Below are 144,179 nucleotides of genomic sequence, written 5' to 3'. Positions count from 1 at the left end.
TTTTATTATGCATTGTATATTTTGTACCGAAACACTTTCAATAAACGTTTTTAGACAAAAAAAAAAGTCGAACTTCCGCTTTAAGTATTCCTGACCCCCTGACATGCCACATTTGGCATGTCATTTTTTTTGGGGGGAGCGGGCACCTAGATTTGACAGGTACCCGCTCCCACTTCCGCTCGGGCCGCTTAGGCGGCTCGGGCAGAAGTTCTCCTCTCCCCCTCCCTCCCTGCAATCTTCAGGGAAACATCACAGGTTCTAGGAGATTGCCTGGCCAGTCACGACACACAGCGCAACTTGTGCATGCGCAGTGCGCACCTGGCTATGAAGCCACAAGCTGTCACAGCCGGGTGCCCACACTAGAGATGCCACAGGGAGAAGACGGAGAGGACGGAGAGAACCGAGGCTCCCCTCGGCCGCATCGCTGGACCGTGGCACAGGTGAGTGTGTGTTTATTAAAAGTCAGCAGCAACACTTTTTGTAGCTGCTGACTTTTACTAAACACAAAAGCCAGTGGAACTCCGCTTTAAGGAGAGTCCTTGATTGAGATAAATGGCTTTGTTTATTTATCTCTGTTTAGACAATCATTTCACTGAAATGTAAAGTAAAAAGCAATCCTTCCAATAGGACCTTTGTCATTTTTTTTGGGTCCCATCAGGTAGATTTTGCTACACTTTCTATTTAAGGAGTACAACAATGAGAGAAAATTGCTCTAAAGTGAGGGTAAAACCCCCGTGAGACAGTTGTCCCAGGTATCCCCATTGGAAGATTTCCCTTCACCTCCTGTTCTGGTGTCTACTGACAAAATTTTGGATTTTTCTATACTTTTTGTTCTGGTAACAAGGGTCAACATGACAAACCGAGTGGTTGAATCTTCTTAACCACTTCAGCCCCGGAAGGATTTGCCCCCTTAATGACCAGGCCGTTTTTTTGCGATTCGGCACTGCGTTCATTTTTATGGACAATTGTGCAGTCGTGCGACGCTGTAACTAAATAAAATTGATGTCCTTTTTTTCCCACAAATAGAGCTTTCTTTTGGTGGTATTTGATTTTTATTTATTGCGCTATAAACAAAAAAAGAGCAATAATTCTGAAAAAAAAATATTTTTCACTTTCTGCTAAATAACATTCCCCCCCAAAAATAAAAAAAATATATTTTTTCATCATTTTAGGCCAATTTGTATTCTGCTACATATTTTTGGTAAAAAAAATCCCAATAAGCGTATTTTGATTGGTTTGCGCAAACGTTATCGCTTCTACAAACTAGGGGAAAGATTTATGTCATTTTTATTTTTTTTTACTAGTAATGGCGGCGAGCTGGGATTTTTAGCGGGACTGCGACATTTCGGCGGACAGATCGGACCCCTAACTGACATTTTTGGGGGGACCAGTGACACTACAGTAATCAGTGCTAAAAATATGCACTGTTACTGTAATAATGACACTGGCAGGGAAGGGGATAACCCAGGGACGATTAAAGGGTTAAGTGTGAGCCTAGGGGGTGCTTTCTAACTGTGAGCGGGAGGGACTTGTGGAATCAACACAGAGACCTGTGTTCCTAAATAGGAGGATCACAGGCGCTCTGTATTAATTCCAGAGAGAACAACAGTGTGCTGTATTTACAACGGCAGACTGTCGTTCTTTCTCCACAAGGAGCGATCGCAGGTGTCCGGCTTCAATCGCGGCCGCCGGACCCGTGGATTGGCTTACTCGCTACCTAATGGAGGCGGGCATGCCCCCAGGAGCGCTCCCGCGAACCGCTGTACCTGTACGGAGCCAGCCTGCAGCTGTATATCTGCGGCGGGCGGTCGGCGAATGGTTAAAGCAGTACGCAGACCATAATAAAAACAACAGAGATTCTAACCATTTTCCTGCACTATCCAAAACTTAAAAAAAAGTTTTAGCTAAAAAAAAAGTTTTAGCTAAAAAAAAAGTTTCACCTGTTTGGTAGAAAATTATGTATGGCTGACTAGGTCCATACTCAAACTGACCTGAGAAAAGGTGGGATCTGGATTCATTATTACCACCTCAGCATTCTCAGCGTTGTAATAACCCAAGAAGTGCCTTCTCGTTAATCATTTAGTCTTAGAAAGTATTTCAGCAAAAATGGTTCTGGGGTGGTTGGTTTGTGAGCCAATCATGCAACCAGAAAATAAAATATTTGGGGATGATTTGTACACAAATGTTTTTCCATATTGCAGGGAATGTTTTGAGAAAGGTATTTTTTTAAAGCCAAAATGCAAATGGCATATGTTGCAATTATATATTTTTTTATCTTTTTTTAACATAAGTGATGATTTACTCTAAAGGGGAACTGAACAAAAAAAAAGGGAATATTTTCTATGTTATAGGGAACATCTACAAATGCTAATTGTACCTAAGCAGCGCCCTGAAATATTAACCTTTAGTTGTTTTCCTAAGAAATAATTGTGTATTTCCTCTGCCTCTGCATATCTACAAAGAAAATGTTGCAAGGCGCTGCTGCACCTGCATCTGCATCTGGCGGCACAGTGGTGTAGTGGTTAGCACTTTCACCTAGCAGCATGAGGGTCGCTGGTTCGAATCACAATGCTACCTGCCTGGAGTTTGCATGTTCTCCCTGTGCCTGTGTGGGTTTCCTCCCACACTCCAAAGACATGCTGGTAGGTTAATTGGATCCTGCATAAATTTGCCCCTACTATGTATGTTTTCGAGTTAGGGACCTTAGATTGTAAGCTCCTTGAGGGCAAGAACTGATGTGTAATATATATGTAAAGCACTGCGTAAATTGACACCACTATATAAGTACCTGAAATAATATATATATTTTAGCAGAGACCCTTGGTAATAAAATGGCAACATTTTATGTCACACTGTATTTGCGCAGCGCTCTTTCAAATTTTTTTTTGGGGGGGGGGGGGGAATAATACACTTTAGATAATTAAAAAAAAAAAAAAAAACATTAAAGTTAGCCCAATTTTTTTGTATAGTGTAAAAGATGATGTTGTGACACTTTAAATTGCGCATGCTCATGGAATGGCGAAAAACGACAGAAAAATCTCCATAGGTGACGCTTTAAAATGTTTGCAGGTTACATGTTTAGAGTTACAGAGGAGGTTTTGCGCTAGAATTGTTGCTCTTGCCCTAACGATCGCAGCCATACCTTACATTTGCATTTATGTATGCGTTTATTTGTGCACGCAAACTCGGAGGGATGGGGCACTTTAATTTATTTATTTTACTTTATATTTTTATACTTTCCTTTTAATTTTTCATTTTTATTCCTATTACAAAGAATGTAAACATCCCTTGTAATATAAATAAGCATGACAGGTCATCTTTATTGAGAGATCTGGGGTAAAAAAAAACTGGAGTTCTCTCATTTAACTTTAAAAGCAAAAATAAAAAATTAAATTTCACCTTTAAGGGGAAAAAAAATCCATTGTGTATGCCTGATAGACGGAAGTGGCGCCAGATGTGCTCTGGCTCTCCAAGGGCATAGAGCCGAGTGGAGGCTATCTTGCCCTCACTCGGCTTCCTGCCTAACCATCGTCCACACCGGATCGGTTCCCAGGTTATCGACGGCTCCGGTAAGCTCAGGAACTACCAGGAAGCGGTGGGGGGCACCTCTTCACAGCCTAGAAAAGTGATCCTGTGGCAAATCTGCTGCTCGGACCACTTTTATCTGAAACCCAGCCACCTGCTGTAAATAAAGATTCCGGGGTTATAGCAGCTACCTGAAACAATAACCCCGGTATTTAACATCAAAACATGACGTATATTTACAGTTAGGCGGTCAGGAAGTGATTAAAGTGATTTTTTTCTGTGCTTTTACCTTAGTTTTTTTTAATTGGTGACAGGGTCTCTTTAAGGTCCAAGGAATGTGGGATTTGTATTTATTCCACAGAGATATCAGAATCAAATATGGGATTTCAATAAAAACAGAAATACTATTTAACCACTTCCTAGCCGCCTACCGCATATATACTACAGAAGGGTGGCCCGGCTGCGCAAGATCACCTACATGTACTTGATTTCGTACACGAGGTCTGGGGCCCACATGCTGCCGGCGACTCGCTCCCGCTGGGATTGGACACAGCAGAAGTCAATTAGTGGGTCCAGCGGCCGTCGGGACCCACCTATTGTTCAGAGGTGAGGCAGAACGGCGGTCTGCCTTTGTAAACAAGGCAGATCTCTGTTCTGTAAGGGAGGAAAATGGAGATCTTGTGTTAGTGCTAATCAGAAACACAGATCTCTGCTTTCCCCCAGTCGCAGCATTCCCCCCACACAGTTAGAAAGCACTCCCTAGGAGCACACTTAACCCTTTGATCGCCCCTGATGTTAACCCCTTCCCTGCCAGTGTCCTTTATACAATGGCAGTGCATTTTTTTTAGCACTGATAACTGTATTGGTGTCACTGGTCCCCAAAAAGTGTCTCTTAAGGCCCATACACACGTACCGATTGTCGGCCGAAACTGTTCGGCCGCCGAACGATCGGCCGATTTTCGGCTTGTTAGTATGATGCTTCCGACAGCCGACAGCGCACTTTCGGCCGAACAGAATCTGTCGTGCAAGCATTAAAATTTTTGTATGCCGACACCAGAACGGCCGATTGTTCTCCAGTCAGTACAGATTTCGGCCGACAGACAGCAGATTTGCAAGACTGGGCATGCTCAGAAAAGAAAAAAAGACAAGGAAAGTTAACCATCACATGACATCACTTCTGCAGTCGGCTGTTGTTGGCCGACAAAATTTGTGTGCAGTCTTTTGCACTTTTCAACAGACACGACAGCCCTCGGACAAAAGACGGCCGATCGTTCGGTCGACGATCGGTACGTGTGTACGGGGCTTAAGTGTCAGATTTGTCTGCCGCAATGTCGCAGTCCTGCTAAAAATTGTTGTTCGCTGCCAATAATAGTACAAAAATAAATAAAAACATAAAGATTCCATAAATCTATCGAATAGTTTTTAGACACAATACCACTCAATATAGGCTTATTGGGATTTTTTTTTTTAACAAAAACATGTAGCAGAATACATATTGGCCTAAAATGATGAAGAAAATAGTTTTTTTTTTTTTAATTGGATGTGTTTTCTAGCAGAAAGTAAAAAAATATTGTTTTTATTTTAAATAAAATTGTCGTTTTTATTTTTTTTTGTTGAAAGCACAAAAAATGAAAACCACAGAGGTGAACAAATATCACCAAAAGAAAGCTCTGTTTGTGGGGAAAAAAATACATTGATTTTATTTGTATTTATAAACAGTGTCTCACGACCGCACAATTGTCAGTTAAAGCAACGCAGTGCCGTATCGCGAAAAATTACCTGGTCAGGATTCAGGAAGAGGGTAAAACTAAATAGAAAATAAAATCAGCGCAATCACAAGTGAATAAATAAATTTACAGCCCAATGGCAGCCTACATTCTGTGTCTTCACTAAACACAAATAGTAAACCAAATAAATAAATAACGCAGTGCCAGAGGTAAAATTAAAAGCGAATGATATAGTAAACTAAGAAAATCAATCACAAAAACAATATCAAATAGGTGAATTTTATTCAGTGATAAATCACTCAGCCAACCAATAATTAGAATTGGTCCAGTACAGACAAGTGAAAAAACTAATAATCCAAAAATATTATAATTCACACGCAAATTATTCATGTGAAAAGAGTCCATAATAAACAAATATTTGCGGACAAAGTCGTTTGAGTGACGTAACGCGTATGGGGCGGACGCTGCATCTAGGTTGATTTCCCAAGTGGAGTGACAGGCGAGCCTGTGATAGCCAACACTGCTGAGGTGCTTGAAATCGTGAGCGTTTTTTCTGTTGTGCCTTGGCTAAATAAAATCCTTTCAGAGAGCACTAGAGGATATCTCTTTTCTCTTTACATATATTACGGAATTTATGCCTGCATACCCCTAAGTTACAAAGGAGGAAGGAGGAGAAGGTTATCTTATTGCATTTGATACCATTGGGTGTAACAGCCTGTCTGACTCATTGGAACATATGAGTCAGATAGTAAGGTGAGCTGCTGGCGAGCACTGATTTGAAACACACGGAGCACTTGTGTGTGGATGGAGCACCAGCACTTTATAATTTTTGCACAGCACGGAAGGATCTTTTATTAATCTTCAAGATATTTATTCATTTATTATGGACTCTTTTTACACTATTAATTTGCACGTGAATTATATTATTTTTTGATTATTCGTTTTTTCACTTGTTTGTACTGGACCAATTGTCATTATTGGTTGGTTGAGTGATTTATCACTGAATAATATTCACCTATTTGATATTGTTTTTTTTTTTGTGATTGATTTTCTTAGTTTACTATATCATTCACTTTTAATTTTACCTCTGGCGCTGCATTATTTATTTATTAGGAAGAGGGTAAAACCTTCTGGGGGCTGACATGGTCAATATATGTCAATGGCGATATGTAACACATAGCAACCAACCAGCCACCATCCTTCATTAGACTACTAGACTGCATAGCTGCTGATCTCTGTTAAGGGTTAGTGCACATTGCTGCTCTTTGCACATTGTAAACTAAAGATATTTGTATTTTTCTTATTTTCACATATTACTTGCTTACAACAAAACTCTTTCAGTGAAATGTGGGCAGGCTTGGACCTTGCACGACCTGGTTAATTGCTGTGTTCTTAGTATAACCACCTCTTTTATATAAAAGGCGATGAGAGGTGGATGAATTATTGGTCATGCATAAATCACAAACATCCAAAGCTGCATAGCCTTTGTCCTCCAGCGATGATATAGAGAAACGGCTCTGATTGGGGTGTCAGTGGTGGGATGTAGTCTTGCATGTTGGATCACGCAGCTGCCAAAGCCTACAAAATGAAAAAAAATCCTTCTTTATAAAATTCCTCATTACTCATTAGAAAAGGACATATCTGGAAGAAAAATGTTCAATTATTATTCCGCCGGGTAGAAAATCTACAGAGAGATTTTTCATTCCCCAAATGATTGCATTTTTCATATGTCTACATAGCGCTGACCCTTCACCTCCTATACACATATGATTGCTTAGCTGCCGTGTGCAAGAGTTTGACCTTGTAAGTGGAGTTCTGGCAACCATTTCAAGACACATCCGTTTACTGCGAGTTTCTGCAAAGATCATTAAGTGCTTATGTCTTTCTACCTCTGACTGCCAAGTTTTAAAAATATCCTTTTTATGGAGAAATTCTCACACACGCTGCAGGAGCAGAGGGAAAGGGGGGTGCAGGGTAGTGGAAGACCCAAAATAGCATTGTATAAATCTGTTTTACCTCCTGAAATATGCCCTTCTGGGACGAGAGCTCAATCGAAGCGAGCCCTTGTCTCATTCTCGATGAATGTGCTCTAAATTTCTTTTGTGGCAAATTTCGGTGCAATATCCTTCCCTATTGAACAATTCTGAGTATGCTGGTGCTTTATAAAGGAGAAATAGCTTGCAGAAAATGAGGCATGTGGTTCTGCCGTGCAAATAATACCAGCAGTAGTGATTAAAAATAATGTAGTCGTTCCTTTACTGAATATTTTTTACTACTAAGAAAGAATATTTTCACCTTTGTGATATTAATACAAATCAACCTTTAGGTTGGTCCTAATATCTGGTTGACTTCAGCAGCTCAAATCTTCACTGCTATATAGCACATGCTTTCTGTTAAGTATTTAAAAGCATTTAACAAAAAAAAAAAAAAAAATTTCATAAGTGTAAGATGTCACAATGCAAGTACAGTAAAATCTCGGATTGAGAGCATAATTAGTTCCGGAAACATGCTTGTAATTCAAAGCATTTGTATATCAAAGCAAACTTCCCCATAAGAAATAATGGGAACACAGATGATTCGTTCCACAACCATTTATTCATAAGTCCTTCAGTTTATAGTCCATATAAAAAGATTATAGCATTGTGATAGGTTGTGTAACCATAAAATGTCCATCCACAAATGGCAGCCTCCACAAGGGGATTAGAAGCAAAATCCAGCAGGAACTACAGTGTATAAAAAAGGAGAGAGGCTCATCTAAGTGTACCAATATGGTTACATTTAATGAAGGTATAACATTTAACAGCTCACATGGTTGATGAAGAAAACAGGCACATCTAAGAATGCAGGTAACTGGGGTAACGCTGTCCACATAGACCATCTTCCTCACCGTCGACTCCCACCGCTGTCAGTCTGCAATCGTGACTGGGAAGACTACCCTGCAGTAGAGCGATGTGAAAACGAGGTGTGGACCGCAGTGTGGAAGAGATGACGTTGATGGCAGTGAGGAGGATGGTCTATGTGGACAACTTTACCCCAGACGCCTGCATACTTAAATGTGCCTCTTAATTATCAACCATGTGATTTGCCTAATGTTGTACCTTCATCAAATGTAACTATATTGCTACACTTAGAGGCACCGCTCTTCTCTTCTATACTCAGTTGTAACATGACGCTACTTGTATATCAAGACATCACTCATTTATTTTTTGCAAAAAGCTCTCAAACCAAGTTACTCTCAATCCAAGGTTTTACTGTACTGTATATCCTACTGCATACCTCATCAGAAGGGAAATGGATAACCCTAATTTTTAAGACTAATTAGGCATCAAATTACCAGAGTGGTGTCTTGTACCACTTTGGATGCAATGTATTTCAACTTTATTAAAAAATAACGCAATGATAAAATGTTATTCTCCCATGCAGTGGGGCTCTGCTCACACCACATAGGTTAACAGCTCATTTTGTCTAGGGGCACAAAGGAAAGCTGTACTTACCCAGTCCTTCGATCCTCCGGGAAACCACACTCCCCTCACGTTCAGTGGTGGACTGTTCCTGCGGTCCTTACGTCCAGAGCAAGTCTATGGGCATGATGACATCAGGAACAATTCATTCACAAGACTGCTAGCGTGCTGGGGGCAGCAACGGTGGGGACCAGTCTTGCAGTCGGCGTATAGGATTAGGTATGTATATCTCCACCCCGCAGTCCCTGCACTGCATGGGTTAACTGCTCTTTTTGGTCTAGGGAATTGCGAAGTGAAGATAAACTCTTTTTTTCCCCAGAGTTCTTCTTTAAAGAAGGAAGAAGCTAATTTATTTATTTTTCTATTTATTACCATCATTTGTAAAGCCTCAGTTCTTATCATATGAACTTGACAGGAGGAAGAGAGAGTGAAAGGTATTAAGCACTGGTCTGGGGACTGTTCATGTAGTGAGGACTGAGAAGCCTTTTGTCCACTCTGTCCTTGCATGGGGTAAAGTGAGTGCTCATGATTATGCTCATAGGCTATGCCTGTGTAATTGGGACAAGAGATTCCTAAAATACATGTAGAGGGAACCAGTAAAAGTCAGTCTGTAGAAGTTTTTCTAAAGGAAGGGAGCTCACCTCCAGAGAATTAGACTGTGTTCAAGTGAGTTTTGGTAGTTATACCTGTGGGTCTTTCGCCAAATACAACTAGGCGGTACTCTGCAACCACCAACATGGTGTCTCCTATCCTGGGCCCAAGGGGAAGCAGGCCTTCCACTTGGTTACATGTTTACACCATATTTACCTGCCTGTTAATTGGAAAATTGTGTTGGGTTCCAAGATTGGTAGCTAAAATTTAACTTTAAGGAGTTGGTGGAGTCTGTGGCTTTAAAGGCTGGATGCTATTGGATTGTGGGACTACATTCTGTCTCATATTTCCTACAGCTGTGTTTTCATGCCTAGTTTGAATTTGGCCTATTTCAGTATGGGATCTCAGAGATTTTCTCACCAGCCTGTCCAGACTGCTTCCAGCTAGCTGTACAGAAATTGCTTTGGGCCCATTGCAGGTCTTGATGGGCCTTTATGTTTGACTTGTTGCCTAGCAAAGTGAAACCCTGAGCCCTCTGAATCATGTGGGAGGACAATCAGACCTGGTAAAAGCTTGTTACTCATCTGAAGTGCCAAAAAACATATTCGCAATAAGACTACCAAGGTTCCCCTCTCCCCGAGTTGCTGAGCATGGAAAGGCAGAGGGAAAGATGTAAAGTTGTCCGCGACAGGAAGACACAGGAGAAAACGACTCGGGTGAGCACACCGCTGGATCGTGGGGCAGGCGAGTGGCTGTTTATTAAAAGTCAGAAGCTATAGTTTTTGTAGCTGCTGACTATTCATTTTCACTAAAGAGAATGGAGCTCCTCTAACTCTTTCAGATATAGTGTGCTTCTGATGCTTACCTTTCAACTGGTTGTGAAAGAAAACCTTCCATATGGGAAAAACAGACAGTGGTTTTAAATCTTCCCCACTGTATCCAAAAAAAAATTTTTTGTCTTTAGATAAATACTTTAATAACTGGTCATACTATTAACCACTTGAGCTCCAGAAAGTCATGACCAGAGCATTTTTTGCTTTTCAGCTGTGTTACTTTATCTGGAAACTATACAGTCATGCCACACTATATTTGATCACTTCTGAGTTTTCATTTTTTAATATATAAATGAAAACCGACAATTTTGAAAAATAAACCCAATATTTTCTACTTTCTATTATAAAACATATCCAATAAAATCAAATTTCTTCATAAATGTAGGCCAAAATGTATTCTGATACATGTCTTTGCTAAAAAAAAATCCCAATAAGTGTATATTAATTGGTTTGCGTGAAAGTTATAGTGTCTACAAACTATGGTATATATAGATTATCTCACAAAAGTGAGTATACCCCCCACATTTTTGTAAATACAGTGCCTTGCAAAAGTATTCAGGCCCCTTGAACTTTTCAACCTTTTGCCACATTTCAGGCTTCAAACATAACGATATAAAACTGTAATTTTTTGTGAAGAATCAACAACAAGCGGGACACAATCATGAAGTGGAACAAAATTTATTGGATATTTCAAACTTTTTTAACAAATAAAAAACTGAAACATAGGGCGTGCAAAATTATTCAGCCCCCTTAAGTTAATACTTTGTAGCGCCACCTATTGCTGCGATTACAGCTGTAAGGCGCTTGGGGTATGTCTCTATCAGTTTTACACATCGAGAGACTGAAATTTTTGCCCATTCCTCATTGCAAAACAGCTCGAGCTCAGTGAGGTTGGATGGAGAGCGTTTGTGAACAGCAGTTTTTAGTTCTTTCCACAGATTCTCCATTGGATTCAGGTCTGGACTTTGATTTGGCCATTCTAACACCTGGATATGTTTATTTGTGAACCATTCCATTTTAGATTTTGCTTTATGTTTTGGATCATTGTCTTGTTGGAAGACAAATCTCCGTCCCAGTCTCAGGTCTTTTGCAGACTCCATCAGGTTTTCTTCCAGAATGGTCCTGTATTTGGCTCCATCCATCTTCCCATCAAATTTTAACCATCTTCCCTGTGCCTGCTAAAGAAAAGCAGGCCCAAACCATGATGCTGCCACCACCATGTTTGACAGTGGGGATGGTGTGGTCAGGGTGATGAGCTGTGTTGCTTTTACGCCAAACATAACGTTTTGCATTTTTGCCAAAAAGTTCAATTTTGGTTTCATCTGACCAGAGCACCTTCTTCCACATGTTTGGTGTGTCTCCCAGGTGGCTTGTGGAAAACTTTAAACGACACTTTTTATGGATATCTTTAAGAAATGGCTTTCTTCTTGCCACTCTTCCATAAAGGCTAGATTTGTGCAGTATACGACTGATTGTTGTCCTATGGACAGCGTCTCCCCCCCTCAGCTATAGATCTCTGCAGTTCATCCAGAGTGATCATGGGCCTCTTGGCTGCATCTCTGATCAGTCTTCTCCTTGTATGAGCTGAAAGTTTAGAGGGACGGCCAGGTCTTCGTAGATTTGCAGTGGTCTGATACTCCTTCCATTTCAATATTATCGCTTGCACGGTGCTCCTTGGGATGTTTAAAGCTTGGGAAATCTTTTTGTATCCAAATCCGGCTTTAAAATTCTCCACAACAGTATCTCGGACCTGCCTGGTGTGTTCCTTGTTCTTCATGATGCTCTCAGCGCTTTAAACGGACCTCTGAGACTATCACAGTGCAGGTGCATTTATACGGAGACTTGATTACACACAGGTGGATTCTATTTATCATCATTAGTCATTTAGGTCAACGTTGGATCATTCAGAGATCCTCACTGATCTTCTGGAGAGAGTTTACTGCACTGAAAGTAAAGGGGCGGAATAATTTTGCATGCCCAATTTTTCAGTTTTTTATTTGTTAACAAAGTTTGAAATATCCAATAAATTTTGTTCCACTTCATGATTGTGTCCCACTTGTTGATTCTTCACAAAAAATTACAGTTTTATATCTTTATGTTTGAAGCCTGAAATGTGGCAAAAGGTCGCAAAGTTTAAGGGGGCCGAATACTTTCGCAAGGCACTGTATTTCATTATATTTTTTCATGTGACAACACTGAAGAAATGTCACTTGGCTACAATGTAAAGTAGTGAGTGTACTGCTTATTTAACAGTGTAAGTTTGCTGTCCCCTCAAAATAACTCAACACACAGCCATTAATGTCTAAACCGCTGGCAACAAAAGTGAGTACACCTCGAAGTTAAAATGTCCAAATTGGGCCCAATTAGCCATTTTCTCTCTCCGGTGTCATGTGACTCAGTGTTACAAGGTCTCAAGTGTGAATGGGGAGCAGGTGTGTTAAATTTGGTGTTATCACTTTCACTCTCTCATACTATTTACTGGAAGTTCAACATGGCACCTCATGGCAAAGAACTCTCTGAGGATCTGAAAAAAAGAATTGTTGCTCTACATAAACATGACCTAGGCTATAAGAAGATTACCAAGACCTTGAAACTGAGCTGCAGCATGGTGGCCAAGACCATACAGAGGTTTAACAGGACAGGTTCCACTCATAACAGGCCTCGCCATGGTCGACCAAAGGAGTTGAGTGCACATGCTCAGCGTCATATCCAGAGGTTGTCTTTGAGAAATAGATGTTTCAGTGCTACCAGCATTGCTGCAGAGGTTGAAGGGGTGGGCGGGGTCAGCCTGTCAGTGCTCAGACCATATGCCACACACTGCATCAAATTGTTCTGCATGGCTGTCGCCCCAGAAGGAAGCCTCTTCTAAAGATGATGCACAAAAAAGCCCAAAAGCCTGAAAACAAGCAAACTAGTAAGGACATGAATTACTGGAACCATGTCCTGTGGACCAACATAAACTTATTTGGTTTAGATGGTGCCAAGCGTGTGTGGCAACAACCAGGCAAGGAGTACAGACAAGTATGTCTTGACTACGGTCAAGCATGGTGGTGGGAGTGTCATGGTCTGGGGCTGCATGAGTGCATTGGGGAGCTACAGTTCATTGAGGGAACCATGAATGCCAACATGTACTGTGACATGTAAAAAAGGACCAAGTGCTAAGAGAAATCTTATAACTCGATCACCCAGCGCTTAATAGCAGATGCAAATGTCTCATGTGCATATAGACAAAAAGATATTACAATTTTATAAAAAGCAGCTGCCTAAAATGATTAATATAGAAAAAAGGTGCGTACCAACATGTTAATATGCACAAGCAGCGCTATAAATCCATAAAACGTCAATAATAAGATTCTATACCAATACAGCTCTCACAATACAATATGTGAAACAGGATAGGGTGTCAGAGTCCATTGTGACAAAAGTCCATCACAAAAAAATTGCTCCCAATGGGGTCATGGGAAGGAAACAGTCAACCAAGTAAATATAGTTGCTGGTAGTATGCCTCCACCTCACCACGTGCAGATTCCTAAAGGTTAAACTCTTACCAGATTTCTCTGTACACAAAGCCGGTAATCAATGATGTACTCCAATAGACTGTCACTGAACTCAGCACTCAAAAGCCTTGGCTCACAGCTGCAGTGTCCATTAAAGATGATGAGCTTGTGGGTACGGCTTCAGATTAATGAGGTGACAGCACTGGTGCTCCTCCTAAGTGTGTTTGCATGGATGCATCTGTCCTGCAATAGCTTTCAGTAGAAACACTCTGCCAGAATGTCACTCTCTTCTGATCAGGCTCCGATGCTTCCTGATAAGGCCACTCCATTATGGTCCCCCATGGTTTTTTATTAGCCCATCACTCTGATGGCCTGCCACACTGGCCAACAGAAACATGCGAGTGGCTACAGGCGATGGTCAAGCTGGGCTGGAGCTGGCATGGTCAGGAACACTGCTGCTGCCGCTACTGCCGCTGCTGTCTTCTCACACGTTAGGTATAGAGCGCTGGGAAAGCTCTGGGCCCAGAGCTTTTTTATTGGCCCATCAGAGTGATGGGCCAATAAAAAACCATGGGGGACCATAAAGCTGAAGGTTCAAGTTACCAAACATCAGCCTCGAAACCTTAATGACTTAAGAGAGGATCTGCACAGAGGTGTGGGAGAAAATCCCTCATGAAACATGTGCAAACCTTGTGGCCAACTACAAGAAACGTCTGACTTCTGTGGTTGCCAACAAGGGTTTTGCCACCAAGTACTAAGTCATTATTTGCAAAGGGGTCCAATACTTATTCAAATCATTAAAATGCAAATCAATTTATAACTTTTTTGAAATGCATTTGTTTTTTTTTTTATTTTTAAGTTATTCTGTCTCTCACTGTTAAAATAAACCTACCTACAACTATAGACTAATCATTTCTTTGTCAGTGGGCAAACATACAAAATCAGCAGGGGATCAAATACTTTGTTCCCTCACTGTAATTCCAAACAGGGCCCTAGATTAAATAGGCCGCTAGGCGTCAGCATCTGTGGTGGACATGCCTGTGCACCTGTTCCTATGAGCGTGCACATGTCTGACACGATGTTCAAAACACAAATACATTCAGCATGAAATAAAGTAAGGCTGACTGTTTATGTGGTAAGGTTAGTTTAAGGTGCTTGGTCATTAGACTCTGAGATTAGGTGTTTAGGTGAGATTAGAGTTAAAGCGTAATCTCTGGTCAAAATCATTTTTGAATTTTAGAGATTAGAGAATGGTTAAAACTCCTTGCTTTCAGGGGTAGGTTAGAGGTAAAGGATACGCTATTTTGATGTGGAAAAACCTTCAGCTAATCTAAAATACCATCAGAATTACAGTTAATTTAATAAACCAGCAGGCAGAGCAAACAAATGCAAAGGACTGCAGGACTTTGAAAGGTTTGTATTATGCTATACCAAGACTTCCATCTGCAAACCAAAAGTCTGAACCTGTTACTGGTCTATTAATTTCCTGTACTTCACGCCACAGTGATGTCACTAGTTGCTAAATAATTCATAGGCGGCATTCATAGAAATTTTGCTATAACAGAACAGTGGATCCCAGTGTACGGAGAAACAGCTGCATTCTTTTTCTTGGTCATTAATTATCCCATGGCAACCATTTTCCCTTCTTGTTTGATGGTCTGTAGTACATTTTAATTATAGTTCTGCATTTGATGCAAATAGAGACATGCCACCAATGGCGTAATTTTGCTTTAGTTGTTGCAAAAATAATCATCAAAAGGGGTAGAGAGTGTAGAAAGGGGCCTCACCACGTGCTTATGGCAGCATGTTGTTGAATACAGACCCAAAACTAGTAGTACTTTGATTTAGGAATTCTAATGGGATTCTAGAACTCCAGGACATTAAGGCCTCATGTACACTGCTACTTGTAAACGACCGTTTTGGAGCAGTTGGGCGTTTTTTTTTCAGAAGCCCCTGAACTCTCCTCTATGTTATCTTATCTGTCCATGTACACTGGGTCGTTTACAGTCATTTAAAGGCAGTTGAGTTCAGTGTCGTTTTTTGGAAAGCAATTATTTGCGTTCAGAACGTGTGTTTACCGGCGCTTCAAACGCAAAACAGGACCGAACGCGATCACCCGCGTTTAGCGCTTGCGTTTTTCTATTTTAAAGGGGAATAATTTTTTGACCTCTAAAAACGGATCTGAGGGCAAACGCCCGCTAAACGCGGCTGCAAATGCGACACAACGGACGTTTTAAACGTCCTTTAAATTACAGCGTTCAAAGGACTTTTTACAACGTCCCGTGTACATGTAGCCTAAGTGTTTTTTACTCTAAAAGTATCTATTTTGCCAGAGCCGATTGATATTTACTTTTTGGTCTATCAGTCTGTATCAGACAAATGACAGAGTGTTTCAGATTGGTTGGTTTATACAACACAGGCCCTCTTGTTTCATGTCATCTTATGCATCTGGTATGCTTTTGACAATGAAAAATTAAACCACAGCTTGACAATTAAAACGGTTAAGAAAAACATTCTTTATCATTTAGATAGAAGTGTTACATGAGCATGGCGTTTTTTTTTTTTCTTGACAGAAAAAGAACAGCAGTTCTATGCTTGCCATTAAATAGCCACAAGAATTCAGCCATGATAATTACAAACCAAGATTAACGAACAGTATACAAAGAATAAACTCTGGAACGGTGCCAGCTGGATGAGGCCCCAACTACTCTCTTCCAAGCCATTTCCGATACACTGCTGATTTCTCTCTATAGCGTATCCAGGGCTGGCAACAATACATATTACTTCTGCTTTCCAGTCACTGCAGAGCAAGCAGCTCTATGTACTAATGTGCTCTTTATCTTTACACAGCACAGCAGAGGGTGTGGGATGCCAGTTAATATTGCCCGATTGTGAGCGTCAGCTGATTTTATTTAACTCTTAATATTTTTTGGGGGGGGGGGGATCAGTGTTTTTTTTTTGCTACCATTTTGGCCTTTAGAAAGTTTTTAAAGCTATACTATGGGCACAAAAATCATATAAACAGGAGCTGTGCAAACAACTTTGATATTTGTGTTTGAATTGAGATTATTCTTTTTTTAATCTCTGTACCTTTAGGCACCATAGGAGTCCACATCCTGGCATCCTTCTAGCTGTGTGACCTTTCTCACTGATCTGCTGTTGAAAGCATTGTTGTGTTTCAAATGCCACTTTATTTATTGACATACCTCCTTAGACTCAGTCTGTGTTGACAATATGGTTACCTGCTGACTTTGCATCATCTGCAGGCACCTTAACTCTTTAGTAAGACACAGAAGTTGAATCAAATGCAATTTTGCTTCAGATCATTTCAGTACAGAGGATTTTGTATGAAGTGACTTTCTATAACCTGTCTAGGCAAAGTACTAACACTGACTGAGGGAACATAGAAAAAACAGGGAGGGTCTAGCTAGGACTGAACTAACTAGTGATAAAAAAGAAAAAAAGAGAGGGAAGAGGGATGAACCAAATCACATAGTAAACAAGCTGTACTGGCAAAAACCCACCACTAGATGTCAGCATACACCAAACAATAAAAACCTGATGTAGTTCAAGACAACACAGAAAAAATACATATAAGTGGGACAGAACAAGCATCAGTCTTGGTCAGTCCCACTACCTTGTTTTGCTTGGAGTACAAAGTTGGCTTTGTGACATTTGCTACAATAAAAAGATTGTTTCCAGGAGTATGGTGCTGAATAACCACCACTTGCAAATCAATGAGACAGATTTTGCTGCTCCCTTGCAACCACCAAATTATGCCAAAATTACTAACCCCTAACTCTTCCATTAAGGCTATGTTCACACTGATCCGACATGAAAGTAGTATGACTTCCGATCCGACTTTGCCCTGCGATTTCATGTCCAACTTCTATGCGACTTCAATGAACGGAATCCGACCACACCAGGGCCTTTGAGTCTAGTATGAATCTTGGGGGGGGGGACCCCACGCTAACATTAAAAAAAAAACTGCTTCGGGTCCCCCCCCCCCCAAAATCCATACCATACCCTTATCAGAGCATGCAGCCTGGCAGGTCCGGTAAGCAAGCACCCACCTCCCCCTCTCTCCTGGCCCATACCAGGTCACATGACCTCAACATGGGGGGGTGGGTGCCATGGTGGTGGGGACAAGGGCCTCTTCCTGACAACCCTGGGAAGGTTGTGGTGGTCTGGAGGCAGGGGGATTATCTGAATTGGTTGTCTCCTCCTCCACTCCTGTCTTCTCCACAGCCAACCCGATCCTCCTCCAATGCTGGCTCCTGCTGTTTTGTCATCTGCGATGTCTGCCTGTTCTTATATAGCCATGGGGAGTGGCCCTCTGGTGAAATCATCATGAGATTTCGATCCTTGTGATGATCATGAGAAGTCACAAAGGGCCAAGTCTCATGGTGTCGTCACCGGATGCCCAAGGTCCATGGCTATAGAGGAACGGGCAGACATCGCAGATGACACAACAGAGGGAGGTGGGGGGTGCGGAGCCCCCCTGCCCTAAAGCACCGACCGTCCCCATGTTGAGGGTATAAGGCCTGGCTCACTTGTCCCCCCTCTTTCCTGACCTGCCAGGCTACGTGCTCGGATAAGGGTCTGGTATGGACTTTGGGGGGGGGGGGGGGTCGCACGCTGTTTTTTTTTTTAAAACAATTTCTGCGTGGGGCTTCCCCTCAAAATCCTCAGAGAACAAGTCGCATGCCACAAGTGGGATCAGTTAGGATGATAATCCCGACTTCCGTTCAAATCAATGGGCTTAAATCATGCCAAAAGTCGGACCAAAGTAGTGCAGGAAGCATTTTCAAAGTCGGACTAGTTAAGTCGGCTCTCATAGGGAACCATTTATTTTGACATGTCATGTGACTTGTACTCTGGAAGTTGGAGCACATGTCAGACCAGTGTGAAATGACCCTAAAATGGCTTCACCGATCTGCTTAACAGGGGGTGTGGTCCGAAAAAGGCTGACTGCATCACTAGTTTGCTGAAGCCCAATGTATCAAAGTGACATTTTTCTTCATGAAATACTATTTTCACTTTTTTTTTCATCGTATTATTGCTGGTCTCCTTCAGTCTCTTTGGACCGCTTCCTGTCTATGCACACATGAAGGGATTAGCTGTTATTAATCAGCATGGTTCCTGATCATGTGATCACTACTTCAGCTATGAAACCATAATCAAATGCAAGTGGTCAGGTTTGTTTACATACAAACCTGGCAGCTTTCAGAGGTCACACTAACCTCTGTTCAAGACTGTAATAGTAAGACACAATTACAGCATAAAAATGAATGTGATTTTGCTTTTGTATTAACAAATGAAAGCATGTTATTATTTACTATAACAGTATACCAAATAAAATCCCTAGATGTCCTTTGTGAAATGTAAAATATATTTAGGTAGGCAAATTTAGGTAGGTATATTTTTCTTGGTAATGTTGTCTGCTTTATTGTATTTCTCATGTTTTTCTGTATTTATTTCTATAACCTAATACAATGATTTAAGACATAAACAAAATTAGGGTTCCTCTGTTTTTTTGTGCATTATTGTATGCTTCTAATTTTGTTCCTGTATTTATTTCTAAAACCCAATAAAAGTGTTACATAAACACAAGAAAATTAGTCAGTTATCAAGTTACTAACACTGCTAAATCTAGTCATCCAGGTAGCGATCATTACAAAAAAAAAAAAAAAGGGGTTTAAGCAACATTCCGCTCTGGTTGGAGATGTTAAAGCAACTCTGTCATAAGAGATGTATGGGGATTGCCATTGCATATCTCCTGAAAATGCTAGATTCCTGGCAGTCTCTGACTTTACTGTTTCAGTTACAGACCTGGAACAAGCATGCTGTAAACGAGTGCCAGGAAAGTGTCAGAACTACCTTTTTTTTACCATCTCTATAGTTTTGCTAGATCAGCGATTCAGTCAGCAGTCAAAGCGTCAAAATGACAGCTAAGGAACTAACATTCTCAAAGGAGAGCTCAGTAATGGAAGCCCCCATTAACTTCCCATCACAGTTCCTATAAACACAGTTCTTAATGGGACTGCTGGCTGTCACTTTAAACAAGCTACTAGCAGGCTTTCAACAAGCTTCAAATAGGGCTGAAGCTTAGTGATAGCCTGGTAACAGCGTGTTTAAAATGACAGCAGTAACTCCCATCACAATTTAAATTTTAACATCCCCAAACTGGATCTGAAGGGCACTTTAAAGACTTCCAAAAAGCATCTCAAAGCATGCTTCGAGTACAAATGTACAGGTATGTGTTGATGCAGTATAAATATATCCTAACTTCTTCCTATAGTTTTTATGTGTGCCCATTTATGAAATTAAAGGATAAGTTCATCTTTTGTAACATGTTAGACACATATTTAGGGTGTGACATGTAATATGTTACAGATGCACCAGCCCGCACTCCCCCATTCTGACAGCTAGCAGGGGATCTTCTCCCCCCACCCTGCTAGCTGTCACACTCTGCAAAAAAAAGATCATCAATTCACAGTGTTCTGTAAATGGGAAAACTACAGAGTCCAACAGCCTTTGTGGCTGTTGGGTTGTATTTGTAGTTCTCAATGGACTACCACGGGTGCTGTGATGGTTCATTCCTGTCACAGTGAAACTGCCTGGCTGTATCAGAGGTATGGCCAGACAGATACACAGACAGTCTGCAGGAGCATGGCATTGCATTACACCTATGATCATCTGATGGTGGTGCAATGCTTTACAGGTCCATTACAAAAAAAAAAAAAATACATGCATATTTTTTTTACTTGCAAAAAAATGTGCATTAAATATTTTTTTGTAAAAGGTGAACCTTTCCTTTTAAATGGTTCTCAAAGCAGAAGTTTTTTTTTTTTTTAACCATAATGCATTAAGGTATAAAACCTTCTGCATGAAGCTTCACCCCGACCCCCCATACTTACCAGAGCCCAATCTCAATCCAGTGATATGCGCAAGAGCACAAGCTCAGTCTCCTCATTGGCTTAGAGGCCATTGGCTTCTGATGCTGTCAATCACAGCCAATGAGGAGGGAGCAGGGTAGAGCTGTGCTCTGTGTCAATGGAGTGGTGTTCAGGAGCGAGCAGGCATGCACGAGTGACCCCATAGCACACAGATTGCTATGAAGGCACTCAGCAGGGGGGGGGGGGGGAGGCCACTAGTGCTGGCGGGGGACCCGATAGGAGGAGGATCGGGGCTACTTTGCACAAAATCATTGCACAAAGCAGGTATGACGGATTTTAGTATCCATTAACCCCTTGCCTACTTAAAGGTACACCAAAGCACCTTGGACCTTTCTGAGACAGCTTAAGAAAACCATCACCGAAGCGAACATAGGTGCGAGCAGGGAGCCTGCTACCAAATACATGTGGCAGGAAAGCGGCTCTGCGCGCCTATCCGCCGGATCCTCGAACACCCAGGAAATCCTCCACGGGCATCAATGAGGATGTATGCAAGCTAGAAACAGTGCGGTCCACCTTTGTTGACACAGTCCAACGATAGCCCACAGCATTCCCCAAGGGATAACTGCATGTAAACCGCTTAGGCACTGCCAGCATGTGCTTGATGCGACAACATAGGTCGTTCACAGTTACATTACACACCTCGGGGCAGGGAAAAATCTGACCCAACTTCTGGGCTTTTGCGGGACCCAAAGGAAACCCGCTTACCTGACTGGGTGGGCTCATCAGCCGAACCGGCGCCAAAATGATAGAAAAAATGGCTGCTGCCCACACAAAGAGGCCAGAAAAGACTGCCCCAAAATGGCGGCCGATCGAACGGTGCCAAATAGAGTAAACCCAGGAGCTGGCCACCACGGGGAACATAATAAAATACCCCCCAAACATGCACAAAGCCCCCACACCCCCATCCATAACAGAGTACACCGCAGTGCGACCCCAGTGGGGGGAGGTAGAGGCCGCATAAAACGGCCAGGGGGATACTACAGAGACTACCTGTGTTTTGTCATCCCCAGGAGTGGGCCCACATATCACCCCCATAAACAAAACTGTCCCAGGGACACGGGGGTAGCATCACTCACCATTTCACGGATCACGGGCTCCGCTCCGATACGGAACACCACCCACCCTGAGTGGGGGTGCCGATAGCCAGGAAGGGATGCTAGCAACACACGGGCGTTCCGAAGTTGACACATCCCGGTGAAGATGGATCTCCGCAGTCTTGTCGTTGCGAGGCCTGGGCGCACCAATGACCTGCGACGCTCGTTGGCAGGATGGGACACCGTAAGGATCTATATTATCCAGTGCGAGGCCCAGCTCTGCTGTCGCTTGTAGTCCTCCAGGGATCCTTCTGACTAGCTAGCGATAGTGAGTGAGAAAAGAAATAATAATAAAAAAACTTTTTTCAAAGAAAAAGACAAAAAAAATGAGACATAGGTCCCAGCAGGTAAGCCTATGTCCTACTCCTACGCTAGGCAGCAAGAAAACTGAAGAGCAGCACCTAGTGGCTGATGGGTAATAGCTGGGGAACAGCCCCCTAGAGGTGTGTTATGCGTAAAAGCTTCTGCTAACCTTTTCACTGCCTAGCCTGCTCCTGCGGAGATGTGCATTACCCACTCGTGAAGGCTAACTGAACGGGCTGTGACTGTCAGAGGACGCAAGAGAAATTACCATTTTTTTATTTTGTTCATTGATGGACACAGCTCTTCACATTCTTGACCATAGGGATGTCCCAAAGCAAGAGGGGTAAAGCATATGTAATGTCAGCATCCGGAAGGTCCATTCTACTTGTTTCATCACCGTAAGATGTCCTCAGAGAGAACTTACGTACAGACACCCTCTGTTGATGTGAAATGCTTAGGGAGGAGTTTCAGGCGCTGATTTCATACACTGAGTCATACAAGCACCGGTGGAAATATTAAATCCTAACGTGGTGCACTGAGGCTCTCCAAGGTGCTCAGTTTTGTTCTATTGAAAAACTGTCCTAATGTAGCCCAAAACGCAAATTTTGTTGCATGATGCAACCACATGACCTTTTTTGTGGGTATTTTGAACAGGGGATCCAGAATATCCAAATATGATAAGAGGATTTATGAGTAAAGCAGGATTATTACACTAACTTTACAGCTCCAGATTCACAGATATGTATCTGTCAGGTACCCATTCACAGTCAACTTGGCTAAGGTACTCTCTTCAGTTTTTTACTAGACCAACAAAAAAGAAAACTAGTGTTCAACAGAGAAATAATCCACTTCTGTACATCACTATGGATGTGCAGGATAACAGAGCTGACCATCTGAATTTCCAAGTAACAAATATCTTCAATGAGGAAAGAGGGTTGAATAATAATTTAAAGGAATTCTCAATTGAGGTACCATAATTTATGGTTTTCTGCTGGAAAGTGTTGCATATTGTCCTAAACTCAGAGCAGGGGGAGATGCTGAGAAAAATGTTAGTTCCTGCTACAGGTACAAACATTTATGGAACAATATTTTTTTCCCCAGTGGGGCATCCAAACACAAAAAGTAGATACCAATAAAAAAAACTCCACCATTCCCCATCCATTTCATTTTTGTTTAACATATTTCTTTAAGGATTTTTCCATAGAGTTTATAGGTCCAAATTTTAGAAATCAATGGGCAGAGCAAAAGGTCTTTGAGGTGAACCTGAACTCAGAGGCCTCATGCACACAGGTGCTTTTGCCAATAGAGCATAAAATGGGCATATTTTGAGGGATGGGTGGTGCGTACTGCATGCCAGCAGCGTGTGAAAGTCAATGACAGGCTAAAATGCTTCAGCTATATGCTTATCTGAGCACTACTCACATACAGAGCCATATTCTCTGAAAGTGGACTTTCTGAATTTGGAGCATACATCCCCATACAAGAGTTCCACCGAAGTCAAAGTGTATTTTTGCCTGTCAATAATTTTGATAGGCTGCTGGCAGTGGTAGCAAGCACTGTGTTCATTTATAGCTGAAGCATAGTAAACAGCGTTTACTATGGTTCAGTTTGTGCATGAAAATGGAGACTGTGCAGAGCTCCTCCTGGTCACTCATTCTGTACAGCTGAGGTTGTGGAGATTGTGGATTGTGTCCTCAATCTCCTTTCTCTGTCTCAAAATTGAGACATCAGGGGCTTGTTTGGAGTCTTGATATTTCACTAAAGCCCCCAAAAGGCTGTTAAAATACAAATTGTAAAAAAAAAACAACCAACACCATCCACTGCCCTACGGACACATCCACTGTTCAACTGACACTGTAAAGTTTATATTTTTACAGTGACATTTGTTTTATATTTTTCTACATTTTCCTAACTACTAGTTAGGTCTTGCTAGCTCATCATAAAAAAAAAAAAAAAAAAAAAGAAGGGTGCCGAACTCCAGTGATCTTAGATATCCTTTAGGTATATCTCCACCTCTCAAAGTGTGCCTTACTGTGGTCTATTGCTTGTCTTTGTTGGGCACAACTTCCACAATTCTGGTTCTCCTTATGACATTACCTTTTTTGTATGTCTTATGAACTTCAGAGATAAGGTAATCCACCCCACCTTCCCCAAGAATTACCAATTCTATCTATTTTCCATGGTCAGAACATGTAGAATAAATAACTGGAGACCCCAGCTCAATGACATAGATAATTATGTATGGTAATTATGTAATAGTCTTACAAAGGGGTTGTTGATAAATCTCACCAGTGGACTCCAGAGATGCTTACTATATGGCCAAAGGCTTGTGGTCATATAACCTTCACATATATGAGCTTTTTAAAACCATTAGCAATAATATAGAGTTGACCCTCTCCTCCTTTGCCACTTTAACAGACTCCACTCATCTGGGTAGATTTTCCACACCAGGAGTGTCTGTGGGTATTTGTGCCCATTCATCCAAAAGAGTATCAGTGCTGAGATGCAATGAAGTTAAAGAAGAAGACCTGGCTCATAGTCGGTGTTCAGTTTTATCCCAATGGTGTTCAGTAGGATTGAGCAAAGCAAGCCACTCGAGATCTTCCTCTGACGATGTCAAGCCTATGATGAAACACGTTGGGTGGAGTCAGACGTGACATAACCACGCCCCCAGAGCCGGCCTACGATTGTTTGTGAGGACACTGCATCCTTGCTTCTTTACATCTGCTACATGGGAATACATGCTCTTATTGGCACTGTACATGTGAGTGCACTGTTTTATTTTTAATAAATTGTTTAGTTGTACGGTATCACGCTATGTCCTTGCCCATTTTTATTTTTTGGCACCTGAGTCTCGACTTTGAACATCTCCATACACATGTTCTATGCTACAAGTGAACCATACCTGGCGGATTCCTCTGCAGATACTAAGTTAGCTGAGGTCTATCTATTGAATTGGGTGACCATATTGATTTGGTAAGCAGCCTCTTTGGATATCTTTTGGTGATCTGATCTTGAGTGTTTTACATTTTCTACACTTATCTGCGGAGTGGTATCTTGCCTGTTGAGATCTGTGGTTCCTTTTCCTGTTTTTTGTCTTACATGGAATATATGCTCAATACTGAAGTTTTCACGTGAGTGCAATATTTTTTGTTTTAATAATGATTGTATGTGTTATTACGCTATGTCTTTGCCCATTTTTATCTTTTTGGCACCGGAGCTTCTCCTATGAGTATCTTCATATACATGCGTTATACAACAAGTGAACCATACCTTACATAGTTACATAGTAGGTGAGGTTGAATAAAGACAATAGTCCATCCAGTTCAACCTGTGTGGATGTGTGTGGCTGTAATCATCTCACAGAGCCGTTAATGTCCTGATCCTTGAGATGTAAGTCTAAGAGTCTTTTGAAAGCCACCATACTACCTGCAGAAACCACCTCTTGTGGTAGAGAATTCCACAATCTTGTAGCCCTAACAGTAAAGAACCCCCCTCGTTGCCTGAGGTTAAAACGCTTCTCCTCTAATCGCATGGTATGCCCTCTTGTCCTCATGCGATCACTTCGAATGAACAGCTTTTTTTCTAAGCTGAGATCCCCATTGAGAAATGTATAAATTGCTATCATGTCTCCCCTCAGGCGTCTCTTCTCCAGGGAGAATAAATCAAGCGATTGCAGCCGCTCTTCATAGTTAAGGTCCTCCAATCCCCTAATCAGTTTAGTTGCCCTTCTCTGGACTCTCTCCAGCTCAAACACATCCCTCCTGAGGACTGGCGACCAGAACTGGACAGAATACTCCAGATGCGGTCGAACCAGAGTTTTATAAAGTGGAAGGATTATAGTCTTATCTCTGGAATACATCCCTTTCTTTATGCATGCTAATATTCTGCTGGCTTTGGCAGCTGCCGCTTGACATTGCATGCTGTTGCCTAATCTATCATCAACCAAGACTCCCAGATCCTTCTCCATTTTTGATTCCCCCAAGGGTTCCCCTCCTAACGTGTATTGTGTTTTTATGTTTTTAGTCCCCAAGTGCAAAACCTTACACTTCTCCACATTAAACCTCATTTGCCATGTCGTTGCCCACTCCGTTATTTTGTCCAGGTCATTCTGTAGGATATCTGCTTCATGCTGTGCAGTAATTGCCCTGGCCAATTTTGTGTCATCTGCAAAAACTAATAACGAACTGCTGATCCTGTCCTCAATGCTGTTTATGAATAAATTGAACAAGGTTGGTCCCAGGACTGAGCCCTGGGGCACCCCGCTTACTATCTCAGACCAGTCTGAGTATGCGCTGTTTATTACCACCCAAGAGCAAACCCTGCTGTCGATACCTGCAGACCTTATTTTATAAATTAAGTGCTTGTGGGGAACTGTATCAAACGCCTTAGCGAAATCCAAGTACACCACATCTACTGGTCTGCCCCTATCTAGCTCACAGCTCACCTCCTCGTAGAATGTTAAGAGATTGGTTTGACAAGAACGCCCATTTGTAAACCCGTGCTGATTATTGCAGATGATGTTGTTGTCCTTAGCATACTCTACGATATAGTCCCTTATCATCCCCTCCAGAAGTTTACATACTATTGATGTCAAAACTGACAGGCCTATAATTTCCCGGGATATGCCTCTGGCCCTTTTTGAATATCGGAATCACGTTAGCTTTCCTCCAATCCCCTGGTACATCTCCTGTCCTAATACTGTCAGCTAAGATCAGAAACAGTGGTCTAGATATAACCTTACTGAGTTCCTTAAGTACTCTCGGATGTACGCCATCCGGGCCTGGTGATTTGTTTGTGTTAAGTTTATCCAGCCTTTCCCTGATTTCACCCTCAGTTAGCCATAGTGGCAAGTCCTGTGTATTACTACTAACCATACAGTCATGGTCAGTGTACCCCATAAAGTCATGGTCAGTGTACCCCTCCTTTTCCTGTGTAAAGACTGACGAGAAAAAATAATTCAGCACGGTTGCTTTTTCAGTGTCCTCTGTAACCATCCTCCCATCATTGTTAATTATGTGTGCAATATGCTCTGTCCTAGTTTTTTTTGCTGTTGATATATTTAAAGAATTTCTTTGTTTTTTTTTTACTATCCTCCGCTATTTGTCTCTCAAAGTTGATTTTAGCCATCTTGATTTCTTGTTTACTTTTCTTATTTGCCTCCTTGTATTGCTCGAAAGCCGATACTGTGCCCTCTGATTTATATTTCTTGAAGGCCAATTTTTATCCCCTGCTAAGTTTTTTAACGCTACGGTTTAACCAGCCAGGTTTGGCTTTGTCTCTTCTAAATTTATTTCCCATAGGAATGCACTACACGATGCATTTGCTTAATATGTTCCTAAAGCATTCCCATTTTTCCTCTGTGGTCAGTGATCCCAGGGTTTGGTCCCAGTTTACCCTTTCCATCAATGAGTACAATTTTGGAAAGTTTGCCCTTCTGAAGTTTAGGGTTCTTATGTTCCCCACTTGCCTTGTTATATTATTATTTATACTAAATGTGATCATCCTGTGATCGCTAGAGCCCAGGTAGTCCTGGATTCCTACCTCCGAGATTATGTCTGGGTCATTAGTGATCAATAGATCCAGGACTGCGTTTTCTCTGGTAGGGGAATCCACCAACTGTGACATGTAATTATCCAGTAAGGTTTCCGTGAATAGACGGGCCTTCTGTGAGTGTGCAGTCCCCTCATCCCAGTCAATGTCGGGATAATTGAAGTCCCCCAATATGATGACTGATCCCAATTTTGCCACTTTACCCATTAGTGCTAAAAATTCCAGCTCTACCTCCTCCCCTTGGTTAGGTGGCCTATAGCAACCCCCCACAATTACTTTTCCCTTTTCTCCTTCCCTATGGAGTTCTACCCACACCCATTCCAAATCTATGCTCATCCCATCCGTAATGTCACTCCTCTCTATCACCTTTATATTGTTCTTGACATAGAGACATACCGCTACCCCTCTTTTTCCTACCCTGTCCTTCCGGTACACCGAATACCCTTGGATATTGGCCAGCCAGTCATATGAGGGGGGTCGAACCACGTCTCTGTTATTCCCACAAGGTCTATGTCATCCTCATGTACTAACATTTCCAACTCATCCATTTTATTAGCTAGGCTCCTGGCATCAGCATATACCCCTCTTAGTTTTACGGAAGTTAAACGTGATTGGCGGTTATGTTTATTCCTGTTTGGTCTGAGGTTTTCCCGCACAGACCTGCCAATTGACGTTGTGGACCTACTGTCGTTGCTGACCCTACAACTGCCTTCAGTCCTTTTCTCCCTCCTGACTGACTCTACTTCTTAGCCCTCCCCCCCCCCGTCTCCTAGTTTAAAAGCCCCTCCAACTTGGTGGCCATCTTTCTCCCCAAAAGAGCTGTACCGTCTGCATTAAGGTGCAGCCCATTCTTACTAAAGAGCCGCTAGCCGACTGAGAAGTCAGCCCAGTTCTCCAGGAACCCAAACCCCTCCTTCCTACACCAATTCCTCAGCCACTTGTTAAGTTCCCTAATCTCCTTCTGCCTCTATTGTGTGGCTCGAGGTACAGGCAGTATTTTAGAGAAAACCACCATGGAGGTCCTATTCCTCAAACTGTTCCCTAAGTCCCTGAAATTGTTCTTTAGGATCCTCCACCTTCCTTTTACTTTGTCATTAGTGCCCACATGCACCATGACCGCTGGGTCATCCCCAGCCCCGCACAATAATCTGTCTGCCAGATCTGCGATGTGCCGAACTCGGGCGCCCGGTAAACAACATACTGTTCGGCTACCGAGATCTTTTTTACAGATTGCCCTCTCTGTCTTCTTGATAATTGAGTCCCCAACTACCACAATCTGTCTAACCTTTCCTGAGTTACGGCCCCCCTTCTTCCTGGAGCCGCCCCTCCCCTGGTAGCTGGGGGAGGGCGCCTGCTCCAGCACTGCCACCCCTGAGCTGATATCCCCCTCAACCTGCAACTCGGCAAATTTGTTAGGGTGTACCAACTCAGGACTGGCCTCCCTGACACTCATCCCTCTACCCTTCCTAATGGTCACCCAGCTGCATACCTCTGCTGCTCGCGTCTCCTCTATTCCTCCCTCCTCTATGCTGGCCCCTGTCAGCGCCTGATGGGTAATGTCCAAGCTCCTTTCCAGGTTGTTGATGCCACGCAGTGTTGCCACTGTGTTCTCTAGATCCAGGATCTGGTCTATCAGAGCAACAAGTCGCTCACATCTTGCACAGCAGTATTTGCCCTCGATTGGTTCATCAAGGAACGCATACATGGCGCAAGAAGTGCACTGAGTGGCATCCGTAATCCTGTCGGACATTATTACCCACTACTCTATGGGGATAATATTAACGACCTGCTATTCCTTACCTACACTACCTATCTCCCCTGGTACTAAATTTGGGGTACTCACCAGTCGCTAATATACTCACCAGTCACTAAGATACTCACCAGTCACAAAGATACTCACCTGGCGGATTCCTCTGCAGATATTAAGTTAGTTGAGGTCTATCCATTAACCACTTAAGCCCCGGAAGATTTTACCCCCTTCCTGACCAGGGCCTATTTTGCGATTCGGCACTGCGTGACTTTAACGGACAATTGCGCGGTCGTGCGACGCTGTACCTAAACAAATTTGACGTCCTTTTATTCCCACAAACAGAGCTTTCTTTTGGTGCTATTTGATCACCTGTGCGATTTTTTGATCATATAAACAAAAAAAGAGCGTCAATTTTGCAAAAAACAGAATTTTTGTAAAATCTTACCGTAAAATTCCTTTCTCTGAGTCCTCGGACAGTCGCCGCCCCCTTCCAAGTCCTCACCAATGGGTATTGACCTTTGCTCCGTAGGAGTAGCTAGGCAACAAGAATTGTTAATACAAAAGCTTTTAACATAGACACACCCCTAGGGGCTGTCCCCTCAGTCAATACCTCCCTGCACCAGCATTCCCAACTCAGTTTGGTAGCATAGCAGTAAGAGTACACAAAAACCCCAAAAGAGGGGCGGGGGCGGCGACTGTCGGAGGACTCAGAGAAAGGAATTTTACGGTAAGATTTTACAAAAATTCCGTTTTCTCTTACGTCCTCCGACAGTCGCCGCCCCCTTCCAAGTCCTCACCAATGGGACGTCCCAAAGCAGTGTAGACATGAGGGGTGGGAGACGCAACCGTAGAAAGGCAACGCAGTACCCACATCAGAGAAAGGAACCTTACCACAGTAAGAGAACCAACTAGGCAACAGGAAAACGTGCTCAACAGGAGCAACAACCCAGGAAAACAAGTAATCCAGGGGTAAAACACCCCAATAACCAAGGGCCCACAAAAACAAGGGTCCCTAAGAAACTGCCGCACTGAGAACTTTACGGCCAAAGGAGGCATCAGCCGATGCCTGAACATCCACCTTATAGAATTTTGAGAAGGTGTGAACGGACGACCAAGTCGCCGCCTTACACACCTGGGCCACAGAAGCCTGATGACGGTAAGCCCAAGACGTACTCAAAGACCTGGTAGAGTGCGCCTTCACAGGGAAGGGAGGAACCTTCCCCTTCAAGGCATAGGCTTGTTCAATGATCTGTCTGATCCATTTGGCGATGGTCGCAGCCGACGCCGCCATGCCCTTCCGAGGTCCCTCAGGAAGGACAAAGAGGGAATCCGACTTGCGAAAGGATTTAGTGGACGACAGGTAAACCCTGATCGCCCGGACAACATCCAAGGAATGTAAGGCAACCTCCTTCGGATGCTCAGGCTTTGCGCAGAGCGAAGGCAAGACAATGGCTTCATTAAGGTGAAAATCCGAGATCCTTTTCGGAAGAAAGGATGGGTTAGGTCGCAGGACCACCTTATCCTTGTGAATCATCAGGTAGGGAGAGCAACAGGACGAAGCCGCCAGCTCCGACACCCTGCGAGCCGAAGTGATCGCCACCAAAAAGGCAACCTTCTTGGACAACAGAGACAACGAGATCTCCCTGATCTTTTCAAAAAGGAGCCTGTTGTAACATGGATAGAACCAAGTTCAAGTCCCACGGGGGCAAAGGTTCCCTCCTAGGAGGGGCCAAATGTCGCACCCCCTGAACAAAGGTGCTAACCAAAGAATTAGACGCCACAGGACATTGAAAGAGAACAGCCAGCGCAGAAATCTGACCCTTAATGGTGGCCAGCGCCAAACGCTGGTCCACTCCAGTTTGGAGGAAAGCCAACACTCTAGACACCGAGTATGAGCGAGGGGAATACCCCCTGGACTCACACCAGGCAAAGTACGCTTTCCAAGTACGGTAGTAAATTTTACCCGAAGAGGCTTTTCTAGCCTTGATCAAAGTGGGAATGACCTCAGGGGAGAGACCCCTATCCTTCAGGACCTGGCTCTCAACAGTCAGGCCGTTAAAGCCAGCGACTGTAAAGCAGGATGGAATATCGGCCCTTGAGACAGGAGGTCTTCTCGAAGCGGCAGACGCCGCAGAGCGTCGACTGCCAGATTTACGAGGTCAGCGTACCAAGACCGGCGAGGCCCGTCCGGTGCCACCAGAATCACCGTGTGCGGTTCCGAGGCTAACCTGCGAAGAAGCCTGGACAGTAGTTGAATCGGTGGAAAGGCATACATCAGACGATACTGATGCCAGGGCGCCACTAACGCGCCTGAGGCGTCTGCCCGAGGATCGCGCGTCCTTGCCACGAACCTTTCCACCTTGTTGTTCAGACAAGACGCGAAAAGGTCCACATCCGGGGAACCCCACTTCGCGCACAACATCTGGAAGACATCCGGGTGAAGGGACCATTCTCCCTGGTCCAGGTTCTGGCGACTCAGATAATCCGCCTGCCAGTTCTCCACCCCCGGAATGTGAACTGCCGTTATCGCCGGGACGTGCGTCTCGGCCCAAGACAGAATGTCGGCTACTTCCCGTGCCGCTCGGGCACTCCTGGTGCCCCCTTGGTGGTTGATGTAGGCTACCGCGGTGGCATTGTCCGTCTGAACCCGAACTGGACGGCCCCGAAGCCGGTCCGTCCATCTCAGAAGGCAAAGCTTTATCGCCCTCAATTCCAGAATGTTGATCGGACCAAGTTCCCTGGGCGGACAGAACGCCCAGGACACCACCCCAGCCCGACAGGCTGGCATCCGTGGTGAGCACCGTCCACGATAATGGACGAAAAGACTTGCCCCCCGACACCGCCGGGGACTGGAGCCACACCAGAAGATCCCTTCTGGTGCTGAGGCTCAACGAGATCCGCAGATCCAGGGATTGCGGCCGCCCGTCCCACTCGGCAAGAATCTCCGCTTGGAGACCCCGCGTGTGAAACTGGGCAAAGGGGATCGCCTCGAAAGAAGAGACCATTAAACCTAGACATCTCATGCATGTCCGGAGAGACGAGTGTCGGTTGTCCCTGAGGGACCTGACCTCGTCCTTTAGAGTCCGAAGCTTGTCTTCCGGCAGGAAGACCTTCGCCTGGACAGAATCCAGAATCATTCCCAGGTAAGGAAGATGAACCGAAGGACACAGAGTCGACTTCGGAAAGTTTATAGTCCAACACGATGCAGTGTCCGCATCTTGGTGGACAGGTCGGTCACCAGGCTCTGACTGGCGTTTGACCTTATCAGGATATCGTCCAGATACCCCAAGACAGTAATGCCCTGTGCTCGCAACAGGGCCAGAACCGGCGCCAGCACTTTGGTAAAAACCCCACGGAGCCGAAGCGAGCCCGAAAGGTAACGCCACAAATTGGTAATGATCCTCCGCAATGGCGAATCGAAGGTACCTCTGGTGACCCTCGAAAATGGGGATGTGTAGGTACGCATCCTTCAGATCGATGGAGGCCATGAATTCCCCCGGACTCAGGGCAGCCACCACTGAGCGCAGGGATTCCATGCGGAACTTGCGAACCCGCACAAAGCGGTTCAGAGCCTTCAAGTCCAGAATCGGAAGCACCTTGCCCTCCTTTCTGGGCACAGTGAACAGATTGGAGTAAAACCCCCGAAATCTGTCCCGATGAGGCACCGGGACCACCAACCCCTGGGCCCGCACCGCCAGGTGCAGATCCTGCAAGCGCTCCGGAGACAGCTGAAGATTTGAGGGAAAAAATCTGCCCGCCGGCCGAGAGAGAAATTCGATCTTGTAACCAGATCGAACGATTTCCTGGACCCATCTGTCCCGAATGCGGGCCAGCCAAGGTTGTAGGAAACCGCGCAGACGTCCCCCCACCCCAGAACCGGATGAGGGCGCCCCATCAGGCGGAAGTGGTATGGGAAGTTGAACCGGACTGGCCGGACTTCTGCTTCCCCGCCCACAGCTTCTTCTGGGAGCCTTGGCCTTTGAAGGGCTTGCCCTTGGACTGCGACCGAAAGTACCCCTGAGAGGGCCTAGACGAGGAATTCCGTTTTCCACGGAAAGACTTATGCTTGTGAGACTGGGGGAGGAGAGTACTCTTGCCCCCCGTAACCCCTTTTATCAGGGTATCCAAAGCCTCGCCAAAAAGGCGAGATCCCGCGTAGGGAAAATCCGCCAGTGTCTTGCGAGAAGATTGGTCGACGGACCAATTCTTCAGCCAAATCAGACGACGATTCAGTATCGCCACGCTGGACAGGCGCGCAGCCAAGGGAGCTAAATTCAAGTCCGCATCGCACAAGTACATGACACCCTGATGGATCTGGTCCACCATAGCCAACGTGGTAGGGGAAGCTGAATCAGCCACCAAGGTGCGCCTGAGCATCTTTGTCCAATCAGCAACAGCCTGTGTCGCCATAATGGAAGCAAAAATAGGCTTCAGCATAGAACCAGCCACCATATAGGCATGATGGGCAAGAGACTCTATTCTCCTGTCCGTAGGGTCCCGGAAAACCGGGGTATCCTCAGAAGGCACCGCAGTGGCTTTGTTCAAATTGGCCACCGCGTGATCCACCTGAGGCGCCACACACCAACGCTCGTCGGTGGAAGGCGCAAACGGATAAAGCAGTTTAAAAACTTATTCGGCACAGTAAAAGGCTTCTTTAAATTGCGCCACTGTTCATTAACCGTATGGTGAAATTCAGCAGGGCAGGGAAAAACCTGCGCTGATTTGCGAGCCCTCTGTGTCCCAAAAGAGGACACCCTAGCAGGAGGAGTAGGCTCATCCTCCAGGTGCAAGGTATCCTTTATGGAAGTAATCAGCTCATTCATGAGTGCAAGCTCTTCAGGCGAGCCAGGGGGAGAAACATCAACCCCCTCCACCTCAGCCTCCCCCTCGGACCCCAGAAGGTCCAAAGATGAGCGGGACCCCGAGAAGGATACGCCAGCCACAGTAGCCACATCGCCCTCTGAATCAGAGGAAACGGACACCCTGGCCCTTTTAGCGGATCGTTCAGCCATCAGCATCTGCACCTGTGACACTAAGGAAGCCACGACAGCGGTCAGATCGGCCCCCTCGGGGGGTGCAGCAGCCCCCTGGTCCCCCACCAGGGCGGGGGGAAACTTGCTATCCTGAGAATCCATGCCCCAGTACAAAAAAGTAATAAAAGGTACTGGCCCTTCAATACCACGGCGAGCGCAGCCCACCGCACACTGCTGTATGCACTGACCCCGCAGGGATAGACAACACTGAGCAAGGAATAACAGGACAAGAAGGTAAAAACCTGGAGAGAGCACACCAGACTGCTGCCACCGATCGCTGTTCCCAGAGAAAGAGGAAGTGATGCAATGCTGGCTGACTGATATAGCCTATTGAAGGCTCCGGTAAAATGGCCGCTCGGCTGGGGGAGAAGGCTACAATAAAATGGCGCCGCCATGTGCATGGACGAGTACCGCCCGCCAAAATGGCGGCGAATGGCGCCAAAACACGGCGCTGCACAGGGACAGAGCCGGTCACAGTGTTTCAGGCAAAGAAAAAATGGCGGATCGCCGCAGCGACCGCCGCACACACACGTCTGCACAGAAAACTGCACCAGAGCATAATAAACAGCAGAGCAGGATGGCCCCCCCTCGCAGCCCACAGGCAGTGCAGCCACACAGGGATCCGACAGGGAGCCCGCAGTTACACAGACATGGGGGGTACTACACAGCCACAGACTGACACCCACACAGAAGGTGCTTACCATACCAGATGGCGTGGGGAGCCGTCTCCAGCGACAAACCGCTATCAAGGCAGACAGGGAGTGCCGCAGCCAGGACGCTTGTAGACCGCAGTCATGGCATCCAGTGAGGTAGCCACCCCACAGGCAGCATCCCTGCAGCGAACAGGGATGGGTCGTTCAATGTGCCAGGGTAAAACCTAAGCTGAACGCTCGATGGCAGGCTGGGGATCCATCTGGCTCTCAGCCCTGGGATCCAGGGCGGCCAGTCCGAGACCCAGCTCCGCATGACGATTATTCATTTGAAGATCCCTAAACTAAGGCTGACAAAATAACAGCTAGTAAGGAAAAGAGAAAAATACTTGAAATAAAATCAAAGAAAGGGTAGAAGGCTGAGACTGAGCCCCAGCACAGGAAAGCCAGCTACTCCTAAGCTAGGCAAAATCAAACTGAGTTGGGAATGCTGGTGCAGGGAGGTATTGACTGAGGGGACAGCCCCTAGGGGTGTGTCTATGTTAAAAGCTTTTGTATTAACAATTCTTGTTGCCTAGCTACTCCTACGGAGCAAAGGTCAATACCCATTGGTGAGGACTTGGAAGGGGGCGGCGACTGTTGGAGGACGTAAGAGAAATAACAATATTTTTCAAATTTTTTTATATGAAATTCCCCCCCAAAAAATGTAAAAATCTAAATTTTTTTAACATTTTAGGCCAATTTGTTTTATGCTACATAGTTTTGGTTAAAAAAAATAAATCGCAAAAAGCGTATTTTGATTGGTTTGCGCAAAAGTTATTGCGTTTACTAAGGGAAAGATTTTTGTCATTTTTTTTTTTAACGCGTAATGACGGCGATCTGCGATTTTTTTTGCGGTACTGCGACATTGCGGCGGACAGATCGGACCCTTGACTGACATTTTTTACACTTTTGGGGTTACCAGTGACATTACTATAGTAATCAGTGCTATACATATGCACTGTTACTGTAAAATGACACTGGCAGTGAAGAGGTTAACTTTTTTGGAGAGGGAGGGATTAAGTGTGTCCCTAGGGGCGTGTTTCTAACTGTGATTGGCTGTGGCTTGAGGTGTAGGAACAGTGATCAACGGTCCTACATAGTAGAACCGTATGATCACTATTCTTACACAGGGGAGAATGACAGGCGGCTTGTTTACATTAGCCACCTGCCTTTCTCCCGCTCTAACGGCCGATCGCGAGTGACCGGCGGACATTGGGTCCACCGGGCACACGCGGGGGGTCCGTGACCGAGCGGGAGCGCGCATCCGGCAGCGCGCGTTCGCTCCCCAGAGCCTCACAGGCTAGTGACGTACCGGCAAGTGGTTAAACTGGGTGACCATATTGATTTGGTAAGCAACCATTTTGGATATCTTGTGGTGACCTGATCACGGGTGCTTTACATCTTCTATACTTGCCTACGGAGTGGTATCTTGCCTGCTGGGATTTGTGGTTCCTCTCTCTGCTTTTTTTGTCTTGAATAAAATATACACTTAATATTGAAGTCTCCATGTAAGTGCAATATTTTTGTTTTATTTTGGGATTGTGTGTACGGTATGACACTATGTCCTTGAATTCCTTTTTTTGCATATGGTTTCTAAGCTTCTGCTACTGAATATCCTCTACCACATATTATATTGAACTACACCTGGTGGATCTCATTATCATCAATTAAGCAAACCTAGGTCTATCCATTTAATTGGATGACCATTTACATCTGGTAAGCAGCCCTTTTGGATCATATCCTAGAGTGTTTTTTCTTCTAGCAAACAAGTGACGCTTATGTGCTGGGACTTGTGGTTCTTCGAATCAATATTTTTTTTTGTATTGGCACAATTATTGTGACTATTTATGTAAATTTATTAAGGACTCATATCCACAATAACTGTTTATTCACATATTACGTTTTATATATTTTCTTTTTGAGTATCACTTGTTGATATCACTTCACTGTTTTCATTTATTATTGGGTTAAGCGCAACACATATTCACATACTCCTAAACAACGGTACAGCGCTAATAAGGTGCATTCAGTGAGAATATCCAAGCTAAAGCCCCGTACACACGCACAGATTGTTGGCCGTAAATTGTTGGCCAACGTCCGATCTGCCGATTGTAGGCTTGTTAGTATGATGCTTCCGACAACCAACTGCGAATTTTCGGCCGAAAAAAATCTGGTGTGCAGGCTATAAAATTTTTGTTGGCCAACAAAGAACGGCTGTTTGTTCCTCAGTCAGTACAGATTTCGGCAGACAAAAATCAGATGAGCAAGACTGGGCATGGTCAGAGAAGAAAAAAAACACACTGAAAGTCAACCAGAACATGACATCACTTCTGAAGTTGGTTTTTGTTGGCCAACAAAAGTCCAGTGCACGTCTAGAGCACATATCAACCAACAAACACTGGACAAAAGTTGGCCGATCAGTTGGCCAACAATCTGTGCGTGTGTACGGGGCTTAAATTTTACACCAATTCTAGCACAAGACCACTGGACTCTTTGGATCCATCAATTATTTATATATTATATGAATTTGATTCATTACAAGCACTTTATTTCTATTATAGCACCTTAATATTGCACAGTTATTTGTACTATGGCACTTTAATACTGCACAGATTTATGTATTATAGCACCTTAATATTGCATAGATATATGTTCTTTTATTTTTACATATCATCACTGAATGCAGTTGGTATAGCAGCTTATTTTAGCACATTTAGTTGATAGCATACAGTCAATTGTTTGTGCCGATATATTCACTTTTGCACATATTCACATACACTTTTTCTGGATTTTCTATAGGTCCATGTGTGCAGCTTCCCTTTTTTTAAATTAGATATATTAATTATTTAATATTTAGCACAGAAATACATCCACATATGTCTATTTGTACATAGACCTTCCTCAAGCTGTTGCCAGAAGGCTATAAGTGCACAATTGTCTTAAAACATTTTCTGTGTTGTAGCATTAGCAGCGGTCTTCACTAGAAACACCTGATCCCAAAAGCCCGGATTGACTGCATTCTTCTATCCTTAGGGTCCTTTCACACGGGCAGTCCGTATGTCTGTTTTTCATCCCATTTTTTTGCGGATGAAAAAACAGACATATTGCATGTCAATGGGATGGCGGATGACCATCAAATTTTGGAACGGAAGAGAACCCTATTTTTCTTCCATTTAAAAAACGGACAGGACGCAAAAATGGATGTCAGCGGTGCCATCCGCAATCCCATTGACATACATTATCTCCGTTTATCATCCGCAAACGGATGGGATGATAAACGGACACACGGACCGGATGACACAAGTGTCACCCGTGTCCGTAAAAAAAAAAAGTGCCAGAGCGGATCAAAAAAAAAACGGTCCACCCCGTGTGAAAAGACCCGTATAGTGCTCTGGTGTCTGCTGTCCACTGGATTGCTTTTACAAGTAGCAGGCTGATCATAGACCCAAACAAACAGTGACTCAGCTTTTTATGGCTCTATGATACAGTAAGGCTGAAGTGATGACCTAATATTAGTTCCAGTTTACCCCAATATAAAATACACCATTTTTAAAAATGAAAAGCATGTCATCACACCAATCTTGGTGTGATCAAATGCTTTTAAAGAACAGGGGAGGGATCTTGGGTCAGGCAATAAAAGTGATTTTTTTTTTTGAGACAGTATAAAAATGTAAATAAAATGCAAGATGCCCCCATGCAAGAGGCTAACGCATCCCCACAAACATCAATGACCAGAGCTCCTGTGTAAATCTAAAGTGGTAACTTCTAGAGGTTTTTACAGCATCATCTCCAGATAGTAGAATTTAATGGAAATTGAAGTAGATTTGTCACCATTGCACAATCGCTAGCATGACAGGTTTGGTATCTATTTATGTAGCGTTAAATCATTGTTTATATTTTCCCAAAAAATTCAGTTATGTTTTGTGTTTCTGTGCATTAAAATTCAAAAACAATTTTTCCCACAAATATTGCACGACAACAAAAAATTGCAAAAACCACCAATTTATTCTCAAGGGTCTCTGCTTTAAAAAAAATATATTGTTTGGGGGTTCTTAAATTTTCTAGAAAAAAATACTGATTGTAAAGCCAAGTATACACAGGCTGAATATCAGGTGGCATCAGCCAGGTTCAATAGAAACCGGCCGACATTTGGACCATGTGTACTGGAGAGAGTCCAAAGGCATGACCAAAAATGATCTGCCAATGATCTGCCAATCAGCCTCTGGGGGGAGGGGGTTGTCAGAACACAATAAAATGGCAGGGGCAATAGCTGTACAAACATCAGATAGTTAGTACAGGCGTCTTCTCCTAAACTGCCTTTTTTTTTTGTTAGCCCTGCTAGGATGAACGAAAAAAAAAAAAAATACTAATGTGTACAAGACTTTACATGTAAACAAGGTGCCAGAAAAGGCCTGAGGGCCAAGTAGTTAACCCACTGGCATCCATCCAGAACTGAAAAGAAATTTGAGCAAAGCTGGCTTTTAAAACTTACATTTTAGTCAGCCCAAGCCACAGTTTTAAATATAATACCGGGGTACACTAATACAAACTAGAACAAAGGCACCCATAGCAAATGGACATTGTAAAATAAAATCTTACAGGTGACTTAGGGCGACACAGCTATTTTATTTTACATTTGCTCTTATTTAGAGCCAGTTCACATAGGCGCAACCCGACTTGCTGGGGCCCCAAAGTAGCTCAGGACCCTTTTTCTAAGTCGGAGCGACTTGTGTCGCTCCTATTAGAACAGGTCCTGTGCTAATCTATGGCAGGCGACTTGTCAGGCGACCTGGTCGCCTGACAAGTCGCCCCAGTGTGAACCGGCTCTAAGTCTTAATGTTTATTTAACCACTTGCCGACTGCCTAACGACGATTTACGTCGGCGGTCAGCCCCTCACAGGCAAAGTGACGTAGGGGTACGTCACTAGCCTGTGAGGCTCTAGGGAGGGAGCGAGCACCGCTGGAGGCGCGCTCCTACTCGCTCACGGACCCCCCAATAAAAATGACAAAAATCTTTCCCTTAGTTAGTAAACGCAATAACTTTTGCGCAAACCATTCAAAATACGATTTTTACGATTTTTTTTACCAAACATATGTAGCAGAAAACAAATTGGCCTAAAATGTTAAAAAAAATAGATTTTTACATTTTGGGGGGGGGGGGGGGGGGGGGATTTCATATAAAAAAAAAAATGAAAAAATTGGATTTTTGTAAGATTTTACCGTAAAATCCTTTTCTCTTAGCTCATTGACAGACGTAGTCCTCTTTGATTCTCATCAATAGGGTTATGCTGCCTCCACAGGAGTAGGACTAGGCAGAAAGAAAAACGTTCTGGCTCCACCCTAGGGGCAGTCCCAGAGGGTATATCCTCCCTCTCTCTGCTACAGGATGTCCGTTATGTCACAAAGCAGCGTCAGAGAATTTAACCCAACCCAACTCAATGATAGAGGGGCGGGTACTACGTCTGTCAATGAGCTAAGAGAAAAGGATTTTACGGTAAGATCTTACAAAAATCCAATTTTCTCTGTCGCTCATTGACAGACGTAGTCCTCTTTGATTCTCATCAATAGGGACGTCCCAAAGCAGTGCCACAAATGAGGGGTGGGATTGACAGAAATCAAAATCCAATCTAGAAGGCCCAACCGGAGCCAACCAGAAGTATCAAAGGACTCATCGAACAAACAGATGAGACCTACCCAACAAACCCTCGAGGTAGACCAACAGTCTCCTCAAACAGCGGCCTGCAGGAACCTTGCGGCCAGAAGAGGCATCTGACGATGCCCTCACATAAACCTTATACAATCTTGTAAAGGTATGAACCGACGACTAGGTAGTCGCCTTGAAAACCTAAACCACTGACGCCTGATGGCGGAAGGTCCAGGAAACTCTAAGCGCCCGAGTAGAATGTGCCTTAACAGGGAACGGGGGATCCCGACCCTTAGATAGAATAAGCCTATACCACCGTCTGTCTGATCCATCTAAAGATGGTCGCGACAGAAACAGGCAACCCCTTCTTAGGGCCATCCGTGATCACAAACAGTGAATCCGTCTTACAAAATGAATCCGTAGTATTCAAATATATCCTGATCGCCCGAACTACATCCAAAGAATGCAACGCAATTCTCGAGTATGATAGGGCTTAGGACATAGGAAAGACAATACAATGTCCTCATTCAAATGAAACTTTGAAACCACCTTAGGAAGGAAGGATGGATTCGGATGAAGAACAACCTTATCCCTATGAACCACCAGATCTGGGGAACAACAGGATAATGCAGCCAGTTCTGACACCCTGCGTGCAGAAGTGATAGCCACCAAGAAGGCCACCTTCTGGGATAAAGTAAGCAAGGGAATCTCCCTGATATTTTCAAAGGGAGGTGTCTGAAGAACCGACAGCACCAAATTAAGATCCCAGGATGGTAACGGCGCGCGCACTGGCGGAGCCAGGTGTCGCACCCCCTGGATGAAATTCCGCACCAAGGAATGAGTAGCCAAAACTTCTGAAAGAAGATAGCTAATGCTGAAAACAGACCCTTGATAACACTCAAGGCCAGCTTCTGCTCAACTCCCTGTTGCAGAAAAACCAATATTCGGGCCACCGAATAAGAACGTGGAGGGAACCCAAGGGATTCACACAACGCAATATAAGACTTCCATGTGCGATGATAACTCTTTCTGGAAGTCGCTTTCCTTGCTTTAACTAGAGCAGGAATAACTGAAGCCGACAATCCCTTGTCCTTCAGCACCTGGGCCTCAATAGCCAGGCCGTTAGCCAGCGATCGTAAAGCAGGATGGAAGATCGGTCCCTGCGAAAGCAGATCCTCCCTAAGAGGAAGTCGCCAAGGAACGTCTGCGACCAGCCTGACCAGGTCGGCATACTAGACCCGACTAGGCCAGTCCTGATCTACCAGGATAACTGGGATTCCCTCCACCTCTATCCTGCGAAGAAGCTTCGGCAGTAACTTGAGAGGAGGGAAGGCATACAGTAGCTGATACTGCCCCCCCCGGGGCGATCAGCATGTCTGCGGTGTCTGCTAGAGGATCGTGGGAGCGAGCCACAAACCTCCGCACTTTCCTGTTGAGCTGAGATGCCAACAGCTCCCATTCGGGGTGCCCCAACGGAGGCACAGTTGGTGGAATATCCCTGGATGAAGAGATCATTCCCCTTGATCCAGAATCTGATGGCTGAGATAATCTGCCTGCCAATTCACCCCCGGAATGAATACCGCAGAGAGAGCTGGAACAATCGTTCCGCCCAACGAAGAATGCTGGCCACTTCTATGGCCGCCAGGACACTCCAGGTGCCCCTTTGATGATTGACATAAGCTACTGCTGTGGCATTGTCCGACTGGATCCGAACCGGGCTGCCCTGGAGCTGCTCGGTCCAGTGAGTCAGACAAAGTCTGATCGCTCTCAGTTTCAATACATTTATCGGTAACCTGGACTTTTCCAGGGACCCAAGCCCCCGAGTCGAGAATTTCTCCTCACCCGGATAGACTGGCATCCGTGGTGATAAGCGTCCAAATATTGGTAGGAATGACCTCCCCTGGCTGAGCATCGGAGACCGAAGCCACCAGACCAGGAACTCCCTGGTCCGCTTGCTCAGCCGGATCCGATAGTCCTGGAATCTGGATTCCGGTTACACTTGAGAAGAATCTCTCCTTGAAGGATTCGGATATGGGACTGGACAAATGGTACTGCTTCAAAGGAAGCCACCATCAAACCCAGGACCCTCATGCAAGCCTGGATGTGTCTAAAATTAGACCCAAATATTCCAGTCTCTCGGTGGGAACCGAAGATGACTTCTGCAGGTTCACCAGCCACCCGAACTCTTGTAAAAGAGGTCATGGTGATCTCTAAGTTTAGTAATAGAGCCGCACGGAGCAGAAGATCGTCTAGGTGACCTAGAATCGATAGGTCTCGTTGTCGTAACAACGTCAAGACTGGGGCCATCACCTTTGTGAAGACCCGGAGAGTCGAGGCGAGACCAAAGAGTAACGCCACAAACTGATAATAATACTCTTTCTACGGAAAAACGCAGGAAACGCTGATGTCCTGCATAAATAAGAAAGTGAAGATAGGCATCCTAGATGTCTATGGACGCCAGAAAATCCCCCTGATGCCGGGAGGACGCTACTGTGCAAATGGACTCCATCTTGAATTTTTGTACCCTGACAAAAAAGATTAAGTGCTCTTAAGTCCAGAATTGGACGCACTTTGCCCTCGTTTCTGGGTATTGTGAAAAGGTTTGAATAGAACCCTTGAAATGCTCTGTCCAAGGAACGTGGACCACCACTCCTTGTTGCATTAAATCCGTGACTGCCCCCCGTAAGCTCTTAAGCGATCCGGGGATAGTCGAATATTGGGAAGGAGGAATCGCACTGGGAGAGATTGACATACAATCTTGTAACCTGACCGTATGACCTCGCAAACTATTTGTCCGAGATTCTGGAAAGCCATGGATCCGTAAACCGGCGAAGACGTCCCCCCCACCCCAGTTATGGGTGGGGGCGCACCTTCAGGCTTTAGTAGTATTATCTTCAGGTCTGGAAGAGCCGGGCTTTTGCTTGCCCGACCAGCGTCCCCTGAAACCTCCCGAAGGAGCTTTGGAGGACTTTGTTTTCTCACCCGTGGACGAAAAAATTTCTTATGAGCGGAGAAAGAAGGCCCCCGTCTTTGACGAGGTCCTTTACCCTTAGTACTTTGTGGTAAAAAAGTGCCCTTTCCCCCCCGTGAGATCCTTGATGATCTCATCTAAGTTGGCTCCGAATAGACGCTCTCCTAGAAAAAGATTAGCAAATGCTTTTTTGGAACCTTGGTCAGCTGACCAACATTTTAGCCACAGTGTATGCCTGAGGACCACTGCTGAAACTGATGCTCGCGCCAATAATGGAGTGGCGTCTAACGCCGCATCACAAACAAACTGTAACCCTTGTATCATCTGTTCCAACAAATCTGATACCGCCTGAGGGACATCTTCTAAGTCCCGGCGTAACCACTTGGTCCATTCATTTACAGTCTGCGAAACCAGCCCAATAGCAATTATTGGTCTGAAAGCTGATCCAATCAAGGAAAACATGGCGCGAGACATAGCTTCTATCTTGCGATCCACCGGATCCTTAAAAGACGGAGCGTCTTCCAATGGAATGACCGTGGCTTTATTTAATCTAGAAATTGGTGAATCCACCACCGGTGGTACTGTCCATTTCTTAAGGAGGGCTTCCTCAAACGGATAACGCCTACTAATGCGTTTGGAAATAGCAGGAGTGCGTTTTGGCTGACTCCATTCTTCCTTGATCGGATTACCGAAACATTTGGGCAATGGAAATACTTTCGCCACTTTGATGCGTTTTTTAGTACCAAAGGGAATTTCAGTCTCAGCTACTTCCGACGGTGTAACCTGTAATCTTAAGGTTTCTCGGACAGATACAATTAGTGCGTTTACCAACGCTACCTCTCGGGCTATGGCTGATGCCGAAACATCCTCCTCACTGTCTGAAGAGACAGTACCCGAGACACAAATCCCAGATGAGGTACCTACAACTGCAGGAATAGGCTCAGACTCTGAATCCGAAGTTGCAGATAAAATGGGGGTAGGCGGGGGTCGCTTCCTTGCGCCCTGTCCCTGACAAGCCACTTGCACCCGGGATACAAAGGTCTCCATAACTGCTGATAATGACTCAATAGTAAGCGGGGTGCTGGAGGATCCTGCAGCCACCTCGAGGGGATCAGGTGGAGATACATGTGTGGCAGGGTCCATGTTAATCCAGGACACTTGCCAGAAATTTTTTTTTTTTTTTTTATATGTATCCCACTAGCGCAATAGCGCCCCCCAGTGTACCTGCTTCTTGAGCCCTACAGAGAGAGAGAGGGACCCCAAAGGCTCACCACCCGATGCAGAGAAGTTTCCCATCAACTGCAGTCAGCGTTTGTCTTGTGCAGACTGGGAAGTCCTGTGCTAGGTTTCCCGGGTAGAAGGAAGTGGCTCCGCCCCCTGTGTACGCCTTCCGGCGTTCCCAGCTGCTCATCGAGGTTAGCTGGGCACCTCAAACATGGCCGCCCCCATGCAGGAGACAATAGGCTCCAAAAAAATGGCGGCCGGCGTGACCTGCGGATGCTTGTGTACCTGGTCTACAGCAAAATGGCGGCGGACTGCCGATGTAGCGTTCTCAGCACAGCAGCCTGCATGCTCCAAGCTAATGGCGGCTTGTCGGCCTGCGGGAGTCTGACGATCCACTACAGTCAAGGTAGGCTATACCTCCTATGTATGCTATAGTACTGAAGTCAGTTACAAACCAAGCCTGCTGGTTTAGAATGTTAGCTCCCAAACCAAGTCCGCTGCCCACCGAGCACATTATCACTGAGGATATGTGAACTTAACATAGGTTACAAGGGGGACTTTAGTGTCAGAAAGAATCCGACCATGTATAGAGGGGCCCGTATCCCAAAACGCCTCACAGAGAGGAAAGGGAAACATTTACTCACCATACCGGACTGACAGGCACCCTCTCTTCACAGTACCCTCTCCACCGAAGTGGGGGGCTGTCGACCAATCCGGACGCCTTGACCCTCTGGTTCCTGGCGTCCAAGCGAGACGTTTAACTCGCAAGGTCAGTCCCTCCAATGGGACTCTGTCGCGGCCGACCCAGCGCGGAGCTATGGTCTGCACGTGCTCGTAGGCTGAACCGGGGTGACCACTGGATCTCAACATCCAGCCCGTCGCCCGGTCCCGCATACTTACTTGAATGTGTCGCGGCCGACCAAGCGTGATGCTATGGTCTGCGGGCGCTCGTAGGCCGGCTGGGGTGACCACCGGATCTCAACATCCAGCCCGTCGCCCAGATCCGGCGTAATTTGCTTGAAGATCTCACAGGAAAAAAACTGGAGAAACTACCTAAAGAAATATTTTTTCTAAAAAAATCTTGCCAGGACCAAAAAGATCCCAGCAAGGAACTTAGGTCCTTACTCCTGACTAGACAGAAAAAAACTGACATCCTGTAGCATCCTGAGAGAGGGAGGATATACCCTCTGGGACTGCCCCTAGGGTGGAGCCAGAACGTTTTTCTTTCTGCCTAGTCCTACTCCTGTGGAGGCAGCATAACCCTATTGATGAGAATCAAAGAGGACTACGTCTGTCAATGAGCGACAGAGAAATATTGTTATTTTTGCAAAATTGTCGCTTTTTTTTTTTTGTTTATAGCGCATGATCAAAAATCGCACAGGTGATCAAATACCACCAAAAGAAAGCTCTGTTTGTGGAAAAAAAAAGGACGTCAATTTCATTTGGGTACAGCGTCGCATGACCGTGCAATTGTCCGTTAAAGTCACGCAGTGCCGAATCGCAAAATAGGCCATGGTCAGGAAGGGGGTAAAATCTTCCGGGGCTTAAGTGGTTAACCTATATTTCAAAGTAATAAACCTAATACAATAAAAGATCCAAATCAGTTTTGTGTAATAAGCTCCATATAAAGATTGTTTGGCTCTAGCAGGGTTTGATTCAAACAAATAGGATTCTTACTGAAAGCACATATGATAATATAGTCCACTTATTGGCACTCCAGGACTGGAGCCCTCTCTAGGGACACACTCAGTTCAATAATATTCATAAATAAAAATATCACAGGCCCAAGCTCTACCTGAATTATACTTTCATGAGCAACATTACTTGGTATTCTACATGACTTAAAGATTTGTTGTTTTAACAACCTTGGCAGCGGGAACAAGATCTTCTCTCTGCTACTCCATATTTCTTTTGGTACCTGGGGGAAAGCTGCTTCCTTCAAACTGCAGGTTAAGAATAACATTCTGCTTCAGGTACCACCCTACATTGTATCTATTAAAGCGGAACTCCAGGCAGATATAAGGACACATTAATATTGTATTCAATACAAAGCTGCATCAAAGTGTGCACAAAGTCCAAACTTTTTTTTTTTGTGGACAGAGTAGAAAAAATTTTTCAAAAAGAGTAAAGACACAGACAATTGAAGGTCTAAAGATTCACCGCTCGATCCGAAAAATAACTGGATTTTTGACTTACCGTAAAATCCTTTTCTGTTAAGCTCATTGACAGACGCAGGACTCCTATCTTGATATCCGTAGGGTTATACTGCCCCCTACAGGAGTAGGACACTAGGCAGAAAAAAAGTTCTGGCTACGCCTATGGGCAGTCCCAGGGGGTATACCCTCTCACTTCCTGCTATAGGATGTCTGTTTTGTATCAAAGCAGTGTCAGAGAAATTATACCAACCCAACTGAAACAGAGGGGCGGGTACTGCGTCTGTCAATGAGCTTAAGAGAAAAGGATTTTACGGTATGTCAAAAATCCAGTTTTCTCTGTCGCTCATTGACAGACGCAGGACTCATCTTGATATCCATAGGGACGTCTCAAAGCAGTGCCATAAATGAGGGGTGGGATAACAGAAGAAAACATTGCATAAGGCCTGTAGATCTCACAGGAACAATCCGGAGAAAAAACTAACTAAAAAAAAAAAAAAAAAAAAAAAAAAAGAATATCTATAAAAAGCTTGCCAGGACCAGAGATCCCAGCAAGGAACTTAGGTCCTTACTCCTGACTAGGCAGAAAAAAACTGACATCCTATAGCAGGAAGTGAGAGGGTATACCCCCCTGGGACTGCCCATAGGCGTAGCCAGAACTTTTTTTCTGCCTAGTGTCCTACTCCTGTAGGGGGCAGTATAACCCTACGGATATCAAGATAGGAGTCCTGCGTCTGTCAATGAGCGACAGAGAAAAAAAAGTTTTGCCTCTGACCACCCTTTAAATGCATTTTATTCACTTCAACTACTACATGACCTGAACTTGACTTAGTATCAGCCTCTTGCAGTCCCATGTACAGCAGAGCTCAGAGTTGAAGAAGGAAAAACCGCACAATGAGCTAATCAGTTCTGGGTCATAAGAAGGAACATGCTGATAGGAGGAGAGAGAGCGGAAAAGAAATAATATCAATCTGCTGCAACTCCTTTTTCTATCACAGGGCTACAAGCTAGGCTACGGGAACGTCAAGCAGCAGTTAAAGGGCTTTTCTGCATGACACAACTGTGTAAATTTTAACCACTTTAAGACCGGTAGGATTTGCCCCCTTCCTGACCAGGCCCTATTTTGCAATTCGGCACTGTGTTAATTTGACGGACAATTGCGTGGTCGTGCGACACTGTACCCAAATAAAATTGATGTCCTTTTTTTCCCACAAAATAGAGCTTTCTTTTGGTGGGATTTGATCACCTGTGCGGTTTTTATTTTTTGTGCTATAAACAAAAAAAAATGAGCGACAATTTTGATAAAAAAAAAAAATTTTTTTTTACATTCTGCTATATGACCATTCTAAAAAAAAAAAAAAAAATTCAAAATAATTTTTTATTTTAACATTTTAGGCCAATTTGTTTGGTTTGCACAAAAGTTACAGCGTCTACTAACTACAGGAAAGACTTGTCATTTCTGTTTTTTTTTTTTTTACTAGTAATGGCAGCGATCTGCGATTTTTTGCGGGACGGCGACATTGACACTTTTGGGGGTACCAGTGACATTACTACAGTAATCGGTGCTAAAAATATGCACTGTTACTCTAATAATGCCATTGGCAGGGAAGTGGTTAACCCTGTGGGTGATCAAGGGGTTAATTGTGAGCCAAGGGAAGTGATTCTAACTGTGGGGGGTCGTGGCTTCTGAAATGACCATAGAGGCATGTGATCCTATATAGAAGGATCACATGGGCTCTATTATCATTTCAGGGAGAACAACGGTCAGCTGTGTTTACAACAGGGAGCGATCGCGGGTGTCGGGCAGCAATCGGAGCCGCCTGACCCATGCATTGGCTTCCCCACTGCCGAGCTCGGCCCCTAGCTTCCCGCGCGCGACCGACATAGGTCTACGTCAGTTTGCGCAGAAGAGCCACCCTGCCGCAGAAAAAAAAGGCGGCGGGTGGTTGGGAAGTGGTTAAAACTGGATGGTTCGTGTGATTATCTGTTCTTCGGGTTTTTATCTGGAGTTAAGGTGTAAAGTCATATTCTTCAACCCAGCCCTCAGAGCCCACCAATAGCTTTTACTGTAAATATTCAAAAGACAATTAAAACATTTCTAGCTTGGGTCAGCTCCAAGTTACATTAGTGTTAGGGCTCTTTCACACATGGAGCCCATGGGATGGACTCCGTTTTTCTCAGCGGGGGATCAATCCGCCGATCCCCCGCTGAGCAGGATGACAGATGTTCTCCGTGATGTGTTCTGAGACACAGCTGTCAGGTCCCCATGCATCTCTATGGAGGAATCGGATGGGAACGGACTGTATGTCCGTTCTCATCCGATCCCATCCACTGGACGGATGGAAAATAGGGTTTCCAATGCGTCCAGATTTGACGGATCGGATGTCAGCGGACATGTCTCCGCTGACATCCGATGCCCCATAGAGATGGATGGGGTGACCGTTCAGACCCGCCAAAAAAACTGACAGGCGGTATAACGCTACGCTCAAGTGTGAATGCAGCCTAATGGTTTGGTTCACTTCATTTTTTTTAACTTTGTGTACAAATCAGATCTAAAACTGTTTACAAACACACACAATTTTTCATTTATAAACAATCACTGAAAACATCACTGAAAAAGGGTTTCCCAGAGCACTAAGGTTTTCTTTAAAAAAAGTAAAAAAAAATTGGAGTTACGGAGTCCTGTAAACATTTTTTTCTTCAGCAGGCGGGCAAAAACTGAAAACGTGAAAAGGATCCTAAAAACTTCACCTGATGGCTTAAATACGGATGCATATTGATTATGCGCATAGTTCAATATTTACCAAAGAATTTGATTTAGTCTTGATTTATCATGAATGTGTAAAATTGGAAAATATATGCATTCCTTTAAAGGAATTGTAAAATCTTTTTTTTTTTTATCTTAATGCATTTTATGTATTAAGATATAAAAACGTTCTGTGTACAGCAGTCCCCCCTCATACAATGCTCAAAAAAGGAACACTTTTTAATCAGAGTATAGAATCAAATCAACTAAACTCCTGGGATCTTTATCTGGTCAGTTAAGTAGCAGAGGGGATTGTTAAACAGTTTCAGCTGCTTTAGTGTTAATGAAATTAACAGGGGGATTTAGTTGGGCAACAATGGAGATGACCTCCAAAACATAATGGGTTTACAGGTGGAGGCCACTGAAATGATTTTCCCTACTCATCTTTTCTGACTGTTTGTTACTAGTTTTGCATTTGGCTAGTGTCTGCATCACTACTGGAAGCATGAGGCGATACCTGGACCCTATAGAGGCTGTACAGGCATTCCAACTCTTCCAGGATGGCACATCAATACGTGCTATTGCCAGAAGGTTTGCTGTGTCTCCCAGCACAGTCTCCAGAACATGGAGGAGATTCCAGGAGATAGGCAGTTACTCTAGGAGAGCTGGACAGGGCCAAAGAAAGGTCTTAAACCATCAGCAGGACCAGTATCTGCTGCTTTGTGCAAGGAGGAACAGGATTGAGCACTGCCAGAACCCTAAAAAAGGACCTCCAGAAGGCCACTGGTGTGAATGTTTCTGACCAAACAACCAAACAGACTTCATGAGGGTGACCCGAGGGCCTGATGTCCTCTAGTGCAGTGGTCCTAAACCCTGGCCCTCAGGGCCCACTAACAGGCCAGGTTTGCAAGATAACTGAAATACATTCCAGGTGATATCATTTGCTGCTCAGTGATTGCAGTACTCTAGTCTGCATCTCCCCAAGGTAATACTTAAAATCTGGCCTGTTAGTGGGCCCTGAGGACCGGAGTTGAGAACCACTGCTCTAGTGGACCCTGTGCTCACTGCCCAGCACCATGGAGTCTTATTGGCATTTGTCATTGAACATTAGAATCTGCCACTGGCACCCTGTGCTTTTCACAGATGAGAGCAGGTTCACCTTGAACACATGCGACAGACGTGAAAGGGTCTGGAGAAGCTGTGGAGAGCATTTTGCTGCCTGTAACATCGTTCAGCATAACTGGTTTGGTGGTGGGTCTGTGATGGTCTGTGGAGGCATATCCATGGAGGGATACACAGACCTCTACAGGCTAGACAATGGTACCATGACTGCCATTAGTTAGTTATCGGGATGAAATCTTTGGTCCCATTGTCAGACATATGCTGGTGCAGTGGGTCCTGGGTTTCTCCAGGTGCACCACAATGCAGCCAGTTCCTGGAGGATGAAGGAATTGATTGAATGGCCCCCCACACTCGCCTGCCTTAGAGCACCTTTGGGGCATTAGGTTTGTCCATCCGACACCACCAGGTTGCACCTCAGTCTGTTCAGGAGCTCAGTGATGCCCTGGTCCAGATCTGGGAGAAGCCGTGGAGAACCATAGGCTGTCTAACATTGTTCAGCATGACAATATTGGTTATTGGTCAGTGATGTTCTGGGGAGGTATATCCATGGAGGGATGCACAGACCTCTACAGGCAAGACAATGGCACCCTGACTGCCATTAGGTATTGGGAAGAAATCTTTGAACCCATTGTCAGACCCTATGCTGATGCAGTGGGTCCTGGCTTCCTCCTGGTGCATGACAATGCACGGCGTCATGTGTGGAGAGTATGCAGCCAGTTTCTGGAGGTTGAAGGAATTGATACCATTGAATGGCCCCTATGCTTGCCTGACCTAAATCCAATCGAACACTTCTGGGAAATTATGTTTTGGGCCATCTGACACCACCAGGTTGCACCTTAGTCTGTTCAGGAGCTCAGTAATGCCCTGGTCCAGATCTGGGAGGAAATACCCCAGGACAATATCCATTGTCTCAAAAGGAGCATGCCCTGATGTTGTCAGGCATGCATACAAGCATGTGGGGGCCATCCAAACTATGGAGTACCATTTTGATTTGCTGCAATGAAATTTCAGCAAAATGGACTAGCCAGCTGCATCATATTTTCACTTTGATTTTCGGGGTGTCTTTGAATTCAGCCCTCTGTAGGTTGACACTTTTCCTTTCCATTAAACGATGTGGCATCCTTTTGTTCCTATGTAATATAGAAAGTGGGCGCTGGTTGAAATATCAATCTATGGGTTGATATGTGGGTGCGTGAGAATTTCTTAATACATAGTACCAGTGACGTCACCTCCTCCACGCCTGTGGAACGCACGCCGACTGCGACTACAGGATGAGACAGGAAGAAGTGTGCGGTATCACTTTACACGCAGGGGAGGCAGTACCTAATTGAGGCTATTTCACCTGTGCCAGTAGTTTTAACACTGTCTCCAGGTCTCAGACTTGAGTGATAAAACCAGAGGCTTGGCAGACATCTAGGAAACCAGAATTCACAGAATGAGAAGGTAAGCAATGGCACCCTTCACGTTTCTCTCAGGACAGACTTTTATTAAAGTTAAGGCCCCATTCGCAAGTGCTGACTTTGATTACCTGTAGGAGAATCAACAGAATAGCTCTAATTTAAAGCAAGGGGGGACTGACAGCGCCTGCAGCTATGCACATGTAAAATCGGTCATGCAGCAATTATCTGCAGATGATCAGATCGGAGGTAAATCGCTGCATGATCGATTACATGTAAACCTCCACAAATAGCTACCCATGCCGTCAGTCTTCCATTGCTTCGAATCAGGGTTCCCGCCAGCAGCTAATGGCAGGGAATCATGCCAAGGCTAACAAATATTGCAAACAGCCCCAGCAGTACTGGTCATTAGCAGGGAAACTGCAAAAAGAATGGAGCACCTGGCAAGTCCGAAGAAATTACATAAAGTAGGATTTTTGATTTACTTTACTTGGAGTACATCACAAGACATCTTCAAATTAATGTCCAATGGGTTATGCTGCCACCTTTAGTTGAATGGACAGCAGCCAAAAAAAGGAAGGCTTTCCCACATGGGCATAACAAATAAATAGACACAATGTGTCCTTAGTTTTGCAGCAAGCAATAAGAACATGCATAAAGAGGGAATGCATCCCTGTAACATACTTTAAGAAAGCATTTTACTTTACTGAACATAAGGGATGGGCATCACTACAGCAAGCCCAAATGTCAAACCAAACAGGAAAAGCCCCGCTACAGAGCTGCCTGCCAGATTTTCTGCAAAAAACATCCAGAGGTGTGAACATTTACCTGGCAAAAGAAAAAAAAATTTGGTAAATGTGTGCACAGAAGACCAGATAGCAGCCTTAAAACTTAAACAGAAGCTTGATACTCAATTGCCCAGGAAGTACCAAATGGCCCTGGTGCATTGGGGTTTGACCAGGTAAAGAGGAATCTTGTCCAGCATGGCCATATGCTTGAGCAGTGAGTTGACAAATCCACAGACAAAAAATGAATGGAAAAGCAGCCGGGCCCTTACAAGGACCCTCAGGCACACACAACAGTTACCCAAAGGAACCATTTCCCCACATCCAAGGTCTGTTGAGATCCACCATACCAGAGCCAACCTGGTTTTGGGATGTAGAGACATTGGAAAATCAGGGAATGCAATTGTTCCTCCAATGCAAAGCTAAAAGAATATTGAGTTGCAACTCCCTAGAGTGGAACTTAGAAAACAGAGTTACACATTGTTTGACGCAATCATATTTTCCAACTCCCTCATGCAGAAATGATTTATGGGCTCTGTAGAGACTTCAGGGACCTCATCTGATAATGTAGGGACAGGCACTTCTTCTGTGAAATCAGATTCTCTGGAAAGAAGCATAACGCTTTGCCCAAACTTTGAGAGGTTGGCAGACTAACCTGTAACTATTGCCGGCTGCCGAACTTCCCCATCAGGGAGAAAAGTGCCTGAAAGAGGGCCTCAAATCTCTTATTTGTAATGTTTTTGAAGACCGGCCCTCATCCATTGGGACCATCAGTCTTATTCAGATAGGAAATAGCTGGGTCTAGCGCCAGAGAACCCACTTATCTGAGAACTTCTCCATGGGGTACTTTGCACCGTTTTGGTGGCAAAAACTTCTTTTTTTTTTTTTTAAAGGAGGGTGCATACAAAAAGGTTTGGGGTGCTTTGACATCCACCAGGACCCCAAACTCCATGACTTTAGCAGAAGTGGATTGCAGAAGCAGTAATATAATCTGATTGTCAATTATGGAAAACCACATTTTTTGTTGTGTTTTAGAGTTGCCCATTTTTGCAATTTATGTATCATTTTCAGGTTTGAATATAATGCAAGCAATTGAGGCATGCTAAAGTTACAGTATACGGTCTCAGTATAAAAGAACAAAACACATTTGTGATTGTTTTTTAATTTTGTTCATTATTGCTTTTTTTTTTTTTTTTTTGCAAATATTTTATTTATTAATTTTCAGTGCAGAGAGAGAACAGATGCATAGGTGTAAAAAAAAAAAAAAAAATATTAGTAAACAAACAATATCAGGAGTACAGAACAAAACATATATGGTAACAATGAGGTGTCACCTGCTTGTAGTAATTATTATGGTAGCAAAAAAAAAAAAAAAAAAACCCCAGTCAACAAAAACACCCCGAAATGTAAAGTATGACCAGACATATGACCAACAGAAAAAGATGGCAGCAGAAATCATGGCTGGTAAATCACAGCGTCACAAGAAAACAACAAGAGAAGGGCGCACCGACCTTGTGCATTACCACTTAAAAGTTTATTAAAATCAAAGAAGGGTAGCGTACAATATACTCACAAACGTAGCATATGAACAAGCATATAGGAAATGGGCACCGCTCGCTTCCAGGACACTTCTCTACTGCTGGATAGCGTGATGTGGCGATTTTGGCTCTGAGGAAGAGGGTCCTCCCTCGAAACGCGTAAGCCACATCAGGTTTTGAGGACGCCATCACGCTATCCAGCAGTAGAGAAGTGTCCTGGAAGCGAGCGGTGCCCATTTCCTATATGCTTGTTCATATGCTACGTTTGTGAGTATATTGTACGCTACCCTTCTTTGATTTTAATAAACTTTTAAGTGGTAATGCACAAGGTCGGTGCGCCCTTCTCTTGTTGTTTTCTTGTAGTGCCTTTTGGATACCCTTGGTCCTGAGGGGGGCAGCAAGACCACTTCTTCTGTGTCATAAAACCGCCTAGAAGATTCACCTTCCCGCATACCACTTGAGCGCAGGAGAGATATTGTTGTTTTGTGGAAACCACAGCGTCAGCCAGGATATGTACTCTGTCGCTAACCCGTGCATCTCCCCTCTCCCCGAATAACTCAGTGAGAGGCAAGGTAAGTGAGAAATAGAAAGGAAAGGCAAGGCAATAGAGAAAAAGAAGAGAGGAAATACAAAGTGAGATAGCGAAATAGTAAGAAAGATGAAAGGAAAGGAGAGAGAGGGAGAGAAAAGGAAAATTGGGGGGGGGGGGGGGGGGTAGTGATAAAGAGGGAAGAAGGTGGGAATAAGGAATGGAGAGGGGGGGATAGAGTATGCTATGCAGAGTGCAGGTTTAACCCCTGTCTGGAGTGGAGCTCATAAGATTTTTCCCCTTGTCCGATAGGACAAACAGATTCCAAATCGTCCAAGTTTTGTCATACTTTTCCCTGTCAGGTTGGGCAGTGAGAATAAGATTTTCCATGCTATTTACCCTCCTCAACCCTGCGTATGCAATCCCTGATAGTCGGGAGGTGTTGGGTTTTCCAACGCATCGGAATGCAAGATTTAGCGGCATTGAGAATGTGTCGTACCAGAGATTTCCGATATCTGCGTACCAGGATATTGGATAGATAGAGCAGAGAAATAGCAGGGTCATTCGGAATCTCATACTCAGTGAAGTCTTTAGGAAGGTCACTAACTGCCTGCCAGTATTGAGAGTTCCGGGCAGGACCAGAAGACATGAAGCAATGTTCCCCGTTCCTCTCCACATCTCCAGCAGAGGTATGTGGGTAAAATTTGTGCAGTGGGGGAGGGCACCCGATACCAGCGCATGAGGATTTTATAGTTGGGACTCATGTAGATTAGCCCATTGTTGCTTTTATCTGCAAATGTTTATGCAATAATTCACCCGTTATCCTCTCTTTACTGCCTTTTACTTTGATTGTTAGCTCAATAAAAAGGTAATCAAAAAGCTTAAATTTACAAAAAAAGAAGCACTTAAAAAAATGTAGAATTACATTCCAAGGGCAAGTGGTGTGAAGGGTTTGTCAGTCAACCCTCTGTTTCCCCTTTTCATTATCTCACCATCAGCTTAAGGCCCCTTTCACATTTGTACGACCTGAAAGTCGTGCAACTTTGCCACATGACTAACGCAACTTGAAACAATGCCTGTGTAATCTTGAGGTCTATAGTCGCATCAGTTGGACCATAGTAGTGCAGGGGCTACTTGGATGTCGCACAGATATAAATGGTACACGATTAGAAATCATGGGGTACGTCTTGTCATGCCACTTTGCAGTCCCAAGTCATAAAAGGGGCCTAAAGCGGTATTAAACAAAAACAATTAAATATTGCAACTTGCCAATTCTTAGATGTCGTGGCTGCATTAAATGTCTTTTTTCAGGCTTTTTCTTCCCTTTTTTTTTTAATCTGGTGATCCAGCCAGTAACACACTTTCTCTTAGATGTCTGAATTTTGGGTACAGTAAAGCAGGGACCTTTGGACAGCAGCTTTCTCACTGTGGAGGGATGGTAGTTTTAGGTGCACTAGCAGATATAGATGGATTTGACTAACAAATTGAGGTCAAACTCCAGCTAAAATTTTTAAGCCGTTACAGCAAAGTTTTTATTTTTCCTTTCGGGATAAAGATTTACACAAATGAATGCAAAAGCTAACAATTGCAAGCACCACTGTCATTGGTAAATGGTTTGTCACAACTGCTACTTTGTCTGGACAGCTTGGTCTGTTAAAAGAAGCTGAAAAACAACAGACTTACTGGCAGGATCACCAGGTGAAAAAGCCGAAAGAAACTAAAATGAATGCAGCCACTACATGTAATAATTGGTAAGCTGAAATGTATTTGTTTTTGGGTTTATTACTGCTTAAGAGCCGGTTCACACTACCACAAATCAAAGTCTACTACTTTGAAGTCGCCCGTGCAGCACGACTTCATTGCGACTTGCAAACGACTTCTCATAAAAGAAGTCAATGCAAGTCGCTCCGACTTCGCCCAAAAGTAGTGCAGGAACCTTTTTCTAAGTTGGAGTGACTTGAGTCTCTCTGATTAGAACGGTTCATTTGCACAGCATGGAGCGCTACTTGTCAGTCCACCAAGTCACCTGACAAGTCGGAGTAGTGTGAACCGGCTCTTAATGCAAGAAGTCTGAAAAAAAAAAAAAAAAAAACTGTGAAACCATAAGAAGAATATAACCAATTACCTATAGAACAATTTAATAACTTTATTTCAGGCATTCATGTGGCGCCAACAATATGCACTGCACATTCGCATCAGTCCCTACCCTCAAGCAACTTATAGGCTAAGGTCACCATCTCTTATGCATCCATATAACACAATGAATATACATACTGAAAAAAAAATAGAAAAAAAATAGAAAAGCTATTTGTTTGCAAAGCTTCAGCTTCATCTATTTGCTACAACATAACTCTTAACAATACTAATTCTGAAGTATAAATACAATTTCCTTACATAGAACATAACATTTGGTGTATATTCCAATCACGCTAGGTTTCAGGCTTTTGGAGACACTCCTGGCTATGCTCAGATGGCCATGCCACCGGCTGGTAGAGCTCAAGTGAAAACCGGTGATTGACTGCTTTTCTGAAGTCAGAGAAAGTATGTGAATGGGTGATGATCCCAAGCTCCTCAGACTTCACTATCCGCAAGTCATCTACTGGATTACAATGTGGGAGTGTTGCTTGTATGATTTAGTGAATCTCAGATGCAGTTTCAGTGACAAGCAATCTGACAGAAAGGCAAGGCTCAGTTCTCCAGAAGCTCAAGTTTGAGTTCATCAACTTTTAATGAGATTTTATACTTAAAAAGAACCTTGAATTGGCAAGGGTCTCGTGTCTCAGAAACACTGCTGGTCAGCTGATGGCAAGGAGCTCTTATACTACCACTGCTTACAGCTGTCTTCTTAATGCAGCCCAGACTAGAAAAAACACTGCATTTCAAATGTGCAGCACAACCCACAGAGGAGAAGATGGTTCTCCACACAGTAAATTCAAAATGTCACATACTGTCCTTAAAATCTCAAAACCTCCTATTTTTGAGAAACTTTCAGGAACATTCGGACTGGAGAATCTTCCATTGGCTTAAAAGATTTGGTTTCTGTAAATGGGGGAAAAAAACAAACAGTTTACACTAAATAACATGCAAGATAAAAGGTGAGTAAACAGGTATGAATTAAAGTGAAAAAACAGCATATACTCCACGACGGGACAGTGTTTCCGCTCTTTTCTGTAGGAGGGCTGTAAAACCTCGACCAGCAATATGGAAATATAGACAACATGTGAAAGCTTCAGATAGCAGTGATCCCACCCCCGATATCAGCAGGAGGAATGAACGCTCCCTGAACTCTCACTTTGAGGCTGGGTTCACACTAGCTGCGGCCACAGCTCACTGCAGGGGGTCTGGTGTGTCACTGTTCTTTGTTTCAGGTGCGAATCAGGTCTGAATTCGGACCTGAAAACGGAGCCAAAGATACACAGGACCCTTTTCCAGTGTGGACCGCGGCCACCCCAGGGCTGTGTGAACCAGCTCCATTGAGAGTCAGGCACAGTCTCCTGTCATGCGAATTGGATGCACGGAAGCCCGCATCCAATTTGCAAAAGTGTGTACTGAGCCTTAAGGTTTACTACCACTGTAAGGCAGGCCCATACACAGTGTTAATTTTCTTTCCTGCAACCACGATTACCCCATCAACACAGACAGTGTTGTCATGGGAATCCCTTCTGCAGAGCCACTGTATTTTCTTGGCAGAGGAAGTTCATGACTGTTAGCGGCTATAGCAGCCGCTAGCGATAATCACATGTAAAACCCGGCAGGCTGGTTGTACCCAAGTTGATCAATCAACTTGGTACATTTGACCTGCCTATACATGGTTCAAATTGTCTATGGCCAGCCTTAGGCAGGCCATAGATGATGCAATTTGCTTTCCTGCACCTTATGATGCATATACCCCCAACTAAAACAATTTATTACGCATAGTGTTGATGGGTTAATACATCCCACTGAGCTACTGTATTCTCCCTGCAGAACAGTGTGATTATTGCTGGCGGTTATAGCACTGGCAATAACTGCATGCTAGAGATCCGACATGCTAATTGTATTTGGTACAAGGTTGACTGATTGACTTTGGTACAAGGAGCCTGGCCATACAAGGATCGAATCGCAGCCAGTCCCTGCTGAACCAGCCAAGATTCAAATCATCACCACCACCAGGTGGGTGAAGGCCAGGTTTCCTCCCACACAAGTCAGTGTGATATACTGAAGCAAAACACTGCTGTCTCCAAAAAGCTGAATTTTTTTTTTATTGTTCCAGCGTGCAGAGAACACTCCACCAAGTTCCTCTTTCTGATAAGTTTCCTCACCTTACTGGGGCTTAATCGTAGAACAGAAGGATATGGAAGAATAGGAGTAGTTATACATATAAGTGTCTAAATTCTACCTAACCCTTAAAAGAAAAAAAAAAAAAAAAAAGAAGACTTTCTGCACAGTTCTACATCTCTTGGAATACATTCGATAATTAACCCATATACATACACCCCCAACTAAAAGATTGGATTTTTGTCTTACCGTAAAATCCTTTTCTTTGATGTTCATTGACGGCTACAGCTCCAAAATCTTCTTGAACATTGCGATGTCCCAAAGCAGTGTCAAACATGAGGGGTGGGGAAAAAACACAACAGCAGAAGACAATTTCCAAAAGGCTAAACCTAGCCAACCAGGAAACAAGAGCTCAACCAGGAACAATTGGAGCTCACCTGAAAAATGCACCCTCAAAGAGGACTAGTCCTCTCAAACAGCAGCCTGCAAAACCTAGCGGCCAAAGGCAGCGTACACAGCTGCCAACACATCCACTTTGTAAAATTTTTTGAAGTGTGCACAGATGACCTAGTGGCTGCCTTGCGAACTTGCACCACAGGCGCCTGATGATGAAAGGCCCAAGAGACAGACAATAAGCACCCTGGTATAATACACCTTAAAGCGGTAGTATACCGCTTTTTGTGATTTTTAAACTACAGGTAAGCCTATAATAAGGCTTACCTGTAGGTACGATTAATATCTCCTAAACCTGCACGGTTTAGGAGATATTTGCACTGCATGCAGCCACTGACGTGAACCCGCGGACCTTCAGAGTTCCTTGCCTGGAAGTTGCCAGCTCCGGCCAATCACAGCGCCGGAGCCGCCGAACCCGGAAGAGACGCCGAGGGATCATGTCAGCTCCCACAGCGGTGTCCGGGGGTCCGTGTCGGGGCTTCGTTCTAAGGCAAGTGTTTCATAATGAGCTAGTATGCGATGCATACTAGCTCATTATGCCTTTGTCTTGCAGGGGTTTTTTTTTTTTCTCTTTCGCTTTTTGCCTGTCCTGTTTGGCAGGACCACATCTACCCTGGACGCTAGGGCCCTGCAGACTGTGAAAGAGGGTCAGGTGGAGAAACATGCTTCAGGGACTCTATTTTGAACCCAGAGACTACCTTTAAAAAACAAAAAAAACAAAAAAAAACAGCACCACAAGTCCCATCACACCAAGTTGCTGCTATAGCACAGAAGAGGGAGAGCCGTTTACACCCACAGGGACTCACCACCACCGACCCAGGTACAGAGCAGAGTGTCCAGCTGCACGCCGTGCGGCAATCAGAGAGAAGGAGAAAGCGCAGAGCTAACACTAGAGGCCCACCTCAGAATTACCGCTCTGTAGGCTTCAAATACATGGCTGCCACTTTATGCAACAGGAAACTACAAGAAAATGGCCTCCGGACTACACAAACATGGGTGTAGATACAGCAGCCATCAATGACAAAACGGCGGCTCCACGCGACTCCCGAGACCCCCAGAAATGAATGGGCAGGAAGGGGGGCCCTGGCAGGAGCCCCCACCAGAACCATGCCCCCCCAAAAAAAAATTTTTTTGCAGCCGGCGGCGCCAAATCACCCGCTCAACATCCCAAAAACAGCTTATCCTGTACCTCTAGAGCTGGGAAGGGAGGGGGGGAGCTGGGTGTGGGCAAATGGGGGATGGTCCACAGCGTGACCCCCATAAATGAGGAGGGATGCTATGTGGGAAGGATGAGAACTCGGGGGGGTCCAACCAACGTCCACCCCAACAGGCCCCCAGTGAAAGGGGGGGGACACTACTTACCACACCTATGGAAACCGGGTGGGCACCACTCCAGGCAGGCCACCGCACCATCTTGGAATGGGGGTGCTGTGGGCCAGAGGTACACTGCGACTCAGGCCGTGACCAGGTCTGAGTGTCCCCACGAGGCGTTTAACTCGTCAATCCCCGTACAGTGGGGCTATGTCGCGCCGACCTAGCGCGGAGGAGTTTAGATCGGGTCGCGCTCGCTGGCCAGACTGGGGAGATTGTAAGGAACTAGAATATCCAGTGCGTCACCCATTCCGGCAGTTGGATTGTAGTTCTCACAGGAACAGAAAATAAAAGGAGGGAAAAAAATCTATTAAAAAAATGCTAGGTCCTTACTCCCGACAAGGAACTAGGTCCTTACTCCCGACAAGGAACTGCATCCTTACTCCTGCTAGTGTCTATTGCAGGAGGTGGGAGTGTACCCCCTGGGACTACCCCATAGGTCCCTACTCCCGACAAGGAACTAGGTCGGTCCCTACTCCCGACAAGGAACTAGGTCGGTCCTTACTCCCGACAAGGAACTGCATCCTTACTCCCGACAAGGAACTGCATCCTTACTCCCGACAAGGAACTGCATCCTTACTCCTGCTAGTGTCTATTGCAGGAGGTGGGAGTGTACCCCCTGGGACTACACCATAGGCGTGGTAAAGTTTTTTCCTGCCTAGTGTCCTACTCCTGTAGGAGGCAGAATAACCTAATAGTCAAGAAGATTATGGAGCTGGGTCCATCAATGAACGAAAGAGAAATAACAAGTTATTACGCACATAACATCATGTCAATAGTTACACAACTTTTGCTCCCTCTTATTTTACTATTAAGACCTAGTAGGCGACAAAATACGTCAGCAGAAGCTGGGTTGACTATTCTCTGTAATGCTGGAACAATAAAGCCATTTTAGATTTTTAGAAACCGCTTCAATATAGGACATTTGTCCCTTTAGTAAAATACCTGAATTCAAAAATATTCTACTTTCCTTATAGAGGAAAGTGAAGATTGTTCAGTTGAGTGCACATCACTTACGGGTGTGTAGCCTACAGATTTCCGGCTAAACCACAGGTTGATTTTCAAACACATTGCAATTAACAGAAACTTACTAAGTTGAGTTGAGAGTTGCTGCAAGTGTGAAGAGGTTTCACTGGAGAAGGAATCTAATAATTGGACAGACTGCTGAACTTCATCCAACTGTAACAGAAAAGACAAAAACATTCCAGTTTAAAATGTATTAACATAAGCCACAAATACAAGACAATATTAGGAAAACCGTAAAAAGATACAAAAATACCAGCTATACATGAAATATGCATGTTAAAGCTGAATCGGTTTATATTTTGCTTTTGTTGTGTCTCTTTTCTCCCCATCAACACACTTTCTTTTTTTTTTTTCATATAAAATAAAACCAGTTTTTATAACATATACGTTATTTAGCCCAATGACATTACTAGGTCTCGGTGCTTCTCTAGGCCAGCGTTTCTCAACCTTTTTTGTAAAACTATTCCAATAGTTTTACATAATGCGGCAGCATCGACACATGTAGGACACCCAACATTAGAGGTGAATGATTCCTCCAAAGCAAACAAATACACTTTTGTACACTGGTACCAACTAGTATTCGTGTTTCTCCTCTCCCTCAGTTTCTCTCCATCACTTAGTTAATGTGACCTCAGTGTTGACGGAGAGGGGCAGGGAAGGGTCAAACAAGGAGGCTGTGCAGGCGATCAACATCCTTCTTATTAACACTGATGACATCACTGGTTGTTAGGATGCTGGTGGCTGAACGTTGAAATGGTGCACCATAAAAACCTTTGGCTTTATGAAACTAAAAAGGCAGGCTTCATTCACCTGGCTTGTATACATTTTTGGGCCAATTTTAGGCATTTTGCCAAGGCAACCCTATAGAAACCTCAGAGCACCCTGGTTGAAAAAGGCTGCTCTAGGCAATGCAGCCAGATCATGGCTGGTGGAAGGGGCTAGCAGGGTGCTGCACATAGCTTGTTAACAACCACATGTTCTGCTGAGCCTCCATGATTGAAAACACTGAAATCCAATCAATGAAATGAGCAGCCCAGAGAACAGCTAGATGATGCTAGACATCCAACAGTTAGGAAATGAGGCAGGCTCTTTCTGATTTGCTGCAGCTTTTTATGCACATTATGAAAAGTGGGCAATAAAATAAGCGTAATAAGTATCAGTACAGAATAGAAGCCTGTACAACTGTGCAAGACTGAAGGCAAGGCTGGATTTCAGCTTTATAAACAAATACACAGGTTAAAAAGGGACATGCGCTTGGATATACAGCAGCAATAGAGTTGCACATTTTTCTCTTCAACCTGTTAACACTTGGATTAATGTTGTAAAGAAATACTGTAAGCTTCACCGTTTTAATGATCCTATACAATAAACATCCCACTTGTTCAGGAATGGGGGTTAATCATAAACCTCTTAACAACCTTTCTGGGCCACTCTCCAGATACAAACAATACCCATATATAGGAGGTATCACCATTAATAGGAATAAGAGAATTTTAGAAGTTGTTTTTTGGTGGTGAATCATGGTAATGGCAAAGAAACCCAGGAGGAGGATTACCATTTACCACCAAAAGGGAGCCCAATTTTGAGAAATTAAAAAAAAAAAAAAACAAACATGCCAAAATTGCAAAACTGTGTTTAGGTGTTAAAGTGGTTTTAAAAAAAGGTACAAGGTTTTTTTTTTTTTTTAACCTTCATGCAATCTATGTATGAAGGTAAAAAAACTTCTGCATGCAGCTTCCCCCAGCCCCCCTTTTACTTACCTGAGCCTCATCTCTATGTGCACAAGAGGGAGGCTCCTACTGCTGTCAATCACAGTCAATGAGGAGAGAGCCAGGGCACTGGCCGATCAATGGACACACGAAACAGGGCTGAGGAACAAACACATACGACTGTTCCCAGAGCAGGCAGCTTGCTATGTTGTTATTGGGGCAGACCGCAGGAGCCAAGAGTGTCAGTGGGAGATTCCAGAAGAGGAGGTTTAGGGCTGCTCTCTGCAAAACCATTACACAGCAGTAAGTAGAACGTTTTTCATTAAAAAAAAAAAAAATTGCCTTTACAATCATTACAAGGTTTGTTTTTACCTTTGTCATTAAAGCAGTTGTATCCCGAGTAAAAAAAAAAAAAAAACCTGCAGGACAATGGCATAATGTGCTAGTATGCTCTGCGACTCAGGCAGAGACCTGGTCCTATGTGTCCTCGCTAGGCATTTAACTCGCATGCCAACCCCTATCCAGTGGGGCTAGGTCACGGCTGACCTAGAGCAGAGGTCTGCGCATGCTCACTAGCCAGACTGGGGTATCCACTGGATCTAGTTATTCAGCTCGTCACCCAGTCTGGCAGTTGACTGTAGATCTCACAGGAAAAAAATTCCTATCAAAAAGTTTTGCCAAGACCAATGATCCCAGCAAGGAACTAGGTCCTTACTCCTGGCTAGGAAGAAAAAAAAAAAACCGAGTGGGTATAGCAGAGAGGGAATTTACCCCCCTGGGACTGCCCATGGGTGTAGCCAGAATTTTTCTGCCTACTGTCCTACTCCTGTAAGTGGCAGTATAACCCAATGATTATGAATACAAGGAGCTGCGTCTGTCAACGAACGAAAGAGATATTACTTCTATCATATACACTTATACAGTATCTCACAAAAGTGAGTACACCCCTCACATTTTTGTAAATATTTTATTATATCTTCTCATGTGACAAAACTGAAGAAATGACACAATGTAAAGTAAAAAAAGGGAAAAACTGGATTTTTGTAAGAATTTACTGTAAACTTTTTCTCTGAAGTGCAACAGACGCAGCTCCATCTCTTCAGAGACTATAGGGTTATGCTCCTCCAATCAGAAATAGGCACTAGGCAGGAAAAAAGCTCACCCAACCCTATGGGGCTGTCCCTGGAGGCATAACCCCACACGCTATCAGCAATCAGTTTAGTTGCAAGCAGTGTTTAGAAAATACAAAATAACCCCATTCACTCAAAAGTAGAAGTTCTTACAAAAATCCAGTTTTCTATCGTTCATCGCCTGACGCAGCTCTCTTATTAGACTATATGGATGTCCAAAAGCAGTATATTCATGAGGGGTTGGAAGACAACACAAAGAAGCCATAATTCCCCAAAGACTAAACTTAGCCGACCAGGTAACGTGGAGCTCAACCAGGAACAACTGGAGCTCACCCAGGAAAAACATACAACCTGAAAGAGAAGCAAAAAAAAAAAAAAAAAAAAAAAAAAAAGGGACTCTTCAAACAGCAGCCTGCGAAACCTTGCGGCCAAAAGGAAGCATCCGAAGATGCCAGTCCATCAACTTTGTAGAATTTTGTGAAAGTATGCACAGACGACCATGTTGCCGCCCTGCACACTTGCAGGACTGACGCCTGATGGTGAAAAGCCCAAGAGGCACGCAGCGCCCTAGTAGAATACGCCTTCACAGGGAAAGGAGGAACTTGACCCTTCAGTGAATAAGCCTGAACAACCGTCTGCTTGATCCATCTGGATTTTGTTGCAGCAGACGCAGCCAATCCTTTTCAAGGTCCTTCGGTATGGACAAAGTCTGATTTCCTGAACGATTCCGTAGCCGCCCGAACCACATCCAAAGAATGCAAGGCAATTTCCTTGGGATGCTTGGGATTAGGACAGAGTAAATGCAGCACAATGTCTTCATTCAAATGGAAATCAGAAAACCCCCTTAGGAAGAAACGACTGATTAGGTCGTAGTACCACTTCACCTCTGTGTACCACCAGAGAAGGTGAGCGGCATGACAACGCCGCCAATTCAGACACACTGCAAGCAGAAGTGAAAGCCACCAAGGCAACCTTCTGAGACAATGAAAGCAGAGAAATCTCCCAAATGTTCTCAAAGGGAGGCTTTTGAAAAACAGACAACACCAAATTCAGATCCTACGGCAGTAGCGGGGACAGTTTCAGAGGTGCCAATCCATGTATGAAGGTACGAACCAAGGCATCCGTAGCTAATGGGAGTTGGAAATATATAGCCAAAGGCCTTTGAAAGCCAACCGCTGTTCAACCCCTTTCTGCAGGAAGGCCAAAACCCTAGCGATCGAAAACAAGCGAGGGTGCATCTTCAGCGATTCACAACATGAAATGTACGATTTCCAAGTACGATGATAGATCTTCCTTGAAGTCGAATTCCTAGCATTCAAAAGCGTAGGAATCACAGAATCAGAGAGACCTCTATCCCTCAACACCTGGCTTTTAACAGTCATGCAGTTAAAGCCAGCAACTGTAAAGCAGGATGGAAGATCGGGACTTGAGACAGCAGATCTTCCCTGAGAGGAAGTCTCCAAAAAGCATCAGCAACCAACCTTACTAGGTCCGCGTACCAAGCTCGGCGAGGCCAGTCTGGAGCCACCAGAATGACCGGAATCCCTTCCACCTCTATCCTGCGGAGAAGTCTCTGCAGGAGTTTCAGCGGAGGGAACGCATAGATCAGCCGATACTGACCCCAAGAAGCCACCAAAGCGTCTGTGACGTAGGCTAGAGGATCTCGAGACCTGGCTACAAACCTCTGCACCTTCTGTTGAGACAAGAAGCAAACAGATCGACCTCGGGAGTCCCCCACTGGACATGCAGGTGCTCAAACACCACCGGATGTAGGGACCATTCCCCTTGATCCAACACCTGACGACTCAGGAAATCTGCTTGCCAGTTGTCTATCCCTGGGATGTGCACAGCAGAGAAGGTTGGAACATACTTTTCTGCCCAGACCAAAATCTTGGCCACCTCCTTGGCCACTAAGACACTCTTGGTGCCCCCCTGGTGATTAACGTAAACCACAGTCGTGGTGTTGTCCGATTGAATCCGAACCGGACAATCTTGCAGACAAGTCGTCCAAAGACAAAGCTTTATTGCTCTGAGCTCCAAAACATTTATCAGCAGTTTGGACTATTCTACTGTCCAGATTACTTGGGCACAGAACTTCCCCAGTACTCCTTCCCAGCCCGACAGGCTGGCGTCCGTGGTCACCACCGTCCAAAACAACGGGAGGAAGGACTTGCCCTGGCACAGTGCTGGAGAATGGAGCCACCAAAACAGAGCAGATCTCGTGTTGTGACTCAACTGAATCAAATTGTCCAAGGACTTTGGATCCGTGTTCCATTTGATAAGAATCTCTTTGCAATGGTCTGGTATAGAACTGAGCAAACGGAACCGCCTCGAAGGTTGATACCATCAGACCCAAGGCCTGCATGCAAGTCCGCCGCGAGGACAGATTGTTCTTCAACACTCGGGATCACCCCCCTGCAGCTTGTCTAGTGGAAGAAAGACCCTCGCCAAAGCTGAATCCAGAGTCAGGCCCAGATAATTCAGTCTCAAGGAAGGTATCAGGGCGGATTTCTTGAAATTGATGTTCCATCCGAACTTCTGTAGGGAGCCGACAGTGATCGACAGGTTGCTCATCAGGGCTGAATGAGAGTCTGCTCTCAACATGAGATCGTCCAGATACCCCAGTACCACTATTCCCCATTGGCGCAACAATGCCAACATCGGGGCCAGTACTTTGATCAACACCCTGGAAGCGGAGACTAGACCAAAGGGTAATGCCACAAATTGATAATGCTCTTCTGCTATGGCAAAACGTGCGTGGTGTTCAGCGTAGTTAGAGAGGTGTTGATATGCGTCCTTGATATCTATGGAGGCCAAGAAGTCTCCCTGGTGTAGTGGTGCCACCACCGTGCGAATGGATTCCATATGAAACCTCTGAACCCACACAAAGCGGTTCAGAGCCTTGAGATCCAGAATTGGATGCACTTTGCCTTCTTTCCGAGGCACAGTAAACAGGTTTGAATAAAATCCTTGAAATCGTTCCTGAGAGGAAACTGGTACAATCACCCCTTGCGGCAGCAGATCTTGTACTGCCTCCCGTAGATCCCTTAAACGATCTGGAGATAGGCGCATATTGGACAGGAAGAACATGTTCAACGGACGACACTGGATTTCGATCTTGTACCCCGTTTGGATCAGGGTTCAGGAAAGAAGCAAAGACGTCCCCCCACCCCAGAAGCAGATAAGGGTGCCCCTTCATGCAGACAAGGACTTGTCTGCAGATCCAGACTGACCGATCTTTGGTTTACCGGACAATGGCTTCTTGGAACTCCCAGAAGACCTGAACGGCTTTTCCTTTGTCTTACGACCCGGAGGAACAAAAAAGCTGCTTATGAGCAGTAAAAGGAGGCCCCCGCCTAGGACGTGGATTGGGGAAGAAGAGTACTCTTACCCTCTGTAATACCTTTGTTCAACTCATCCAGAGAGGATCCAACAGCCGCTCCCCTGTGAAGAGAAGATCAGTCAAGGCCTTTTTGGAGGCCTGGTCAGAAGACATACCAGGCGCCTAATAGCAATCCCCACTGCCGACGTCCTGGCCACCAACGGAGCTGAATCCAGGGGCTTATCACACATGAACATAAAGACAAGGCGCCTCCAAGTGCAGTAGGCTCTAAGTATTTATTAGGTTAAAAGTATAAAAGCACTCACATTTGGTAAAAGTGACATGGGCATAGCAAAGATCTGTCTGGAGTCTTCCTGTCCGCTGTGCTAAGTGGTTGCAATGAGGACATCCGGTGATCCGCTTCCTGTAGATGCGCCCTTTCGTCTGTGTCTCAACTGAGTCGGCATGAGATTTCCTGAAGGCAGGGCGGGGACGCAGCGGCCGGTGTCCAATAGAGTGCATGGTGGGTGGTTACATGTTTCGGAGCTCAGCTCCTTCATCAGGCCTCCACCCGCTGGAGGTAGGACATTTATATGGGCAACTGAAATCGTCCCAACTGTCAACTGGGCAACTGTCCCATGTAAATAAATGGATAGGAAATTGATTATAGCATGTGCATGCCCCTGAAAGCTGGTAGCTATTGCACAATTATAGCACATGTGAATACTACATTACCATGTTAAAAATATTTAAAAAATGCATAAAAAATATATATAACAATGTATATAAAGAAATAGTTCAAAGAGTATGCACCCTCAGGGCATTGTTCAAAAATAGGTAAAAAAAAGGAACATATAATATAATAATAATATAAAAATAAAAGAATAAAAAAAAAAAAAAGAAAAAAACGCACATCCAGCGCAAAATAATGTTCAAAGAGACCCAGAAAGATATTCTATAATAGCGTATTAAATTCTAATTCCTCATTTATGCCCCCAGGTGACAAAACGTCAAGGGCATAAACCCAGTAAGTTTCTCTGCGACAAACGCACAAACCTCTCTGCTTCAGAAAAGGTCAGGGGAATGGACTCTAGGACCCATGAACACCAAAGCTTGAGCCAACTGGTCCAGTAGTTCCAGCACCGCAAGGGAGAGCCGTTCAGCTTCCAAGTTACTTTTAAGTAACTTCAACCATTCAGTAGCCGTCTGCGCCACCAGAATGTTCACAAAAGGTAGGCTTTAAAATGGACCCTGTTTTCACGTGGAGACGGCAGGACAAGTGCTCCACCCGTCTATCCACTGGGTTCGCAAAAGTCGGTGACCGGTACCAGAGTCCCTTTATTTAACCTGGAAACAGGGTGATCCTCCTTCAGCGGTACAGTCCACCTAGTGGACACTGCCTCCGCAAAGGGGTAACGGCGTGCAAATCGCTTGGACACCACCAGAATATGCTTAATGTGCCGCCATTGTTCATCCACGATATTGTGAAACAATTCTTGACAAGGGAACACCTTGCCCGATTTACGGGAGCCAAAAGACACCTGCGTACCCGACGCTGTTGAGTCATCAGCCAATTTTAAAGTTTCCTGCACTGAAACTATAAGGGCTTCCATCAATGAGCGTGGCTTGGGGGGGGGGGGGGGTTGACAGGTCCTCTTCACCATCAGAATGTGAAGACACCAACCCCTCAGGGTGGGCTATGTCTGCGGCTGCCACATTTGCCTCAGAGTCCGAGGAGGCGAAGGCAGAGGGCGTTTGCGGCTGGCAACACCTGAAATGACAAAATCCACCTTAGACATCAGATTTTGCAAAAAAAGCTGCGATTTCCGGCTGGGACTGTGACCCAGAAGGTTCCACAGTTACTCCCAGGGGGTCTGCAGGTAAAAATGTATCCTGGGACTTGATGTTACACCGATTATAATATTAGAGCAGTGTCCCTTTAGGAACCGCCAAAACGCAATCCCACCACAATCACAGCGGACCCTCAATCCTTGACTAATAGAACGAAGAGTGGATGAGGGAAAAAAAAAAAACTACAGGGAACCCCAGCAAAATGTTACCAGACTGTTCAGGAGACTGCCAGAATGTGTCTATGCAAAACGAAAGGGACACTGACTGCACAGGAAGAGGAAAAAAACTCTGCCTCTATATTTAAAAAAGCCATACCGCACGCCTGTCCAGCTTGTTGCCCTCAGGAAAATGGTCGCTCAATGTATTCATAATGGGAGATATAGAAAATGGCTGCCCATGCAATACAATGGGAACAGAAACATACATGATCCACAGCAAAATGGCGGCCCCCATGGCGTGCCATGCGGTCTCCAGGACCCCCAAAAGGGGTCCCAGAACATTAGGCAGGCATCGGAAGAAGCCAAACAGGGACCCCATCAGCACAAGCTACCCCCTCCACAGCAGCGCCACAACGGCCACAATATTACCACCCCCCAAGGTAAACCGCTAGGGGTAAGGGAGTGCTGAGGGGTATACAGGCCCACTGCTCCGAGAGGCCAGGGAAACAGAGGGAGCCCCTTGGGTCCTACTATTCCAGGGGGGCCCACGTCAACCCCGAGACCATGAGAGGTTTTGGAAGGACAAACTATTCACCATCCCACGATACCAGGTGGGTGCCACACTGAAACAGAACACCTCCCACCCAGGATGGGGATGCTGTCAGCCAGAGGGGAAACTGCGACCTAGGGCATTCCAGGTCATCGCGTCCCAGCGAGACGGTCCACTTGCAGGCTCGTCCCCATCCGTCGGGGCACAGTCGTGCCAAGGCCTAGTTCTGGACCTGCTCATGGCCTAGCTGGGAGATCTTAACCGGTTGCCGACTGCGCACAGTATATTTACTGCGGCAGTCAGCCCCGGCCACGCAGAGTGACGTAGATCTACGTCACTCGCCTGTCACTGGGATTGGAGCCAATAGCGGGCGAGCGCGTGCCCGCTGAGGCTCGTTCAGGGAGGAGTGCGGGCGTGTGACCGGCAGACCCGATGTCCGCCGGTCACTCGCCGATCGTCGGTACAGCGGGAGAAAGGCAGAGCGGCTTATGTAAACAAGCCGCCTGTCATTCTCCCCTGTGTAAAAATGGAGATCAGACGGTTCTACTATGTAGAACCGCTGATCTTTGTTTTTACACCAATAGCCATGTCCCAATACAGTTAGAATCACGCCCCTAGGACACACACAACCCCTCCCTGTCCAATACAGTTAACCCCTTCCCTGCCAGTGTAATTTTTGCAGTAACAGTGCATATATATATATATATATATAGCACTGATTACTGCAGTAATGTCACTGGTACCCCCAAAAGTGTAAAAAATGTCAGTCAAGTCCGATCTGTCTGCTGCAATGTCGCAGTACCGCAAAAAAAAAAAAAAAAAAAAAAAAAAAAAATCGCAAAAAACCCTCTGGTCAGGAAGGGGGTAAAATCTTCCGGGGCTTAAGTGGTTAAGCATCTAGATTATCCTGTGCAAAACCACAGCCGGCTGTTGCTTGTATTTCCTCTGGATCTTGGTCCGTCAGGAACTAACTTGTGCAAAAAATTTTTTTGCAAGATCTTACCACTAAAGTCCTTTGACAGACACAGCCTCATCTCCATGAGCCGAGTGGGTTATGCTGCCACCTGCAGGAGTAGTTTAGGCAGTACGTTAGTACAAAACTTAACATGTACATGCCCACGGGGCTGTCCCTCCAGGCATAACCCCACTGCCACAGCCCAGCACATTAGTTTTGTTGCAAGCAGTGAAGACAAAAGAACCATCCCCATACAAAGGGGAGGGTGCTGCGTCTGTCGATGGACAGAGAAAAAAAGATTTTACAATAAGATCTTACAAAAATCGTATTTTCCCTATCGACCATCGACAGACGCAGCCTCATCTCAATGAGCTGAGTGGGACATCCCAAAGCAGTATAGGCATGGAGGGGTGGGAAAAACACAACCAGACAGTAACGTCAACTCCAAGAGGCCAAATCTATCCAACCGTGCAACATGGAGCTCAACCAAACAACATGAGCTCACCCAGGTAAGAGACTCCCAAGAGAATAACAAAAAAACATTCTCTTATGAAATAGTAGCCTGCAAAACCTTGTGGCCAAAAGAGGCATCCGAAGATGGCAACAAATCCACCTTGTAAAATTTGGTAAAGGTGTGCACAGACGACCAAGTCGCCGCCTTACAAAACGTGTACAACAGAGGCCTAAATGGGGAAAAGCCCAAGAGGCACTCAGCGCTCTAGTAGAATACGCCCTCACAGGGAAAGGAGGAACCTGACCCTTGATTGAATAAGCTTGAACAACCGTCTGCCTGACCCATCTCGAAATGGTAGCAGCGGATGCAGCCAAACCTTTGCGAGGACCGTCCGGAAGGACTCCATAACCGTCAGATAAACCCTTATCGCCCGAACCACAGCCAGAGAGTGCAAGGCAACTTCTTTGTGATGTTTAGGCTTAGGACATAAGGTAACACAATGTCTTCATTCAGGTGAAAATCTAACACCACCTTAGGAAGAAAGGACGGATTAGGTCGGAGGACCACTTTATCCCTATGGACCACCAAATAAGGCAAACGACAGGACAGCGCCCCGAACTCTGAGCAGAAGGGATAGCCACTAGGAAGGCAACCTTCTGCGACAAAGAAAGCAGAGAAATCTCCCTAATATTCTCAAAAGGAGGTTTTTGAATGAAAGTGCAAATCAAACTATTAGCAGCCAACGGACGTTGGGAGTAAATTGCCAAGGATGACACCTCGCCCTTGATATAGTGCCCAATGCCAGGCGCTGCTCAACCCCTTTTTATAAACAGGCCAAACCCTAGCTATAGAGAACGAGCAAGGGTGCAGCTGCTGCGATTCACACCATGAAATTTACGATTTCCACGTACGATGACAGATTTTCCTAGATGTCAATCACCGAATCAGATAGACCTCTAGCCCTCAACACCTTGCTTTCAACAGCCAAGCCATTAAAGCCAGTGACCGTAAAGCAGGATGGAAGATCGGTCCTTGAGATAGTAGATCTTTCCGCAGAGGAAGATGCCATGGAGGATTCACGACCATTTTTACCAGTTCTGCGTACCAGGACCGCCAAGGCCAGTCTGGTGCCACCAGAATGACCGGAATGCCTTCAATCGCCATCCGGCGAAGAAACCTTTCACAGGAGAACAAGCGGAGGGGAGGCAGAGATCAGGCGATACTGACTCCAAGGAGCCAGCAGAGCGTCTGTGGCGTCAGCCAGAGGATCCCGAGACCTGGCCAAAAACCTATGAACTTTCCTGTTGAGGCAAGAGGCAAACAGGCACACCTCCGGAGTCCCCCACAGGACACACAGGAGACTAAACACCTCCGGATGAAGGAACCATTCCTCTTGATCCAACACCTGACGCCTCAGGTAATCCGCCTGCCAATTCTCCATACCCGCGATTGTGTCCCGGCCACACCAGAAACTCGGCCACCTTCTTGGCCGCCAGGGCACTCCTGGGGCCCATTTGGTGATTGATGCAAGTCACGGCTGTGGCATTGTCCGACTGAACCCAAACCCGGAGAGATGTGTAGCCGACTCGTCCAGTGAAGCAGGCAGAGCTTGATCGCTCTCAGCTTCAGAATATTGATCGGCAAGGAAGACTCTTCCATTGTCCAAGTTCCCTGGGCACAGAGCTTCCCCAGCCCGACAGGCTGGCGTCCATGGTGACCACCGTCCAAAACAATGGCAGGAAGGACTTGCCTTGGCACAGGACAGGTGACTGGAGCCACCAAGAGAGCCGACTTCGTGAGATGGCTCAACCGAATCTTCAGGTCCAAAGGACAAAGGATCTCTGTTCCATTTTGCCAGAATCTTTTTCTGCAACTGTCTCGTGTGAGACTGAGCAAATGGGACCGCTTTGAAGGTTGAGACCATCAGACCCAGGGCCCTCATGCAAGCCCGCAATGAGGACTGATCGGTCTCCCATAAGCAACCAAACCGCTTTTTGCAACTTCTGAAGCTGGTCAAAGAGAAGGAAGACCCTGGCCAGAGAAGACCCTTGCCAGGTCACTTATCTGCCCCAGATAAGTGACCCGCACGGACGGAGTCTGGGCAGATTTGGTGACATCAATCGTCCACCCGAATTCTTGAAGGGTCTAAATGGGGATAGAAACGTTGTCCATCCGAATGGGAGACTGCTCAAAACAGGAGATCGTCCAGATAGTCCACAATGGAGATACCTCATCGACCTAACAAGGCCAGGAGCTTGGTAAAAACTGGGAGTCGAGGTGAGACCAAAGGGTAATGCCAAAAACTGAAAATGCTCCTCTGCCACCGCAAAGCAGAGGAATCGCTGGTGTCCCTTGAATATGCGGATGTGGAGATATGCATCTTTGATAATCGATGGAAGCCAGAAAATCCCCCTGATTCAAAGATGCCACCACTGACCAAAAGGACTCCATTTGAAACTTCTGCACTCACACAAAGCGGTTTATAGCCATGAGGTCAAGGATTGGATGCACTTTGCCCTTCTTTTTGGCACCGTGAACAGGTACAAACCTTGAGAGCGTTCCTACGGAGGAACCGGCACAATCACTCCTTGAGCTGGTAGAGCTCGCACAGCCTCTCACAGATCCTTCAAACGCTCTGGAGACAGGTGAAGATTCCCCTGTCCGGGACCAGAATTCGATCTTGTACCCGGAGCAAATCAGTTTGTGAACCCAATCGTCCTGAATGAAGGCCAGGGTTCCTGAAAGAAGCGCAGACGTCCCCACGACCCCTGAGATGGTTGAGGGCGCCCCTTCGTGCTGAAGAGGACTTGTCTGCAGCACCGGACTGACCAAGCTTGAGATCGCCTCAAGGCTTCTTAGTTCCCCTAGAAGTTCTGAACGGCTTACCTTTTTCTTGCGCCCTAGAGGCACGAAAAAAAAACATTTATGAGCAGAAAAAGAGGGACCCTGCTTAGTACAAGGTGTCTTACTCTTGGAGGATTGAGGAAGAAGAGTATTCTTCCTGCCATTCAGGCCCTTGATTAACTCATCCAATGAGTCGCCAAACAACCGTTCTCTTAGAAAGGGGAGATCAGCTAGGACTTTCTTAGAAGCTTGGTCAGCCGACCAGCTCTTCAACCAAACCATGCGTCTTAAAACCCTGGCCACAAGAGCAGCCGCATCCATAGACGCATCACACAGGAACACCAGAGCCTGGATCCCCTAGTCCAACAGTTTCAGCTGTTCTGGAGGAACAGTCTTGGGGTCCAAAGACTCCCTAATCCATTCTGTCACCGTCTGAGATTAACACAGACACAAAAACCGGTTTCAAAAATGGAAGCGTTTTGGCACCACTAACAAGTGCTTAAATGCGCCGCCATTGATCACTCACAATATCGTGAAAAGTGTCTTGACAAGGGAAAACCCTGTCAGCTTTTGGAGACTTCTGAGAGCCAAAAGAAACCCGTGTCCCTGCCAGCATGGGCTCCTCAGCCAATATTAAAGTATCCCGTGCTGAAATAATTAGGGCTTCCACAAATGAGGAGTTCCCGCACTGCAGCTGAGGAGGACAGGTCCTCTTCACGATCTGACTGCGAGGACAGCGACCCCTCCGGTAAGGGGGCGTCCGGGGCGACCCCATCGGCTTCTGAATCAGAGAACACCTCCAAAGATGGAGAAGGCAACGGCTGTTTTCGGCTATCAACCTTTTTTATGACTAAATCAACTTTCCAGGGCTGCTAAAATCGTGGTAAACGACTGCGATCCGGACTGTCCGGGAATCTCACAGAGTGGGTCTGAGGGGGGATCGCACAGTTTGGGACTTCATATTGCAATTTGTAAAAAACTGAGCACTGTCGCTTTAAGAGCGCTGCGTGGTATCCACCCCTTTAAACTAAACTGACAGCACAAAGTGCAGGAATATAACCGCAGGGACCCCCCCAAGTACTGTTAGTACCACCTCAGACAAACCGTCCTCCTGATTCTTCCAGCAGCATGCAGAGAAAGACAGGAAGTGGTCTTGGTTAGCAGCAGGAAACAAATGGATAGGAAGTAATGTGGCCTGAGGAAGGTCACACTGCCCAGCATAGCACAAGGGCTACACAAAGATGGATGCCCATACATATCAATAGGAAGCTACAGGGAAAATGGCTGTCCCATACAAGTCTATGGGGAAAAATTCACAGTGCCCACAATTAAGATGTCGGCACCCATGGAGACCAATGCGGCTTGGGACCGACACATGAAGGCCTCAGGAACCACAACAGGGACCAGCAAGCCCAAGGTACCATGTCAGGCCTAGGTCAGGACAATAATCTGCTCGCGCTCATAGGCCAGACTGGGGGGACCAATTATCCAGTGTGAAGCCCCCAGCCAGCATCGTTGCTTGTAGATCACCAGGAAAATTCTTACCTGAACACTAGCTAGCAAGTGAGTAAAGAGAAATAACAAAATATTCTGAAAAGAATAAAAAAAACTGAGATCGGAATCCCAGCAGGAAACCTAGGTCCTACTCCCTTCTCTAGGCAGAAACAAACTGATGTGCTGGGCTGTGGCAGTGGGGGTTATGCCTGGAGGGACAGCCCCGTGGGCGTGTACATGTTAAAAGTTTTGTACTAATGTACTGCCTAGACTACTCCTGCAGGTGGCAGTACAACCCACTCAGCTCATGGAGATGAGGCTGCGTCTGTCAATGGAGAAATAAAAAATACCAACTAACACAAATGACCCTGTTAAAAGCCAAGACAGAAGTCCCAACAGGACGTGAGGTCCTATTCCTAAAACTAGACAAACAAACTGATTGCAGATAGCAGAGTGTGTAGGGTTAAGCCTGCGTGGTTAAGATTTTTTTCCTGCCTAGTGCCTATTCCTGATTTGAGGAACATAACCCTATAGTCTTTGAATATGGAGCTGCGACTCTCGATGAACGATACAGAAAAGGAGCAATACTACATTCTTTCCATCTAGTCTACAACACCGATTTCTCTTGACAAAGTTCACCCAACAGTATTGCTAAAACATAATAGAATATCTGTTCACTGTAGCAGCAGCTAGAGAAAGCTTTGTTGGTACATATAAAATTCTAAAATAGTTTCTAACAATATTGTGGGTTGATTTACTAAAAATGGGCAGTACCGGGGGCGTGGCCTGGAGCGACATGCAGTTGGACGTTAGCGAGAGGAGCTCCGCCGGCACGGACAAATTCTGTCGGCAAGAGAAAGGACACTGCTTCCCAAAATAGCGCAGAAGGAACTGAGGAGCAGGGAGCAGATACAGCAAAAGTTCTGGAGGCTATCTCTGCATGCCAAACATCCCTTACCAAAGATTGAGGCAGTCAAAATCGACATATCCCTGGTAAGACAAGACTTCAAGAAGCTCAGAGAAAGAGTGACTGAAGCCAAGACTCGGTTGAACAACGTGGAGGATTCTCTCCCCCCACTGCAGGAAATTTCGGACAGGTTGCAGCTGAAAGTGAGTCAGCTCCTGCAGAAGCAGGATGACATGGAGAACAGGCTTCGTCACTGCAACCTCCGGTCTGTGGGGCTTCCTGAGGGAGTGGAGGGACCTGACCAAAGTTCTTTTCTGGAACTCCTCCTGATTAAAGCTTACGGCAGGGAGGCATTCTTCCCCCACATACGTGATCGAAAGGGCGCACCGATTATCTGGCAGGCCTCCACCTCAGGGAGCACCACTGTGTACATTCATAGCCAAGTTCTTAAACTACAAGGACAGGGATGCAGTACTGAGGATGGCACGGGGAAAAAGGCAACATCTCCTATAGAAATGGTAAAGTGGCGATCTTCCCAGACTTCTTGGCTGAGGTTAAAAGGCGGCAGGTAAACTTCACGGAAGCAAAAGCGAAGGCTATTTATAAAACATTAAATATGCTATGTTGTTCCTGGCATGGTTAAGAGTGGAGGGCTCATGCTCATTTCTTTGAGGATCCGGAGGCTGTCATCGCATGGCTGGAACATCAATAAACTCGTAGATTAAGTGATTCCTGAAACTTTCTGTACCTTGAACTACAAATGAAATCCCACGCTTGTGGTACAATAAAATAGTGAAGATATATATGTGCAAGTGACAAAATATAAATATATATATAAAATGTTGTAAGAATATATGGAAAATCTATATAAATATATAAGTGATGCAGCTGCTATGGCTATAAGTAAAAACTTAGGTGAGATATATAATCAAATTTAAAACAGCGCTAGTCTTTGAAAACGCCCAATAGGCGGGCGAAAAGCGTTGACGTAACTTCCGGTACTGCTCTGATGCATCGTCACTTCCGGTTGCACTTCTTGGTTTGATAATGGAACGCAGGCTATATGCGGCGCCCACCACCATTGTGATACTTTGTGAATCCTTCATATAGGTTTGGGAGTATGTTTTTATTACTTTTTTCGGCAATAAACCGTCTTAAATATACTTCACTATATGCGGTCCTTTTGTTTTTCAACTTGGAAGACTGCCTAAGAGAAGAGTTTAATTTGCCAAACATGTTCTTCAGGTATCTGTAGGTCTGCCATGCCTTTCAAACACAGTTTGCCAATATTTCCCCCCAACTCGACTCCATCTTTGTGCTGGAGGCGATAAAGGGAAATTAACCTAAGGGACTGATTTCAACATTTTACACTGCACTTAATGTACCCCCCCTCAACGCTCAACAACACTTGCGTATGCTCTTAAACCCCAATGGGAGAGGGATGTTGAGTGTATGGAGGATGGGGAGTGGGGGGGAGGCGCTAGATGCCTGTTAAAAATGTTATCTCCCAGACTCTTGGATCGCCTAACACAATTATATATTTTACACCGCTCATACATAACCCCTGTTTGGCGAGGTTTAAATCAGAACAAACTAGTCTTTGTCCAATGTGTGGAGATAGATCAGGTACCTTCTACCATTTAATATGGCAATGTACTAAAGTTCAGGGTTTTTGGAAGCAAATTATTAAATTCCTTCATGACAATATGGGTTCCCCTTTGACTTTACACCCTAAACCCTGTCTGTTGGGAATCCTTCCAGACTTGGACATGGATAAGTTCACCAAAACCTCTCTTCATGAAACTCTTTTTACAGCTAGGAAGCTTATTGCCAAACAGTGGATGCGTACATGGCCATCCTCATTTAAAGATTGGATCTTGGAGATAAACAGCACCTAATCATATAAAAAATTTCTATAAACCCACAGAGGATGCCCACATAAATTTCACAAGATATGGGATAGATGGCTTCAGGTTGCAGAGACTATGGATGTACTGGAATTGGGACTGAGTTCCTCAACTTGTTTAACACCACCTGGTAAACTCAATGGTTTTTATGGTACTCCAATAATGTATATCATGACACACTGGTTGATGTAAGAGTTCCCCCTTTTATTGTAAACCGCTCTATGTCTTGCATGACTTTGTGTTCCTCTGGGATGAAAGACCCCCCAGGAATGTTCTGAATGTTTACTATAGTGTTTCATGCTTATTCATCAAGTTACAAGTGTATTGTTGCACCCATTTTTTCAAATGTATCAAGTTTCAATACAAAAAAAAAAAAAAAAAAAAAAAACAATGTTTGCAGGTAAAAACTGGGGAGCGCCAAATCTAGTGCAGGTCTGCATAGTAAACAATAAGCTTCCAGGTTTTTTTCTCAAAGCTTAAACTGAACAAGTTGAAGTTAGAAGCTGTACCCCTGTATGTAAAAACAATAGGTTCAGGTTAGGAAATTTTGGACTTCCAATTAAAGTGATACTAATGTCTCCTTTTTATTTTCTTTAAAAACAAACATGCTATACTTACCTGCTCTGTTCAGTGGTTTTGCACAGAGCAGCCTGGGCCCGCCTCTTCCTCGCTGGCGCTTCTAGCCCCTCCCCCTCCTGTCGAGTGCCCCCACAGCAGACTGCTTGCTATGAGGGCTGCCAAGCTGCAGCTCTGGGTCTCCATTCAGAAACTGAGTCATGGTTCGGACTCGCCCCCTCTCTCACATCCTTGTCTAACTGATTGACAGAAGTGGGGGCAAATAGCACTGCTGCAGTGTCTCAGCCAATCAGAAGGGAGAGTCCCAGACAGCGGAGGCACTCGTGCACATTGCTGGAAGGAGATGGGGCTCAGTTAGGTATTAGGGGGGCGACTGCACACAGGCGGCTTTTTATCTTAATGCATAGAATGCAATGTAAACAATTTAGTATGTTCATTTTACTGTTAAAAAGTGCCATGTACAGTATACAGGTTTAAAAAACCTGATTATATTGTCACCTGTGGTCTGGATTCTCCTGCAACACTCATAGCAAGGATCATAGGACTGTTTAACATGTCTGCAAAACACATACATTTATGACACATACCACAATTTCCATGCTGTCAAACACTGCCCCCTGCTGACACAATATTGCGTTGTAGTCTGGTTTGCTTTGGAGGATTTCCTTTTTTTGGGAAGAGGACATGTGTGCATCACTTTTTAACGGACCTCTAATTATTTCATTTTCCTCTAGCTGCCTATTTAAAAACAGAAAAAAAAAATATATTTACAAATGTACAAGATAAATAAAAAAAATAAAGATGGTTGAAATCATGCTAGAGTTTATGACCCTGGGCAATTACTGGGAAAAGCTGAACAAAATTCAAAGCACAGGGCTACAATCATCGCAGTCCTGTGATTTACACCTCTGACACACAGCACACTCTGAAAAACCAATTTACCTTCTGGTTCAGCTTTACAGCTGGGTCACTTCTCTGCGTAGATGAAGGTGACCGAGTGGATTCCATGTCCAAGGAACAGGTTAGACACAGACAGGTGACACCAAACGCTGCAAAGCTAAACCATGAAGCTGGGGTGACTTGTATTGAGCAAAGAATTACAAGAACCAACAGCATTACAAATCCATTGCAGAATAAAGGAAAAATTCACCTTTGTAACATGTTACACCCATATCCAGGATGTAACATTTAACACATACACAGTGAGCGGGGGGATCTTCTCCCCACACTAACAGTCACAAATCCCCCCCACCAAAAAAAAAAAAAAACACAGCCGCATCATTCAGATACAAAGCGTTTATGAGGTCCTCCACAGTTGGATGGAAAATATAGGACCAGAAGGAGCACGTACCTAGTGCATTACCAAAAAACATTTATTAACCACTTTACCACTAGAGCATTTTGCTGTCTTACGCCTGGGCCACTTTTTGCGATTCGGCGCTGTGCGACTTTAACTGACAATTGCGCAGTCGTGTGACGCCGTACCCAAACAAAATTTACGTCCTTTTTTCCCACAAACAGAGCTTTCTTTTGGTGGTGTTTGATCACCTCTGCGATTTTTACTTTTTGCGCTATAAACAAAAAAAAGAGCGTTTATTTTGAAAAAATAACAATATTTTTAACATTTTTTTATATGAAATTCCCCCATAAAAAAGGATGTAAAAAACAATTTTTTTTAAATTTTTTGGCCAATTTGTTTTCTGCTACCCATGTTTGGTATAAAAAAAAAAAAAACAAAAAATAATATCGCAATAAGCGAATTTTGATTGGTTTGCACAAAAGTTATTGCGTTTACTAAGGGAAAGATTTCTGTCATTTTTGGCGTTTTTTTTTTTAACGAGTAATGGCGGCGATCTGCAATTTTTTTTGCGGGACTGCGACATTGCGGCGGACAGATCGGACCCTTGACTGACATTTTTGACACTTTTGGGGGTAACCAGTGACATTACTACAGTAATCAGTACTATAAATATGCACTGTTACTGTAAAAATGACACTGGCAGGGAAGGGGTTAATTTTATTGGAGAGGGAGGGGTTAATGTATGCCTGGTGCTTACTAACGTGTGGGGGGGGGGGGGGGAGGTGACTGAGTGAGCCAGGGACAGATCGGATGTTCAGCTATGCTGAACACCGATCTGTCACTCCCTGTCACTTAGGAGATCCGCCTGCTCTGTTTACACAGGCGGGCGGATCTCCAAACTGGATTCCCCGACGATCGGGCAGAGCAGCGGCGATCGCCGCCGCTCCTCCCCAGGCCCGACTCCCGCTGTGAATGAAAACAGCGGGAGCGCGCCTCCGGCGGCGCGCGAGCGCCGCCTACAGGGGGAGGAGTCTAGCGACGTAGGTCTACATCGCTAGATGATAACGAGCCACTGTGCCGCAGTAGCTAGTGTTAAAGTGGTTAAAGTGATAAAGATTGCTGCAAATCGATACCCACAAAAATGCAACTTCTAAAAGCCAACAAAGCAGAAGATGCCATATAGTGCAGGAGGCAAGTACTCCACTACTATGGTGTCAAGTTGACATGTTTCGAGGGCGCACCCCCTTCCTCAGAGCTAGGAATGAGATGAGAACTACAAGTGCAGATAGCCTTTGCGGATGTCGGCTTGTAGTTCTCAAACTACCAGGGCATTCTAGGTAGTTAAATGATACATCCTGTCTTCATGTAACTGCCTGCCGGACAGACAACTTACACTGACAGTCTTTTACTGGACTTGCGCTTAAAATTCCACATAATCAGATTCTTGCATAAGCCCGATTAGTCTGATCCTCGAGAGGTTAACACGTTACAGAAAGAAAAATATAGGCAAGCTTTCATTATGCACAATTTCAAATAGGGTTGCTTGTCTACATCGTATTAAAGCAAACCTGGATATGTCTTCTGATTTCTTCTTGTAATCTTCCAAAAGCTCTTTCCACTGCTGACACTCACTGGTCATCCTGGAAAAGAAAAAAAAATAAGACTTAGCTAGGTTCCTGTAATAAATGCTTAGCACTGAGACTTTGTAGTTGTGTTTTGATCTGACTACTGTCAGAGACAGACTGCTTCTCTTCCTCAATTTTTCATTTTATCTATTGATAATCTGTCTTTATAAAATAAGCCATAACACAGGAATAAGCCATTTTAGCTACTGTAGTCACCCAGAATTAGTGAGCATTGCGGTGATGGTGACAGCAGAAGTGCAGAAGGTTGCTCATCCTTGCTGTAAGGTCTCCAGAAGATTGCCAATTAACAGACTTTTCTCTTTTTATTCGCTTTTAAAACACGAGCTGCTGCCACCGGTGCAGTCATGGGTTTCTTAATGGTGCACAGTTCAGATGACTTTCTGCCGAGAAGGAACCCATTAATTGCACAAGAAAAACCTTCTGATGTTCTCCTCCTAGCATTCTTTTACAGCCAAAATCAGACACATGCAAAATTGAACAATTATCTACCATTTTGTGGATGGCTATCTCTGCTGCAGGAACAGCACTTTGAACGATCGTAAGGGGGCAAAGATGCCTTCATAGTACAAAGTGTTGCTCATTTATCCTGAAAGGGTTGTATCTATTACTAAACAATCGTTAACATAGGCTTTTTTTTTTTCCCCCTCTAAATTACTTCAGACAATACAGAAATCCACACACACTGTATTGCATTCTCTGTTAAGTGGTTGTAAACCCCTACATTTACAAAGTGAACTGACTGGCCTCGGGTGATACACAGACTAAACAAATCCTCCTACATAAGTTGTATCTAAACGGATGTAGAGCATAGAATACTGCAGATAAACAGATAAAGTGCTGAATTTATAAAGCTTGTCTGTGAGTTCCTGAAAAAAGGAAGTGGAGCACTAAAAAAAAAAAAAAAAAAAAAAAAAAAAAAAAAAAAAAAAAAAAAAAAAAAAAACAGTGCATAGAGCTGGGAGAGCTGATGGAAGGGAAGATGTGGGAAGGGACAACCCCCCCCCTCCCTTTTTTTTTTTGGTGTCAGGAAAACTTGTCAGAAGGGATTCATACTGAGGAGAGAAGCAGCAGACAAAAATGGACACTTTGTGACCTTAAAGCGGAGTTCCGGGCACAGATGGGATTTTTCAATAAGCATACCCCCGGGACAGTCAGGGCTAGTACATTCCACAATGGATAGCCTCTGATCTGTCCCGGTTCGCACTTACCTTTTAGAAGAAATACTTACTTATAAAATTTCTTCCACAGCGTTTCCATCTCTCTTGTGGGCAGCTGAAGCTGGCGCGGTCCTCTTCTGCGTCTTCTTCTCCCAGAATGCGCCGCACCGGCCCCTCTCGTCACTTCCGGCGCGGCGCCCAGAAATGATGTGCGGGGCCGGTACCGTCGCATTGATTCCTGGGAGCTATGACGTTCAGCTCCCAGGAATCATCGCGAGGCAGGAAGTGACGGGGTGAGCCGCGGCTCCGAGGGAGGAAGTACCCTGAGGTGAGTATTTACGATCCACAATTACAAGGTGAGTTTTAAAAAAAAAAAACCTAACTATCCAACTCCTTTTCAGGTTATCCAGAACTAGCGGACGGGCACAAAAAAAAAAATCATCGATTTTGTGCCCGGAACTCCGCTTTAATTGTGACAAGTACACACTATAGAGCAGTGATGGCAAACCATGGCACCCCAGATGCTTTGAGACTACATTTCCCATGATGCTCAACTGCACTGCAGAGCCTTAATCATTTATGCAGAATTGGGCCATGTGGTATCCAAAGGTCTTTCAGCTGTGCTAAACATTCTGCTAATGGGTCATATAGGCTACTTCTTATCTACATAGTCAATTTGGCTGAGGACTAGCAGACAGTGGTGAAAACACACATACTTTACAAAGCGGTTTCAGTGTAATGGGAGCGCAATGGAGGTAGAATGTGCATGACCGAGAGCTTGAAGTGGTTGTAAAGGCAGAAGGTTTTTTACCCTACTGCATTCTATGCTGAAAGGTAAAAAAATCTTCTGCATGCAGCTCCCCCACAAATACATGCTTGAGCCCAATCTCGTTCCAGCGATGTGCAGGAGAGCTGAAGCTCACTCCTCATTTGTTCAGACACAGCAGCAGGAGCCATTGGCGAGGAAGTCCTATGGACACAGAGCACAAGTGTCTTCATAGCAAGCAGCAATGCAATGGGAGCATTTGACAGGGGGCATGGAATAAGCAGTATTGGCAGTAAACCCCAGAAAAGGAGAATGTGGGCTTCTCTGTGCAAAACCATTTCATAGAGCGCAGGCAAGTAGAACTATTTTTGTCTTACCATAAAATCCTTTTCTCTGAGGTTCACTGACAGACACCGCTCCATATCTTCTTAGACCCTTGGGTTTATACTCTCCACAGGAGAAGGACTAGGCGGAAATCGTTTTGGGAACGCCCCTGGGGCAGTCCCAGAGGGTATAATCCCACTTTCTGCTCTAGGAATTCAGTAACAAGCAGTGTCAGAGGAATACATAACCCAACTCAACTGTGTCCGTCAGTGAACCTCAGAGAAAAGGATTTTACGGTAAGACAAAAATCCAGTGGTTTTCTCTTTCATACACTGACGGACACAGCTCCATATCTTCTTCCCTTGGGACGTCATCAAAGCAGTGTCAATGAGGGGTGGGAAAAACACAGCAATACAGATAATTCCCAAAAAAGTCCTTAACATAGCTAGCCAGGAGCTCAACCAGGAACAACTGGAACTCACTACCAGGAAAAAAATGACACCCTCAAGAGGCCGAAGCCTCAGCAATTGCAGCCTGCAAAACTTTGCAGCCGAACAGAGCTTCCGAAGATGCAAGCACATCCACCCTATAAAACTTTGTGAATGTGTGTACAGACGATTACGTAGCCACCTTGAACACCTGAACCACTGACGCCTGCTGACGGAAGGCCCAGTAGGCACTAAGCGCCCTTGTAGAATGTGCCTTTAGTTGGAAAGGAGGAACCTGACCCCTGATGGAATATGCCTGCACCACCGTTTGCCTGATTAATCTGGAAATGGTGGCAGCAGACACGGCCTGCCCCTTACGAGATACATCCTTAAGAACAAACAAGGAATCCGATTTATGAAACAACTCCGATTCATGAAACAACTCCGATTCATGAAACAACTCCTGTTGCCACCACTAATACCCTGATTGTCCGAACTACATCCAGGGAATGTAGGGCAATTGCTTTAGGATATTTAGGCTTATGACACAGATGGCAACACTATAGCCTCTATTTAAGTGGTGACCCTGGTGTGCGGCCATTTCTCTTGTATCCTGTTTGCGGTGGCGATCCGAGGTCCTGCACCCATAGCTGGCTGTGAAGTTCCAACTGCCTGAGCGGTGTACATCTCTTTCTCAATACAGGGGGCAAAGAATTTCCCTTGCCAAATCGCTGGGGAACGTAGCCACCGAATCAGAGATCCCCTTGCATCCCGGCTCAACTGAAATCAGGTTGTTCAATGATTGGGAATTCTTGTCCCACATTTCCAGAATCTTTTTCTGTAGAGGTCTTGTATGAAACTGAGCAGACAGAACCGCCTGGAAGGTAGAGACCATCAAACCCAGCACTTGCATGCAAGTCCTGAGAGATGACTGACTGTTGGACAACAGGAGCTGAATTGCCTCCTGCAACTTCAGCAAATTCTCCCCTGGAAGAAACACCCGAGTGTAGAGTGAGGCCCAGGTAGTCCAGTTTGGTGGACTGAATCAGAGCGGATTTCTGAAAATTCAGAGTTCGCAGTCATATCCAGATGGCCCTCTAGAGCCGACAAATACTCTGCCAGCAAAAGAAGGTCGTCGAGGTAACCCAGTATTGAAATCCCCTTCTGCCTGAGCAAGGCCAACACTTTTGTGAACACCTGCAAGGCTGAGGAGAGACCATAAAGGTAAAGCCACGAATTGATAATGCTCTTCTCTCACAGCAAAGCAGAGGAAATGCTGATGCCCAACATATATTGGGATATGAAGGAAAGCATTCTTGAGGAAATTCCTGAACCCGCACAAAGCAGTTCAGAGCCTTGAGGTCCAAGATCAGACGGACCTTGCCTTCCTTCCTGGCAACAGTAAACATATTTGAATACAATCCATGAAAAAATTCCGACTCCTTGTGATAACAGATCCTTCACCGCCCCAAAAAGACCTTGCAGCCAAATCAACTTGTGGGCCCATTTGTCTTGAATAAACGAGGTCCCCGGGTCCGGAAAGAAACAAAGACACCCCCCCCCCACCCCAGATATGGGTGATGGCACCCTTCAGGTAGAGGAGGGGGGCTTGTCTGTGGGGCCAGCAGGACCCGCTTTTGACTTACTGACCCAGAGTCTCTTGGCGGAGGTTTTGGTGGATCTCAATCCCTTGACCTGCAACTTGCTGGACGAAAGGGCCGCTTGTGAGCCAAGAAAAAAAAAAAAAAAAAAAAGGACCACCTTTACGACGAGGCTCCTGGTTCTTAGCACCCTGCGGAAGCAGAGTACTCTTACCTCCCCTAATGATCTCTTCAAGAGGAAGCACTGAACAAACAGTCTCCTGGAAAGGGAAGGTCAGTCAGGACCTTTTTGGAAGCCTGGCCAGCTGACCAGTACTTCAACCATTAAAAAAAAACTAGAAAAAAATGGTGCGCTACTCAAATAGTGAACATGATCAATTATCTCCAGTGATAAATATTCAGTGATAAATATTAGTGAACGCAATGATGATAAACAAATTCATGTAGCACCTTTTAAATATTAGAAAAATCATCCACCAAAAAACTGGTTAACAAATATAATGAATAGAAATGGGTAAAGTGCAGTCTATTGTTCAACAATGTGCAATATGTGTATATCCTTCAAACGATGACAGTGAATAATAGTGCAAACGTTAGTACTGTTGCACTTTAAAAAGGAGTCCATAGGAGGATAAAGAAGCTCTAGGAGGATCATCGGATTAATTCATTGGCTGCACATCTTCTGTGTGCTGGAGGTGAGCGGCAATTGCACACAGGGGTGGTGCTGAGTTTTTGGTGAAAGGATTTTGGCACATTTTTACCATCTGTATATACTAATGTTTGCACTATTATTCACCGTCATCATTTGAAGGATATACACATATTGCACATTGTTGAACAATAGACTGCACTTTACCCATTTCTATTCATTTTATTTATTAACCAGTTTTTTGCTGGATGATTTTCTAATCTTTTAAAGTTGCTTTATGAATTTATGTTCTATTTATCATCATTGCATTCACTCCCTATTTATTCACCAATATTTATCACTGACTATTTATAACTGGAGATAATTGATCATGTTCGCTATTGAGTAGCGCACCATTTTTTCCATTTTTATTTGTTGCATTGGGCAAGTTTTAGGAGTGCTTGTTTTAGTGGGAGCTGCAACTCACATTATATAGCCATTTCATTTTTTTCGTTTAGAGTAGTGCACCGGTCTATTTCTGTTCATACTTCAACCATATCATGCGGTAAAGGGTCACCGCAGTCATAGATACTCCAAGCTAAAGGGGCCGCATCCAAGAATGCATCACAGATATACTGTTGCCCCTGTATCAACTGATCTGCTAGCCAGCTCAGGAGGAGGTTGACCCCCTTCCAGATCCTGGAAAAGGAGCTTCATTCCATTAAGGTCTGGGAAACCAAGATGATAACAAACACCGGCCTCAAAATTCAACCACAGTTAAGAAATATCGGACCAGAGCCTCAGCTCTCTTGTCCACAGGGACCTTAAGACGGGGAATCCTCCACTGAAAGAAGCGTGGCCTTATTAAATCTGGAGACCTGAGAGTCCACAGCTGGTGGAACCGACAACTTCTTTAAAAAAGACTCCCAAGTGGGATACCTCCTAGCGATGCGCTTAGGTATTCCAACCATGCGTTTCGGGGACCTCCACTGACTAGCAACAATCCCATTAAAATAGGCAGGAAAGGGGAACACCTTAGTCACATTGGATGGCCTACGGGTGCCAAATTGCACCGGCGCAGCAGCAGCTGTGTCCTCCATTTTTAAAGTTTCCTACACTGATACAATCAGTGCCTCTACAAGCGCCTTTTTATGCACGGCCGTAGTGGAAGAGGATTCATTCCTCACGGTCAGAGCACCCAGTAGGTTGACTAGCGTCCTCGGTGGTCAAATCCACCTCAGAGCCTTCAGGGGCAGAGGCTACAGGTGAAGGCGAGGGGGTGCTTCTTGCCAGGCTGCTTTTGCAGGGCCATATCAAACTTTTGTTCGCCGTTACGACCACCAGGGCAGACTGAGACCCAGGAGGGTCCCGCAGCTTCTGAGAGTGGGTCAGGTGGCAATACCTGCTCCAGGGACACAATGGTTAATTCAGTGGCTGCCCTTCATAGGCAAGGAAAAACTGAATTTTTTTAAGAACTTACCGTAAAATTCCTTTCTCCGAGTCCTCCGACAGTCGCCGCCCACTCATACAGTCTTCACTGGATGTAGTGTCAATTTATAAAAAGTTGCAAAAACACAATCGCACCGCTGCCACAGCGGCACTGCAAGTCCCACCCTAGCAAAGTCTGTTAGCAGTGTGTGAGGAAACCTACAAGAAACCCCAAAAAACCTTACCAAACCGATCAAGAGGCTTGCAGGAACGATCTGTACAGCAGAGAGAAACACCTGGGTCATGCCTAGAGTGTCTGATGTCCTTGCCTATGCTGTCCAGCACCGTGAACCACAAGAAAATGGCCGCCCCATGCATTCCTATGGGGAGGATTCAGAAAATCGCTGCCCTTCTGACATTAATGTAGGGCAAATGTACAGCAAAATGGCGGGCTCCACGCCACGCCATGCAGTCTTCAGGACCCCCATGGGAGGGGGGGGGGGAATCTCCAACAAAGGCATCAGATGGTCCCCAGGAGGGGACCCCACCAGAACCCCCCCTCCCGGCAAAACCGCGGCAGCGCCCGCAATATATATCCGATCCCCAAATTTAGGAGCCTGTTATGGGGGGGGGGGGGGGGAGGGGGGACAGCAGCCTGGTATATCCGAGAGTCCGACTATTCCATGGAGGGGGCCCACGTCCACCTCGAGATCACCAGAGATTTGGGTGAACACTTACTCACCATACCACGGAATCAGGTGGGCGCCACTCCGAACAGACTACCTCCCACCCAGGATAGGGGTGCTGCCAACCAAGGGGTACGCTGCGACTCGGGGAGTTCCAGGCCGTTCGCGTCCCAGGGAAACGGTCCAATCGAGGGCTCATCCCCATCCATCGGGGTTCTGTCGAGGCGAGGCCTAGTGCTGGACTATAACCTGCTCACGATCGCTGGCCAGGCTGGGAGACCTTAAGGATCTAGAATATAGAGTCCGAAACCCAGCTGGCTGTTGATTGTAGTTCTCCAGGAACTCTACTTAAATAGAGTACAAAAAAAGAAGGTTCCCAACAAAACAGCTAAGACTGAGAATTCCAGCAGGGAACTAGGTCCTTCTCCTTAACTAGGCAGAAACAAACTGTGGGCTGTAGCAGAGTGTGTGGGGTTATGCCTGCAGGGACAGCCCCATAGGCGTGGTGAAAGCTTTTTCCTGCCTAGTGTTCTATTCCTTATGGGAGGAGCATAACCCAATGACTAAGAAGATATGAAGCTGCGTCTCTCAACGATAGAGAAATCCCATTTAAAACAGAAAAACGCAGATCCCAGCAGGGAACCAGGTCCTTACTCCTAACTAGGCAGAAAAAAACTGAAGTCCTAGAGCAGTAAGTGGGAGTATACCCCCTGGGACTGCCCCAGGGGTGTACCCAAATTTTTTCCACCTAGGCCTACTGCTGTGGAGAGAGCAGTACAAGACCAAGGGTCTAAGAAAATATGGAGCTGGGTCCGTCAGTGAACGAAAGAGAAAACATTTTTGTTATTAAAAAAATGAAGAAAAAAAAAAAGAAGAAGAGCTTTACCCAGGATAGGATCAGGTCTCTCTCTTGAGCAGCGCAGTTTTTTGCCTTGTAACTGATATATGCCACGGCATTGTCTAAGCACATTTAAAGCAAGTGCAAATATTGGAGACACCGAGAAATCGCCTGACGGTGGCTGGCAAGAAGACAGCACCAGCCCCTTCCAGGGCTGATGCGTAAATACCCCTCTGGGTCAGAAGACCTGCCTGGTGTCATTTCAGATAGGACTAAGTTCAGGCAAAGATTCTAGGAGCATCATTTGAAATGCTGACAAGGATTCTCCAAGTACTATTGGAAGAACTGGCAGGGATTTTACAAGTAGGAGTGCTCAAAGTAGTGGCAGGGATTCTGAATGCAGGTGTTCTGGAAATCCTGGCAGAAGTTTTGGTGGGCCTGGAGGTACTATAACAACTGTTTAAGGGTAGGTCTACACTTAGCTGCCGCCGAGGGGGTCAGATGCATCCCTGTTTTCCGTTTCAGGCGTGATTCCAGTCAGAATTTTTTGCCTGAATTCGGACCTGAAACAGAGGCAAAGACAAAGACACACAGGACCCTTTTCCAGTGCAGACCACGGCCGCCCCAGAGGCGTGTGAACTGGCTCTATTGAGAGCTGGTCATAGTCTGTTGTCATGCGAATTGGATAAGGCGAAAACCACAGAAAATCATAGTCTGAGCCGATTGCTCTTTTAAAGTTGTGCAAGTACTACACAATCGGCATACCCCAGGTCCTCAACAACCCCAAAACCAACACCTTGGTAAACATTCTGGAAGCAGTGGGCAATCCAAATTCCAATGGCATGAACTGGTAGTGGTGATACTCAACAAACCTTAGAAAGGGTTTATGGTTTCATGTACACTAGCAGCTCCTAAACTTGAGTTTATGAGCTTTTTGCATTTTTTTTTTTTTTTTTGTGTGTGATGATGCCCTGAGAAAGTAACCTTTTTAGTGTTGCAACAAAAACCTTCCATACTGCTGCTGAACATAGTGCCGCTTACTGTAGTAGATGCTACTACAGTGCATTATCGCACACAGTGCCACCACATCTTTTAGTAACAAATATACTCACTAGTCACTTTATTAGGTAGACCTGTTCAATTGCTTGGAAACAAATTGCTAATCAGCTAAATCACATGACAGCAACTCAATGGATTTAGGTATCTAGACATGGTGAAGATGACTTGCTGTAGTTCAAACTGAGCATCAAAATGGGGAAGAAATGGGAATTTAAGTGACTTTGAATGTGGCATGTGTGTTGGTGCCAGATGGGCTGGTCTGGGTATTTTCAAAACTACTGATGTACTGGCATTTTCATGCACAAGCATCTCTAGGGTTTACAGGAAAGGTAAAAAAAGAGAAAATATCCAGCTGTGTGGAGGAAAATGCCTTGTTGGTGTCAGAGGAGAATGGGCAGGCTGGTTTAAGATGATAGAAAGGCAGCAGTAAGTCAGTCAAATAACCACTCGTTACAACCAAGGTATACAGGATACCATCTCTGAATGGACAGCACATTGAACCATGAAGCAGGTGGGCTACAGCAGCAGAAGACTGCCACTCCTATCAGCTAAGAACAGGAAACAGGCTATAGTTAAACTGGCTCACCAGAATTGGACAATAGAAGATTGGAAAAACGTTGCCTGGTCGGATGAGTCTTGATTTCAGCTTCGCATTCAGATAGTAGGGTCAGAATTTGGTGTAAACAACATGAAAGCATGGATCCATCCTGCCTTGTATCAACAGTTTAGGCTGGTTGTATACTGATGTGGGGGATATTTTCTTCGCACACTTTGAGGATCGTTTAAACATCACAGCCTAACTGAGTATTGTTGTTGACCATGTCCATTCCTTTATGACTACAGTGTACCCATCTTCTGAGGGGGAATATCCAGCAGGATAATGCACCATGTCATAAAGCTCAAATCATCTCACCACTGGTTTCTTGAACATGATAATGTGATCACTGTATTCCAATGGCCTCCACAATCACCAGATCTCAATTCAATAGAGCACCTTTGGGATGTGGTGGAACGGGAGATTGCATCATAGACGGGCAGACAACAAATCTGCACAACTGCGTGATGATAGGTCAATACGGACCAAAATTTCGGAGGAATGTTTCAACACCTTGTTGAAACTATGCCACAAAGAATTAAGGCAGTTCTGAAAGCAAAAGGGGGGTCCAACCCAGTACTAGCAAGGTGTACGTAAAAAAGTGGCCGGTGAGTGTAGTCGATTTGAGGCAAATAAACTGTTTAAAAAGGGAAACTAAACTCAGAATTCTATTTTAAGAAGCGTTCTGCCTGCAGCTCAAAATGCATCGCATCTAAATTTGTCCTTACCTGAAAACAAAAATGTAAAACAAATCTAAAAATTGTAAAGAACAGTGCAGTTCAAGTAAAAATGCAGAGATAATTAGCTTCTGTTTTACTATACACAAGACATAAAAACGAGAGAGTGAACTTACACAGCAATGTCACTTCTAACTTTTTCCAGAAGAATTTCCTCATCTTCATCATTCGATAAACTGTTGGGATTCAGAGAGATGGCATTAATATAATAATAAAATAAAAAAAAAAAAGAAGGATTATAGAAACAGACCACAAGAGAATATTTGTAGTTAAAACTGAGCTCCAGACAGAAGGAATACAATCTTTTCAGCAGAGAATGTTCTTACCTTGAGCCAGAACGCTCAATCATTTATTCAGATATACCCAGTTTCTGTACCTCCCAAACAGGTCCCTTCTGCCTGAGTTTTTATCCTTCCAGTTTGTGCAACCGAGCGTCCCAGTCTTCTCAATATGGGAAATAAGCTGAGTTGGACTTACCAGTAACTCCTTTTCTGAGAGTCCTCCACTACAGCCCATTAGACCCAGGGCTCCTCCTACCAGGACAGGAAACGCGTTAACCCCACCAGATAAAAGGCGGTCCTCTAGTCCTCCCCCTCCAGTATTTTGAGGACCGTAGGACGTCCCATCAAAACATATGCATAATACAAGACATCACAGGATGGGAATCAGTCTGTCTCAGAAAAGGAATTACCGGTAAGTCTAACTCAGCTTTTCTCAAGTTCCAGGACAGCCCATGAGACTATGAACCAGAACTTACCTGTCTAGGAAGGAATCACTGCTTGGAGGACCTTTCAAGCAAACACCTGCTCCTGGGAAGCGAGGAGGTCCAGGCGGATAATGTTTAACAAAGGTTGAAAAAATTAGACCAGATGGCCGCTTTACATATTTGTTTCGGTGGGGCTCCAGCCCTTTCAGCCCAGGACGCAGACAAGGCTCTTGTTGAATGCTCATTGAAAAATGGTGGAAAAACATTCATAACTCTATAAGCCTTCAGCAATTGTCTGCTTTATCCACCTGGCTATGGTGGCCTTAGAGACTCCATTACCCTTGCGCGTCCAAGAAAAAGTACAAATAAGGCCTCATATCCTAAAGGTTTTAGTAACCGCCAGGTATGCAAGAAGAACCCTTCTGTCATCCAAAAAAAATTAAATCCCTCTCCTCCTCATTTTTAGGAAAATTACAAAAAAGGTTGGCAGCACAATATCCTGTGATCTATGAAAGTAAGTGACTACCCTTGGCAAAAACTCTGGGTCAGTTTTTAACACCAATCCATCCTCCAAAATTGTGAGGAAAGGCTCCCTAATTGAGAGAGCCTGCAATTTGCGGACCCTGCGAGCTGACTTAACTGCAACCAGAAATTTTGTTTTTAGTGTGAGCAATTTCAGTGTCAAATCCCTCAGGGGCTTGAAGGGAACAGTCACTAAAGCTTGAAGGACTAGAGACCAGTCCCAAGTAGGACATGTTCTGACAACCATTGGTTTTGACCTGGCAAATTGCCTTGAAAAACGTCGCTGTAACAGGCTTTTCCAAAAAGGGAGTACTGAAGGAAAAACACCAAATGGCTGCAGCCTGAACCTTTAAAGTAAGGGATAGACCCTTGTCGGCACCCTCGACAAAATTCCAGAATAGAAGGAACAGCGGGAGAAAATCTTCGATTTTCAGACAACCAAGAGTTCAATTTCTTCCAAACTTTGTAGTATATAGCTCTTCACAGGCTTCCGGGAATTAACTAGGGTCTTGAAACCTTGTAGGAGAACCCCTGGGAGCCTAGTATCTGCTCTTCATATACCAAGCTATTAAGCATAATGATGCCACCCGAGTATGAGATACCGGACCCTGAGACAACCGGTCCTGTCTCATAGGGAGAGTCACTGGAGGTTTTGAGGCTAGGGTCTGCAGGAGTGAAAACCATGGACTTTTGGGCCAAGAGGGGGCTATCAGGATCAAATTGGTTCTTTTCAGAAGAAACTTCCGGAGGACTGCCGGGATTAGCTTGATAGGAAGGAAGGCGTAGCAGAGGCTGAATGACCAGGGATTCACAAAAGCGTTGATCCCCAGAGACTGATCCCTTGGATTCAGGGAAAATAATCTCTGCTTTGCTGTTTGTTTGGGCTGCAAAAAGGTCCACCTCTGGGAAACCCCACCTGCTGGCAATTTCCACAAAAGTTTCCGGGTTGAGGACCAATTGTTCCAACACACCTGGTAGCGGCTAAGGTAAATCTTCCAAACAGTCCCTTTTCAGATAAAGTGCTGAAATGGAGACTAGATTCACCTCGGCCCAAGATAGAATCTTTTGGGCTGTGAATTGCAAAGTCCGACTTCTTGTACCCCCATTTGTTGAGGTACGCTACTGTTGCAATGTTGTCGGATCGAATCTGCAGATGGTAACTAGCGACCTCTGCATGAAAAACCTCTAAGACCCTCTGCACTGCCTGAAGCTCCCTTAGATTTGATGATGCACTGCTTCCACCGGAGACCATTCTTCCTCGGCTATCTCATTTTATAGATGGCCCCCTATATTGATTCCATGCGAAAGTGTTTGTATTTGATCAAGTGATTTAGAGAACGAAGGTTCAATATCAGGCGACATTTCCCCCCCGAGGGCTTTTTATCACAAAAATATAGGAGTAGAAACCCCTGCCCTGCTCTTCCCTTGAAACCGGAACCAGAACTTTCTGATCTGCCAAGTCTCCTATCTTGAGACCCAAGGCAGTTGGGAACAACTTCTATCAGCGCCAACACTTGGTAAAGACCCTTGGAGCCGAAGCGAGACCGAAATATAATATTACAAACTGGTAATGATCCTCCGCGATAGCGAATCGGAGGTACCTCTCATGACCCTCGAAAATGGGGATGTGCAGATACGCATCCTTCAGGTCGATAGAGGCCAGGAATTCTCCCGGATTCAGGGAGGCTACCACCGAGCGGAGCGATTCCATGCGGAATTTTCGACACACGCACGAAGCGGTTCAGAGCTTTTAAGTCCAGAATCGGACGCACTTTGCCCTCCTTTCTGGGCACAGTGAACAGATTCGAATAAAACCCCCGAAACCTGTCCCGATGAGGCACCGGGACGATAACCCCGTGTGAGGAGATCCTGTACTGCTTGATGCAGGTCTTGCAACTGCCCTCGGGTCAAATGAAGATTTGAGGGAAAGAATCTGTCTGCCGCCGTGAAAGAAATTAGATCTTGTACCCTGACCGAATAATTTCCTGAACCCACCTGTCCATGATTCGGAGCAGCCATGGTTGGAGGAAACCGTGCAAACGGCCCCCCACCCCTGAAACGGGTGAGGGCGCCCCTTCAGGCAGAGGCGGACTGAGCCGCCACCCCAGCTTGGCCGGATTTTGGTTTGCCAAACCAGGGCTTTTTCTGGCCACCTTGGCCCTTGAAGGGTTTTCCCTTGTTCTGCGCCTTGAAGGCACAAAAGGACCCCTGATTAGGTTTAAAAGGAGGGGCCCCGCTTGCCGCGGAAAAACTTGCCCTTAGGATTCTGGGGCAGCAGAGTGCTCTTGCCCCCAGTGACTCCTTTAACCAATTCATCCAGAGAGTCTCCAAAAAGGCGAGACCCCGCATAGGGAATATCAGCCACCGTCTTCCTGGATTTCTGGTCAGCCGACCAGCTTTTCAACCAGATCAGACGACGGTTAATCACCGCGACACTGAACAGGCGCGCAGCTAAAAGGGCCTCATTTAAGGCCGCATCGCACAAATACATGACCCCTTGATAAATCTGGTCCACCATCTCCAAGGTAATAGATGGGGCAGAATCAGCCACGAGGGTGCGTCTGAGCACCTTGGTCCAATCCGCCACAGCCTGAGCTACCATATCCGAGGCAAAAATAGGTTTTAGCATGGAACCCGCCACCATGTAGGAATGTCGGGCAAGAGATTCCAGCCTCCTATCAGTAGGATCCCTAAATACCGGAGAGTTCGGTGGGAACCAGAGTAGCCTTGTTCAATCTGGCTACATTGCGATCCACTTGAGGAGCCACACACCAGCGTGCAACCGTAGTAGACGCAAAAGGGTAAAGAAGTTGAAACTTTTTAGGCACCACGAAGGTGTGTTTAAAATTGCGCCATAGCTGATTCACCGTGTGATGAAACTCTGCGGGGCAATGAAAAACCTGTGCCGTCTTGCGGGTCCTGTGTGTACCAAAAGAGGACACAATGCCCGGAGGGTCCTGAGAAGAGCGAGACCCTGAAAGGGGCACGCTACCTAGAGCAACCATGTCACATTCAGAATCAGAAGAAAAATAAATCCTAGGCCTTTTTCTAGCAGCACGTTCAGTCATCAGCACATCCACTTTGGACACCAAGGTCGCCACTACAGCAGCCAAATTAGTCAGGGTAGAGGATTCAGAGGAACCTGAATCCCCCACCAAAGCTGGAGGGAATTTGCGGTCCTGGGATTCCATTGCAAAGAAAAGGATTTTTTTTTTTGTTTTTTTTATATATATGGTACTGGCCCTTTAAGAGAGCCGCGGACCCCCGCAGCACACCGCTACAATGACTGTAACCACAGACCCCCCGCAGGGACAAACTAAAGCCAGGAAGATTGCACAAGGTAGGAAAAGAAAGGACAGCAAAACAGAACCCCACAAGTGTGTTACCACCGCCTTCGGTCGCTCCTGAGAGAAAGAAGGAAGTGATGTCACCGCCGGAGGCTGAACTGAGGCTGCAGGCCAAGGAAAAAATGGATGCCTATTGAAAGTAATGGGAGGCTTCGGTAAAATGGCCGCCGACATGTGCTCGGAACGATCGTCTGCCACACAAGATGGCGCCGCAAGGCGCCAAAATACACTACATATCATGCTGACAGCCTTTGAGAACGTCACCAGATGTGACGAAACGCATCAGTACGTGGACCGCACAACGCAAGTCACGTGACCTAATACTGGAACGCAAGCCGGATTTACCTCCGCTCGCCACTCTGCATGTTTGCAATGAATGTAACGGACACCAGCGCATTGGCTCCTTGTCGGAACCTGCTAAAAGAGCGTTGTTAAACCTTTTGAGTTCTTTGGATTAAACCTAAACCTTGACATTATTACACTATCTGGAGTTTTTCTTCCTCCCAATATTTTCCCACCGGAGCTGCCTTATGGAAATGCTGAGGAGAAAGCCCACGGCATAGGAGGATTTTAAAGGGAATTTACCACTAAGCACATTTGGTCTCAATATTATAAGATATGCGAGACCCACTTCATCTGGTAAGTTACCCATCGTATAATTTACTGCACGGGAAGAAGGATTCAAGCACCTGCACTTTGTCACTATAGTATGACTAAGAGCACCTGCACATTAATTTAAGAAAAAGCAATTTGCACGGAAGTATTTTTCATAATATAAATTTTCTGGACCTTTTGAAATTCTCATATATTTTGGTGTACAAGGAAATTTCTCTATTGATTTATGCATGGACTTGTAAGTATTGAAAAATTGATTTGCACAATTATTTGCACATTTGCACTTTTATTGGTGGTTTTTACAGTTACATATATATAATACTACACAGATTCAGTTTGTTATGTTAATATATTTTTAGCAAGCGCTGTAGATAGCCCTAATTTTAGGACTATTTGTTTCAATGGAGGTGATCAGCTTGTGGCACTGCTGAGGTGTTATTGAAGCCTAGGTTTCTTTGATAGTGGCCTTCAGCTAATCTGCATGGTTAGATCGGGTGGGTCTTATCTTCCTCTTGACAATACCCCACAGATTCTCTATGGGGTTTAGGTCAGGAGAGTTTGCTGGCCAATCAAGCACAGTGACACCATGAGCATGAAACCAAGTATTGGTACTTTTGGCAGTGTGGGCAGGTGCCAAGTCCTGCTGGAAAAAAGAAATCAGCATCTCCATAAAGCTGGTCAGCAGAGGGAAGAATGAAGTGCTCTAGAATTTCCCAGTAGAGGGCTGCGCTGACTTTGGACTTTATAAAGCACAGTGGACCAACACCAGCAGATGGCATGGCTCCCCAAATCATCACGGACTATGGAAAATTTTGCATTTCATTTCAAAATAAAGGTCCCAGAGTCTGGAGGAAAAGTGGAGAGGCACAAAATCCAAGTTGCATGTGGTCCAGTGTGAAGTTTCCAGTCAGTGATAAAATTTGAGGAGCCATGTCATCTGCAGGTGTTGGTCCACTGTGTTTTATCAAGTCCAAAGTCAGTGCAGCCCTCTACCAGGAAATTCTAGAGCACTTCATGCTTCCTTCTGCTGACCAGCTTTATGGAGATGCTAATTTCATTAGAGGGAAGAAGGGGGAGGCCCCATTTGGACTCCAACCATGTGGGAATAGTTTGGTCCCCTCCATGTTCTCTCTTTATCTTTTGACAGTTTTACTTTGACAGTTTTACTTTGGTGCATTTATTTTTCACTCTTGGCGAAGCCTATTTACGAAGTGAAACATGTAGAGTTTTAGTTTTTTGGGAGCACTATTATGATTTGGGGTAAAAGCATGGTTTGTGGTGAGGGTATTTTTCTTCTTTTTTAGAGTTGGCAGGCTTTACCAGTACTAATAGCATTAAGTTTTTTGATTAGGCAGGCTTGATCAGCTTTTCTAGCCTTCAGAATTAGACTAGGCAGGACATCATTTGTCAGTATAATTGTTAGCCACCCTTTCTACCTTTAGAGCAGTAGATATTAGTAGGGCTTGATGAGCAATCTATTTAATAGTGCGTAGCTAGCGTGCGTAACTAACTTGATGAGAACTTATGAGAGAGAGATTCCTTGGAATGCAGATTTAAACAGCTCTTCTAGCCTTCAGATCCAGACCAGGCAGGTAACATTTGCTGCTTTAAAATGTCAGACAGCCATTAAGCTCGGTGAGCAGTGAGCAAGAGTAGCCAGCCTATCTAATAGTGCGTAGCTATCCAGATTCTGACAGGCTGTATTCTCTAAGACAAACTTGACGAGAAAAAGAAAAAAAAAGAAAAAAAAAAAAAGAGAAAGAGAAAAAGAAAAAAAAGAGAAAGAGAAAGAGAAAAAGAAAAAAAGAGAAAGAGAAAGAGAAAGAGAAAAAGAAAAAAGAGAAAGAGAAAGAGAAAAAGAAAAAAAAGAGAAAGAGAAAGAGAAAAAGAAAAAAAAGAGAAAGAGAAAGAGAAAAAGAAAGAGAAAGAGAAAGAGAAAGAGAAAGAGAAAGAGAGAAAAAGAGAAAAAGAGAAAGAGATTCCTTATGGAGGCAGGTTTGAACAGCTTTTTTGCTTTCAGATTCAGACCAGGAAGGTAATATTTGCTGTTTCAAACGTCAGACAGCAATTTAGCTTTGTGATCAGTGAACATACAGATTGTAGGTTCAGTGGATAGCTTTGCTAGAATAGAAGATATTTAGAATAGATATGAGCCAGAGAGCTAGAGCCTTACAGCTTTTAGATTGACTTGATGAGTAAGAGGAGCAAGCATAATTAGTGGTGTGTGGCTACTAGAGCTGCACGATTAATCGTATGAAAATCGCGATCTTGATTCACCCCCCCTGACGATCTAAACCTGAAATTTGCTCGATTCTTTGCATAGCTGCATAGCAGAGAGAACAGCTGTGGAGAAAAAAAAAAAAAAAGCTTCCCAGCAAACGCCTATCAGCAAAGCCTCCCAGTAACTATAAACAAAAATGATTACATTGTATCTTTCCTCCTGCAAACGCCTATCAGCATTAGTCTCCCAGTAACTATAAACAAAAATGATTACATTGTATCTTTTCCTTCCCTCTGCCAGGGAGAAAGGAAGTTTAACCTCTTAAAGACTGGACCTTTCTCTGACACTTGTTGCTTGCAAGTTAAAATCTGTTTTTTTTTTGCTAGAAAAGTACTTAGAACCCCCAAACATTTTATACATTTTTTTTTAGCAGAGACCCTACAGAATAAAATGGCGATTGTTGTAATATTTTATGTAAAAACGTAACAGTAAAGTTATCCCAATTTTTTTTTTGTTACACAGAGAATCGTGAGAGAATCGTGATCTTTATTCCAAGCTAAAAAATCGTGATTCTCATTTTGGCCAGAATCGTGCAGCTCTAGTGGCTACCTAGATCCTTATAGACCATCTTGTCTAGACAGGCACAATTCGAGACTCCATCGGAGAGAGGAATTGTTTTCACTTCTCTTTTTTCTTATTATCCATCTTCTTTCGGCTTGATTATTCATTATTGTGTGCACTCATTTAGTACACCTATCTTCAAACCAACAAACACACCCTCCCTTTTTGTACATATATACAGTCCAGACAACGTTTTATAGGAATGAATAAACGTTATATTTTAAATACCTATGGTTTATGGTGCGTGAGGGAACGCACCCTTCGTGCAGTGTAGCTTCAGTTTGTTGTCCAGACTGGTATTTTTTTTGCTAAAAACTTAAGGTATTTGTCTGTGTGGATTAGAATTTTCGTTTTCCAGCAGGACTTGGCAACTGCTCACACTGCCAAAAGTGTCAAAACCCAGGTCATGGTGCTTGATTGGCCAGCAAATTTGCTTGACCTACACCCCATAGAGAATCTGTGGGGTAAAGTCAAGAGGAAGGTGGGAGACACCAGACCCAAAAATACAGATGAGCGGAGAGCCACTATCAAAGAAACCTGGGCTTTCATAACACCTCAGCAGTGTCACAGGCTAATCGCATCCATGCCACGCCGCTTTGATGCAGTAGTTGATGTAAAAAAGACCCCCGACCAAGTACTGGTATAGTGCATACTCAACTGTACATGGACATACTTTACAGTAAGCCAATATTTCTGTATTAAAAATCTTATTGGTCTTATGTAATATTTAGATTTTCTGAGATACCGAATTGTGGGTTTACCCCAGCTGTAAGCCAAAGGCATTAGAATTAAAAGAAAGAAATGCTTGAAAATATATCACTCAGTGTGCAACACCTCTATATAAAAACAGGCATTTCACTTTTTGATGGTATTCCATCGCTGTCCCCGCGATATGCTGATTCACTTCAGAATCGATCAGTCATCAGGTCAAGGCCAAATGATTTTTGGCTTGGACCTGGTGATCGGTTCTGACCAATTGCAGAGTGTCCTGTGCCTGTGTAATGTAAACACAGGCACGGGAAATTGTGCAATCTTCTGTCCTGGAGCCCTTTTCGGTTCCAGCGTGAGAGAAGAGAGCATCAGACAGAGTACACAAGCACTAGATTTAACCCCCTAATCACCCCCAGTAAGCCCCTTCATTGCCCTGTCAGTGTGTCACTTTTATAGTGTACAGATCTTTTTTCTGATCACTGTATTAGTGTCACAGGTGACATCAGTTAGTGTTAACGTTAGTTAGCGTCAATACAAGACAGCGTCTGATTGCCCGCCGCATATTTAGTAATACATTTTAACCCTTTGATTGCCTGTGACCCACACACAAACCAAACACCTACATTACTAGTATTGTGTCTGAGTGGATCAATATCTTTGATCAGAACTATACTAGCGTCCAATAGTTTAGTATAGTGTTCCCAAAACACAGCGTTAGCAGGATCAGCCCCGACACCTACCAGCACCTGTGTTTAGTCCCTCTGCCCATCCCCCAAGAAGTGCAGTATCAGTGGTCACATCCAATACACAGCACACTAAAACTGCAGCATTAGCAATGTCAGGCCTGATCTCTGCTAGCACTAGTAGTTAAGTTTTTTGGCAGTGGTTCAAACAGTCCTTGACAACCAGGTGCTTTATTGCCTGAGTCACACTAGGTACCTATAAATTTATTGGCCAAAATGTTCTAACAGAGGTACACTAGTAAAGAGGCCTACATGATGGGGAGCATGACAGATAAGAGCGATGGGGGAAGCCTCACTGTCAGAATCAGGCTCAGTAGTCAAACCTGTAGAGAGCAGCAGCACCCTGACAGAGCTCTTGACGACGGAGTTGTGGTCCCTGCTAAGGTCAGGCATACCCAATCCTGTTCTTCTGTTGCTGAAGTGAACCGCCGGGTTCTCAGATGCAGCAGAGTGTTGGTACTAGTGCCGCTTAACCTTCTGGTGAACTGGCAAGTAGCAGCGGCCTAGTACATCCTGGTCGTAGTCAAACCAGCACTGCAGTAACACTTGGTGACGTGGCGAGTCCCATAAGTGCAGTTCAAGCTGGTGCAGTGGCTAGCACAAGTAGTGTCCCGCAACCACCAATAATTCGAAGATAGGCCTGTGGAGCCCATAGGGTCCTTCCTGATGTGCTTGCAAATCCTGATTGGGAGCCCACAGATTCTGCATGGCCCATACTTCCCCCATTCACTGGCCAACCCGGAATTCAGGTGGAAACAGCCGATTTTACTCCCCTTGGTTTTTTTTGTAGCTGTTTTTCATGTAAGATCTGTACAGATCTATTGTGGACCAAAGCAATTTATATGCTGATCAATATCATCGCTGCAAATCCAAATTTGACCCTTGCCAGAGAATTTGTATGGAAACGCATCACTGTTTCCGAATTTTGAAACGTTCTGGGCCTACCCCTCATGGTCATTACTAAAAATAGTGAGTTGCAGTCATATTGGTCCACTGACCCAATTCATCATATGCCCGTGTTCTCTGCTGCCATGGCCAGGACTAGATATGAGCAAATCTTGCAGTTCATGCACTTCCGTGACAATGAAGTCTGTCCTCAGGGTGACCCTGGATATGACCGGCTCCACAAAATTCGGCCCCCCACTTCAACCAAATGTTTACAGCTTTGTATACGCCCCAACAAGCTGTCTGCGTTGAGTCCCTGATTCGATTTTCTGGCCACCTTGCTTTCAAACAGTTTCTCCCCAGCAAGCGTGCCAGCTATGGGGTCAAGATGTATAAGCTCTGTGACAGGGCAAAGGGCTATACATGTGGTTTCCAGATTTGCGAGGGAAAAGATAGCAATGTGGAGCCCTCAACTGCCCAGACTACATGGGAAGTAGTGGCAAGATTGTTTGGGACTTGGTGTCACCCTTATTCAGAAAGGGGTACAATTTACACACGGACAATTATTACACAAGTGTGCCACTTTTTAGTCACCTTTTTGATTCTGGAATTGGCGTATGTGGCACCGTGCGACCTAATCTCTGGGGCTTCCCCCAACGGCTTGTAGTTTCCCGACAGGGGGGAGAGAGCCTGCTTGAAGTGTAATAAATTGCTTGCAGTAAAGTGGATGGACACACTGAATGTTTTCGTTCTGTCCTCCATTCACACAGATACGACAGTCCAAATTGCAACGGCAACTGGTGTTGCAGATACCACCATTCTACTCTTACTGCATTGTATACTATTATTTTGTAATGTTTTATTGTTACAGTGTTTAGTTAACCATTGTTTGCTTTGCAGGTACGCCCATCAGCTGCAGCACTGATTTGTTTCTTCTGACAGCAACAGTGTTTGCTTTCAATCATTTAAAAATCAATGATTGCAGCGCTGTAGGAGGTGATTTGACCACCGCAGTTAAAGAAGAAGAGCATTAATGGCTAAGCATAGGGGACAAGGTGGACACAGAGGGCGGATCTCCTCTATGCTTCGCCATATATTTAACACTTTTCTTGGCAGAGATTTCTTCATCCACATTGATTGATGCGAATGGAGGAATCTGCTATGTTCTTTTTTTGTTCAGCCCATGGAACGAAAAAAAAAAAACGAACATTGCATGTATACCCATCATTAGATGTGGGTGGATGCTGGGAGGTTTAGTGGTGGGCATACCACACGCTTTCTGGCAGAGATTTCTTCATCCACATTGATTGATGCGAATGGAGGAATCTGCTATGTTCTTTTTTTGTTCAGCCCATGGAACGAAAAAAAAAAAACGAACATTGCATGTATACCCATCATTAGATGTGGGTGGATGCTGGGAGGTTTAGTGGTGGGCATACCATACGCTTTCTGGCAGAGATTTCTTCATCCATATTGATCGATGTGAATGGTACCGTCTACTTTCTAAAAAGGGGTCGTTTGTGTTATCTTGACATTTCATGGCCTCCAAAACTGATAGGTAGTGAGGAGTGAAATCAACAATTTACACCCTTAAAAAGCCTGAAGGCAGTGATTGGTTTTCGGGGTCCTGTATGCGGCTGGACTGCCAAAAAAAAAAAAAAAAAAAAAAAAAAGTCTCACACATGGGGTATCCCCATACGTAGGAGAAGCAGCAGAATGTATTTTGGGGTGTAATTCCATATATACGCATGCTATGCATGAAGATAAAATGTAGTTCACTTTACCTGTACTTATTACTGGTTTGTTGTACTGTAAAATTTTAAATAAAAAATAAAAAGTGCGTGCATCAGCTCCCTTTAGACCCCCCATACTTACCTGGGCCCATCTTTATTCAGCAAAGTTGCGGGTTAGTCTAAGCTGCCTGGTGGGCACAACTAGTTCCCCCGGCGGTCAATCAAAATTATTCAGCCAATCAGGGGCAGGGCCAGGTCGCGGTTCCATGTCTGAATGGACACAGGGAGCTGTGACTCAGCTCGGGTGCCCCCAAAGCAAGCTGGGAGGGAGAGGCCAGGAGAGCTGACAAAGGAACCGAGAAGAAGAGGATCTGGTCTGCTCTGTGCAAAGTCAACTGCACAGAGGAGGCAAGTATAACAGCTTTGTCATTTAAGTTTTTTTTTTTTTTTTTTTGAAAAAAACGAGACTTTACAATCATTTTAAGCTGAGTTTGAAATTAAATAGAAAAAAAGTGTTTTGGGAGCATATTTAGGGTAAAAATAAAATTAAAATGTAAAAATAAGTAACATCTTTGGATGTTTTTTGCATCTGATCTACAATCAAGTTGTTTCCTACAGGTGCCAGGGAGCTTCTGTTCATTGGGGGTTATGACCTATTAACTTAGGAGGTCATGGAACTCTGGTAAGTCTTCATACATTCATTTTTGGTGATGGTTTACACTAGTGGAGGAAGCAAGGATTTAATTTTCCCCTGAGGAGAGATCACATGGACTTTGAGTGGACATGTTCTTACTTTCCTAGGTTTTGTAGTTTTTTGCTATTTCACAAATTTTTGCATTATAATTATTTTGTTTAGCGCAGCAAAGTATTTTAAGTTTTTTGTGACTAAGTTGATATCATGAAGTGTGCCTGCAGCTGGGTTTTACTATACTTGTTTAGTTTATTTGATCACTCCCACTAGACAGGGTTCATTATGGCAGACACAGCTGCTCAGCCCCCTCTTAAAGAGAACTTCCAAGGATGTTCCCTGTTGGAGGGTCCAGAACAGAGCATTAAAAAAACGTAAGCTGCGGTTTTTATTTTATGCTATGTGCATGTGGGCACGTGACAACTATAAAAGTGGTTGTTGTCCTAATTTGGCTGCAAAAGTGGAAATAATTAAGAGTCCGAGGTCCGGAATAGGACAAATGTCCTTGGGAACAGTGACCAGACTGAAGTAAAGGCCCTGAAAATGTTCAGAAGCAGGGGCTAGGTTCAAAAATGGAGACACTGAAAAACTGAAAAGGTGGGAAAAAGAGGGAAGCAGGACACCACCCCCTGCACCCAAGGATCAAGGGTGTAAGACGTCCAAGTTTCTGCACTAATTGGGAGGTACACTTTCATGGCAAAGAGGGTTCATCATTGGCTTTGGCAGACTTACAATGCTAGGTCTTATGTGTGGAAGGAGAACAAAGCTGAAGAAAGGGGGTCAGAACGTGGAAGAAGTGTAGAGGAAAAAAAAGAAAAAAAAAGGAATGCTTATGAGAAGTGGAAAAGGGGGAAGGACTTGCAAGCTTGCCCCTTGGGCTTCTTCCACTGGGGAAGGTGAGTACTCCTACTCCCAGTAGTATCCAATGCTGATTAGTAAAGATGTTGTCCCGTAGAGGTCATGCAGGGTAAATGCTTCTGGCAGGCACATTCCAGAGTCTTCAGTCAAACCAATTAACCAATGGTGTGGCAAAAGAGAATTACAGCCAGAACCACGTGCAAATTGGACCCAGCCAAAGAATATTTTAGAGAGAGTTCCCAGTCTGTCAGTGGGATCCTCCACTATAGAACACCTTCAGCTAGAATGGTAAGAGAGATGGGCCACTTAGTGTGAGGGTATAGCACCAACAAGTGTTTGGAAACCTGCAAAAACTCAAAAAAAAGGGAGTATAAAAAAAAAAAAAAAAAAAAGAGAAGGTTCTCTTCTGGACCCCTGTAAGACCAAAGACTAAATACAGAACTGGCAGAAGTGACAAAATGATCTTTATTTTATTGTGAAACACCACATCAATAATGGCCAAAATTATCTGTTCAATCTAGGAGTAACAGCAAAAGACTGAGTTTGTGAGAAAGCTCATCAGTAAGCAACTTGAGCAATTGGGCATTGAGCAGAATTTTCCCTGCCAAAGGCTCAGAAGCAGCCAAGGCTGCAAGTATATACGGAGTCCAAAGCCAACTTAGCCAGAAGATGAAATGGACTCAAGCCATACCCCAGGGGCACTTCCAGGTTCCCCCAAGATGTCTAATTCAACAAGGTCTAGTAAGAGTAAGACCAAACGTCAAAGCTAAAGCTCAACTCCATTGGATTGCTGTAGGGAAGCAAAGAGACTTCCTGCAACTACATAGATATGAATCTTGATTGAAGAGAGAAAAAAAAAAAAAAAGGAGGGTTAAGTGTTAAATCAGCAGGGCAAAGAAAGACCATTCATTCTTTCTAGCACACACAAAAACTGAGGCACATTGGTAGTAGGAGGGCTATTTCTCTATATGCAGCAGTTTAATCTGAACGTTTAAAGACTTCCTGTGTCCCTGAATGGGTTAGAAAGACACGCAGCTTTTGCTACCAAATTCACGACTCCAGGGTTATTCCTTGCAGGCTCACAAAAGTCCAGCATCAGTCCTCTTCTGTGTGGAAGGATGCTAGGTCACTTCAACTCACTTCCTGTGACCATGGTATTTCATGAATACTGGACATGCAACACCATTTTGAACCTATGCGAAGTACAAAACTGCAGAAAACAGCCCTTCTGTGCTCTATAGTATTAAGGATCACCCACCGCCACCCAAGAGAGTTGAGGAAGAGGACTCCATATGACATTCCAGAGGACTGTTCAATTTATTTTATGTAGAAGGAGAATAATAGCAAACAAAACTGCCAAAATAGCAAATATAAACAGGAAACACAAATAAAACACTAGAAAGGATTCAATGTTGCTAACCAAAATGTAGCAGTCACAACAGGGAAAAGTGGACTAAAATCAAGCACAGCAAATTATTTGTTTACCCAAAAAAGAATTCTAGTGAAACACATTACAATTCTACAATCTGCTTACTACTGACCAATAACAGCAGTGTACAGGCCTAACTGTTTCAATAGACTTTTAGGTAGGCCCCTACACAACATACAGTAGTTCTTGACTGTACAAAAAGACATAAGAAAATTATTTTGATATTTAAAACACAAAACCGCTGGAGCTGCAGTAAATGGTTCTTTTTGAGAAAAATCCACTTCTGATATTGATATAGATATACAGTTTTGGATTATATTCTTGGAAGAGGAGATAATCATTTGTCAGTTCTAAAGAGATGTGCTGGATATAGAAAAAAAAAAAAAAAGTAAGGCACAAAGAATCCCTCTAGCCAAACTAGAGATAATGATCTTCACTACTTCATCAGATTAAAAAAGGTGTAGCAGCTTTTGTTCCCACAGGATTCATTTTATTGCAATTACAATAAGCCTGGAAGGAGAAAAAACCCCACAAACACAGAAGTTCTCAAAAGTCTCTTTTTGCGAATAGGCGAAGATAGAAACTACCAATGAATTCCTATCTGATTAAAAGAAAAACCTTGCCGTGTGAAACTCCACCTCTCCCTCCAAACTCACCTTGAGAGTGCGTAACCACTGATCTTACCTCCAATGCAGCTAGAACTAAAAGCCCTTTGTTGGCTAAAGTCAGACACTAAGGAGAGCGCTGACATTACTCCTTCAACCATAAACCCGGCCAAAGACGGTTAGAATCTCAGCACGTTCAGTTGGAACCGGTCAAGATTCAAACTATAAAGATAAAAAGACAAGGCCTAAGTGCAGTAGGCTCTGAGTATTTATTAGGTTAAAAGTATAAAAGCACTCCCATTTGGTAAATGTGACATGGGCATAAGCAAAGATCTGTCTGCAGTCTTCCTATCCGCTGAGCTGAGTGGTTGAAATGAGGACATCCGGTGATCCGCTTCCTGTAGATGCGTCCTTTTGTCTGTGTCTCAGCCTGGTCGGCATGAGATTTCCTGAAGGCAGGGTGTGGATGCAGAAATCTTTTGCCGACCAGGCAGAGACACAGACAAAAGGACGCATCTACAGGAAGCGGATCACCGGATGTCCTCATTTCAAACACTCAGCACAGCGGATAAGAAGACTCCAGACAGATCTTTGCTATGCCCATGTCACATTTACCAAATGCGAGTGCTTTTATACTTTTAACCTAATAAATACTCAGAGCCTACTGCACTTAGAGGCGCCTTGTCTTTTTATCTTTATCACTTTCAGAGCAGCTTCTCCTCTCCAGTGCTGCCGAAGTGCAGTGTCTCACCTAAAGCCTGCTGTATTCCACGGAAGCACCCATACAACAAACCCTTGTTCCAAGATTCAAACTACAATGCTCAAAAAAATGAAAGGAACTCTTTGAAAACAAATCATATCTCAATGGGGAAAAATCTCATGCTGGATATCTATACTGATATGGACTGGGTAATGTGTTATAAATGAAAGGATGCCACATCATTTGATGGAAATGAAAATGATCAACTTATAGAGGGCTGCATTCAAAGACACCTCGAAAATCAAAGTGAAAAAATGATGCAGCAGGCCAGTCCATTTTGATAAAATGTCATTGCAGAATCTCAAAATAGTACTGTTTTTATGGCCCCCCACATGCTTGTATGCATGCCAGACATGGTTGGGGCATGCTCGTAATGAGAATGGATGGTCTCCTGGGGTATTACCTCCCATCTATGGACCAGGGCATCACTAAGCTCCTGAACAGACTGAGGTGCAACTTGGTGGCGGCGGATGGACCAAAACAGTCTCCCAGTGGTGTTCTATTTATTTAGGTCAGGAGAGAGTGGGGGCCATTCAATGGTATCAATTCCTTCATCCTCCAGGAACTGGCTGCATACTCTCGCCGCATAAGGCTGGGCATTGTCAAGCACCAGGAGGAACCCAGGACCCACTGCACCAGTGTAAGGTCTGACAATGGGTCTAAGGATTTCATCCCAATACCCAATGGCAGTCAGGGTGCAATTGTCTAGCCTGTAGAGGTCTGAGCGTCCCTCTATGGATATGCCTCCCTAGACCATCACTGACCCACCACCAAACCGGTCATGCTAAAAGATATTATATGCAGCATACCACTCTCTGCGGCTTCTCCAACCCCTTTCAGGTCTGTCACATGTGCTCAGGGTGAACCTGCTCGCATCTGTGAAAAGCACAGGGCTCCAGTGGTGGACCTGCCAATTCTGGTGTTAAATGGCAAATTGCCAATCGAGCTCCACAGTGCCGGGCAGTGAGCACAGGGGCCACTAGAGGACGTCGGGTCCTGTTTCCGATTGTCTGTCTGTTTCGGATTGTTTGGTCAGAGACATTCACACCAGTGGCCTGCTGGAGGTCATTTTGTTTTTTTGTTTTATTTTTAATTTACTTTTTAGTTTTCATCAAAACAGCATTTTAAATTGCTATATTATATGTTATATAAATGCAAGTTTAAAATGCTGTATTGATGGAGGTAATTTTGTAGGTCTCTGACAGTGCTCATTCTGTTCCTCCTTGCACAAAGGAGCAGATACCGGTTCTACGGATGGATTAAGGACCTTCTACGGCCCGGTCAAGCTCTCCTTAAGTAACTGCCTATCTCCTGGAATTTCCTCCATGCTCTTGAGACTGTGCTGGGGGACACAACAAACCTTCTGGCAATGGCACGTATTGATGTGCCATCCTGGAGGAGTTGGACTGCCTGTGCAACCTCTATAGAGTCCAAGTATCGCCTCATTCTAACAGTAATGACACTGACCAACTAGTGAACATTTAGAAAAAGATGAGTAGGGGGGAAATAAAGGTCAGTGGCCTCCACCTGTAAAACCATTCCGGTTTTGGAGGTCGCCTCATTGTTGCCCATCTAGTGCACCTGTTGCTAATTTTATTAACACCAAAAGCAGCTGAAACTGATTAACAATCCCCTCTGCTACTTAACTGACCAGATCAATATCCCAGGAGTTTAAAATGAATGGATGCTATACTCTGATTAAAAAGTGTTTCTTTAATTTTTTTGAGCAGTGTATGTATGGGCAGGCTGAATGTCGATTAAATAACTTAGGTACAACCAGCCTGTCGGATTTTAGATGTGATTGTTAGGCTTCTCCCGCCAGGACAATACAATGGCTCTGTGGGAAGGATTCCCCCATCAACACTGACTGGTGGTTGCAGGAAAGAAAATCGATTTGTCTATGGCTAGCCTTAAGCCCCGTACACACGATCAGATTATCGTACGATCTGTTGTCCGTTTTTTGTGGCATGCTAGTCTGATGTGGAAAGTGAAGGTTATTTTCATACGAATTTTCCCGTACGACAGAATTCTACTTCAGAAGTGACATCATGTGTTGGATTGCTTTGTACGCATTCTTTTGTAACTGAGCATGCCTAGTCTTGCTCTAAAGATTTTTTTCTGTCAAAATCTGTACTAATGAGATGAAAATCGGAGGTTGTTTTAAAAAAAATTTTTATAGCCTGCAAGATTTTGTCAGCTGAAAAGTCGGAGTTGGCTGTCGAAAGCACCATACTAACAACCCGAAAATCGACAGATCGGTCGTCGGACGAATTTTCCCTACAGATTTTCTTATCATGTGTACAGGCCTTTACAGTATTTGGGCCTGGCAATTGACTGCTAGACCAAAGCATTCTCACATAGTAGGAGGTCACATGCTCTTAAATATGCAGCAGAAAGTATTGTCCTCAAATGTGAGGTAGAAGCAGTATGGGAAAACTGGAAAGATGATTTTAGGGATTTTCAGTAGTGAATCGACCAATACCAATATTTTGGTCATCACATATCGGTATCGGCCGATTTTTTTTTTTTTTTTTTAATGCACGAAAATATATGTGGCTCTTTTGAATGCTGTAATTTTTTTTTAAATTGGAGCCAAGTTTTTACATGGAGACCCAATCAGAGCTGAATGCGGCTTTGATCGGGTCTTCTCTTCGGCGGACGTGCAGGCTGGTTGCCCGGGTCTCCTGGTGGGACGGGAGACCCGGGCGAGCCGCGAAAGGCGGCGGGGGGACGTCCCCTCCTGCTCCTTGTAATGACACCCGAGCGGCTTCTCAGCCGCATTGGTTGTCATTACAAGACAGCCGACTGTCGGCTTTGGACGCCGGTACCAGGGCGATGCCTCTAGCTGCAGCCATCACTCCAGTACAAGCACTTTCCTGAAATATCAGTAACCTCAGGGGCCGATTCCGATATACATCGGGGAAAGTGCATATCGGCCCCTATATTATATATATATATATATAGGGAAGTAGGGACATGGTCTTAACAGGTACCTGCTCCCACTTCTGGCTGCGGCATGGCACAAGTTCGCCGGCCAAATCCCCCCCCCCCCACCTTCCCCAGCAGCCAGTCCATTCACAGAGTGTAGCACGCTTCGTGCATGCGCAGTAGGGAACCAGCTGTGAAGCCACGAGGCTTCACTGACAGTTTCCCTTAGTGGAGATGGTGGCGGCAGCACCCGATAGCCTATTGAAAATCGGCTCGGGTGAGGACACCGCTGGGTTCCAGGACAGGTAAGTGTCCTAATATTAAAAGTCAGCAGCTACAGTGTTTTTTTATAAAGGAGCCTGGAGCCCCTCTTTACTAAACTCTTTTGCCAACCCAACAAACATCACATAGTTTAAAACTCTCTTCGCTCTGTTTCTCATATCACAGCTCACGATCAATCACTAGATTGCAGTTGTGCAACCTCCATGTAAAAATGTAACTTTTACTTTCCCCGTAGTTTCCTTCAACCCTTCTTTTTCCATTAACTAGATTTTTTTTTTTTTCTATTGACCGACCAGCTAGTCAAAAAAGAGGGACAATGCTACATACAGACTGCAAAAACCGACTTTACCTTCAAGTCATTTTTCCAGCCTGAGCTTTTAAAACGGCTGAGTAAGGTGCAATAAAGAACTTATTACAGTATATCCTGTAGGTATAGGTACGGTTAGATGAGACAGCATATGTAATGGCATAGGTCACTTGAAGAAGGTCAAGACTACCTGAAATAGTTATTTACAGTGGGTACGGAAAGTATTCAGACCCCCTTAAATTTTTCACTCTTTGTTATATTGCAGCCATTTGCTAAAATCATTTAAGTTCATTCTTCTTCCTCATGAATGTACACATAGCACCCCATACTGACAGAAAAACACAGAATTGTTGACATTGTTGCAGATTTATTAAAAAAGAAAAAATTTAATATCACATGGTCCTAAGTATTCAGACCCTTTGCTCAGTATTTAGTAGAAGCCTCCTTTTGATCTAATACAGCCAGGAGTCTTTTTGGGAAAGATGCAACAATTCTTTCACACCTGGATTTGGGGATCCTCTGCCATTCCTCCTTGCAGATCCTCTCCAGTTCTGTCAGGTTGGATGGTAAACGTTGGTGGACAGCCATTTTTAGGTCTCTCCAGAGATGCTCAATTGGGTTTAAGTCAGGGCTCTGGCTGGGCCATTCAAGAACAGTCACGGAGTTGTTGTGAAGCCACTCCTTCGTTATTTTAGCTGTGTGCTTAGGGTCATTGTCTTGTTGGAAGGTAAACCTTCGGCCCAGTCTGAGGTCCAGAGCACTCTGGAGAAGGTTTTTGTCCAGGATATCCCTGTACTTGGCCGCATTCATCTTTCCCTCGATTCCTGTCCCTGCAGCTGAAAAACACCCCCACAGCATGATGCTGCCACCACCATGCTTCACTGTTGGGACTGTATTGGACAGGTGATGAGCAGTGCCTGGTTTTCTCCACACATACTGCTTAGAATTAAGGCCAAAAAGTTCTATTTTGGTCTCATCAGACCAGAGAATCTTATTTCTCACCATCTTGGAGTCCTTCAGGTGTTTTTTAGCAAACTCCATGCGGGCTTTCATGTGTCTTACACTGAGGAGAGGCTTCCGTCGGGCCACTCTGCCATAAAGCCCCGACTGGGGGAGGGCTGCAGTGATGGTTGACTTTCTACAACTTTCTCCCATCTCCTGACTGCATCTCTGGAGCTCAGCCACAGTGATCTTTGGGTTCTTCTTTACCTCTCTCACCAAGGCTCTTCTCCCCCGATAGCTCAGTTTGGCCGGACGGCCAGCTCTAGGAAGGGTTCTGGTCGTCCCAAACGTATTCCATTTGAGGATTATGGAGGCCACTGTGCTCTTAGGAACCTTAAGTGCAGCAGAAATATTTTTGTAACCTTGGCCAGATCTGTGCCTTGCCACAATTCTGTCTCTGAGCTCTTCAGGCAGTTCCTTTGACCTCATGATTCTCATTTGCTCTGACATGCATTGTGATCTGGAAGGTTTTGTATAGACAGGTGTGTGGCTTTCCTAATCAAGTCCAATCAGTATAATCAAACACAGCTGGACTCAAATGAAGGTATAGAACCATCTAAAGGATGATCAGAAGAAATGGAAAGCACCTGAGTTAAATATATGAGTGTCACAGCAAAGGGTCTGAATACTTAGGACCATGTGATATTTCAGTTTTTCTTTTTTAATAAATCTGCAACAATGTCAACAATTCTGTGTTTTTCCGTCAATATGGGGAGCTGTGTGTACATTCATGAGGAAGAAAAATGAACTTAAATGATTTTAGCAAATGGCTGCAATATAAAGAGTGAAAAATTTAAGGGGGTCTGAATACTCTCCGTACCCACTGTAACTGTGCTCCGTTCCGTTTCATGTGTGAGCATTCTGAAATATACACTTACATTGACAGTTGACTGTGCAAATGAACTGACCACAGTACGCATTTTGATGGTCCCGAGTACTACCTATAAAAAAGGCATTCACATTTTGCTCGTCTCAGTTTTTTTATTAAAAGTGGAACTAAACCCTCCTATCATTTTCAGCCAAGGAAACTGCCATCTTAGCCTCCGTTTTACCTTTAAGTGCCATGGTGCTGCACATGTGATCAGTTAGGAAACCAGCCATTTGACAGTTTTGGTTGAGAGCACTGGCAAACGTGGCAGTTACATTTCTGCCACGTTTTCAGGAATGTGACTGTTTTTTGAAACTACTAAAATCAATGGGTTTAGTACCACTTTAAGGGCTCCTTTACACCATACGTGCATGAAAACGGATGAGAAAACCATGCAGATTTCACTTGCAGAGACATCTGTTTTCATGAGCTTTTCAGTGAGTTTTGCGGATGCATGCGGATATCAGTTTTTCAGGAGTGTCAGTTATGTGCCCTATTAACACCAATGTTTATGTCATGTCTTTTTTCCTGTGCAGAAAATTGCATACAGGTTGCATATTCCTGCGCAGAACAAAATGTGCACGTGATATCAGTGTTTTGGTGTGAACATTGCACAGAGAACAATTTTTGTGCCCTTGCAGATTGCGTGTAGAAAAACTGGCGTCTCTGCACCATGGTGTGACCGCCTTCAGACAATTTTTACACCAACCCCCTTTCCAGAGAGACAGACACCCCTAGAAAGAAAGAGAGAAAAAGCCTGAAAACTATTTTTTCTGTCTTGTGTGCCCATTCCACACGTCAGTCACTCACTTGGTAAAGAAGCCAGGACTGCACGGACAGCCCCAGAGCCCTCTTATTTCTAATGTCTCAAGTTCCCCTTAACCATTTCTGGACCACCCGCCGTATATTTACATCAGTACTTTGACATTAGCCTGCGGTCCTCTTTCACATTAAAGTGGTCCCAGCGGCGGATTCTCCGCTGGATCACTTTCATGGGCAGCAGGAGAGGTACCCCTCCCACCTCTTCCCTATCGTTTTCCCCTCTTACCGCAGCCAGCGGTAGCAGGGAAAATGATCCGGTCCTTTCTGGTCCTAGGCAGGAAGTGGAATGAGGGCAAGATGGCCCCCACTCGACTCTATGGCCTTGGAGGACCGGAGCGACGTCATTCGTCGCTTCCTTCCATCAGCCTTAAAAGGCACCTTTTTGCTTTTAAGTGTAGATGTGAGATCTTTTTGACCCCAGATCTCACATTTTTGGACACCAGATCTCAAATTAAAGGAGGACCAGTCCTGTTTATTTCTATTACAAGGGATGTTTACATTTCTTGTAATAGGAATAAAAGTGAACAATTTTTTTAAAAAAAAGGGACAGTGTAAAAAAAAAAAAAAAAAAAAAAAAAAAAAAAAAAAAAAAAAAAAAAAAAACACACGTTCGTACAGTCCTCACGATTGGGACATCCCAAAGCAGTGTAGATGTGAGGGGTGGGAAGACGGAACCTTAAAATAGGCAACGCAGCACCCAGGTCAGAGAAAAAAACTGAACTGAACCAGTGAGGTACGTAAAGCTCAACAGGAGCTAACCCAGGAAAAAAAAAAAACAAAAAAAACAAATGAAATAAACCCCATCACTAAGAGACATTAAAAAAAATAGCATGTTTCTTTAAACCACTGCCACACTCAAAACCTTGCGGCCAAAAGAAGCATCCGAGGATGCCAACACATCAAGTTTGTAAAACGTAGAAAAGTTGTGTACTGACGACCAGGTCGCCGCTTTGCACACCTGAGCCACCGACGCACTAACCGCTCTAGTGGAGTGCGCCTTAACAGGGAAGGGAAGAACCCGGCCCTTTTTTCGAATAGGCCTGCACAATCGTCTGTCTGATCTATTTGGAAATTGTTGCCGCAGACGCCGCTGTACCCTTCCGAGGTCCTTCAGGAAGGACAAACAGACAATCCGATAAAAGGTGTGAATCAAGGAATTGGACGCCAAAGGGCGCTGAAAAAGAATGGCCAAGGCAGACAATTGGCCTTTGATCGTGGTCAGCGCCAGGCGCTGATCCACCTTAGTCTGTAGGAGGGCCAAAACCCTTGCCACTGAAAAGGAGCGGGGGTGAAGACCTTGTGACTCACACCAGGCAAAATATGCCCTCCAGGTGCCATGATAAATCTTCCCAGAAGAAGCTTTTCTAGCTTTTAGCAAGGTAGGAATTGCAGCCAACGGGGTACCCCTGTCTTTCAAGACTTAGCTTTCAACAGCCAAGCCGTCAAAGCCAGCGTCTGTAAAGCACGATGGAAGATCGGTCCCTGAGACAGAAGATCGTTTCTTAGTGGAAGCCGCCAGGGAGGTTCGACAACCATCTGCATAATGTCCACGTACCAAGACCGACACGGCCAGTCTGGAGCTACCAGAATCACCAGCATCCGTTCCGAGGCTAACCTGCAGAGGAACCTGGACAATATTTGAATCGGAGGAAAGGCATATATCAGCCGATACCGATGCCACTGCACCACTAACATGTCCAAGGCGTCCGCCAGAGGATCACAAGATCGAGCCACAAACATTTTTCCACTTTTTTGTTGAGACGAGATGCAAACAGATCAACTTCCGGAGACCCCTACCGGATACACAGAAGGTAAAACACCTCCGGGTGTAAGGACCATTCCCCCTGGTCCAGGGTCTGGTGACTCAGATAGTCCGCCTGCCAGTTTTCCACACCTGGAATGTGGACGGCCGAAACATGCGATTCAGCCCAAGACAGAATCTCGGCCACTTCTCTGGCCGCCCAGGCACTCCTGGTGCCCCCCTGACGATTGATGTACGCCACCGCTGTGGCGTTGTCCGTCTGCACTCGTACAGGGCAGCCCTGAATCCGAGCTGACCAATGGAACAAACAGAGCTTGATTGCCTGGAGCTCCAGGACATTTATCAGTAGGGAGAACTCCTCCCCCAACCACGTCCCCTGGTCACAAATCATGCCCAGAACTCCACCCCAGCCTGACAGGCTGGCATCCATGGAGAGCCCCGTCCACAATAACGGCTTGAAGGACTTGCCTTGTGTCAGAATCGGTGACTGGAGCCACCACAAAAGATCCGATCTCACCTGGTGGCTTAGAGAAAATCTTCTGTCCAAGACTGAGGATGCCTGTCCCACCTGGTAAGGATCTCTGCCCCGTAGCAGAGCCAACACAGGAGCCAAAACCTTGGTGAACACCCTTGGAGCCGAAGCGAGACCGAAGGGCAACGCCACAAACTGGTAATGCTCCTCTGTGATTGCGAAGCGGAGATACCGCTGATGATCCTCGAAAAAAGGGATGTGCAGGTATGCATCTTTTAGGTCGATGGAGGCCATGAATTCCCCTGGACTCAGAGATGCCACCACCAACCGGATGGATTCCATCCAGAAACTCTGTACCCACACGAAGCGGTTCAGTAACTTTAGGTCCAAAATCGGACGCACCTTGCCCTCTTTCCTGGGCACTGTGAACAGATTGGATTAAAACCCCCGAAACCTGTCCCGCTGAGAGACCACCACGATGACCCTTTGGGCGAGAAGATTTTGAACCGCCCGTTGTAGATCCCGGAAACGATCGGGAGTCAGATGGAGATTTGTTGGAAAGAATCCGTCTGCGGGGCGAGATCAGAACTCAATCTTGTACCCTAAACGAATGAGCTCGTGATAGAAGTATGATAGGGTAATTGGCGCTGCCAATGGTTTTTAAAAAATGTATATATATATATATATTATATATATATATATATATATACACACACATATATACATATATACACAGGGAAATAGTATATCTAACAAATGTAAAACCAATGTATAAAAAAATGTGATAACGATGGTGTAAATAAAGGTCCTTATATATACCCAATGGTTTCAATGTAATGCCACAGTATGTAATTTAATCAACAAAGGATATATTTATATCATAAATCAATAAATAAGACAACATAAATAAATAAAATATGTGCAGTGCCAACAAGCAATAAATATATTTCAACCGGTGGAAAATAAGTGAATCTAAAAATAAATAAATTATCGTGACTGGTGTAATACATAATTTAAACACTAGGTGGCAGTATTGATAAAAATGTAAAGTGTGGATATCCAAGTAAAAATTAGTTGTAATGTGATAAAATGTGCCAAGTGGTATGTTAATATCAAAAAAACTCTCAATACTAAAAAAGTGAGATAGTGGATATCCAGGTGAAAAATCGATATATAAAATAAATACTGAATATCGTGCCAAGTGAAGGTAAAATAGTTTGAAATCTATAAAAACACTTATAGAAATTCCAAGAATAAATATACACAGATAATTAAATAGTCCATAATAAAAGTGAAAGAAGTCCACAAATATTGATCAATATAATGATCCTCCAAAGTGGTGCAATGATAATGTGCTATAAAGTGCCAAAGAAGGTTTTCATGGATGGAGGGGGTGCTTCCCAGTGATGGATCAGGTTGTGGGTGTCGGGTGAGGGAATTTCCGTGCTCCCCTTCCTATATAGCCCGCACTCACCAGAGAGCGGCACCCCCGCAGGGGTAACCAGCGTTGGATTAATGGGGTGTTCCCCGAAAAACTGCGGTGAGCCTCTCCGCTCCTTCTGGGATAAAATGCACTTCCTCCTTCCAGTAATAAGATAATTAGGCAAGCGATGTAGTATGGGATCTTGGGCAGCACTCCAGAGTGTTATCAATGATGTCCGAGATTATATGGATAGAAAACACTAATATAGTGATGTACTGCAAAATGTGTCTGTTTATTAAGCATAAACAGACACATTTTGCAGTACATCACTATATTAGTGTTTTCTATCCATATAATCTCGGACATCATTGATAACACTCTGGAGTGCTGCCCAAGATCCCATACTACATCGCTTGCCTAATTATCTTATTACTGGAAGGAGGAAGTGCATTTTATCCCAGAAGGAGCGGAGAGGCTCACCGCAGTTTTTCGGGGAACACCCCATTAATCCAACGCTGGTTACCCCTGCGGGGGTGCCGCTCTCTGGTGAGTGCGGGCTATATAGGAAGGGGAGCACGGAAATTCCCTCACCCGACACCCACAACCTGATCCATCACTGGGAAGCACCCCCTCCATCCATGAAAACCTTCTTTGGCACTTTATAGCACATTATCATTGCACCACTTTGGAGGATCATTATATTGATCAATATTTGTGGACTTCTTTCACTTTTATTATGGACTATTTAATTATCTGTGTATATTTATTCTTGGAATTTCTATAAGTGTTTTTATAGATTTCAAACTATTTTACCTTCACTTGGCACGATATTCAGTATTTATTTTATATATCGATTTTTCACCTGGAAATCCACTATCTCACTTTTTTAGTATTGAGAGTTTTTTTGATATTAACATACCACTTGGCACATTTTATCACATTACAACTAATTTTTACTTGGATATCCACACTTTACATTTTTATCAATACTGCCACCTAGTGTTTAAATTATGTATTACACCAGTCACGATAATTATTTATTTATTTTTAGATTCACTTATTTTCCACCGGTTGAAATATATTTATTGCTTGTTGGCACTGCACATATTTTATTTATTTATGTTGTCTTATTTATTGATTTATGGTATAAATATATCCTTTGTTGATTAAATTACATACTGTGGCATTACATTGAAACCATTGGGTATATATAAGGACCTTTATTTACACCATCGTTATCACATTTTTTATACATTGGTTTTACATTTGTTAGATATACTATTCCCCTGTGTATATATATATATATATATATATATATATATATATATATACATACATACATATATACATATACACACACACACACACACACACACACACACACATTTTTTAAAAACCATTGGCAGCGCCAATTACCCTATCATACTTCTATCATTTTTGATATAGTTTTGCACTATATTTTTGGGGTAGGCTGCAGCCAATCCAATAATCAGATCCATTTGCGCGGAATTTTTTCTTTCAATGAGCTCGTGAACCCACCTGTCCTGAATCTCGGACAGCCAGGGCTCGGGAAAACAACGCAGAGGCCCCCCCACCCCTGATACGGATGAGGGCGTCCCTTCAGGAAGGGGTGGACTGGGTTGCCAGCCCAGCTTGACCCGTTTTGAGATTACCCGTCCAAAATTTCTTGTGACCACCGAAGGCCTTGAAGGACTTACCCTTTTCCTGTGCCCCGAAGGCACGAAAGGGCCCCCGGTTAGTCTTAAAGGAGGGACCCCACTTAGCGTAGGGAGATTTACCTTTCAAGACTTGAGGCAAGAGAGTACTGTTACCCCCAGTACGCCCCTTGATCAGCTCATCCAGAGAGTCATCAAAAAGAATATCCCCCGCATAAGGGATGTCAGACACTGTCTTCTTAGAAGCGTGGTGAGCCGACCAGCTTTTCAAGGTGGATTTATTCAGTCTGGAAACAGTGTGGTCCACTTTAGGAACCACAGTCCATCGAGTATCAACCGAATCCGCAAAGGGATAACGGTACTTAAATCTCTTAGGTACTACCAGCGCTGCTTAATGCGACGCCATTGGTCATTTACCGTTTCCTAAAACTCCTCGGGACAAGGAAAAACCTAAACCGACTTCAGGGCTCTGCGGGTCCTGAAGGAAACCTGCTTACCTGCCATGGAGGGCTCATCATCAAGATTTAAAGTCTCCTTAACGGAGCTAATAAGTGCGTCTACTGCAGCGCGGTCACGTGCTATCCCAGAGGAAGAATCCTCCTGCTCCACATCTGACTGAGAAGATGGGGACCCCTCAAGGGGGACGTCGCCCGTGGCAATCAATACAAGCTCTGAGTCAGAAGACTGAGAGGGCATAGGCCGTTTCTTTGTAACTCGGTCAGACATCAGCAGATCAACTTTTGATACTAAAGTCTCAAGTGCAGCAGATAAAGAGGCTAAGGAAGTGGGATCAGGAGTATCTGAACCACCAACTAGGTCTGTGGGGAATTTGCTATCCTGGGACTCCATATTAGCAAAGTGCAAAAAAAAAATTACACTGGCCCTTTAAAACGGCGGTTTCCACGGACCCCTATTGCAAACTACACTACAGGTGGAGACCCTTCTCTTAACTAAAGCTAAACTGACAAAAGAGTGATAGCAGAAATATAGCCAGAGAAAACCAGTAAAATCCCCCCACAGTGTCCCTATACTTGCCACGCTGCTTTTGAGAAAGCTGATTATAAAGAGGAAGTGACCTCACGCCCCTAGAGGCAAAAGCCAGCCCTGAGCCACACAAAAATGGAGGAAAAGCACTTAGAAAATGGCCACTGGCAATGATGATGTAAAATGGCAGCTGCCCTCACTCTGAGGCCAAACAACCAGCCCTTACCAAACATAGCGGCTGGGAGAACATCGCCAAACGCAGCAGAAAACGCCCGCACTGGCCCCCACCGGGATCTGCAGAGAGCACACCCGGGGAGAAGGAATCCCTTACACACCCCCGTATGGCGGTCTGCACCGCAGGAGCGCCTCCGCAGGGACAGGGAAGGCAAGACATAGGGGGCCATCCCATGGCCATGAGGGGGATATTACAGCAAACTTTACATGTACCGCCATCCCCAGAGTGGGCCCACTCAATACCCCCTCAAAAACCTGTTCCCAGGGACACAGGGGTAGTAGTACTCACCATACCGCGAACGTGGGCACAGCTCAGACAAGGGAGACCTCCCACCTGGGTGGGGGTGCCGTCAGCCAGGAAGGATGCTAGAAACCCCAGGCGTTCCGACGTTGAGACATCCCAGCGAAGATAGGAAAACTTTGCAGGCTCGTCCCCGCTTCTAGGGGCACTGTCGTTGCGAGGCCTGGGCGTACCAAAAGCCTGCAACGCTCGATGGCAGACTGAGACTCCATAAGGTTCTATATTAACCAGTACGAGGCCCAGTTCTGCTGACGCTTGTAGTCCTCCAAATTCTGACTAACTTGTAGGTGAGAAAAAATAAAAAGCTATTCTTAAAAAAAAAAAAAACAAAAAAAAACAAAAAAAAAAAAAAAACAAACAGACACTAGGTCCCAGTAGGGAAAACCTAGCCTACTCCTGACCGCAAAGAAGTGGATTAGAGTGGTACTGGCTGGAGGATATAGGCCAGAGGGACGGCCCCCTGCGGATGTGTCTATATGTTAAAGGTTTGTTGTATTAACAAAATTACTTCCTAGCTTGCTCCTGCGGAGAAGGCCAATACCCAATCGTGAGGACTGTATGAATGGGTGGCGACTGTCAGCAGACTTAAGAGAAATAAAATTTCAAAGCGCCCTGTCGGTGGTCAAACCACACATGCAAGATATTGCTGTGATCATTAGAGCAAGAGCAATAATTCTAGCCCTATACCTCCTCTGTACCTCTAAACTTATGGAGATTTTTAAGTACCAATTTTTTTTTGCCATTCCACTAGTGTACGTAATTTTGAAGCATGACATGTTGGGCATCTATTTACTCAGTGTAACATTCTCTTTCACATTGTCTTTATTTTTTTTTTGTTATTCAAAAAAGTGCATTTTTTCCCCCAAAAAAAAATTACATTTGGGAGACCGCTACGCAAATACAGTGTGACAAAGTATTGCAGCGATCTCCAGGGTCTCTGCTATTAAAAAAAAAAATTATATATATATATATATATATATATATATATATATATATATATATATATATATATATATATATATATATATTTTTTTTATATAGCAGAGACCCTGGAGATCAGGGGTTCTAGGTAATTTTCTAGCAAATACTGCTAGCAAAAGAATACTGATTTTAACTTATAGGCCTGGTCCTTAAGAGGTTAAAGAAAGTAGGTTACCTTTTGGAGCCTTCAATGCATCTTTTGAGTGTTCCATCACGAGATAATCGTTCTGTGAAGCGCAATATTTTCTCCTTAACAGCAGATACTGTGGGAAAGATTACAAAATTATAAAATTTTTAAAGTTGAAGCAGCGTTCCACCCAAAAGTTTCCCTTATAATGAATGGCAGCGGCAGCAGCATCCAGCAGCTGATCCGAAAATCGGCTGGGGTGAGGACATCGTGGGCTCCCTGGACAGGTAAGGGTCTATATTTTTTTTTTCTCCAGGCGGAACTCATTTTACTCTTTAATTTCGTTGTGGGTACAGCACCAGGGACATAATTTTCATCTAACAAAAAGGGTCTCTCAAGTCCTGCTGGCTGCTGCAGCACAGTTACTGTAATGACACTTTTTTTTGCCATGAAGGAGCACGGCTGCCCTCCCCCAGGCAGCATGCACGGAAACCCGTCGCATGCAGGTGACATCATCCTCGCTCGACTACCTACCAAGCCTCGCTGTCGGTAACTACACCGAGCCTACTTCCTGGTTTCAATCCCGCCGTACAAGCCGGCCACGGCGAGAGGATCTCAGCTCCAGCAGGATGGATATCTCGGACCGGATGATGTTCACTTCTCCACAATGGAACCTTGTTTATGGGCATGAATATATGCTTACCAATGTGATTGTATAGTTTTATTCATTAAAATCGTTATAAAAAAAAGTCTACACTTAGAGGCGCCTCTGTCTGTCTTACTTTTTCTTCACTGTAATGACACTGGCAGGGAAGGGTTTAACTCAGGGGCGATCAAAGGGTTAGTGTGAGCTTAGGGGGTGTTTTCTAACTGTATGGGGGGAGGGACTTGTGGAATCAACACAGAGACCTGTGATCCTGAATAGGAGGATCACAGGCGCTGTTTTCATTCCAGAAAGAACGGTCTGCTTTGTTTATAACAGCAGACCATCGCTCTCTCTCCACAGGGAGCGATCATGGGTGCCTGGTGGTAATCATGGCCACCGGCCCGTGGATCGGCTTACCCAATGCCTAATAGGGGGCGGGTGTGCTGCGGCAGGCTGGCTCGGCTGCGCGAACCGCCATACTTGTACGGTGGTTCGCGCAGCCAAGCCAGCCTGCCGCAGTATATCTGCGGTGGGCTGTCGGCAAGTGGTTAAACAGTGCTTTTGGTTTGTGGTGCTTAGATACAGTGTAATGCTGCTTAAGGATCAGCAGCTACAAAGCATTGGTGATGCTCCCCCTTCCCTTCCTTGCCTACGTTTATGGAGGACGACAGATGGATGACAGGATAGACCTCCTTTAACTTTTTCACAAAGCGCTTTGTATTCTGAGAAAGAATAAGAGTTCTGTGAATGGGTAAGTTGGGAGAGAGAGCAAAGCCAATGCCTCGCAGTCAAAGCTCTTAACCCCTACTGCACCAGAAGTTCACAACTGTGGATTGTATCCAGCCTTCTACAGTAAACAGCAGCCAGTAGGGAAAAGCACATGCTTCAAGTGGAAGTAAACTCACAGGCCTGATTTTTCCCTATAGGTAAGCCTAGAATAAGGATTACCAATAGGTACTGTAAAGATCTCCTAAAAGTTCACGGTTTAGGAGATATTTACTTTAGATTCAGCCAGTGACATTACCGACGCATGTGCTCTAAAGGAACGGCATTCCCGTGCCGTAAACAGCGACTACCATGTGCATTGCCAATCAGATAACCAAAGCCAATGAACCTGGAAAGAAAACCCCAGTGAAGATGGCTTTTTATTTCAGTGAAGTCCATCATAATGCATACTAGCACATTATGACAAACTGCCTGGAGCCCGATTTTATCTTTTGGATGTTGTTTACTTCTGCTTTCATTAGAGACAAGTTATGTTCCTAGTGCTGTATATACAAAAATGTTCAACCTGCTTAACAATGCTTTTAACCAACTTTAAGTGCAACTCAAGAGGAACACACATTTCTATCTAGGTTAGTTCTACATTTTGCAGGCTTTTAGCAAAGGTCATAGTAGTTCTACAGAAGAGACTTGATGAACTGCAGGAGGTAGGTTGGCAGGCTTTTTTTTCAGCCATGACAAGCTTTAGTGTATTGGGTGGGTTACTCTCGTGCTACCAATATGTGTATCTGTCAAACAAGTGTAAATGCTGCAATAAACAAGTAAATGCTGCTGGCACTCTATAGCTTATCCACAGCTATTGAGCAAAGTAAAATGGTAGGTAAATGGTGCTGCCAAATTAAATATTGTAATGTTTTATATGTCAAAGTGCAGTGACCCAAAACATTTTTTTATAAAAATTGCTCAAATTCTTATTTGTGATGTTCTTTATATAAAAGTGTGATGTCTCGATAAAAACTAACTTAAAAGAAATGCTCTAATTCCTATACAGAATCACATATTCTGCTTCAATATAATCCAAGTGCCTATAAATCACAAACAGCCACAAAAGTGCACCCTGCTACCATATACATTTCAAAAGAGTGAATATTGCATTCAAAATGTTCACAGAAAAGACCATATGATGGTTAATATAGAATAGAAAATAATAAAAATCTTCAATAAACAAACAAGAAAAAAAAATGTCCTTACTGTATATCCATTAAGTATCCCTTCACCATTCCATATGAAATGCTTTCCTTCATTCAGGTGTCATCACTGTGCTCTCTGGCCTCTCACCTGAATTTTGCTTAAAAAAAGGCATGTAGTATTATCTCCCTGTTGTTGCTGTATATCATGCTCGCCACTAGGCGTCTTCTGTAATGTTCCCCATTGCTCTATTTCCTGTGTGGGTAATGGGTACTTTTGGGGTCCTCTCGCCAAATGATTCAGGATGGGGTTACATGAAATATAGCACAATAAATGGACAGCGCACAGAGATGACAATATTGTGTCAAAGAGAACCCACAGGCAGCGATCCATAGTGAATGTCAGTTTATTAAACAAATATGTATGGTATGACCACTAGCAATTGTCTATCTTCAATGCCCTCACCACCATCCAGACCCGTGAGGGAACACGCATGTATTCCCTGGTTATATTTGTTTAATAAACTGAAATTCACTATGGATCACTGCCTGTGGATTCTCTTGACACAATATTGTCATCTCTGTGCGCTGGCCATTTAATTTGATAAATTCCTTTGCATTCACTTCCTATGCTCAGGACTGGCAGCGCAGGGATTGGTTCCTTTGGTTATACAGTGTCTTCCTGGTTCAATTTCTCCACAGGGGGGTCTTCACTTCTAGCGCCTATACTTTGTATACAAATTTATATGAAATATAGTCTTATGGTGTAGTAAGTTTGTAAAAGATTTATTTAAAATAGACAGCAGTAACTCACATATAAAACCATGTATCTGGCAACAATCCACGAGCGCCGTACTCGTTTCCGTCACTTCCGGTTACCTCCGCTCATGCCCTAGGCATCGTGCCCACGTGACTTCAAGGGAGAACGGGGGTATTGATTTGACTACTTATATAGTCTATCCCAATACTCAGTATCGGTGGCCATTTTCCCGAAGCCTATTAAATTATGTAGTCTTTGACGACGCCATTTTGTCATGGCCCAAAAAACGGTTTCTATGTTGTCGACATTTTTATTTATTTTTTTCCCCATATTATTTATTTTTTACTCTATATTAACCATCATATGGCCTTATCTGTGAACATTTTGAATGCAATATTCACTCTTTTGAAATGTATATGATTGCAGGGTGCACTTTGGTGGCTGTTCGTGTGATTTATATGCACTTGGATTATATTGTAGCAGAATGTGTGATTCTGTATAGGAATTAGAGCATTTATTCTAGGTTAGTTTATCAAGACATCACACTTGGATATATAGATCACCACAACTAGGAATTCAAGCATTTTTTTTTTAAAAACTACATTTTAATAAGTCACCGCACTTTGACATATAGAACATTACAATATTTAAATTGGCAGTGCAGCACCTTTTACCTACCATGACAAACTATAAATGCATTGCACATGTTTAGGGTAAAAAACCTTCAGCCTTTAGAACCACTTTAATGCCACAACACATGGCTCAATATTCTCTAGCTCAGCCCACAGACTAACTGCATAGATGAGGGAATAGCCACCGCTGGCTTTTCTATTCAGGCAGACTTGGGACCAATAAATTACTACCTGGCTCAGTTGATTTTTACATGGCCCAGTGCTCGCCAGACCACACGGTTTGAATTTCTTCCATTTCAACATTAAAGTCTTAAAAGGCCTCCCCCCATAACCCATCAGAGTGGGTATATCTTGCCAGTGGAGACACTTCAAAAATAATAAAATAAAAACACTATAGAGATGATTTACTAAAACTGAAGAGTGCAAAATCTGGTGCAGCTATGCATGGTAGCCAATCAGCTTCTAACTTCCACTTGTTTAATTAAGCCGCTTGGCTTCTATGCAGAACTGCTCCAGATTTTGCTTTCTCCAATCTTAGTAAATCAACCCCAATTTGTCCTGGTAACCATAAAAACTGGGAAAGACAGCGACCGTAAAATTCACAGGCAAGGGTAATTCTTCCAATGGGAAGATCTCCCCAATTGGAAAGACAAGAAAAAAAAAAGTAAGTATGCATGCATATACACAAACATACACACACATAAAATATTATATTCGACTTTTTATTAATATGAAGTTAGATATGAAGTTATTGTCAGCCATTATTGTTAGCACCTTTAGCACAAGAAAAACATATCCCTTTAATTTCTTATGAATGGCTTTACACCGGTCCATTGCACTTTTGTTGTGGTGTTAAAAATCCTCCTGGCTGAAATGCATTGAAAAATGCAACAAGAACGCATCAATTACGTACCCGTGTTACGGAGTCACATGACCAATGAAAAAACACACCATAAACACAGTAAAATCATGTGCATTTTCGGTGCCATTAATCGGCACGTTTTTCTCTTATTGGCATTTAACACCATTTTCACCCGATATGTGTCGGCTGCATCTCTAACACACACACACACACACACACACACACACACACACACACACACACACTTGTGTGTTACAAAAAATATTATGGTTGTGATTCATACTGAAGATTCCAGGTGGATTATGGTCATGATACATACAGTGGGGAAAAATATGATTTGATCCCCTGCAGATTTTGTAAGTTTGCCCACTCACATAACAATTGAGGGTCTAGGATTGTCATCATAGGTGTATTTTAAATGATAGAGACAGAATACCAGACATGGGAGTAAGTCACACATGTGCAAGTCACAAGCAAGTCTCAAGTCTTAACCTTCAAGTCTCAATCAAGTCCCAAGTTACTGTGGCGAAAAGCAAGCCAAGTCGAGTCCCTGCTAGAAGTCAAGCAAGTCAAGTCATTTATTTTGGCCAAGTCACCAATCAAGTCAAAATACTGATCTACCCCAATTTTCACTTTTAAAACCAGTTAAAAGTCAGTGGTCAGGAAAGGTTTTGTTTTATTTTCAACATGAACAAAACTGCTTAGTGCTTTTTTCTTGGCATATTAAAGAAACACTTTGAATGCCCAAACAGCTCAAAATCCTTCCTCCGGTCATGTTTCAACACCACAGTCACTAAAAACATGTTAGAGTAGCTATTTCCATTGTTAAACAGCCAGTGTCCTAAAAATCAGAACACACTGAGGTGTTTTAGGCGACTGTGGTGTCAGAAACATAACAGGCACATTCATTTTGCTTTAACACATCTTGAGCAAATGCAAATATTTAATAACTTAAAAAAGTAAAGACATTTCGAGTCATATGTCTCAAGTCAAAGTCAAGTCTCAAGTCATGAATACCAAGTCATGAATACCAAGTCATGAATACCAAGTCATGAATACCAAGTCATGAATACCAAGTCATGAATACCAAGTCATGAATACCAAGTCATGAATACCAAGTCATGAATACCAAGTCATGAATACCAAGTCATGAATACCAAGTCATGAATACCAAGTCATGAATACCAAGTCATGAATACCAAGTCATGAATACCAAGTCAAAGTCAAGTCGAGTCTTTTTTAGTCAAGCAAGTCTCAAGTGCTCAAACTGGTGACTTAATTCAAGTCATGTGACTCAAGTCCCCCACCTGTTATAAATTGAGTTGCATTTCAGTGACTAAACAAAGTATTTAATCCCCTACCAACCAACAATAATTCTGGCTCCTACAGACTGGCTACAGTATGTGCTCATGGGGTACACAGATTAGTCCTGTCAATTTAAGAAGGCGCTCCTAGCGACAACTCGGCCCACAGAATCTCTCTTGGCTGGAATGGGCTACAAGACCATCAGCAAGAAACTTGGTGAAGAGGAGATAACTGTGTGAACGATTACTCACAAATGAAAGAAATACAAAATAGACATACATCGCCCTCGGTCTGGAGCTCCATGCAAGATTTTGCCTCATGGGGGGGGGGGGGGGGGGTGATCATGAGAAAAGTGAGGTATTAGCCCAGAACTATACGGGAGGAGCTTGTGAATGATCTCAAGGCAGTTGGGATCACAGTCAACAAACAAACCATTGATAACACAATACACCACCATGAATTGAAATCCTGCAGCACCTGCAAGGTCCCCCTCCAGGACATATTGATTCACATAAGAATTGGGAGAAAGTGCTGTGGTCAGATGAGACCAAAATTGAGCTCTCTGGCATTAACTCGACTGGCTGTGTTTGGAGAAATGACCAGAAGTACACCATCCCTACAGTCAAGCAGGTAATTGGAAACATTATACTTTAGGGCTGTTTCTCTGCTAAAGGTACAGGCCGACTTTGCTGCATTAGGGGGCCAAAGAAAGGGGCCTTATATTGTAAAATCTTGGATGAGAACCTTCTTCCCTCAGCCAGAACACTGAAGATGGTTTATGGAGGGAGCTAAAACAAAGTTGCTAAGAGACAGCCAAGAAACCATTAAAAGCAATTGTAAAGTAATTGAACGTCTTACTTAACCCCTCCTCTGTGCAGTGATTTTGCACAGGGAAGCACAGTTGCTCCTTCTTGGGTCCCTCTGTGGCTCTCCTGGCCCCTCCCTCCTATTGAGTGCAGCTCAGCTCAGGTGCCCCCATAGCAAGCTTCTTGCTGTGGGGGCACCCGAGCTGAGCTGCAGCTGTGTGTGTCTATTCAGACATGGAGCTGCCGTTCGGGCCCGCCCCCTCTTTCTCCTGATTGGTTAACTGACATGGACAGCAGCGGGAGCACACGGCTGAGTCTCAGCCCATCAGCGGGGAGAGCCCCGAATGGCCGAGGCACTCGTGGACATCGCTAGGTCGAAAGGGGGCTCAGGTAATTAGTAGGGATTTAGGGGGGCTGCAGCACACAGGCTTTTTATCTTCATGCAGAAAAGACATTAAGATAATAAAAAATTCTGCCTTTACAATCACATTAAGGAAAATGTGATCCTGTAAAGAAGAGTTGACCAAATACCACCCAAGATGTGTGCAAACCTGGTAACCCACTACAAGAAACGTCTCACCTATGTGCTTGCCAATAGGGATGCACCAATCCTATATTAGGATCGGATATCGGTGCCGATACTGCCAAAAAAGCTGGATCGGGGGATTGGTACAATTAACCGATCCACGGGCCGATGCAGTTCTGCTGCGTCCCGGCTCAGCCATCCCTTACTTGCACGGAGCCGCTACTTCCTGTATAGGTCCGGCTCACAGGCGGAGTGATATCAGATGCACTCCGCCTGTGAATGGAGGAGCCATACACATAAAGCAGTGGCTTTGCTCTGTACTGCAGCCGCATGCATATTGTGTATGTGTGTAGTTCCGGATCGGTATCGGCAGATACATAATGCCAGGTATCGGGACTAGAGAAGTCGGATTGGTGCACCCCTACTTGCCAACAAGGGTTTCTCCACCAAGTACTAAGTCGTGTTTTGCTCAGGGATCAAATTTTTTTACTGACTGAAATGCAACTCAATTTATAACATTTGTATTGTACGTTTTTTCGGTTGATATTCTGTCTCCATCATTTAAAACACACCTATGAAACAAAATATAGACCATTAATTTCTTTGTAAGTGGGCAACCTTACAAAAACAGCAGGGGGGTCAAATAAATTATTTTCCCCACTCTACAAGTGGCCCCCTGTTCCCCCAAAAGTGATAAAAAAGAAATAAAAACTCACCGGAGGCACTAAAAGAACTGGAGTCAAATCCATCAATATGCGACAAGGAGTTTTCTAGCTTATGTACCGAACACTGATGGAAAAAAATAAAATAAGACATGGTAACCAAGAACAGAACAGAATAGTAATGAAAGAATATCCGGTAAAATGTCTGCCCACCACCACCAACACTGCCTGGGTGTGTTCAATCTCAGCGTAGGATCATGACCAGCAATAGCTTAAAACTATTAAGGTATTTGATGATTTGGACCATAATGATATATTAAATTGTGGAAACAACAGTTTAAGGAATATATACTTGGTTGAATCCAAGGAACATATACTCAAAAGGAACATATACTCAGTTGCGCCCACTAAAGATGCGTGGACGTCTGTGCTCCTCCCCCCCGGCTCCAGAGAAAAACCTGGTACTTCAGGAAATAAGTCACATAAGACTTATCCTTCCCCTCGGAATAAGGTGTCTAGGTTCCAGTGGGACATTAGAAGGGCCCTGAAATAGCTGATTTGGCAGACAGTGTGGTATGAACGGAAACATCAGGCTGCTTGTGGCAAACTCAAAATGCTCTTTAAATCATATAGATACAACAATGAAAAAACACATTTAGAATGATGGAAAAAAAATAATTTTTAAACAGCTTAGGTAAAAATTGGAGCTGTTTGTACAATCTGCTTTACAAACTTTTCTCACAAGTCATTTTAGGAAATGCATAGTCAATAGATCAAGGAGGGTGCAATCTGAATTATATTTCCCATAATTCCATGGGAACAGACACGTTTAGAAAAGCAATGAATTCTTGGGGGATAAGGAACAAAATGTATTGTAAATAGTTCCCACTCAGGCCAATGCTGACATTTCTCTCCTACGATCGACGAGCCAGTGAAGGAATCCACCAGTAGTGGAAGTTCACCATAGAGAATACCGAGGACCAGATGGACCCCGGCAGGCTCCATGACTCAGAGGCCTGGGCGCAACGTTATGACTTCACGTCTGGTCTGGCAGCTGTAAATACGGTCGTGTTCTCAGCTAGAAAGTCAATATTTTTTTTATTGATCTCAGGCTTCCCAGCCTGGAGGAGAGATGCGAGTCTTACTGACACCAGCTCTCTCTAAAGAGGATCTGTCATACCCTATTCCTATTACAAGAGATGTTTACATTCCTTGTAATAGCAATAAAGGTAAAAAAAAAAAAAGAAGGATTGAAAGTGCCCCCGTCCCATCATGCAGAAGCGAATGCATACGTACGTCGCACCCACATAAACGGAGTTCAATCCACATATGTGAGGTATCCCCACGAAAGTTCGAGCGAGAGCAAAAATTCTAGCCAAAGACCTCCTCTGTAACTCTAAACAGGTAACCTGTAAGTTTTTAAAGCGTTGCCTATGGAGATTTAAGTATCAAACTTTGGCGCCGTTTCACGAGTGTGCGCAATTTTAAATCGTGATATGTTCGGTACCTATTTACTTGGCGTAACATATTTTATATTAAACAAAAAAAAAAAAATGGTGCTAACTTTAGTGCTTTGTTTTCATTCATGGAACTGTTTTTTTTTCCCCCCAATAAAAAAAAACACGTTTGAAAAATACTGTGTGACATAAAAAGTTGCAATGACCGCCATTTTATTCCCCAGGGTCTCTGCTTAAAAAAAAAAATGATCTAATGTTTGGGAGTTAGGAGTAATTTCTCTAGCAAAAAAAAAATGATTTTTACATGTAGGAGAGGAGTGCAAGATTTGGCCCAGTATGGAAGTGGATAAATACAAATCCATAACCTGCTTTTTTTTTTTTTTTTAATGAGAAAATATTTTATATTCAACAATAAACTGAACAAAAATACAAACAAATTACTGCACCTGGAAGCAAGCATGTATGAGCTCCATAAGGCGATCATTTTCTGGTAATGACAGGCTGATGGCATCACTAAGATCTGTAACAGTCAATACAAAACAGACAAATAAATAAGTCTAGCCAATCCATCTGCACACAATATATTCAGACAATGCGCTTCCATCTTCAGATTAGCTGGTGGCAAAACAAATGGGAAGGCCCTAGAATAAAATCAATCATTCTGTTGAACGCACTGTGTGAAGACAAAATCAATTGGGATACAAAGTATGAAGCCACACAAAGAGGGAATTATGCTGCCAATTACCATTATTATAAAAACATAAAAAAATTATTCACATCCATATGTCTCTATTTATTATCAGTCTCAATGCCTAGCAGAAGGTACTACAGTACTACAGGGCCCCAGACAGGATGATGAATGGGGGGGGGGGGGGGTGAAATATTTGGCGAGCTGGTACCAGGTTTTTACAGGTACCCACTTCCCACTCAGATCGCAGTGGCAATCTACAAGGATGTTTGGCCTCAGGTCACACACACAGGTCCCAGAAGACTGCAGGACCATTCACAAAGTGCATGCACAGACAGAAACGGGCTGTGGAGGCTTCACTGCCAGTTTCCCTTACAGGCATACCTCGTTTTAAGTACACTCACTTTACGTACACTTGCAAAAACAGACACAGCCTGGTCAGCTTGGCATGGCACTGCTCCCGAACCATAAGTGACAGGGATACCAAACTTAGGGAGCACCGAGAGGGGACCCAGGACTACAACATATCCTTTTTGTGGCCAGCCAGCTTGCCTAGGTAATCTACCATGTCATAGTCCTGGATCCCCTTAACATGCTCCCCAAGCTTGGTATCCCTGTCACTTATGGTTTTCTATGGAGCTGTGTATTTGCATGCATTGAGAAATGAAAAAAAGGTATTGCTTCACTTTAAGTACATTTTCGTTTTACATACATGCTCTGGTCCCATTGTGTACTTAAAAGTACTTAAGATTCCACCGCCTGCACCTGAAAAAAAATAGGCTCGGGTGCTGACATCGCTGGATCCCTGGACTGGCAACTGTCCTTATATTAAACAACAGCAGCTACAATATTGCTGACTAATTTTCCTTTTTTTGGGGGGGGGGGGGGGGGGGATCTCCTTTTAGGGTTCCATGCCAGTGCTTCTGGCCTCTCCCTCCTGCTGGCTGCTGTGGAGGCACCCAAGCAGGTGCGCGCTCCTGAGCCGCAGCTGTGTCTCTATTCACAAATGGAGCCACGGCTCTGTCCCACCCCTCTCATCTCCTGAATGGCCCACTGCTGGCAAAAGCCAATCAGTAGTGCGATTTCCCAGAGAGACAAGGCTTTCATGGACATCGCTGGAGATCGAGAGGGGGCTCAGGTAAGTATTGGGGGGGGGGGGGGGGGGACAGACTGAACTGCACACCAGCTACTGCTCTGTAATGCAGAGGCTGGTGTGAACAAGCCCTAAAGCCTTTACAAAAAACACTTACAAAAGCTGCCTATCGAAAATAGGCGATAAAAGTGATCCTATGCGCTTAGGAGTACAATAAATAAATAAATAAAAAAAAAAAAAAACACACAATGCTGCTAATTAAACAGTAATAATATAGAAAATTTAATAGATCTAAAATATTAACCTCTAAGCAAGGGGATATCAGATATATATTTGGTGGTATCCCCTTACCACCTATAAAAATGAACCACTGGTCTCTGCACCAGACTATAATTATGATCACCAGGCTGTACACTTTCTCCTAAAATCATAAAAGTCCAACAAGAGTCCATAACGATGCGCATGTGGATTGTTATATGCGATTACTTGCTCTTCCAAAAAGTGAGTTTAATGTGTGATGCTTTTAATACATTTTCTGGTTAAAAACAGTATCACGCTAGTGGCGGTTTCTGTCTCTTATCCCCCACATACATACACGAGAGGAGCCACTACTGAACAAAGGGTTGATTCGAGTTGGATGAAATATATTGTTGGTGACATGCTGTTTATGCCTGATCCATGAAAGTGGGGAGGCATTGTGAGCTGGTGAGTCTCCAATTCAACTACATATTTCCCGGCACAGTGGTGGTGGAGAGTGACGTGTTCCCTCTAAAATTTCACTAGTATCAACTCCCTGTGGATGAGCTGTTTAATCCATGGTGTATAAAAAAGGTAACCGCGCTAAATAAATAATAAATGAAGCAGCAGCTTAAGTCCCCGTTCACATTAGGTCGCTCCGACTTAGGGGGCGACCTGTGAAGTCGCGTGCAGCGCGACTTCGGCACGACTTGCACGGACTTCACATAATGGAAGTCAATGCAAGTCGCCTCCAGGTCGCCCCCAAGTAGTACAGGACCCTTTTTCTAAGTCGGAGCGACTTGTGTCGCTCCTATTAGAACGGCTCCTGTACTGCACCGTGGGAGCGACGGTGCACGACTTGTCAGGCTGACCAAGTCGCCTGACAAGTCGTGCTAGTGTGAATGGACACTAAAGTGTGACATACACCCAAGAAAATTAATTATAAAAAACAAGCCGCGCTACTCAATTGAAAAGTGCTATAACCACACAATAACAAATAAATAGTGAAATTCCATTAGAAAAGTCCATAAGTCTCTTATTCGAAACTCCAAAAGAAATAAAATTAAGTGCTCAGAGTCCACTGAGTATGAACGAACATCCGCTAGTGGTACAAACTGCTAACCGAAGTGAATCAAAAATTGCGCCCAATGCAGGGGTTTGTACACCCAAGAACTCCAAACGAATATCCTACAGCCAGATCAAACTCCACTGTGTTACAGGTCTTGGACCATAAGTAGGCTCAGCAGGCGTTTAGACCACATACATAGAAAAGAAGATGATATAGAATCCCATAGCGTAAAACTGATAAATGTTATGAGTGAAAACTAATATATATTGGACGTGGAATATATCCCACTAAACCGTGAAATAATGAGTGCCAATATTCCAGGTTATGTTAACACCACCGAATGTGTAATGACCACCACCAAGTGTGCAATCTGCCAGATGGATATACAAAAATCGCCAATAGTAGTGTATTTAAACACCCAACTTTCTCCAGAGGATAGTACCACCACCACCACCAATAGTGCTATCTGCTTACCAGATGTAAACATATAATTTGCCAGTGGAAAAAATGAAGGAAAAGCTAGATGGATACCAATCTCCACACAGGATCAGTGGCTGCCACCCCAATCCACAAACTGCTTACCAGATGTATTATAAGGTAACGCCAGGCATAGGAATCAGATCCACCAAGGTCTCATGTACTCCAGAATTCAGACTCAAATACCTCCTAGTGTAGTGGAAATTCCTATCTCCCAGTGGGGGCATCAGTCACAGGGTCACAAATATAAATAAAATACCCCATAGTGTAAAACTGTATATTTTAATGTTAAAACAAAGGAAAGCAACTTACAAACATCGGATTGAGAACGCTCAGAACAGAATAATAACAAGCCGCCTGCCGGTCGGCTTTTCCGCCCGTCCTCCGTCTCGCTCTGATGGCGTCAACACGCCGCGACTGACGTACGTTTCGTCAGATATGACGTTTTCAAGGTAGCGCGGCCTGTTTAATCCATTGTTTGCATGCGCATCGTTATGGACTCTTGTTGGACTTTTATGATTTTAGGAGAAAGTGTACAGCTTGGTGATCAGAATTATAGTCTGGTGCATCAGAGAGACCAGAGGTTCATTTTTATAGGTTATAAGGGGATACCACCATTCCTGCGCTACTGAAATTTATATCTGATATCACCTTGCTTAGAGGTTAATATTTTAGATCCATTTCATTTTCTAGAAGCCCTAAAGCCTGGTACACACGATGAGATCAGTTAAGCAAATAATTGTCCGTTTTTTGTTTTTTTTGCATGCTAATCTCAGATCAAAAATGGTTACTAAACTTACGAAAATTTTCGTAGGACAGAATACAACTTCAGAATTGATGTCATGTGTTAAGTTTTTTATAATGATGAATTTTTTAGTTTCTAAGCATGCGTAGTCTTGCCCTTACAATCTTTTTTTCAGACAAAAGCTGTACGAAATAAACGAAAATCAGATGTGGTGTTGACTTACGATAAACATTTTCTAGCCTGCACCTTCAGTTTTTATTGTTCGAAAAGTAGGAATTGTCTGTTGAAAGCACTATACCAACGGTCAGATAGTCGGCCGATCGTGCACTGTACAAAATTTTACTTTTTGTGTGTACAAAGCTTTAGAGAATGGGTTTGATGAAATTTGTTCAGCTCCAACACGCCACTTACTTGTAGCATTATGATAAATAGGTGGTAGTGTCCTCCGACGTTTCTTTCCAACAGATCTTCGTAATGATTTTCTTCTAGCACGAGGACTTGGGGAAGACTCTTGAAAAGACAAGTTGTTTCGGCTGCCGCTTTGATTTTCGGTAGAAGTCATTTTGGGAATTGGTGTTTTTTGGGCCCAAGAAAGTAGAATATTACCTCTTTATTCACACCTAAAAGAAAAGCTGGGTTATACTTACTGATAACTCCTTTTCTAATAGTCTTCCAGGACAGCCCATGAGACGTTAGGCTCCTCCCCCAGGGACAGGAAACACATTCCAAAATTAAAATAAAAGGCGGTCCCTTAGTCCTCACCTTCAGTATTTCATGAGAACCACAGGACACCCTGTAAAACATATACATAGATATATAGACACATATCATACATTATACATAATACCAGATAGTTCGGGTGGGAATCCGGCTGTCCTGGAAGACTATTAGAAAAGGAGTTATCAGTAAGTATAACCCAGCTTTTCTCAAAGTCGTCTTCCAGGACAGCCCATGAGACGATGAGCAAGCACTTACCAGTCTAGGGAGGGACAACTGCCTGGAGCACCTTTCGACCAAACGCCTGTTCCTGAGAAGAGAGGAGGTCCAGGCGATAATGTCTAACAAAGGTCGAAAAGTTAGACCAGGTAGCTGCCTTACAGATTTGGTCTGGTGAGGCACCGGCCCTTTCAGCCCAAGACGTGGACAATGCTCTAGTAGAGTGTGCAGTAATGAAAGGTGGAGCCACCTTTTTCACTATATAGGCTTCTGTGATAGCCTGTTTGATCCATCTAGCTAAGGTTGCCTTAGAAGCTTTTTCCCCTTTATGGGAGCCGGAAAATTGTAAAAACAAAGTATCAGTCTTCCTGAAGGTTTTAGTCACCTCCAGGTATCTCAAGAGGGATCTTCTGACATCCAAACAGCTAAATTCTTTCTCTTTATTGTTGTTTGGGAAATTGCAAAAGGAAGGAAGGACTATGTCCTGAGTCCTATGAAAAGAAGAGACCCTTTTTGGCAAAAATCCTGGATCTGTTTTTAGCACAATCCTGTCATCAAAAATCATAAGAAAAGGTTCTCTGATTGAGAGAGCCTGTAATTCGCTAACTCTTCTAGCTGAAGTTATAGCTACTAAAAATAAGGTTTTTAGGGTGAGCATTTTTACTGATAGGTCTACCAAGGGTTCAAACGGACTGGTAACCAAGGCCTGGAGTACCAGGGATAGATTCCAAGCTGGACACGTTTTAAGCACGGTTGGCTTTGTCCGGGCAATTGCTCTGAAAAAGGCATTCACATTTGGGTCTTCTCTAAGGGAAAACTGAAGAAAGACACTAAGGGCGGCAGCCTGTACCTTTAAAGTCCCTAAGGAGAGACCTTTGTCTATGCCTTCCTGAAAAAAATCCAAGATAGTTGGTATATCTGGGGAATGTCTCTGATTCTCCAACATCCAAAAATGAAATTTCTTCCAGATTTTAGCATACATTTTTCTAGTGACCGGCTTTCGACAGCTGGTCAATGCTTCCAGTTTCTGGTATGATTCTGCCACTACCAAGATGTCGTCCAGGTAGGGGGTGATCATGATAGCTTTTAGCCTTAGAGGGGCTAGTGCTTCCCCTAGGACTTTGGTAAAAATCCGTGGGGCTGAGGACAGCCCGAAGGGCAGTGCCCTGAACTGGAAGTGCTTGACTTCCGGTCCTATCTTTACTGCTAGCCTCAGGAATTTCTGATAGGATGTGTGTATGGGGATGTGAAAATACGCATCTTTCAAATCTAGGGTTGCCATGAAACACCCTGGGAATAGTAGGTTCCCTATGGAGTATATTGATTCCATGCGAAAGCGTTTGTATGCTATTGAAAGGTTCAGATTGCGTAAGTTCAGGATCAGTCGATGACTTCCTGAGGGTTTTTGAATCACAAAGATGTGAGAATAAAACCCTCTTCCTTGTTCTTCTCTGGGGACTGGGATAATTACTTTTTGATCTAATAGGTCCCCTAACTGAAGACTCAAGGCGGAGGCCTTGACTGGATCCCTGGGAAGATTTGTGATCAGGATCCTTTCTGGAGGTTGAAGACAGAACTCCAGCCTGTGTCCTTGGCCTACTAGGTCCAGAATAAAAGGGCTGGAAGTAATCTTCTTCCACAGTGGGAGGAAGGCCCCTAATCTTCCTCCCACTCTGAGAAGGGAGTCATTGGGGCTGGTTGGGGCGTTTAGGAGGGTTAAACAGGATGTTACCCCTCCCCTTTCCTTTATGCCCCGTCCAATGTTTTTTGAAATTTTGCTGAGTTTCAAAAGACTTCTGCTGTTTGCCCCTGCCACGAAAATTCCTCTGAGTATAGGGGAATTTCTTCTTATCTGGGAATCCCTTCTTTTTATCCGCTGTACGCTCCAGGGCTTCTGTTAGGCCTGGGCCAAAAAGGTGGTCGCCTGTGAAGGGAAGACCACAAAGGCGAGATTTAGAAGTAATATCTCCCGACCATGTCTTGAGCCATAGGCTTCTTCTGGCCGTATTAGCTAAAGCTGAGGTCCTTGCTGCCATTCTTACAGCTTCAGCTGAAGAATCCGCCAGGAATCCTATTGCCTGGAATAAGAGTGGAAAGGATTTATTAATCTGTTCCCTCGATGTTCCTGCAGTCAAGTGTGTTTGGATTTGAGATAGCCACAGCTCCAGGTGTCTGGCTATGCAGGTGGATGCCAGGGCTGGCTTTAAGCTCATAATGGAGGCTTCCCAGACCCTACGTAAAGAGATATCTGTTCTCTTATCCATAGGGTCTTTTAGTGCTCCTGAATCCTCAAATGCCAAGTCAGTTCCTTTGGAGATTCTGGCAAGAGAGGCATCCAGCTTAGGGATTTTGTTCCAGGGCTGTTCCACACTTTCGTCAAATGGATACCTTCTTTTTAAGTTTCTTGGAAAAAAAGGCTTTTTATCAGGAGAATTCCATTCCTGTTTAATCACATCCAATAGTGAGCTATGCACAGGGAACACTCTAGCATGCTTTTTATGACTAGCGTACATTAAGTCATGCTTAGAGAGATGCACTTCTTCCTCCTCAATCTCTAGAGTGGTATAAACCGCTTTGAGTAGATCATCTATATCCTCCAGGCTCAGTTTAAAGTTGGAGCTATCATGGGAAACATTGCTTTTTGGTTCCTCTCCTGATCCTGATCCCTCTGCAGAAGAGTGGGAAGAAGAAACTTCCTCCTCCAAAACCAATGGGTCAATTAGGGATGGTGGAGCCTGAGCTGGGGTGGAAGGCTGGGCTGGTGCCTGCATCTTTTCAATGAGAGTCCTGAATGAACTAAATGTACTTTTTAGCTCATCTCTCACTGAGGACAGCATTTTCTGGGTAGAGACTGCAGAATCGTCTCTGACCAGTTTAGCTATGCATGCCCGGCACACTGCTTTGTTCCAAGAGGAACTCAATTTTTCTCCGCATACAGCACATTTCTTTTTGGGGGGCTGAGGTGGGTTATTGTCCTGAGCCTTGGCCTGGAAGATAAAAGACAAGGGAATTTAATTAGAGATACTTGTCCTCCTCCCACCTCCCATTTTTCCCCCTCCACCTTGTGGATAGAAAAGAGGGAGCGGTGCTGCTTAACCCCTGCCCCTAACGATAGAAAAGAGAGGGGGGAAGGGGAACGGAGTTCCTAACAGGTACCTGCAAATAGGGTGTCGTTCCCCCTTGCTTACCTGAGAGGTGCCGATGCCAGAGCCGACTTCCGCCGCCTGTGCGGTTGCTGCCGTGGTGTCCATCGCTCTGTATGGTGGTCCCAGCAACTGCTGTTTCCCCTAACATCGGTCGCCCATTTGAACTCTCTGTTCGCGCCTTCGGAAACTGGAACGAGGGTTTCCGGCGCCCGCGGATGCCGTCACTGCGCCGGAAGTGACACTGTCACTTCCCGTGCGGCCAGAGTGGATACGCTGAGTTCCGCCCCCTCCGTCTTTGGCGCCAACTTCAAAATTTCTTCCGAAGTTAGCGGTTCACGGGTACACAGCACTGCTGCTCCAAGGAACCGGCCGCCAACGGAGTGAACTCCCCAACGCTCCACCAGACAGCATCCGTAGTCCTGCCGAGAGGCTAGGAGAACAGGAGACAGCGGTCAGCCCCTATTGCGGCACTAAGGGGTACCGCTATGGGCCGAGGAGATGCATCTTTCCAAGTCTTTCCATGGACAGTCCAGGAGACCGGGAGCTTCAGTTCCAGGAACATGTTACCCCCTGTCCGGAGGAAACAAAAATACTGAAGGTGAGGACTAAGGGACCGCCTTTTATTTTAATTTTGGAATGTGTTTCCTGTCCCTGGGGGAGGAGCCTAACGTCTCATGGGCTGTCCTGGAAGACGACTTTGAGAAAAAACACTTACAACTTAAAGTAAAACTATAGGCAATTTTTTTTTTTTTTTTTTTTAAACTTTGGATACACTAAAGGGAGTGTTATAACCCATCAGATTATTTTTTGTTCTCCATCTATGTCCCCTTGGCTACGGAACAAGAAATGAAGGGAAATTTCCCCAAACAGGAAGCAAAAAGGAAATCCCAGCAAATGATGGGAATTCCTTGGGGACCCACATGTCACCAGAACTAGCATCCCCGGTATTACATTTTTGAGTACAACCCAACATTTGGGGTTTACTTTGACTTTCAATAATGGGAAACAGGACAAATAGAGAGCGGGAGACTCCCTAACGGGGGGTCACAGTCAGCAATAACTGAAGTTCCAATCCCTCTCCACTATCCAAATCAAGAAAAAAGATTTGCCTTTAATTGTTATTAGGGTAGCAACCTTTAGGCTTCATATACACGGGATGTTTGAAAACCTTTCCTGAACGCTAGTAACCGACAGTTAAAAATGTCAGTTCTGCCGCATTTACATGCCACGTTTAGCGGCATTTGCATTTAGAATAATTTTCCATTGTAAAATGGTCAGAAACGTATCCCCACGTATACCATGTTTAGACGCGTTTGCACGCTGTTACAAACATTTTGCGTTTCAAATGCCAATAAACTTCCATCTGAACGTATTTGTTTTTGCTTTCAAAAGAATGCCACTGAACTTTTTTGCCTCTAAACGCCTATAAACCAGTCGGTGTACATGGACAGATAAGATGACAGAGATAACAGAGGAGAGTTCAGGGGCTGCTGAAAAAAAAAAAAAAAAAACGCCCAACTGCTCCTAAACGTCTGTTTATCAGCAGCAGTGTACATGAGGCCTTAAAGTGGATGTAAACCTGATTCATGAAATCTGACCAGGGCACATATCTGTAGTGTTTACCTACCTCTCTTCAAAGCCCGAGTCCCGTACCTTTCTCCTGCTCCGTTCTGTTATCAGCATGATAACTTCTGACAAGTTCTTTGACAAATGCTAGAAAACCAGGCTGAATTTTGTGTCAGGGTGGGTGCTATAAATAGATTAGCAGAGAGCTGGTCTATTCACAGCACAGCTCTTCATGTTTTTGCCTAAGGGGGGGGGGGGGGGTGTGCTCTCTGAAATAATCGCAGGGTGCCTGTGATCCTTTTATATAGGATCACTGGTCTCTATGGTAATTTCAAAAGCCCATCCCCCCCCAGTTAGTAAACACACCCCTAGGTTTACATGTAACCCCTTGGTTAACCCCTTCCCTGCCAATGTCATTATTACAGTAACAGTGCATATTTTTAGCACTAATTACTGTAGTAATGTCACTAGTACCCCCAAAAGTGTCAAAAAAGGTCAGAAGGGGGCCGGACCTGTCTGCCGCAATGTCGTAGTCACGGAAAAAAAAAAAAAAAAATTTGCAGACCACCACCATTACTAGTAAAATAAATAAAAATGACAAATCTTTCCCCTTAGTTTGTAGACGCGATAACTTTTGAGCAAACCAAAGTACGCTTATTGCGATTTTTTTTCCAAAAATATGTAGCAGAAAACAAATTGGCCTAGAAGGATGAAAAAAATGAATTTCTTGGAGGGAATGTTCTATAGCAGAATGTGAAA

At 44.4% G+C, this 144,179-nt stretch overlaps 1 protein-coding gene across 1 annotated transcript; it reads right to left on the bottom strand.

Moving 5' to 3' along the window:
- Positions 1-58,098: 58,098 nt before the first annotated feature.
- On the bottom strand, positions 58,099-138,366 carry DSN1 (DSN1 component of MIS12 kinetochore complex; the record flags this gene model as incomplete). Its single annotated transcript, XM_082256028.1, has 9 exons — positions 138,184-138,366; positions 133,910-133,983; positions 132,061-132,133; positions 123,946-124,033; positions 93,401-93,460; positions 82,960-83,031; positions 80,679-80,829; positions 62,300-62,387; positions 58,099-58,166 (listed from the first exon to the last, which is right to left on the bottom strand). The coding sequence occupies exons 1-9, from the start codon at positions 138,332-138,334 to the stop codon at positions 58,099-58,101; spliced, it is 825 nt and encodes a 274-aa protein (XP_082112154.1). The 5' UTR covers positions 138,335-138,366.
- Between the last annotated feature and the right edge of the window lie 5,813 nt (positions 138,367-144,179).

Source organism: Pelophylax lessonae, assembly GCF_965119305.1.
Source record: "Pelophylax lessonae genome assembly, chromosome: 4".
Classification (NCBI taxonomy): Eukaryota; Metazoa; Chordata; class Amphibia; order Anura; family Ranidae; genus Pelophylax; species Pelophylax lessonae.
Note: the sequence above shows the minus strand (reverse complement) of the source record. Positions and strands in the feature narration are given on the sequence as shown.